We start from the raw sequence: 144,179 nt of genomic DNA, 5'->3' as shown, positions 1-144,179 counted from the left end.
ATACTTTCTTTTTTACAAACAGAAAAATTGTATTATGTTAATGAAATACCATAGATTTTTTTGTGTGTAATTTACATTGTTGTCCACTACATTCTTTATGGTTTTGGTTATTACGCTTCACTAATTTTATTTCACACAGTAGAAAAACAAATTATCAACAACTGGAATTGATTAATGTTAGTATCACAAAATTTATTTATTTTTGATATATTTTTTTTGTATGTTCTACTCTTCATGGTTTTGGTCCTTTGGCTATAAATTTTTCATTTCAAAAACAGAAATTATGTCTCTACAGAAAGGAGGCCTTCACGTGGCTAGAGCTGGAAACATATGGAAACTATGAATGATTCAAAAATTCATATTTTTCTTATGGCTAACGTTCTGACTTGTATAAATATGATGGTGGTTACAAAGTGGTAAATTGTTTGCTTATTAAAAAACCATTTTATTATAGAGCAATGCATTGAAATCACTGACTTATTTATGTATCATTATTTCTTTTTTCCCCCTCATTAATATACATTTGACTATATTCCATATAGCACAAAGAAATTTATATTTCTCATCAAATCATACATATTTCATGTATACAAATAGCAAAATACCAAATGCCTGAGGTGTCATTGGAGGTTTATATAGGGTTTCAATAAACAGGGTCTTCTGTCAGTAGTTGTGTATACACAAAGGGGTGTTAAACAGGCTACAGTAACAGGATATGGGGGTCATGTGTTGGTAGCTGTGTATACACAATAGGGTGTCTTCAAAGAGTCAAGTTGTATCATTTACTTTCAATAATTAATGGCCTTTATTGGGATCAAAAATATGATAAATGAAATCAATCACTTCTCAGCATTAAATTTAACTATATAATTCATTGAAAACAACTGTGATATCACAAAGCTGGCTTGTTTCTTGTTGTCTGGTGTCTGAACAACAGGTTTAGTGAGCATTTTTGTGACTTTTAGTCCAGTGAGGTTTTGTCCCGTGACTTTTTATCCCATCTAATCAAAAGTCATCATTGTGACTTTTTATCCTATCTGTCCTATCTAATCAATAAATTGTGACTTTGATTACATTGTCACAATTGTGACTTTGTCAATAAATCTGTAAGTGTAAGTATTACAGTAGCTTAGAGTTACACTTAGTAACTGTAAGTGTAAGTCACAATAAATTGTGACTTTGATTACATTGTCACAATTGTGACTTTGTCAATATATTGTGACTTTTTATCCTATCTGTCCTATCTAATCAAAAGTCATCATTGTGACTTTTTGTCCTGTGACTTTTTGTTCTACGGATTTTGTGACTTTCTGTCCGTAATCTAAATAACATTATACAGATTTTTAGCGGAATTTTATACTTTGATGCATATATTTTTTCTTTGAGCAGTCACTTACAATTCGCATCTTACAGTTCAACCACCTCATGCTTAAAGAAAAAAAGGTTTTAATGACTGATCCATACACAAATAAAGGGATCAGCATTATGGCCTTCATGAAATGGCATGAAATTCTCATCGTTGGATAAAGCAAAATTATATATATATATATATATATATATATATATATATATATATATATATAATACATAGTGTTTAGCTAAAACTCAGAATTCTTTTTATGCTGATATATATATATATATATATATATATAGATAGATAGATAGATAGATAGATAGATAGATAGATAGATAGATAGATAAATTCTCAGTTAATGTACACAAATCTTTATTCTGAAAAAGCAATTAAAGAATTCCAAAACTGTCCTTCTATACTTATTCATATTGCTAAATGTTTGCAGAAAAGACAAGACAAATATAATTATATGCATGTAATTATAATGCGTTTCATTTTTTACACAATGTCAAACATAAGCTCCCTCAATACCAAGTAAATTAACACAATGTACGCTTCGCTGAGACCATGTATTCATTTTTGAAAGGTGATATTGCATTAGTGTCTCTATCAATACGTGTAATGTCTGATACGAAATTATGCTGCCAGAATATTGAAAACATCAATGGAAACCGTGTTAAGATATTGTTGTCAAACATTATAAACTCAGACATAAAGGAAATCATACACATTCTGCACTCATGGGGTTCCAAAACGGATAACGCACACATAACGTACATTTCACGTTTGCAAAACTCATTTTCCATACTTAATTTTGGTATATATGTGTGTGTGTGTATGTGTCGACTTTCCGCACTGTTGAGTGACATTTTCTGCAAATATGAATAGAGATGAAATTGTCTATATGGGGCTATCATAATCATCAAGTATAACTAGTATTGCCTTAACAATAAATATCCGTTGACCAGGGGGTATCATCGTTTTTCAAAGGAAGAAGGTCGGAATCACAAATTGAAAGTTTATTGGCTTCTCAAAACATCTTGACAAGCAGAAAAAATGGTGGATAATTTTTTATATAAATGCTCTATCGTCTTTATTCACAATTCTCAAGCTATATGTCGTATTTGTAAAGGATTTGATAGGACCACATTGAAACATCATATCTAATAGGAAAACCATCATTTACAACTGATATTTCATATTTATATCATACTACATGTATCACAAATACGCGGACCAATAAGCATTACTTTGGGAGTGTAAAGCGTATTTACATTCGCTAATGAGTAATTATACGCATGATTTTCAACTTAAATGCGTATTTGGTAAAATTTAATGAGTATTTACGCTGATACGCACCTTATCTGAGCTCTGCGATTTACCAATTTGAAAAACACACAATAGAACTTATCATTTTTTAACTCATTCATGCTATCGAACTTCATCAAAAAATCTGTTGTTATGCGTACCTTTTATATACCACTGATAATGAAATATAAAATACCTGCTCTGGCTTGTAACGTACGTTTCATTTCTGTACATAACGGTATTCCTTACTACAGTAGTTGGCCATAAGTAAGTTCACAAAGAGAATTTTCTCTATATATTTAATGCAAATCTATCTTTTTTTCAAAATCTTCTCTTACACCCCCCCCCCCAAATTACACATACTTATATAAATAGTATATACTCTCAAATTAAGATTCGTGTTAAAATCGTCATATCTTTACAATATATTATCATATACTTATTCTTAAATTATTATATGCTACTTTGAATACTTCTGAGATCAGTGCTTTTTATTTCATCAAAATTGATGAAGAAATGCGGTCAGAAAAATTGTTTAAAAGTATATGGTTTTGTATTAAATATATAGTGAACATTTTCTTTGGGAACTTACTTATGACCTAGTACTGTATACTATGTTTACATATCAACGGATAAATATATGTTAATTTCCAGTTATGGCAACCATTCAGGGCCGTAAATTACATGGAGGCGGAGGAGGCAGCTGTCTCCTCCAACTTTTGAGCCAAAAAAAAAATTAAAATTTAAAGTTCATTAGAATTTATGTTGTTTCCAATAACTAAGAACATGATACCTCCCTTAAAAAGCATTCCAAATCTTTCTTTTAGAATGAGTTAGTCAAGTAACATCTTAGAAGGCCCTAGAATCAAGGATTTTGCAAGAAACGTGTTCAGTGTGCACAAAATGTGCTCAGCGTCTGGGGGCCTGGGCGGCCTAATTTCTTGCCTCCTCCAAATTGAAGGTTAATTTACGGCCCTGCCATTTCTTTTAAAAATTCTCATTGAATTTCTAAATGGAATAGGTATGTACTAATAAAACAATTAAAAAAGAGAAAACAAATACTACGTTAAAGGAGCTGCATGTGCATATTTTTTTATACTTGCATACTGTACTTACTAAACTAAAATTATACTGATTTGATTGCAGTTTTATATGTATTCAAGCAACAATATAATTTTCAGCTGTCTTTGAAACAGTTGGGTTAACTTATCTAATATATCAGGTTGTTAATTTAAATCCTGTCTACAATTAGTATTTCATGTATAAATGTAATTATAGATGTGTGCAGTGCAGAAGTGTTAACTTTGCTCGTATCAGTACCTCCGAATGATTGAAATTTATTTTCATTGTTATAATTAATTGCTTGTTTAACCTGTGGTGCATTCCCATCCCCCCCCCCCCCCCTAAATAAGCAATATACATAGCTTATAGTGTAAACAATTTGTAAGGAAGAAATTTTGTCTTGCAAAAAAATTATTTAATCACTTAAATTACATACTCATGCCTGCTTTTGAGATTAAAAAGTGTTAAGTGTTTGAAATAATTAAATACTGGTGTTAAATTCATGATATTTAATTAAAAAAAAATTAAAAATCCATTGAATTCATTTTGGTGACAAAATGACAGGTGATGGGGCATCATCTTACATTAAAAAATAAAAAATTATACATATATTTGAATTTATAAACTTAGAAAAACCCACCAACATTTAAACTACATCATCGTCTTTAATTTGATCGGGCGTGGTATACCTTATAATACGTCACAAGCAATGGCGCCGGCAAATGGCGCCGGATGTATTGGATTTTTCTATGAATTGGCTGTATAACGGTAACGGTACCAATTCAGTGTACCATTTTTTCCAGATAACCATTTCTCAACCCATCTAAGAGGATATCCTGTGTATATTATCGCAGTATTGGGTATAGTGTACTTTTTTCTGGGTATAGCACTTTTTTGGGGGTATTGCACAGATTCCAGGCACCGTTAGATCCACCTACGAGATCTCGCGATAACAAGCATGGCGGAGCAGACGAAGAATTTTGCATGCTGTACATTATATTTAATGAAAAACACCTTTATTAGACATGCCCGAGCACAAAGTTGGTACTCCTTTTGGTGTAAACAACATTTAGGACTAATACATAGAGTTTATTATCGGTTATTCATAAAATTATTTTGCACCATTACGGAGATCCTATGGAATTGTAGCCCTATCCCGAAAACGTCAGAATTAAAAAATTGGATAGGGCTACATTATTGCAGCTAGGTGGATCTAACCTTGTCTTTAGAAATAATTGGGAAGCTTTTTATTTTAGTCATGCAGGTTATTTAAAAAAAAGAATATTTGCCATTTATCTTATTATATAGGGTAGGTCTAGCATCTTTAGGGAAATACATTTTTTTAATTTTCCAAACATGGTGGAATTAATGTATATATATGCAATCAAACATGCAATGTTTTAGATTTGAAAAGAAGAGAGTCACTGTATGTACAAGAATAAATGGTGATCGACAGCTATAGAAAAACTATTTCTACTTATAGATATGTGATCTTTACTTTGTGGTTATAAGCAAATATTGGTAGTCCAAATAACTATTTGTTACATTGTTACTTACACAACAGGGAAATGAGCCTCTAAATAAATATTTCTTTAAAAAAAAAAGATATGCATTTCATTCCAAGAATACAATTTGGTGTAATTTGTTTCAGAGAGCAATTGTGATGCCTACTAGTGTAGTCATGTGTAGACTTTCAATCTTTCAGAGTGCCATTTCCTTTAACTATAATCCTACAGGAGTCAAACCTTCATTGATAATGCATATATATGAATCTTTCTACCATTCATGATTTGTATGTAATTGACTTTTATATGTGATTAACTAGGTAAAAGTCTTTGCAGTGTATATTACCAAACTCCAAGGATGATGCCTTCAACATACATATTATTTTGTTGAAGTTCACCTCCCCCCCCCCCCCCCCCCCAATTTACAAAAATCTCACTGATAAAAGTTCATTCTGAAGGCTTCTCACATTAAACCGACATATGTACTAATGCTCCTCTTTACAAATTTTAACCCACCAGACAACTTTGTTGACAAATATTTAAGATTTATTTATTATGTCATCATTTTAATATCAAGATGTTAAAATCATTCTAGAAATGGAAGTAATACATGTACATGTCAATATCAATAACAACATGAAAATTCATGTAAGAATTTATCTATTAACAAATATAATTACATGTACATAATTGTATGCATAACAATGCATGTACATGTACTTAATTTCTTAAACATGTATTGTAACAAATTCTATTTTGCTGAATATCAAACTTTTTTTTATTTTACTGTCAATTTTCAAATGTCCATATGATATATAAATGAATAAATAAATATATAAGATGACATCAATGTAGCAGATGGACCATCAGCATGGATTGATCAGTGGGTAGAGTACCAGACTACGGGTCATGGGTTAGATTCTCAATCCTGCCATATATTTTTGAATCATTCCTCTGCTCGTCCTTTTACACAATCATAGCAATGGAAGATGAACATTTCTCGGTTTCGCAAAAGATTTTTCAGGCCATTACAGCAATGTACCCATAGACCTAGAAAAATAATAGTATTACATTGATTTAAATAAACAACTGTCATTACACTGCAATCAAATTTCATAAGGCTTGAAAAATACATGCAACATAATTGTTAGTTAAATAAACTGTAAAATTGTGATAATACTCATTTTATTTACTGTATATTCATCTACCGTACACCATATCTGGGAAGATATCATTAAGTATCACCTACAATTTCTAATTTTAATTATTTATAACCCAAGAGCCCATATTAAGAAAAAGATTTCAAATGACCCCAATGTCAACTTCAGTATTTTTTCATTAACCATTCCCCTTGTAATGAAATTGGCTTCTTTCCAAACCAGAAAAAAATACTTTTTAACCAAGAATGGTAAGTTTCAGTTAAGGTCATTCACGTTTATAAATAAAAAATAATTTTTTGTGACATTTCAGGTACAATTCACTTGCATTCTATTTTCTTTCTACAAAATTCTCAGGTTTAATTAGTCTAGAGTTAACATATTTTGATAATTCCTGGTTGTGGCAAGTAAAAATGTAAAATCAGCTGATATGTACTGCAGTAAGGTATATGAATGGGATTTTACTGTAGCAAAGAAGGTGAGAAAAATCTTTAGCACAATTGAGTATTGAACCTGGTACCTTTGCACTGAGCTACTCAGGCTGACATATAGTACATGGTAGTACATTATAAATTTAAAGGGGCATATTTGCTGTGAAAATGATGGCAACCATTTTTATCTCTCAAAATCTCCCAATGGCAAAGGAATATGTATTACTGACTAAGAAAAATATTTCTTTAGTAAAATAAAAAAAAAAAACAGAAACCTAACAAGAGGCCCACAGACCTTATCGGTCACCCGAATACTAGTGGAAAAGTATCATTACTTCCATGGACTATGAAATCTAGAAAAAATTTCCTGTTCTAAATATCTAAGCTAATTATATTCTAATGTTCAGCAACAGTATAAAACAAGATGTGTTCTTAAAACTTCACATCCCTCAAAGTGCATACACTGATGAAAGGCTTTAAATAGGTGTATTCACATGAAAACATCAAAAGATATGACTAATTTGGACTCATCTTAAAGTCATAACCCTGGGTTGTGAAATTAACCATTTTTTGTACATCCTTTTCTGCATTTATATTTTATACAGTATCAGCAAACTTACACATAAATACTATATACTAAGTTTGGCCCCACCCTGGGGTCAAAACCCTTACTCTGGGGGAAATCAAATTTACAATTTTGGTAAAAGACTACCTCCTCTATCCATTTAGTTTCAATTTAGTATCAATAGCATTAAAGCAGATGTAATTTAAGTGTTTTATACACATAAACACTATATAACAAGATTTGCCCCGCCCTGGGGTCAAAACCCCTACCCCGGGGATCATGAAATTTACAATTTTGGTAGAGGCCTGTCTGCTCTACATCACTATGCATTTAGTTTTTCTTATATGTGTGTGTTTCTTGATAAGAAGATTTTTGAAAATTAGTCCCCCTTGTCCCAATGATGCTTCATACCAAATTTGAAAAGAATTGGACTGGTAGTTATTAAGAAGTTAAAAATGTTTAATTGTTAACGCACGACGAATGAAAACTAATTGCAATAGGTTACCGAGTAAACTCAGGTGACCTAATAAAAGTACATTTGATAACCGCTTTTAGTGTAAAGAAATATATAAAGAAGAATTATTGGCTTGCAAGATAATAATTATTTAATCACCAAAATTACATATATTCATTTGCTTGCTTTGAGATTAAAAGGTGTTTCAAATAACTGAATACATGTGTTATTACTGATCAGAAATATATAATATAGAGCAATTTTTATTGAGTGTTGATTTCAAATTTTGGTGACAAAATTACAGCTATTATTTTGGAAATCATGCAATAATTTTTAATATCGAGGAGATAAAAAATAAAATTTCAAAGAAACATAGTGTATGTCCTTAGATTGGTTAAATTTCTATTTGCCAAAAAGGTGAAGATATGCTTAGACAGACAGGTACAAAACATGCAAAATGGACAAACTTTGATCATAAAAACTCATAAATTTATGTTCTTTAATCTTTGCCTAAGGATTTAATCATCAATGCATTACAAAAATCATTACATCATGTACCATAATTTGTTTTGGATTTTTTAAAAACTTTGTAAGTACAGAAATGATTAAATGTGTACAAACAGTGGATATACTTACATCATATATATGTACTGTACATCTTGTATCCCAGTCCTAACCCTGAGGCATCATGGAAAATCTTTCAGGAGAGGACATGAAGAGAAATGTATCTAAATCAAGGAATGCTGCTGTCTGTTGGCAATTTATTTCTTGACCACCTTTATGACCGTTTGAAAAATAACAGAGGTCAGCTAACTTGGATATCTAGTGCATTATATCACACCTAATATCTCCAATTAATATATAGTCAATGTTATTCTACATTAAATAAATTAACACTGACTTCACACAGTTGTACAACTGTATTTGAATGCGATTTTGTTTCACAATATTTTCTGAAAGTTTTGCACATGGATGTGGACAAGCAATAATTGAAATGATGCTAAAAGAGACTGTAACTGTCCTCATCTGGTACCGAGTCCATTCACCCTATCTACCTGTTCGCCCAGAGTATATATTGTTAAAGCAATAATAATTTTCATATTTTATAACCATGCAATAGAGGGGCACGTACAAATCACACATTTTAGAATAAGTGCCTGTATATATAATGTATATTTTAGATTCATTTTTCACCAATATTTTTGTTTTTCTTTTTGCGAAATGATGTGAAAGCATGTGCGTACTTGTGTACAGGTAGCTATGATACTGCTTTGATGTTGTTCCAGTCATGAAAAAAAAAGGGATAAATAATTTTGAATTTCAATTGTGGTATTGTCAAAAGTTTGAAGTTACCATGTACACAAATGAGCTTGTGTCTTAATGTGTTAATAGTGGGCACATATCAAATTGTAAATAACTTACACATACATGTATGTATATGTGCTCACTATTTAGAAATTAAGATCCAGGCATTATAGCAGCTACATAGGTTGAGAACAAAATGAATAAGGGACTGTGATTTTACCATGTGTGTCATGTACTGAATCCCCTTGAAGTCAATTTAACATTATTTAGGGGCCTAGTGACGAGTAGTCAGTGGTAAAACATTTAAGGTTATTACTACACAAACAACTTAACTTACTTGTCAGTCCATGCCGACTTCCTTTTGAAGACCTACAGCATCGCAGATCCATGCACAAGTCAAATGCGTTAAATTTGATGAACCTTCCATTTGGATTTGTAAACAACACTGAATAGCGGTACAGTTGATCGACATGCCGTTGGCAGGCATACGTATACGTTGAAATTCGTTGCTTTCTCACAAAGTTCTGTGTTCTTTTTCGTCATAATGCGGCGGTAGCGCAGGGAAGTCAAAGTAAATGAGCAAATTCACACGTTTTACGCTTCGAAGTGAAAATAGCCACTGCGCACGCGTACGTGCAATCGTACATCGTAAGTTACGTGTGCGGCTACGAACGGTTTTGTAAATACCATTTCACGAGTACGTAACTCTAATCTTAAGTCAGACGTAAATCCTACGTTTACGTCTACGTCTACGAACTTTAGTAAATATGGGTCCTGATCTCACCTCTGATATCAGGGTTCGTTTTTGCCCAGCTCTCTGTTTTGTATATGAGGAATACAAATACAACCTATCATTGGGTCAAATGTAGTCCTGTGTGTTTCATACCTATTGTTATGTCGTTCTTTATACTTTGATTTTGATTACGGATGACTCCGTTTACCTCGTCGTGATATAGGGAAAACAGTGATCAATCTCATAACTCCTTTAAAGAACATAGAAAGGGGGAGAAAATACTCATATATGTCTCCGGATGAAACATTGGCGCCCTGTTTACTTGCAAAGTAAATATTCTGCAGCGTCCAAACATGAGAATCGGTTGCATATTGTAAATATCGAAATACGCAATGTTCATGATGATATAATTATAATAGGACACACAGCAGGTGTAACTGGTCGACAAGGGATGCCTACTCTTCCTAGGCACTTGATCCTACCTCTGGTATGTCCAAAAGTCTGTGTTTGTCCAGCTCTTTATTTTACATTCCTTATAGAAGTTATGAAATTGATCACTGTTATTTACCTTTCACATTTTTACATGATGAAAACTAAAATTCGGAAACCGTATTAAGTAATAAGGAAGGTGAAGATACGAACAGTGATCAATCTCATAACTCCTATAAGCAACACAATTGAGAGTTGGGCAAACACGGACCCCTGGATATACCAGGGCTGGGATCAGGTGGCCAGGAATACACCAGAATATAGTTCCCTTATTGCTGGGAACAGTTTATTGTGTTCTCGGCCACTAACCTCAGGCAATAGAATACATGGTGTTTTTCCCAGCACCTCAAGAAAATATTCTAGTCTATCGACAGTGCAGTAAAACATACAAAAAACAACAACAGTGAGTCTGCAAATATCATGTTAATTTCAAAGCTTACCTTTCCAATCAGTAATTGATTATATATGAAAATATTCACATTAAAATCCAATAAAAACTTAACAAGATGATTTTCATGCAATGCATCAAATCGGCCGTTAAGATTTTAAGGATTTTCCCATTAGGAAGCACACAGGAAGTGTAATATGACATCTATCTAAAATGGAAACAGCAGAAATGAATGCTCATTTCATCAAAACGCATTAATACAATCAATCATGTAAGACTACTTGTGTGGTTTCCAAAGACATATTTTTAAACATGTACCGATAAATGCACCTGTGTAATTCTTATATTAAGTGTATTGAATGGCACTGTTCAGAATTTAAGATATGATTTACACCGGTATCGGCCCATCAAATGAAAGCGAAAGAAAGGTATATTTTGAATACATAAAAAACATTATCACAGGAAATTTTATAATGTGCTTTTTATAGGTTTTTAATCAGGATTCTGGTCTATTTTTGGATGCTTTTATGATGAAAATTTGCATTCATCTTTAAAATGTTATGCAAATGAAGCAAACATGAATTCATATTATTAGATATGGATTGCATAAACCAAATACTTAGGTAATATATCATATAGTTTATGAACAGAATGGAGTGGTAAGAAAACAAACACGACCTGTATCATGCTGACACCCGAATTGTGCTGACACCCGGATCGTGTTGATGCATGTATTGTGCTGACACCCAGATCGTGCAGAGACCCGGATCGTGCTGACATCCGGACCTATGTCGCGTTATAAAGCACTGAAACCATCAACACTGAACATCCCTGTCGGATCTGAATAGAAATAAGGATATATAAAGCACTAAAAATGACCAACGACATGAACAATATGGACTTATCAAACATTCCGAACGTTTTGACTCGATTTGTTTTATACATGTATCTGTCAGTCTCCAAGATTACATAATATACATTTATATTGCTAAGAATACAGTATTTCTATGAAAATATTGAGAATTATGTACAAGGGTTCAAATAAAACACCAACAACATTGTACACATACTTTTTTCACTACTGCATCTGGAGCCCCCCCCCCCCCCCCCCCCGCCAATGAAAATGTCGAATTTCAGAACATTTCTAAACAAATTTAATGATAAATTAGTGGTGGATTTAAACCACCCTTCCCCTTTATTGTGACCAAAATTTTTTTTTTAAACAAATGAGTAGAACAGCAAAAAGTAAAAGATGAAATTATATTTAAAAACAAGTGCATAAAGGTAAACAAAGTAACAATTTGTTAATTTTATCGATTTTATTATATATGTATAAAGTATAACCACAGTAGAATAACCAATGAAAATAACCTATAAAAACATCAACCCCCTCCCCACACCTTTTGGGCCCATTTTTAACAAATCCTCGATCAGCCACTGTAAATAATGGTGACAAACACATTAGATGTTTTCTGAAATTAAGTATTACTTAAAGAATATGACACACCTCTTACCCTCTCTCGGCTATCTATATAATCAATATATTCGCAAGATTAGATAGACGAGAAGATCAGTGAGTTATCTACTAGGAAATGTGTTGTTATATAACTTAAATCCATATTTTTATCATACTTAGGTTAAATTCCAACCATATGAATTAAAAATTCTAATGTAAAATCAGAGCCAAATCCGTGAATGGGTGGATCAACCTTAAGTACGCATGTTATTAATATTATGATAAGGAATTATTTTACCGAAGCAAAAACAAATCTCATTCCCCTATGTGCACTTTCTCTCACAATTGCAAATAGATCAGCCGCTCCTACGTCTGAAAATCGAAATGTCATCATGCTTCAAATGCGTCTTGAATTGCATGATTTGATATATTTGTTAAACCTCTAGTATTCTGTAGGTTTTGTCTGATGGAGTTGATGCCAGTACAGTATTTGCAACATATATGGTTACCTGATCAAGATATAGGGCCTACGGCGGGTGTGACGGGTCAACAGGGGTGCTTACTCCTCCTAGGCACCTGATCCCACCTCTGGTATATCCAGGGGTCCGTGTTTGTCCAACTCTCTAGTTTGTATTGCTTGTAGGAGTTATGAGATTGATCACTGTTCGTTATCTTCATCTTTCATGGTGTCCTTCGTGGCTGGATATTTGTAATTTTTCCCCCATTAAAATATCAACTTCCTCTAGATTTTCATCTTCACTTCGGTGAATTATAAACAATATATAACGGTTCGAGATCAAACTGTTTTAAGACATGCTTACACATTATTTCAGCGCTAGATTTGAAAATCACAAAATTAATAAGAAGTCATTTTTTATGGTTTCGGTAGAATAATACCTTGTTAAAAACATTTATAAAACAATTTTTAACTACTTGGATATAAGTTTTTTAAAATTGCTGTTATTGATACGTTTAATTTTCATTCATTATTAATCAGCTCAGATGTTATTACTAGTAGTAATTTACGATTTTATATGCACGTCAGGTGTTTTTTTCTTGGCATTCCATTCTTTTTAAATAAACTATATATGACACATTAAACACGGCAATTCAATGGATATCAAAATATAATACTGAAATACTTATGTTTACTTTACTTGCATGTAATTGCCTCTTCAACATTTTATAAACCAATGTACCCACTTAAAAACTGATATATATAATATGTACTTATACAATAAGATATCTTCAAGTCAATCAATCCTATCAAATAAACTAGCTGAAACTTGAATAACAACCTATTAAAAGCACTGTTAGGCTGTTTTTGGCACAGTTTGACTACCGATAACTCCGTTTACCTGATCAAGATGTAGGCCTCACGACGGGTGTGACCGGTCGACAGGGAAAGCTTACACCTGCTAGGTACCTGCTCCCACCTGGCATATCCAGGAGTCCGTTTTTCCCAACTATTTATTTTGTATTCCTTGTGGGAATTATGAGATGGATCACTGTGTGTCATATTTTTCAATTTTCAATTTATTTTTTTTTCAAAAATTTCTACGTGAGAAGAAAAAATCTCTTGCTGTGGCTTTCAATTCGACATTTACATGTAGATATATCGGCGACGTTTTGTCTATTAACAATATTAACTTTCATTCATATGTCGATTCGATATACAATGTATCCCTGTCAGCTCGAAAAAAGACACCACAGAGTCGTCCACTTGTGCTTCATACTTAGATATTTTATTGAAAGTAGACATGAACCGTAAACTACAACTCAACTGTATGACAAACGGAATGAGTTCAGCTTCTCCATCGTCAGCTTCCCATATTTATGTAGCAATATTCCATTATCACCTGTATATGGTGTTTATATCTCTCAACTGATTCGATATGCAAGAGCTTGTTCTGGGTATAGTCAGTTTTTAAATCGAGGTAAGCTACTGACAAACAAGTTGATGGTACAGGGATTTCAACAGTCTCGATTGAAGTCAGCATTTCGCAAATTCTATGGTCGTTATAACGATCTAGTTCGTCAATACAACCTCGCATTGGGTCAAATGCTGTCTGACGTGTTTCATACCGATTGTTAAGCCGTTCTTGGCACACTGATTTTGACTGCGGATAACTCCGTTTACCTGATTAGGATATGGGGCTCACGGCGGGTGTAACCGGTCAACAGGGGATGCTTACACCTCCTAGGCACCTGATCCCACCTCTGGTGTGTCCAGGGGTCCGTGTTTGCCCAACTCTCTATTTTGTATTGCTTGTAGGAGTTATGAGATTGATCACTGTTCGTTATCTTCATCTTACACAAGAGCTTGTTCTGCGTATAGTTAGTTTTTGAATCGAGGCAAGCTACTGACAAACAAGTCTCGATTGAAATCAAAATTTCGCAAATTCAATGGTCGTTATAACGATCTAGTTCGTCAATACAAGCTATCATTGGGTCAAATGCTGTATGACGTGTTTCATACCGATTGTTAGGTCGTTCTTGGCACCCTAATTTTGACTACGGATAACGGTTTACCTGATCAAGATATAGGGCTCACGGCGGGTGTGACTGGTCTACAGGGGATTCTTTCTTTGTATTGTTTATAGAAGTTATGAGATTGATCACTCTTCGTTATCTTCACCTTTCATTCGCCTTCCATCGTTTTATCATGATTAAGGATCTGATTGATATTACTTCGACTCTTCGCAACACATATTGACTTTCCTTCAATCCGCACATCAAGGCCTATAGTGAATGATGGCAAGAGCAAAATCGTCAGTGTTTGGCCTGCAATAACACTAGACATCACTTACTTAAGAAATATTTGTAGCCAGTGCCATAGAATGCCCCCCCCCCCTCCCCCGTCACAGTCGAGTGCTCCGCAAACGCCACCAGTATATCCAACGTATCCTTTTCAGTGCGTATGTGCAGACTTCTTTCATTACAAAGACGTTAAGTATTTGGTGCTTGTAGAAAGATATTCTAATTGGCCCATCATAGAGAGAGTTCACGATGGCGCACATGGTGTAAATGAATGCCTTCGGAGAATTTTTGTCACCTACAGAATACCGTCTGACGTCTTCATTTCAACAAGACAATTTCTCAAAGATCGGGGAGTGCATCACCGTTTATCGTCAGTTGCCTTTCCACATAGCAACTGTCGAGCCGAAGTAGGAGTCAAGACTGACATGATTGATCACAGACAACATGGGTGAATTCATAACTGATGCCCTTCAGAGATCAATCTTACTATATCACAATACACTAGACAGAGACACAAAATTGTCGCCAGCAATTTGCGTATTCGGACGCCCGATTCATTACTTCATACTCATTCTTCCTGGTCGCTACAAACTACATGATACATGGCGCAATACTCCATCGACAAGATTGCTATGTATAGCCATGTCCCCCATCGCGGTAAAACAAAATGGATGCACAAAACTCCCATAACTCCTGTACAATTTGTAGAAACAACATTGCGATGGAATATGATCAACTGAATATTTTAACTAGCAATCCTACAAATTTGAACAAAATCCGTACAACGGTTTCGGAGGCGTTACGTCCACAAAGTGTTCCTACAGTGCAGCATGTACAAAATCAAGTCCCATAATTCTTGTAATTTTTTTTAGAATCAACATGACGGTGCAGTATAAACAACTACAAAATCTAAACAAATTCATGTGTGACGGACGGACACCGGTATTTGTATAGTGACGTCATATGCGACCTTCGTCGGTCAACTTGTTGTAAAAGTATAGTGTTAGATATTTTTTAAAACCCGGGTTTTAGGGGCCTAATTTATTTAACATGGGTAACATTTAATTCGATGTTGACAAATTTCCCGAGTCTTATATCTTTTAGCCACCAGTGCATACAAATAGCGACCCAAATGTAGCGAGGAAAGCGAGTATAAAATCTGCTTTTGCGAGTAAATAATGTTTACATGGGATCGCTGTTTAAACACTATTTGGTAATGGCATTTCTTTAAACAACTGTAATTAGCGTTGTTGCTTTTCTAAAATAAACAGTGCAATTATTATTAAATTTATTTTTGGATAAGTTAGATAGGCCATAGACATATAACAGATATGCCTAAATTATGATACGATTACGTATCATTGACAACTAGGCCTGCTGTCACGGGTGCATTTCGAAATTTTTTTAAATAAAAGTGATCAAATTTATAGTGAAAATCATAATACTTTTAAATTATTTTATTCAAGCAATTTTATTAATCATTATTTTTTTAATCTACACGTTGTTATTTAGGAAGTGGGAGCGCGGCGTGTTGTAGTTACGTTCGCATTCCTTAAAAAAAAGGAAAGCATATAATTTCATTCAAAGTTGGGAAATATCATATTTTATTATTTATAATTGAAAGTTCAATTATCTTTTATCTTTAAATTTCTTTTTTAAAACTACCAGTTGGTGGAAACCAACACAACGTGAGCACATGTTCTGCCTATATGTTGTTACAAGGTGAAGGTCAGTTGGTGCGAGTGTGTATTGAATTTGAGAGCAGAACGGAAAACATATGCTGTAGCCCTATATGTAACAGTGCGTAGCTTCGATATAACTATTTTCTCTCAGTTTATCTACGTCTTTGTCCAAGTGCTTGATTGAAAAAGTACAGGGACAGATTCTACTGATTTTTTAATGGCAAAGTCGTTGTGCCGACAAAAAATATTCACATCTTGTCCCTCATACTGAAAAAAATACAGTCCAAATCCTCTCTACTGACAGCAAGTGCATCCTTATACGGCATAAAACACCCTAATGCAGTTTTATTTACAAGCCGTTAATGTGATAATTTGTCAATTAAATCTAATCTGTTTATGAAATGGCTAACAACTGTTTTCAAATCTTCTCGCTCGAGGTCGCATATGACGTCACAGATAATGGCGCGTAAAATATCGAAGAAAATATGCATATCACAAGATTTGAATTTCATCGCTTTCAAACTCGAAAACTACGCAAACTGTTTCATTTAAAACACATGTAGAGTAGTTTTAGGCATGAAATGAATTGATTTTGCTGAAAAAATTAAAAAGTTTAGAAACATGCGATGTGTCTTTTAAGAAGATTGTCCTTATAAGTAGTGAAATAGGGAAGGAAAAGCTTGTGAGCCATATCTAATCCCTATCTTACCTAATTTGTATGCAGCTTATCATCTACCAACAAAGTGAGGAGCTACAGCGACTGCATTCATTATATACTTCCTAGACTGATTTTGATTGGATGATAACGTTTCTTGGTTTTCATTGCATAAAAGAGTTCTAAGATATTAATCTGATGTTTCTCTAATCATTACATTACCCACACTTCAATTTTCATGTGTCCCACATGACAAGGAAAAATAGATTTTTTCAAAAACATCTCAAATATACAAAAATATGACATGAAAATGCAATTTCCAACAAAGCTTCCCAAAAATTCATTACAGTTAAGTTTAGCGTGACTATCTTGGCAACAAAGTCTATGTTGACTCATTTTTATTTAACTACAATTGATTCTCTCGATCATGTTAATTGAATGTTAAGAAAGTTAAAAATTCTTAAGTTCTCTAGTCCACCAACTCCTCAATCATCTCAATTCTCTATATGTCTCTGTCCCCTTCTTTCCATCTTGCAGTGGTCCACACCATCTTTCTCTTTGTTATCGTTGTTTGAAGACCAACATGAAATTTTGTGATTATTTGCGGAGTTCCGGCTACTGGAACTCGCTCGATCTTTGGTTTCCCATACTTGAATACTTCATCTACCATTTGGGATGGTCTTAGAAGCTTTGTCCTAGGCAGGAACTGGTTCACTGCCTTTACAGTCTTCTGCAAGGTAGACTGGAACTTTTCGTCTCCAATCTTTCTCTTGGAAACTTTGATAGGTGTCAGTTCTCTCGGATTCTTAATGATTCTGCCGACTTCTTCTTCAGAGGACTTCTCATCACTCGACTTCTCGAACTCCTTTGGGTCTTCTCAGCAACGTTGGTACCTCCTTCTGGTTCAGGCTCTTCTGAACTTATTTCTTCAATATCAGAATCTTCCAACACATCGTCGTCTTCTGAGGGGCAAGGTGAACTAACAACATATTTTACCAACTCTCGGTTCTCCTGTACTGGAGTTTCCTGAGAGTGCCTCTTTTTATGCTTCACTAAATTAGCATTTTTATTTGTGCTTTAACTGCATTCTTCATAATGAAATATTTTCTCAATTTGTCTTAATCCACATTCACTTATGAGACTCCTTAACTCATCTAAATCCTAGGTCTTAAAGGGACACATAGAAAACTTGGTTTGTTTTCTAGTAGTGGTCCTTGTAAGGGGCATGATCAAGCCTAAAAATAAAAATATTTATATTATACTGAGTATCTAATCGAACAACTCATTTATTGATTGATTTATGAATCATCTTCGATGTAGTCCATCCACCATTGTGGAGGACGCCAAACTCGGCCACGAATGTTTGGTAATGAGACATTGTTGGGATGATATGATCACGGCAGGTGTGACCGGTCGACAGGAGATGCTTACTCCTCCTAGGCACCTGATCCCACCTCTGGTATATCCAGGGGTCCGTGTTTGCCCAATTCTCTATTTTGTATTGCTTATAGCAGTTATGAGATTGATCACTGTTCGTTATCTTCACCTTTCATGATTCATATTCCAACTCGTTTTCAGGTTTTCGAAGAATATCTTCATCACTGAGTGATGCATCTTTAATTGAGACTTCTGTTTTTGTCTCCATATTTTCGTTTTGTAGCACTTGCTCTCTCTGTATTCTCATTCTTTCAACGTGAATGATCTGAGAATGATCTGAATCGACCTCATGGACCGAAATCAACTTCAAAATTCACGTATGTGAATTCTCTTAAGATTTTGAACGGCCTTTCCGAAAAGTTGTAAATTTTGGAGATTGTCCTGGTTTATATCTTGGAGAAGAGCACATACTTCATCATCAGGTTAGAATTTTGTGCCAGCGTATGATCGTGCAAAGAGTTTTGTCGTAGCATTGCTTCATTCGCATTTTGTCTAGCTATTATGTGAGCAATCTCCATTTGCTCTTTTAATTCCTAATTCCATTGATTCTCTGGAGTCTTCTTTACACTAGTTGGCATCTCATATATGAAGTCAATTGGTGTTCCCACTTCTCTTCCGAGCATTAAGTAGTTAGGACAGCATCCTGTCGTTTCGTGTTCTACTGACCAATATGTCATCATGACAAATGGAAAGTGTTCATCCTAGTCTGTGTGGTGTTCATTTACATATGAGCTGAGCATGGTAGTTAGAGTTTTGTTAATCCTCTCTACTATACCATCAGACTTGGGGTGGTAGGGTCCATTATGTGTTTTCTTGTTGTGCAAGAATTTACACATTTCTGTGAAGAGTTTACTTTTAAACTGAGCTTCCTGGTCAGAATGAATAATAGAGGGTACTCCCAATCTTGTCACCACTTCTTTAACGAATATCTCTGCAACAGTTCTTGCCTCGATATTCGGCATTGGAATGGCATTGGTCCACGTAATAAAATAGTATGATATTACTAAGAAATATCTATTACCCTTTTCTGTTGTAGGTAATTCACCAAGGATGTCCATTGCTATTAGTTCCATTGGTAAACCGGCCCCAGCTATATCTATTGGTGCTCATTTAGTTGTTGTTGGACATTTGCGCTTTGAGCAAAGCAGCCAGTGATGTACATCTTTCTGAAGCCCGGGCCAGTAGTAAGACTGTCTTTTTTCTGATGCCCAAATGTCCTACAGTCTTCAGATTATGACTATACTGGAGGACATTTCTACGCTGACTCATTGGAATTACTGCTTGAAGAATGTCTTTATCTTTATTTTTCAGTCTTCTGAACAGTATATCAATCTGAATAACAAGCATATCTTTCTGTGTCCAAAGAGATTTGATCATGACTCCTCCCGAGTCGAGGTCTTTAGATTGAGGTTGCTCTGTGATCTTCCACCATCTGCGGATGTCACCTATATCCTTGTCATTCTTCTGCAGTTCACATAATGAACAGTTATCGTACCGTGAGGCACTTTTTTCTACAGGCCCTTACTAAGGACAGTTGGACTTTAATATCATGAGCTGATGTTTTTCGCACTCCGGATCAATTTACACTTTTTGCATGGACGTCGACTTAGCCCATCTGCATGCCTAAGTTTCGTTCCTGCACGGTGCTCAATGGCTATGTCATACAAGCTTAGGATTTTCATCCAAAGGTGAAGATAACGAACAGTGATCAGCCTCACAACTCTTAAGCAATACAAAATATAGAGTTGGGCAAACACGAACCCCTGGACACACCAGATGTGGGATCAGGTGTCTAGGAGAAATGAGCATCCCCTGTCGACCGGTCACACCCGCCGTGAGCCCTATATCTTGACCAGGTTAAAGGGGTTATCCGTAGTCAATATCAGTGTGCCAGGAACGGCCTAAAAATCGGTATAAAACACTTCAGACAACATTTGACCCAATTATATGTTGTATTGGCAAACTATGTCGTTATAACGACCATATGATTTGCGAAATGCTGACTTTAAACGAGATCGTTCTTCAGTAATAACTGTATAGGCCCAAGAAGGATCTTACTTCAGTTACATTGTATGGTTCAGGACACAGTTTCAATCTTCTTTGGATTTGTTGCAACGCCTTGTTTTGAAATAACAAGACCCAAAGTATTCAACTGTTTCCGAAAATAGCAAACATCTGGACGATTTAATGGTATAATCTAGATATACCAAGCAGATTTCCCAATGTAGTCCACTTAGTATTGTCTTGTCCTTCATAAAACTCCCATATTCTCGACAAGTTTTGTAAGCTCAGAACGTTCATTGGTCTTTTCGGTATTGCCAATTGGTCTGTAATAGCCTTTCTTTTCTGTGTCTTTCCTTTCTGCTTTTGCATATGCTTCAAGCTCTACAGCATGTCTTATCGCTTCGTTTAAGTCTCTCGGTCTTGCTTGTTTGATTCTTAGTCTCATATCTGAGTCAATAAGGGCATTTAAACATTGCTCCTTAGCAAGAGTTTCTCTTACGTCATATAGTGCTGTAGGGTATGCCAGATTTGTCAGTCTTCTGATGCTTTGTCCAATTTCTGGCAGAGATTCAGTAGCTCTCTTTCAACGTTCACGAAGCTGTGCTGGATATAGCTCAGTTTGGTTCAGGGAGCAAATCATTCATCATAATTGTTCAATGCTTCTCCAGATAAATTACTATAAGAACCCCTTGTGTTTGACCTTTCAGTGACACAGCGAGATATGATCCTTTTTAACGTTTTCTCCTTTTCCCCAGCATTGCACAGGCATCAAAGTGTCATTTATAGTCTTGCCATGAGCTCGAACCGTAGTACGTGACGGGTTTTACATTTGGTTTTCCGCCTTAAGATCTTTGCATGTCAAACTGAACTGCTCGTTCTGGGTGATTTCCAGGATATCTTTCAGTAGTCACCATTTAGTCTCAATATGTCTCTAACGTTCTGTTCTTTCGTTTGCCTTCGATATCTAATACCGGTCTCAAATTCATCTGATGAACAAGTTTTCTGCTTAGGTTTTTGAATGAGATACGGGCTCAGATCGTACTGATCGGCAATACATCTATAGTCTTTTTCCATCCGTTTTGTCTTCCCCCAGAAAATGTGCTCTTTTGACCTTCCAAACACCCATAGGGCTAACATCATTGTCTTAAAGAGTTTCAGTGCTAATTAATTTGTATTATGGTATTTCATTCCACCCCCCCCCCCCCATGTGTATCATTGTTGTTCCATGTTTGCTTATGACTACAACACAACTTTTTATATACTAGATTTTTCCCTCTCAACTATTTGAGGACATTGTATATGTCACATTTACTCTGACATCTGAATACACCACAGTGAAGAAACCAGAATTTCAAAGGGGGTGAGTAGCATGTGAAAGTCAAGTATGAGTAAAAATACTCAGCCATTTTGGGTGCCAAATCTGGGGTTTTCATCTATATATGCCAGTAATGCCTTGTAAATGTGTGGGGAAAATAGAGGGGTTGTCCCTATAAATCTGCCACTGCACCCCTGCCCCCTCTAAATCTGCCACTCCACCCCTGCCCCTCTAAATCTGCCACTGCACCCCGTGCCTCCTCTAAATCTGCCACTCCACCCCTGCCCCTCTAAATCTGCCACTCCACCCCGTGCCTCCTCTAAATCTGCCACTGCATCCCCTGCCCCTCTAAATCTGCCACTGCACCCCTGCCCCCTAAATCTGCCATTGCACTGCTTGCTTTCTCTAAATCTGCCACTGCACACCTTGCCCTCTCTATACCCGCCACTGCACCGCACCCTTTTTTGTTTGTTATTGTGTTATTCATGTTAATGTTTTTTAACTTAATTGTTTGTTACTCTCGTTTTGCCTTCAAGAAAATAGCTTTGTGTGAAGGTTTTCACATATGGTATTAGAGTAATTATGATCCAATGAGATATGATCTCCCGTTCTGAACTTACTATATTTATTACAATTGAATGATCTCCAAATCTCGCATCCATACAAAAGAATTGGTTTAATTGTGTGATCAAATACATTTAGAGATGTTTTGATTTTAGTATTCATTGATAGAATTTCTCTATTTATTTATTTTTTATTTTTTTTTTTGTAGTTTGAAATATGCTTTTAGAACTTTTTATGTAACTCACTTTGAGTAAAGGAGAAAATACCTGATGCACAAAAGTATAGACCAATTGCAATATATCTACACAAAAGTATATACCAAGATATCTACATGTACAATGTTGTACATATTCAAGGTTATAATTTTGATATTTGAAAACATGTTTGTTATGTCTGCCTGCTTTGTTGAGTACCAGAATTTTTGTTTAATCTGGGGTTAGAGTAAGACACCAATTTTTCGCAGTATTTCTCGAGGACATTAAGTTTTGATTGTAATCCTTCTGCAGATGTTGATAATAAAATAATATCACCTGCATACATCAAGCAGTGTTTAGGTGAGCCATTGATGTAAACAGGATCAATCGATTTTTTCAAGATAGTTTGGAAGATCATTAATGAAAATCTTAAAAAGGTTTGGACTAAAACTATCTCCTTGTTTAACTCATAATTTATCCGGAAGAAATCTAGCTGTAACACTGTTCTCAATTCAAATGCAATCTTAGCTAACTTCATACATTCGTTTAATAATATTATAGAATAGTGAGCCAACTCCAACTTCAAGCAACTTGATTTTTAGTCCTGTGTGAACGAATGAGTCAAAAGCTTTCTGGAAATCAACAAAGCAAGCAAACACGCTACCTTCTTTTCTTTGACAATACTCATCAATTATATCATGAAGTACAAATATAAGATTTCTTAAAAAGAAGGGACTTGTAAATTATCTATGATGTTATGTTTAAAAGTTGAAACATATTAATAATCCCGACCTATATAAATATATATATTAATATATATATATAAATTTTCCTGGGAATAAATTATATCTCATACGGGAAATTGCATTCATTTTACTTAGTTTGTTTTCGTTCAGTTTCATCTTATCATATTAATTTTATGACTTTTTAAAAAATAGTTATAATTATTTTCCGGATTCGATTACGCTACTGTTACCAGTTTTGAAGTTTATATTTAAATCGAAGAAATAATGGCGTTGAGCAGTGCGTATGACATTTTTTGGAGTGAATGGTTTTGGTTACCAGAGAATGTAACGTGGAAAGATTTAGAAAACAAAGACGGTGGTTTATATTATCCTCAGGCAGTACATCTTTTCATCCCACTTGTTCTTGCAGTAATTGTATTTGCAGTCCGTAAATCTTTTGAAAGGTGAGTCAAAGCATGTGATCGAAGGGTGTGTCCCGAGAGAACTCGAACGGAGAAATCGTACGATGTTTAGATGCAAACTACATTAGAGTGATGCCTTAATTATTCTTCTATATAAGGCTCGTATCATGAAAACATTTTTAGAAATACGGCTGTGGAGAAAAGCAAATACGAAATGCTAAACTGAAAATGAAGACCCCCGTGCGACGCGTCGGCATGTCATTCCGAATAAACTCTGTCAATTTTAAGCATCGTGTTATGTAGACTCTACCTTATTTTGAACATTCAAGGTGATGTTTCATTTGAAAATCATTCTTTTCTCCACGTATTTTGCAAACTATGCAGGCTAGAACTTGTTACTCATATAATTTTTCCAAATGTAAATATCTTGCTAAATCATCATAGTAAATGTAGGTCCTACTAAGATATATATGCTAGTGTTTAGTTTGTAGACATGATCGGGGTTGTAAATTCGTTGAAAACCCATGATTACCGTGTAGGCTATTAACAGAAGCACTTCAAATTGAAGAATCCCACACATTTTACACATCAAATGGTGTTCAGTTGTCAATAGTTTTCCCTCCATGAAGTGCTCAAATATCTTGCTTTAATTTCCCATAGGATAATTGGAAACATCTTGACTGAATTGGCCTAATTTTGTTTTGATGCAAAAGATCATAGATTTAAAGGTTTGCCATGTGGTAAACTGTTGTTATGATTTATAAGTTCCCTCAGGAAACTTATTTGTGCAAATGCAAGTTAGCTATTGGTTTTTTTTGGGGGGGGGGGGGTGCCACTCTGAATGATGTAGTTAGCAAAGGGATATACAATCTGTGTTCATAGCAAACTTACTTGAAGTAGCTGAAACATCATTGAATTGTGATTAAACGTGTGGTAGTTGGAGCTATTGAAAGACAACACGGCTACCACACCTGAAGAAGATTATGAATTTTCAGTGGCAGTTCTAATGAAGTGTATTTTGTAATGACCTTTATATTCATCATTATTTGAATATTTCGAAACTTAACATCACATAAGGTACTGTGTGTATTTGAATGCATGTTTTATGTTATATTCTAGAGGCGAAAACATGACATGAAAAATATTGAATTTATATACTTAATTATTCTGCAACATATCATTTATTTAATGCCATGTAAGTTAATGTCTGACTGATCCCGGATCAGTTTGATTCATTATCATCTGAACTGAAATAGATGCAGCATGTTAAAAAAAAAATGCTTGGGTAGGTATCTTTTATCTTTGTTTTATCTAAATTATATTGTGTGGAATTGGAACATTTTGAAGTTAAAATACATATACAGATACTAAATACACATTATCCATAAATGTTCTTGAAATTTTTGTTTTTTAATGCCAGGTTTTTGGCAAACAACTTTAGGAAAACATTGGATGGTTTAAATTGTTCTCCATGGCTTAAGTACAAGGTAGCACTGTGTGGTGCGAAGTCCTCTTCAATCCTTAAACTTATGAAGAATATCTTATTGAAAAATACATGTAGTTGAAATAATGAATGATTATCTGTATCATGTTAGTGCACCTGACTAGTTATGAAGGGTTTCCAGATTCGATTCCCTGTCCAGCCATAGATTTTCTCCCTTTCTGTTACATTTAGTACCATATACCACCTCTGGATTTACATGTGAAAGTTCTGCCAGGGCCAAAAAGAATCTGGGCTGTGTCTTCGAGGAAGAAGGCAATTTAAGGAGGGAGGAATGTGGTGGTCAGCTGGGTTCGATCGTTGTTGGCCAGTTAGCTCAGTTGGTAGAGCACTTGACTAGAGATTCAAGGGGCCCGGGTTCAAATCACGGTCTGGTCCGTTGCATTTTCTCCCTGTTGCATAATTATGTACATGCATGAAATGCAGCCAAAACATGACATTAATGTACATGTATGTCATGTGCAGATCCAGAAATTTCAAGTTGAGAGAAGTGAAAATCTTGCAAAATTTTATAAGTAAACATGTCTTGTATCTACTGTGTACACTGTGCATCATATTGTTTTACATGATGCCAAACATGTTTACAATACTATTTGTTCTTTATTAAATCATCTTAAGTGTTCATCAAACAAGAGGCATAACTCCGGTTGAGTAAAGGTCAGCTAGTCAGGGGATTAGATATATAAATTCTTATCCTGATTAATAGTACATGGATAAGATCTTATCAGTAAATCAGCTTACTGAGATGGAACATTTAAATCAAGTTTTTTGGATAGCCCATTATTTGTAAACAGTGTATAAGGGTACACAATGGTGCTCAGAGGACAGGTTTGCACAGTCAACACATTTTTATACCATGTTTGCTCAGTAAGGGTTAAGATGTTCAAAAAATGAAATTTAAAAAGAATAAATCTTTTTTTCTTTTTCTTTAAAACCCTTCTGAATATGGATCATAATTGAATAGCTTGTACTGTTGAAAGATTGAAAATGCAAACAAAGTCAAAACTGGAGACCAACACCTTGAGGTTAAAATTGTGGAAGATTCTCACAAGTGGATATCACGTGGTATTCAGCAGGGTCTGTATCCAAAGTATAAACTTAAAGAATTAAAACAGATCACCAACACATAATGAGAACGCAGGATACACTTTATTGGTTGACTGGTCTCGACCAGGGGGTGGTCGTCATCAGAACAAAATTATAAGAATTGTCTCTACTGAGGTAAAAATTGTGGATCACGTTACTATTGATAACAAAAAATGTGGAACGTTGAAAGATTGAGTTCAAAGCTAGGTATATCCTGACCATTCAAATATTAAAAACTTCGTTTAAAATGTTAAGTTTTGTATACTACTTGAAAATTATTACAATATAATTGTCGACATCTAGTACAGAAGAACCTAGCCCAGCTCTAATGCTCCTGAATTACACAAACATAAAAAACTAGACTAACAATACACACTTCAGTTCACTTTCTCTGGGCTCATGGATATGATACGTCAAAGTAGAAAATTTCTCTAGTTGAAACAATCAGGAAAAGTGGTTATGATTTTTTAACAGAGATAGTGTTAGGGGTTTAATTATAGCATGACTCATCAGTTGTTTTCTTCAAGAGCTAATGATTATAAATATGTTATTCTTTATACATAAACAATGTCTTACTTATTCCGGACTGCATTGTAACTGATCGGAGAGTGAATATAGTACACTACTACACAATATACTCTACAGTCAGTTGTAATATTGAACTGATCTAAAGTTTTAACAAAGTTACAAACAAAACTATCATAATAACTGATGAAATGTATGCAGTTGACAATTAACACATTGAGATATACATTTGCTTGTTATATCGTGTGTGTTGGAGGGCTTGTTGATACTTTTACTAATGTGTTCATGTATAATAATGTTATGTTACCATACATGTGTGTACAGCATGTATATTACAATTCATTCATCATGTGCATCTACAGAATTCCTTTGTGACAAATGGTTTTGTGGAGTAATTAACTTCTTGATTCAGACAGACACAAGATCAAATAATTTGTCTACAGACATATGAAATAAATCAATCTTAGACTAGTACAAATGTCAAGGGACATTTTTAAGCAGTACTAGTTGAAAATACAGAAATATCTTCATACATGTTTTATAACAGGGTATTACAGCAAAATTTTATAATTAGTGGTGCAATAGCCTCTAAGGCTGAAGTGAAACTTCTAATTGTTTTTCGAAATAAATTATTATTCCATTTTATTAGGAAAATGTGATTTTTTTTTAAAAAATTGTTTAACGTCCCTCTCAAGAATTTTTCACTCATTTGGAGATGTCACCATTGCTGGTGAAGCACTGCAAATTTTAGGTCTATGCTTGGTGCTTATGGCCATTGAGCAGGGAGGGATCTTTATCATATGTGCCACACCTGCTGTGACACAGGACCTCAATTTCTGCGGTCTCATCCAAAGGACCGCCCCATTTAGTCACCTGTTACGACAAGCAGGGGGTACTGAGGACCTATTCTAACCCGGATCCCCACTGGATGGAAAATATGAGTTCTTGCAGTATTAAGAGTAGGGTGTCTGTATACAAGTGCAGACATATATCCCAGGGTCATTTAAAACACCTACACAATCTTTGCAGAAGCAGAGTTCATTTTCTTTTTAATTAAAGAGTACCTGGCACAGTTTACACAAAATCAAAGTTTTTTTTTTTTTTATAATTAATGAGTATATAGACTTGATTATAAAATCAATACATTGAAATTGATATTGAATTTATATAAATGTGTGATTGTTACAAAGCTATAAGTTTATTCAGAAGACCGAGTCGGCTATTGTTTGTATTTAGACAATTTTATGGAGACTTCAGGACACCTTTTTCAATAATTTGTATAGTATATATGTACTTTGTATCGGATTATAATTAGGTCACTGTTTGTACCTCTTTTCCAATGGATGTTACTGTAAGGTCAGCAGGTGCTGTTTATGAGCAGGCTTCTATAATTAATCCATGTGAGGCCAAAATAAAATTATATAGTTTGTTTGAAATTGCCACCCGCCTCATTAAGATTATGCCCGCTGGAAAATTTTTATTGACAAAATTATAGAACCATGTGATTGATGGCTTGGAATACCATGGTGTGGGATTTAAATTTAATGCACACACACACACATACACGAAGCATACAAGTGTTGTGTTTATAGATGAAATTATTTGCATTGAATGGTCTTTTAAAAAAAAGAAATTATACTGTCTTTAATTTCAGTATTAAAACCTGTAAATAATTACACGTAGCAATTCATATTTTTGTGGTCTTTCAACCTTGAGAGGTTGCAGACACTCGGGTTGATTTGTGTATATGTCCTTTATAAATTCAAATATTGTTGTGGAGTGAATCCTGGCTTTTGGCACAGACATGGGCATGATATATGGGCAAGGCATTGGTAGAGGATTAGGGAAGAATTAAATAGTGTCTTTTACAGGAAGGGTTATGTTTTCTTTTGATACAAATATAATCACCTTAATGTCTGACTCGGGCTTTCACTTTCACTTTTAAGCAGGTGTCATGTGTGCTGCTGTATGGTGGTTCTCTTGTATTTTAGGTGTACATGTTCGTGTTCAGACTATAAGTTGTAAGTGTTCAGGCTATAAGGTATAAGTGTTCTGGCTATAAGGTATAAGTGTTCAGGCTATAAGGTATAAGTGTTCAGGCTATAAGGTATAAGTGTTCAGACTATAAGGTATAAATGTTCAGTTTATAAGGTATAAGTGTTCAGGCTATAAGGTGTAAGTGTTCAGGCTATAAGATGTAAATGTTCAGGCTATAAGGTGTAAGTGTTCAGGCTATAAGGTATAAGTGTTCAGGCTATAAGGTGTAAGTGTTCAGGCTATAAGGTGTAAGTGTTCAGGCTATAAGGTGTAAGTGTTCATGCTATAAGGTGTATGTGTTCAGGATATAAGGTATAAATGTTCAGGATATAAGGTATAAGTGTTCAGACTATAAGGTATAAGTGTTCAGGATATAAGGTATAAGTGTTCAGGCTATAAGATGTAAGTGTTCATGTTCAGGCATCATGTGCATCGATAACCAAAAACTCTTATAGTGAGTGCTTTTGCAGAGTCCTAAAGGTGTTCAGTCAGTTCTAGCTTGTCTGCTGACGAGTTCAGATGGGCAGTGTGTATGTATTTATACACTTGTTTGGTCAGCAGGGATTTGATTAATGTTTGATCAATCTATAGCTGCAGGTTAAATAGAATATACTGCCCAAATGCCCAGGATACAAGTGATTTACTGGTACTAGTACTGTACTGTGTGTGTACTGGGCCATATAGTAAGGTGTATAGTGCTGTTGTCATATAGTATAATAATTACAAATGAACAAGTACATTTCTTTATTTGACTTTATAATCAGTCAGTATCTGTATTACTGCAGCGAAATAAAACTTCATGAACATTCTTAGCCTGCATGGTATAGAGGTTTTTTCTTTATAGCTAACAAAAAATATGAAACTTGTACAGCTTACAGCTTCATGTTAATGAAAACTAATAAATTAATGTAAGATAATATGCATGTCATTCTGATACAACTAATTTGTAATCTGCATTTTGATTGGCTAATACACTGATCAAGCAAATTGTGATGTCATATTAGGCAAAATGTAACATATAAAATGCAAACATTTCGTAGCATAATGAAAAACACTCCAACAAAATAAGATGAAAATGTCGAGCAATTTATTAAGAGTTGTAGGTATTAGAATGTGTATGTATTAGAATGAGAATTACTATAGTCTTTGAGTTACTAGGTGATGCTGAGTTTGTTGGATACACTAGCCTGTCACATGGTAGCTATAGAAGTCAGAATGGTGAACTTTGAACCGGTCAGCAGTATAATGACCCCTAAATCTGTAGTTTCTACTAAGTTCACTGTTCTACAATTATTTCAGCTGATAACACACAAAGAGAGGACCTTGAAGTTTGGAAACCTTGTGATTGTTAAAGTAGATGAAGAGAAAACATTGACCTAGCTCCCTTAAGCACTACTTGACTGTCCTGCATGCACACTGTTTTAGGTTAAAATGTGTAAATAGATCAATTGAGTTAATGAATAGACTTTGTCTCCTGTCAGCCGAGTAATAATAAAGAAAAGTTATCAATGATATTGCTAGAAGATAAAAACATGAACGGAGGACTGCAGATGGACATAAAACAATTCCGGCGGTCGAACAGTATTTTTAATCAATTTTACACTGCATGTAGTTATCAGATGTTACCTTATAGTCATGCTATCCAGGGTATATAGTTACTGTAATGTACGTGACCTGGTGTTTGGAGTGGTATCTTCTCGTGTAATTTTTTTTGTGTGTGATTAGATATGACTTCTAATATGATTAGGTTACAATGGTAATGAAATCATAGTATCAACTGAATAAATGATGCTAGGTGTTGTTTCCATATTCTTGGAAGCTTGCAAACTTAATATTTTGAAGTCAATGATGTGGAAAAACGGTGTAGAGTTACTTGTGTCATTGGGCATGTTTAAAGGGTATTGGGAATTTTTTTTTAGAAAATTGAAATCAATATTCTTTTTTACTTATACATGTCTGTACCGATTCACCCATCAGTATACAGACATGTCTCCTAACTATAGGCAAATCTATTCTCCAAAAACATGGGGGTTTCTCATATTACACGGATCTTGTGATTTCAGTTGCATTTAATGTTATTCAAAAGCCAAAGTTTGTGTTTAGTTTGGAGTCTGTCTGTTGACTGTCGGCCTTCTTTAAATAGAACTGCTAGAACAATTTCAACCAAGCATGGTACAAAGCATTTCATTGGGTAATATTTAATTGAAGAGCCATGTTCCTAATCTAGTTTTTCCACTATCATGTGGTAGTACTTGTTATGAAAACATACTCCTAGATAAATTGTTTTATTTGTACATTAATTGTGTGACTTTCAATATTGATCATGTAGACGAAAATGCATTAAACGTTTAAAAATCTTCTTTTTTTTTCTATTTCTGAATATTTAAATAACAATGAAGGTGCATATTTGTACTGTTCCAGACTCATTTCGAGATGAAAGCTCTTCTGTGTAGGAGGTGCAATTAGTGGTACTTTCAATGTCAAAGTGGGACAGAATGGACCTACAGTCAGTGAAGAGACAATAAGATATATTTTAAGCGGCTTCTATTTAAATTTATAAAAGTAAGAAATACAAAGTACTATCAAAACAAAAAAAATTGAAGTAAAGTGAAAACATTAAAACAATGCCACACAATTCATGTATTTGCATGTAATATCCTAGATATGATACATACGAACAATGAAATAATGTGATACATGTATAATAAGAATTCCATGTATTTAATTACTCCATGAATACCCCTCATTTACTTAGTTTGTGTATCAGTCGAATTTTTGATGGAACTGCGTATGAGAAACTTGCTGAGCACGTCCACTTATGCAGTGATGAATATTTGTCCCACTCACACATGTAAACATTAAATTGTTTCGTGTCTTACTGTGTACGAGAGTTCTCCAAAGGGATATAATTCAGATGTTTCTTGAAACTGTCAGTTGCCAATAACTAGAATCAGAAGGATTAAAAATTATCTTTTGACCACAAGAACATTCAGTTTAATTTCTAAATATGCACTCTGCACTATCTACACACGGCACTATCTGCACATGACACTTCTAATTTATGTTTTAGGCTTTGTGATACCCAGGTGACTTTGAATACCCATGGGCCTTTTACTTTGCCTTTTATATACATGCATGTATTAAGTTTGGATCAGGGAGATTTCTCGCTTGATCTGGTAGACATCACACGTATCTAATTAAATGATATGTTTCCTCTCTTTTCAGCTTAATAGCTAGACCAATAGGATTATATTTTGGTATTAAGGATGGCAAACCAAAGATCGCCCCACAAATTAGTGCCTTGGATAATTCTTACAAAATCAAGAAATTTCCAACAGAAGAAACAATTAAGGTATGCTGCATGCTCTTTTATTTTGAAGCTGGAGGTCAGAGCTAAGTGACTAGATATCAATTATTTACACCAATATTACCCAGGTGTCACTCTGAGTATTTGCTGTGTTGTGTACTACAAGTAATTATAGTTTTCCTCCTTGTGAATGAGGTCAGTGGTCAGGATATATCATCAGTCATTGTCCAGGGTGCCACAAAGCGATTATGCAATCACATAATGCAAATGTACATTGCAACGTTATAGGAAGTAGAAGGGTGGATCCAGGATTTCACAAGAGAGGCTCAGTTAAGGCTATGTTGATTATGTGTGTAACAGGAACTGGGGCCTGTGGAAGGAACAGGACTTGAACTCTGAACTTTGTGCAATCCATGTAGTATGAGATGAGCTACTGGGCTGATATATGGGACCCATAATCCTCATTACACTTGTATAATGTATACTAATTATTGAGTTTTTAAGATATTTTTAGGGTTGGAGGGATGGAGTGGTAGAATAATAGAATCCTTCATTATATACTCGTGTGAGATAGGGAAATTCCATCGAGGGGACAAGATTATCAGTCTAAGACTAGGCTTTGCAGAGTCCTTATAGACAGCGAATCTTGTTTCAGAGTTGGAATTTCCCTATCCCAGACGAGTAAATAATGAAGGATTATTTTTCTCACATTTTACCTACAGTTTAGTGCATAAATTTAGGAGCTTTGAGAAAATTCAAAATTATCAAAATCTTCATTTGAACTTCTATGCAAAATTAATTAGACAGGCAGAAAGAGCATACCCGAAACTGGTTTACACTGTAAGTGTAAACTAAAAAACCCATGGTTGTCCAACAGAAAGCTATATATATACATTAAACAATGCAAAATACTTTACTTCACCGGGTAACGTAAATCATAAAGAATATATGACGTCACAATCAAATGATGTCGCAGCAGTGTGAGACAGAAAAATCTCACATGGGTAAAGTCGATCTCACACTGGTGATAATGTGAGAAAAAGATTTCTTTTGTAATGTTTATTTATATGCTACATAAGAATTCATCTTGTTACACTTTCAGGTAAATTAGACGAATTTGTTTGGTTTAGAAACATTTGTTAAAAAGTACTGTTTAAGTGTTATTGGGCCATCTGGAGAGGAATGAAAAACAATGTACAATTAATCTTTCATGTTATGTACAGGCATTGGAAAAACAAACAGATATGACAGAGCGTCAGATACAGAGATGGTTTCGAATGAAACGAAATCAAGAACGTCCAAGTCAAATGAAGCGCTTCACAGAGGCCTCGTAAGTGTGCAATAATGAAATCAGTATATATGTGGAGATTTTGTTTTACATGTAGATAAAGAAATTGCTGGTTCTTTTCATCAATGTACTGCTAAATGTAAACAATCTGACTAAAGTGCTTTGTATGATATGTTATAAATATATAGAAAGTTCACCAGAATATGACCTCTGGTGGGGAGTTATCAGATACTATACATATTTATAATACAGGTCTGTACTGTAGTCAGATAGAAATGTAACGCTGGTATACTGTTAAAGTTACAGGTTTTGTTGATGTGTTGTCACTCATCAGACCTACAAACAGAACAATCTCCCTATATCAATTCTGACTTTTATGTATAAAGTCCTGGCTTCTGACGACTGTCAATCTAGTGAGAAATGAAGAATGTAAAAGACACCCCCCTCCCCCTCCTTTTTAATATGACCCAGACACAAAAAACTAACGGATGGATAGGAAAACCTGTTGGGAATGTCAAACATGGTCAGTTGATGCATCCTGGGGGTGGAAGGTGTGCCATGAACCAAAATGAGGTCACTGTGACCCTGTCTGGAATTTTCTGGCTATACAAGTAAGCTCAAATCTTGTCCAAATCATACCTGTCATACTGTAAAGCCGAGGACCATCGAACAGGATCAGTCAAAGCATGTTGTGCTAAAGGTGTGTGGTGAACCAAAACTAGGTCACTGCCATCATTTTGTGATTTTATGTTTATACACATACAAATTGTGTGGGGATCATACCTTTCATGCTCTGAGGTCTTAGACAATCAAATCTCCTCAGTTGATTGAACCGGAGGGGGGGGGGGGGGGGGGGGGGGGGGGGGGCTTGGGTTTGTCATGATGGAAAAATAGGTCACTGTGACCTTCTTCTGGATATTTTGGCTATGCATTTATGCATTTGTTTCTGGATCACCTTGGACACTGTGAGACCTAGTCTAGACTTATAGGGCCTGTTTTACAAAACAACTTAAATTATCTTAATCTTAATTAATATTACACAGTTATTACTTAAAATTAATGAAGTAAAACTTTTCTGGGGCTTAAATTAATTTTCAATATCTTAAAAAAACTATTTTGCATTTGGAGTGAATGATCTTACAATAAACTGGAAAATTCCAGTATGTAAAGTTGGTCGTAAGTTCTTTTGTAAAACTCGCTCCTAGGGCTTCTATCATATGAATGTAGGTCCAGATTCGTGTGTTGTGTACTAGTGGTGCACTTTATTGTTTGCATATCATATGTTGCTGAAATATGTGATAATGGATATGATATGGTAATAATTACTAGTGGTGCACTTTATTGCTTGCATATCATATCATGTTAATGAAATATGTGATAATTTTAATGGATATGATGTGGTAATACTTTTCAGGGGTTAGATCCAGTTTAACATGTTTTATGAAATATATTTGATGAATTTATTGCTCAAAACTTTATCTGTAGCAGAAATGACCAGCTTTATAGTACATGTGTTGTAAGACTTTGTCAATCATGTACAATGCTAATAAAGATATAATTTTTATTTCAGATGGCGATTCTTCTTCTATTTTAGTATTTTTGTATATGGTGTAGCAGTTTTATGGGATGTGAGTAACTAAGCATTATTTTAATTTGATATTAAAGAGATTAATTTGGATAATAATATATGTGTGTAGTCGCTCGGCAATTAATGCTGGAGCCCGGTACCAATCACTTTGTCTGTTAATGTTTTATGATTTATTTATTCTCTCAGTTCAGGGACTGTTTACGATAGTGTTCACTTTGATTCAAAAGAAACACACGTTTAAGTGATACGCACAGTGAAATCTTGTTACCTTTCTCATAGTGATGGGCAATTGGACCAAAAACCATAATCGATTATCAGTAATGGGTAATGATAACTGGTTCTTTACAAAAATATACAAAATATCTGTGAAAAGTAAAGCAAATCTATTGCATAATGGACTTCATATTGAGATCAATGAAAACAGAGTTATTGTCCTTGGATTCAAGGTCATTGATAATTCATATACATTGTATAACTCAAACTTTTGAAATTTTCGAAAGTTTTACTTAGATATATGAATAATCAATGACTTTCTTTAACAAGATTTTTTACAATATAACTATTGGAAAAGACTCCAACAAAATTTATGTTCTTATCATGCATAAATCTAATTAGCTGCAGAACTGTAGCTCTCTGAAAAAATATTTTGACATAACAGACAAAATATTTTTTCAGAGAGCTACAGTTCTGCAGCTAAAATCTAATTAAATAAATCATTGATTTCACAAAATCTTATGGTGGAACTAATTTAACTGAAAAAAAGACTTGGGTGATTAGATGTTAATTTAAAAATAAAACAATTTGAACAGAAAATGCTGATAAATTTCCCAATCTAAAGGGATCTTGACCCTGTTCCATAAACTATAGCATTTGATAGCCCAGACGCTGTCACATAAACTGTAGCATTTGACATCCCAGACCCTGCCCCATAAACTGTAGCTTTGATAGCCCAGACCCTGTCACATAAACTGTAGCTTTGATAGCCCAGACCCTGCCCCATAAACTGTAGCTTTGATAGCCCAGACGCTGTCACATAAACTGTAGCATTTGACAGCCCAGACCCTGTCCATAAACTGTAGCATTTGACAGCCCAGACCCTGCCCCATAAACTGTAGCTTTGATAGCCCAGACCCTGTCACATAAACTGTAGCTTTGATAGCCCAGACCCTGCCCCATAAACTGTACCTTTGATAGCCCAGACCCTGTCCTATAAACTGTAGCATTTGACAGCCCATGATAATTTATCTGCATCTGTGTGTAACTTAACTTTCTTGTTTATTTACATAATCTGTTGAATTGCATTCATATATGAATTTCACTCATGAACTTGTCCATATTTGTCATAATTGTTTGGGGGTTTTGGTTTTTTTTTCTTTGTTTGTATTGTAACTCTTTATAATAATACCTCAATTTCTTTTTTTTGGAACACACTGTTCAATATGCAATTGATGTTCCTGGTGTTAACAAAGAGTTTATCCGAGCCGCACAACTGACGTTCGAATTTTGTCAAGGTTTTGTTTGATACATATCCCAGCTGTCTAGGGAAGTAAATTTTATAGAGATTAATTAGCTGCAGTCCATAGATAAACACAATTGTTTATCAATGGCTTTGAAACTTAAGTATTTACTCACTAATTCTTTCAAAGCATGATCAGTCAAGCATCCTGAATCCCCAAACAAACCAGGAAGTTTACACACACATGGAAAGCCTGGGGCAGTCATCATACCATATAACGTTTTTTTTTTTGTGGGGGGGGGGGGGGGGGGGGGTCGCGATAATCCAATTTTCGTTCTCTTTGTGGGTATATTTGAATTGCAAACAATTCAAATCGCATAAAATTTACACTAATTCTGTACCATATGTTACAAGACAAATAAATCTGCGAGAAGAAACTCACCACCTCAGGTGTAGTACTAATTATCTTAAACAATGGCCAGGTGTTATCACTCTGTACACGCACCTGTTAACTTGTTGAGTGACAACACGCGTAACAGTGAGGTCTGTTCTGTACAAATTCAAAACCTGTCAATTGTCAATTAATTTTCAACTTGGAGAATCGCAAACAAAGAACTACGCAAATAAAAAATAACAGTGTTTTGAGGTAATTTTGCAAAATTTGTGATGCGCAAAAATAACCCGTTATACGGTAAGGTGTAGCTTATCGGGGCTCTAGTTTTTGGGGGGTTTTTTTTGGCCAGAATTTTTAAAATGCAAAACTGAATCACAGCAATGAGCACTTTTGGACTTACCAAGTGTTTTAACTTAATAACAGGATTCCAGTCTTATGTCACCAGGTGAAAGGTCACACACTACTAGGTGAAAGGTCACACACAATAAACATTTTTTTTTATCACCGAAGCCCTCTGCGGACTTGAAGTCTGTCTCAGTTTAGTTGTAGCATTGAATACAGAAGTTTTTGTTTTACCTACACAGGACATTTGGTCCTATTGCTCATTGGCTATTGTAAGACCAAACCATTTTCTGTCTGACCGAAAGTTCTACATAATAAAGCAAGACTTCATTATCTCCATTTAGATGTATTCATCTCTCGAGAAATGTACCACCAATAAAAGCTAAGGCCAGATTGTCTGCCATATTGCATTAAATTTTCTTTCAGGACGTCTTTTCTCATATTCTTTGGATTTCATATTAACTTTGGCAACTTCTGTTGTTTCTGATTTCCATTTCTCTCTGGGGATAGATTACCCAGTCAAAATTACCCACAAAAGAAATCAATCCGAGTGTAAATTTACTGGCCAGGTCTGATGGTCCAATGTCCTTCACTTTCACTGTTTTCTGATATTGAAATGTATTTTATATATTGTGTACAGTACTCATACAATGCTAATAGATGTTGATTAGTTTTGAAATCAGCATTGTAGATCACTTGGACCCTTTCTAAATGTAACTGAATCCGTGTAAATTGAATGAGTACTATTTGTGACAATTTACTGTATATTCTTCATTCCAGAAACCCTGGTTTTCAGTGTAAATTGAATGAGTACTATTTGTGACAATTTACTGTATATTCTTCATTCCAGAAACCCTGGTTTTCAGATTCTATTCAGTGCTGGGTTGGGTATCCTAAACATGTGAGTTTTTCCTGATCCTTTACAGTATAAAAGTACATATGTTGCTAGGATACTTCCATAGAATGATTTATAAAACAGATGTTTGTTAAATAAATAGATTTTCCCATCTGATACCAATTAACTCACTTTGGATTCAACAACACTGAGTATATATATAATTAAAAGATAAACACAGTGAAAAATTTAAGTTGTTGGGGGGGGGGGGGTGAAGTCATGAGATTTACATATTAATTGATGAGAATAGACCATTTGGAATTTATTGTATTTGCGTTGTTAATTTTCAGCACTTATCCACTGGTGTATTCTGGTATTACATGATTGAGATATCCTTTTACTGGTCGCTAATGTTTTCACAATTCATGGATGTAAAGAGAAAGGTAAGACGCGTCCCAGTGATGTCATTGTCGTAAATTCCGACACGGAACACGACAAAATTCACGTGAGATGTTCACTAAACACAGAAAAGATCATTTTTTCTTGAAAATTTTGATACGGTGACTCGCATTGGATGATGCAAATTGTCGTGCTCCTTAACGGAATGTTGTCGAAGAAATGGGGTGTTCGTAGAGCAATATCAAAGCTTTAATTTGATGCAGACAAGGGGTACCTCCCAAACAAGACGACAATGTCTGTGAAATCGTAATATGGTTTCGACATGCACATTTTTTCAGTGTAATCAAATATTGAGAACTGTCTTTGTTACAGGATTTCTGGGAAATGTTTGCACATCACTGTGCGACGATATTACTGTTGGCCTTTTCTTGGTGCGGAAATTTTGTCCGGGTTGGAACACTAGTGTTGTGTATACATGATGCTGTAGACTATTGGTTGGAGGTTAGTCGTCAATTGCTATAAAGATTAAAAATAGGGCTGAAACGATACGCCCTCTTCACGATATGGTACACATTGCAATACTTATACCACCATTCAATATTTTCGATACGATACATTTTACAGAAGAAACCAATGATAATTTTGAAGAAATATTTATTTAATATGAAGATTCACAATCACGATTTTAAAAGCATATTGATATTTTCAAACCACTGAACGGTAAGATGCCTGTTGGCTCTGTAGTTTAAACTGATTAAGTTCATTTTTGTTTTTGTCAGCCTTGAGGCTAACGACAATCTGACCTTTATTGGATGCCATTTTGTCCCTCACGCATGTAAAAATAAGAAGTACAGGTCAAGCCAGATGTATTTTACCGAACCTGATTTTATAAAAAAACATCTCGAACCGAAGATTGAGACAATTAATCGAACATTGAATCGAGCATTTATATTGAACAGTATCAATATTTCGGTAAATCGTTTTAGCCCTAGATGAAAACATTGTTATACTTGTAACCACAAAGGTCAAGGTAAAGCTACGTTATGGAAAATGTCAAGGTCATTTCTCAGGGTCCAGTTTGATATATCTATACATGGAAAAAGTGAAGATAACAAACAGTGATCAATCTTATAAATGCTATAAAGATTACAAAATAAAGAGTAGAGCAAACACACTCCCTAGATTGATATTTTTTGTCGTCTGTGTAATAAAAATCGTTTTTTGTTTCTATAGGCAGCTAAGATGGCCAAGTACATCAAATTCCAGCGACTCTGTGATGTACTGTTTGCTGTGTTTGGAGTTGTCTGGTTCATAACGAGACTAGTTCTCTATCCGACAAAGTATGTACAAGTCCATATTATGATATGTATTTATTTGTAATTTCAACAGCATGCTCAATTTCTTAACTTTTTAAAAACATTTTTCATTTAGAAGAGGAAAAATATAAATGATATTTTGAAGAAAAAAAGAAAATTCTACTATATGATGTTATATGTATCATCATACTGATTATAGGGTGTGATACATTTCATGAGTTGACTTATACATGTATGAACAGCACATATCAATAGCGGTTCATCATTCATGCATTATACATCAAAAAACTATAATATACAATTCTAAATGTCTCTGCAGATTTTCTTATTAATGGCTCTTTCACTAAAATTCATGCAAATTCCTTTTTTTCTTTTTTTTTTCCTCTCCATGAATTTTTTTCTCCTCCTAATTCCTCTGAAGGCACACTGTCACTTCTCTTTTAATGTATGTGTTTTTTTCAATTTTGAAGAAATGTGGGTCATCCCTTAGCCCCATCTGATTAGGATTTATGATTAACAGATAGATACTCATTAGAAGCTGTCACCTTTTGTTCGTTTGGATTATCTTTTTTAAGGATGAAGTGTTGTTGAAATGATGGCAGTGTTTAAGTTCTATTGTCATTTTTCTTGAGAAATTCTAACTGGGCTTGTTCTTTTAAGTTGGTGATTTTTCTGGAAAGGTTGAGACTTGCTCTTATAAGGAAAAGGTATAGTCCTCAAGTCTTAAATTTACAGGAGATCGTCGTGGCCAACAGGTAAATAGATCACGGTGATTTCGTTTTTGAATTTAATGGCTACGTACTATAAAGTTATGTATGGTTTATCTCTTTCAATTTGTGCAACCCAGGATTATGAAATTTTGTCTGTCAATGCATACGTGTGGGCAGTAGTGTGTCCTGGCCCAATATAGAGAACTTCATTGTATGTTGCAGCAATTTTATTCCAGTGTCATTGCAAATGACGGAATCACTGGTTGTGGCTTTGAGTATACGAAGATAGATATGCATCATTTAGATGTACCCTAGCGGTGCACTTTATTCATTTATCGGATATCTTTGTTGAAGTACTGTAAAGAGGGAATATTCGCTTGGGTTTTATTTTCACTATATTCGCGATATTTATTAACAATCGCAAAAATAAAACCATTGCAAAGTGCTGTTCAAAGTATTTGGGGATAAACAAGAAACTTTTTTAAGGGGTTTATCCGCGAAATTTACACCATCTGAAAATACTGAACGATAAAAATTGCGAAATTTTAGCCCCGCGAAATTAAAGCCCTTTGCAGTGCATGTAGGGCTGAAATGTTGAAATGAAGTTGGAAGTAGTATGAAATGGATTAACAGAACGCGATTACTGTTCCAAAAACTGGAGGTAATGAATTACAAAGAGATAAAGTGTAACCAGTGTCCTACAGTATTTAGTAGATGTAATGAGGTTAGTCCATCGGCAAGAGTTTGTGGAACCTTTACCTACACACAGTATTCCAACACTGAGTATGACGATAGAGAATATACATAGTATATATATGTAGTATTCTAGATCTTACGAAAAGTCAGAGCAAGCATTACGTAAAATAGTAAAAGTCTGACCTAAAACAAACCCCCATAGTTTTGGCAGCAGCACAGGGCTGACCACCGACGATGAGGGTTGACCACCCGTCTTATACTGACATCATGTCAATTTAAGTACACATAACGTGGGGAAGGTCTGTCCTGTGTCATTTTGTAAAGGTCAAGGTCACTCAACATATGTACCTTGACCTTGTATATGAAAAAAATAATTCATTTCAACAGTTATTGATTATTATGCGAGTCGGTCATCATATGAAGTAGTTAATTGGTTAGATGCAGTTCAGGGAGCATTCAGAGTTTTACTGATATTCATCCTTTTGCTATTTTCACTATAGGTCAAATATAACGTGTTGAAGGTCTGTCCTGTACATATTTTTGATATCATTGGTGTGTTTACTATATCGATGTGGCTAAGAGTTGACCTACATTTAGTTTATGATACCACTAGTATTTTGATATGGCTAAGGTTTGACCTATTTAAAGTTTGTTTTTTACATTTATTCACCTATAACATGGTTCAGGGCTGTCCTATGTTAGATAATACCACTACTTATGATGTGGCGAAGGACTGTCTTACTAAGAGTTTAAAATGTATTTACTAATATAATATGAATAGAGAGTTTGACCTCCTTTAAGTTTCTGATACTAATGGCACCTAGAGCAAATTGCAGCATTGAGGAAACACTGAGGAAAATGTAGGTTTCCATAATGGGACATTTATTTGAAATGTGCATGCAGGGCTTGGATGACTAAAAATAAAAATTATTTAATCCGTAATTTTGTAGAAGAAAGTTTAATTGAGCTTTTGAGAATATGCATAAAAGATGTACACAAATCACTTAGAATAAAAACAGCACACCATGCTTACAAGTTGATAATCCGGAACTTGTTTAATGCATATTAACCTGTAGGTACCTTATATTGGGAAATTTTGTCCTTGGCATTATTAGGTAAATCTGTCTCGAAATTGAATACTGTGAAATGCTGTTGTGTTACATTTTGTTTTCCCCTGGTAGTTAGGTTATAGAGGATTTCGTAACTTGCCCATGCGTGCATACACACAGCGTGCGTAATAATTATATGGAGACGTGTGTACATGTAAAGAGACAGAGTTATTTCATATACTGGTTTCTTATCTACTATCATGATAAAAAGTGAGATACGGAAAATCTCTTTTGGTTTCCGAGTCCAAACCTGAGTCAAAAGGTCATGTCAAGGTCACAGTCAATGATTGAATGTAACAATATTGTACACACCATATCAATAGAATCATTCCTTTTTTTCTTATTCTCAATAATAGATGGTAGATGGAGGAAAATAATTCATTTCTAGTTTAAAGGTCATAGGTTAAGGTCAAGGTCACAGTCGGTGATTGAATGTTCAGGTTTTTGTGGACACCTTATACAATGTAACATTCCAGTTATCTACCTGATACCCGTTTCAGAAGAAGCAGGTAGGGAGGGAAAGACTTTTAGGTTAAAAGGTCATAGTAGAGCTATACAAAAGGTCATAGTGCACATAGAATCTTTGTTTCATATTTTATTCATACTTTGTGGATGAGATGGGAAGATACCTATTAATCTCAAGGTCAAAGGTGAAGGACAATCATGAAGAAATTCATTTACAAGAATGATTGATACCATGATGCTAGGGAATAAAGACAGCTTATTGTAAGACACCAAATTTTAAAAAATGAAATGATCAATTTATATCAAATTCTAATTTCAAGGTAAAATTAAACACACAATTACTGATCATAAATGGCTTAATTTCTGATAACAGTTTACCACATTGGTATCAATTCTGGACTCTTTGAATATTTAAAAGGTGTTTTGTATACTACAAGAGTGGATATTTACATGTATGATCCGGGGGGTGGTTGTGGTTGTTAAGTATGCGTTTTTCCATATCCAACATTATGCGTGGGGGGGAAATATGCGGTAACTAAATACAATATATATTATATCAAATATTTATAATAATATGCGTGGGGGAAATTTATGCGCTTATTAAGTGACGGCATAATTAGTGTAAATATCCCACAAGCATTAATAACCACTTTTACAGTAGATGAACTTTCATACCCCAAACCCAACATCTGCAGTATCTGGTATTGGTGATGTTGCTGTATCAAGTTCGCATAATTAAAAGTCCTGGACCTTACACCTCGGTCATCGAGTCGCTTTCAATTTTAGTCATTTTTTTTTCTTCATCTGCCCAGAATGACAAGATCTCCAACACACCAAAATTAGAAACAGCGTGCATTAACCATGTATGTATCCTTCTGTAGCTCGATGGAATCCATGGGTACGAGGATGGATGTTAATTTCTTCTCGAAGTAATTGATAAACTTCACGCTTTACTCTTAAGATGCGTCATATCCTTAGGTTTATGCAATGAGTTCACTCTGTAACTTAAATATCTTGGAAGATGATATGTGGCTTTGGAAAGTAATTGCAGAGAAGTATCAGCACCATCAATTTAGAGTTTTATTACATTACAAAGAGATATTGCTGAAAAGAGTTAACTTTATATAAATGTCGATACATGTATCATTATGATTAGGTGGCTATTTTTATGCCCCCCGCCAAAAAATGGTATGGGCATACACTGTTACCCATTTCTGTCTTTCTTTCTGCCATAGTTAGTTTTCCAGACTTTTGTTGTTGTTGTCGTGCTTGCTAATACATGTATTTAGTTTATCGCCTTATATTGATGACTTACAGATCACCTTATAGATTCATATCAGTTAACCTTTTACCAACGTTATTCCCATAGGACTTTAAAAGTTTTAAAAAATTATTTCTTGTTTTCCTGACTTTTTTGTCTTTAGAATTTATAAGTATTTGAACGTCAGCTGGGACATTTGTGTAGTAAATACACGTTTATAGTTTTACGCTTAATTTTTTGCAGTTTTAGCATTTGGCGTGCAAATACAATGTATATAGATTTTAAAGTTTGTAATTGATTTCACATTGATGGACTGTGATATACCAGATGGCATTGTTTTAAACTTTCCTGTTTCATACATAAAAACAATTAATTGAATCAAATGAATACATGTCGGTAAAATTTTGGACATAAACTTGAAAGCAGTTTTATAAAAAAGATAAGATATAGATTGATTAATTTAAAAAAGGTTTGATCTACATTCCGGTAGTGTAATGGTAGCCTTGTGCAATATTTTTGCATGCATAAACACATCACACTTCATTTTGAAGAAAAAAAGAAGCAGTATGCTTGAAACTAAAACAATCTGAGAGAAGGTTTTAGAAAATATATGTGTGTAAAATAACTCTGTGTTTAGATGAAGCTTTATGAAGCACTCTTAATATATCAGTCTGTGTGGGCGGCATTTAAAACATTGATGTAGTAAAACGATAGTCTCCCTCATCATAGCATGACAGTGTGCCTTGCTCAGTGCTTTATATATATCTTAATGTATAAATTTCTTCTGATTTTTGCTTTCTCCATATCAGAACAGGCATTTTAGCTTTTGTGATACTTTTTTTTTTTTTCCCTCCCAGTTTAGATTTATTTTTTTTCAATTTTGCATGTGTTTCATTAAGTGAGAGTTGTTTTTGCAGGGGTGGGATATCACAAGGCCGGGGAGGGTCGGGGTGATGGACATTCAAAATATAAGAAAACGGGTCAATGTCACTTTCTTTGCTTTCTCGGCGTCACACTTCTTCGATGCATGATTTTAAATTTTGGATTGGGATGAAGGTGGTTAATGTGAAGCAGAAATGTGTTCTGTAGTACAATTAGATGTTGTGACGACAAAAATTATACCTTTTGTTTTCACGATCCATGGTTTTAGAATCTTTTGCAAATAATCTGGACAAATCTCTTTCTAGTAGTTGATATAGTTGTTTACAAAATCTGTAGTTGTGGTTATGAAATAGAATTCATAATGTTAATTCTTAAGGAGAAATGTAACTTGAGAGAATATTTAAAACTCATTAAAGGAATGGCAAAAAAGTTTTTGAGAGTGACAGAAATGAATGCCCTGATTTAATAAGAATATTTTATGTCCTCTTTCAGAATCGTTTATAGCACACTTTTCTATGCCCACCCAATCGTGGGGTGGGGCCCCGCCTACTTTGTCTATAACAGCCTTCTGATTAGCCTACAATTTTTACATCTGTTATGGACGTATATGATTGGCCGTATTATTTGGCTACAAGTCAAAACGAAGGTAAAACAGGTTTTGTTATCCGCATGTAGTTCCTGAAAACGGCTAATGACATCAAATGTCTAAGATTTTAAAATTACACAGGACATATGGCTGAGAAATATGTGGGCATTAAGTTTTTGGTTTCATTTTGATAAGGCAGTTAGCATTCACAAGATTTGATCACACTTAATGCGATGAATTAGAAAGGGGAAAACATGCACATGCGTTTTGCATTATTCGTTTGTCTTTGAGTGATTTAACTGTACAAAATCGGTTCCTATCCTGTGTGTGTTTAAAATCTTAGGCTTGCTGCCTCTTGAAATATTATGTACGAGGTTTGTATTCATTCTCACCTATCTGCAGCGATGTCAGTATGTATTTCAAATGTGGTGCTTTTCCTCTCCAGTAAGTTGGAACACATGCTAGACTGAATAAATGTGACCTCCGGGCATATGTATAAAACATCACGGACATTCATGTATCGCTTTGCACAGAGGATAGTGGACACCAGTGTTCCAGTGTACATATGACTATTGTATTAGGGTAATGCACTGCTTTTGCCAGCATTATACTTTAGATTCCTTATTTTACGCGAGCACTTAATATTGTGAAATGACTCGTATATGGCAAACCTCGAGAACATCAATTTGCGAGTACTCTGTCGATCAAGGGTCTTTATAGGTAATTTAGCAATATAAACAAATAAGCAAGTAATTTTATTTTGCGAGTGATGCTTCACGCAAAGTTACGTGATAATAAATTCTGCGCGTATATTTAGAATTTACAGTACATACAAGCTTCTTGGAGGATTGATAGATTGTATATTGTTCCGCATGAGAAAATTTTACTCAATACATATGGAGAGGTCACCATTGCTGGTGAAGGACTGCAAAATTTAGTCCTATGCTCGGCACTTATGGCCTCTGAACAGGGAGGGATCTTTATCATGCCACACCCTGCTGTAACATGGGGCCTCGGTTTTTGCGGTCTCATCCGAAGGACCACCCTGGACCATTTAGTCGCCTCTTACAACAAGCAAGGGGTGCTGAGAACCTATTCTAACCCGAATCCCCACGGGAAATTTCTTGATTAAAACCTTGTGTCGGACAAGAGTTTATGAGATATAGTCATTACATGAAGCAAGTTTTGTTTTATTTACATTCAGAAATTTATTTTTAGATAAATGTTATCATAAATCCGTTTATTGCGGAATTAATTCAATTCTTTGGTTGATGTTTTGAAATCAAAAATCCGTTGCTTAGTGATGGAAAAGCACCAAGTATCTCTTAGAATGAAATCCTACAGGAAATGACGCATGCAGCAATATGCCTGGTGGTGAATAGGGTAGCTTACGGATTTATCTCCAATGTGTATGAAAGTAACAGCATGAATATTTAGCTTTTCGGATTACATAGTTCTACTTGTCCTAGGAATGGCAGTTTTAGTAGGTATTGGTGATTATTACGAATCAAGGGGGTGTGGCATATTTTCCTATCTGATTTAACAGATTATTTTTCTAGATGTAAAGAATTATCCATTAGTAACCAGAGTTTGATTTCATGAAAATTTCAGTGGAAACAGTTTGCTAAGAACTGATGATATATATCATTTTATATCACCTCTACATTTCAGGAAGTGCATTTTTTTTTTTAAAACTATAAATCTGATATGAAATGCTATTTCCTTGTATTTTAATTTTGTTGATATAGTATGAATGGTATTTCATTTATGTTATGTATCCATGTATGAGTAAGAAAAGAAAGTTTTTATGCTTAATAAGCATTTAAAGATTAAAATGACAATATGATAATTTTCAAAAAAAAAATTATTATTATTATTTTTTTTAAATTTTTTTTTTGCTTTTTGTTTACATTCTTATATATTCATGAAATACTTTCACAGACTTTTTTCCCAGTACTCTTTTATCTGTTCAGTGTTTGTGAGTAACAGAGATTTTGACAGTACTTCTTCATTATTGTGTATTATAACAAATTGTCACTTTCTATGCCTCTTAAGTTTGAGGAAAGCGTGTGAGGTTGTTTTTTAGTTATCATCTTCTGTGGAAAATGATATATATTGATAGTGCCATTGCTGTTTTTTATTAGCTTTTATTTCTGTCACACCATTTTTACAACTACAACAATTTTATATAGGGTCAAAATCTGTAAAATCAATCATTTTTGTTGGGTTCTAATTTTTGTTGTTTTTGCATTTATTAACTCACAAATGTGAATCCCCTCAGGGAAGTTTGATAGTCATCGCAGATGAGAAATCTCTAATTATGAAATCAAAACACTTTTAATTCGAATTTTTAATCCATAAAAATTTGTCCCCCACAAAAATGATTTGATTCTCTAGGGACTCCATTGTTTTAGTTAGTGTTTCTCTCAAGTGACAGTGTGCCAAACCTCTCTGAGATCACTTTTTTAGAAGGGGGGGGGGGGGAGGGTACGAGAGTTCATGTACTTCGTTCTTTTCTTTTTTTCCAATCTTTTACTGAGTACAACAGACTAAAACAAGCAAAATGCAGGTGCAATTTAACAATTACAAATTCTTATCTGTTTGCTATCATGAGCACATCATCATCATCATCATCAATGTCATCGTCATCATCATCAATGCTAACAAATATTGTGTCCATATGATGTTTGCACTTGTAGGTCCACACAAAATTTCTTTACCCACTGATCTCCTTAAGGTCCACGAAAAAACAATTCCAGCACATTTTTTCCAACATTGGAAACCACTTCCTTATTCAGAACATTATTCCCATGTAACACACACCACACTTCTCATCCTAGCAGCAACTATAGGCAACTGTACAACACACCACCTAACACACACTCCACATTTTCAAACCCGTTAGGTATTTCCACGTCTTCAGTGGACAGCACAGCTATATGGGCTTGAATTAATCATGCGATCTGTTCCCCGCGCTTTATTCTAGGGTCATGTGGTCCACCTATTTCGAATGCATACAGATCGTGGGGCCTTTCCCAAGCCTCTACTATTTTAACGGTATTTTGGTGATTCTTCTGATCCTGCATGCCTATTGGTTCTCACTAATTGTGACAGTCGCCTACACAGTGTTGTCCAAACAAGGCGAGGTAAGTGAAACACTTTGTGTAACAGACGAGCTTAATTAATTTTCTTATGTGTTTAAGTCGCAAAGCTGCAGTTCATGAAAGGTGTTAATCTGCACTAGTTTTTTGTTATGAACCAATAACATACATTTGCTATTGAATTCATTCTTTATAATTCAATTTTTCACTTGATAAATGCATTTTTTTTTTTACTGTGGTCTAAGGATAATTTTAGAAACAAAAATGTTGAGAGTTTAATGACATCACAATGCAGTTACTGCCCAACCAATCATATTGCATGTTACAAACAGATTATTGTGTGTTGAAATATCCTATGTTTACTGTACTACTAGTGCTGCCATCTATGAATCAGTGATCAGCAATACATCTAGATACATGATTTTGAATCGAATAGATTGAGATACTGTACGCAGCTTTAGATTGGCTTCGTGTTATTTTCACAGCTTCAAATTGTCTGAATCTATTTAACACTGTTTTCAATTCATATTTTTTTTTATGTCTATTCTTAACAAGTATTATGCCAAATTATACATGCACAGTGTTTACTGCAGTTCTGATCTCATTGTTTAGGCTTACAGGAGATAGCAAATTAGCGGACTGTAGTGAAAATAAGGCAGCATACATTTAGTATAAATATTATATTAAAAAATTCTGTTCACAGAGTCATTTACATGTATATCATGAAGTAATCTGACAAATCGAAAGATAACGTGGAATATCCAAATTAAACTTGACAAGACACAAGATGAAATGACAAATCGAAAGAATGTAGAGCTCTGTTGCAGAAAAAAAATCCTCCTGTAGGCTGTAGCCATAAGAATCAGATAGGTCAACTGATTTTTCTGTTAGTTTACGATATTTTTGTGATAATTTAATACACAGTTCTTATATATTTCATATGATTAATGCAGACCATACTATGCATTTTCATGAAAACCGTTGAGAAATATCTAAGTATTCAAGTCTGCTTATTGAGAGAATTCTTCACCTCCCTACAAAAGTGTATGTGGAGAAATGAAAACACAAAACTGCTGTAATAATACTGACTCCCATACTTTACCATAACGGACGTATGTAATTATGCTCAGCACAAATTTCAAGAACATTAACTAGAAACAATTTTAGAGTCCTCAGTAAAATGAAAATATGCTGTGTGGCTGGTTGCATCATGGTCTCTTTAACGTTGAAACAATTGAATCACATCATCATATCAAGTGCTCAGTTATCTTGCATAATCTAATCATATACAAGTATATTTTACACTACCATGTTTTTGCCTTTGACATCTCTGCAAATTGTAATGATAACCATTTCCCCATGAACGTGTTGCAGTTCGAAACAATGCACATATGAATATAGATAAATATATATTAAACGCGTTTATTTTAATGACTGGGAATTCCGACAGAAATGAAGATGATGAAATTAGAATGTCAGTGATTTTTTAAGACCCATTTTAGGTCCGAATATCGACCCTTTCCCCTCCCCAAAATTACCACTTTTTTCCCAATTGAACTTGCACTTTTCCCAATAATAAAAACTGGTGAAAAATGTATTTGTTTAAGAATAAGTTCAATGTGAATAGTTTATATATGACATGACAAAGACGCATCAATTCTAGATGATTTAGAAAGAATAGTTGAAAAATTTAAGAGCTTTAAGAAAAAATATGTATTTTAAAAAAATTGGTTTGATTTCTTGTTTGATATGATATATTTTAATAGCATATTTACAATAATGACTTAAGTTTTCCCAATTTGATCAAAATGTTGACAATTTTTCCCAATGCGAGAGCACATGACCCCATTTGAAAAATGTTGAAAAATCACTGAATGTAAATATAAATAATGAAATGCTAGCACACATCATGAATTTATGCAGGCACTGTAAAGTGTCACAGTTCATACACATGTATTTTCAAAAATGAAATTTATTTCTTAAGTATATATCATAAAAGCTAATCAAAATTATGCACAATAATAATACATGTCTTTGCATAACTAGGTTTAAAACTTGTTGAAGCCACTATTTGTGCACACAGAAAACGTCTTAATGTTATGTTACCCTGTACAGTTTGAAATGTTTGAACGAAAAATTTTATACATTGGTTTGTATTTTTAATATACAGGTAATGGAGTATTATGTATAATTTTAAGAAATAAATTTAATTTTTGAAAATACGTGAAGGTGTGAACTGCTAACATGTAAAGTATGCTGGTGTGAAGTGTCGCAATTCATACCCTCGTGTATTTCAAAAATGACGTTCATTTCTTACTGTAATGCTAGCTACCTTCATCACCTGATACAACAACTAAGAAGCATTTTATTGTGTCAATCAAAGGCAAACGCATTGGAAATATTGTTTCTGAACTGAAAAATGAATCACAAAAAACCAAACCAAAAGAACTATGTAAATCAATTCAGTCACCCATATTGTTTCTAGCATTGAGTGTCTCTAGATGACCTTTAATTAAAGTTTCGTTTATAAATTTTCATTGGTGGTGGGTCCCATTCATCATTGCACATTCAGTAGTCTGTTCCATGTTTCTGGGATAAATTTTGAATGTCACTTTTGCAGTTTACCATAAGAATGATATAAATAATATATAAAATATTTAGCTTGACTGCGCTGTGTTGGGTTGTAACGTAACTCGAGACGCCCTGTACATGTATATTTAGCTTGACTGCGCTGTGTTGGGTTGTAACGTAACTCGAGACGCCCTGTACATGTATATTTAGCTTGACTGCGCTGTGTTGGGTTGTAACGTAACTCGAGACGCCTTGTACATGTATATTTAGCTTGACTCCGCTGTGTTGGGTTGTAACGTAACTCGAGACGCCCTGTACATGTATATTTAAATGACTCCGCTGTGGTGGATTGTAACGTAACTAGGTATTAAACGTTGATGATCGCCTGGTACGGAGATTGTCAGTGAATAATGTTAACATCAACTTATGTGTGTTTACAGATTACTGAAGAGAGAAATAAATATATATCATATACAGTTTATTCACAGTACTGAAGTATTGGTAATTTAAATAAACACATAAAGAAGTCCAAAAATCTGGAACAGACTACTGATGACTGATGACCTTAGATAGACTAAGTATGTTTTGGATTCGGAAAACTTTTATATGCTCATCATATGCTTTTGATCAAAAGGACCCAACCCTTTAAGTACAAATGTTTAGCATGTGTAGGTGTTCACACATAAATATTCATAATTCACCTGTTGAATATATTTCATGTGTCGTGTGCGAGTTGCTTTCCTGCAGTAAATTTTCATTTCTTTATATGTATATATTTTATTTTGTTTTAGGGACAGGTATGTAAAAGAAATTAACGCGTTTTCTACCGCTTTCTCTCTCATGGCATTCGGTAGATTGTAGTAACAGCACTTTGTATATTCAGTTTGAATTGGCATTGATTTCTGAGTTCATTCACTCATATCAGTAAAAACATACAGGTAAAAATGCATAGAATAGCTTTTTAATAAACATTTTTTGTATCATGATTGAGGAAACGGTACTTTCATCTCATTCCTTATCGAGAAAATTCTTCATGCTAATTTAACGTTTCGTCTATCTGCACTACAAAATCCTATCATTTCACAGAAAACCAACTATAGTGTGTTGATAAGACTAAACTTGAACATCTAAAATATCACTCCCTTCCACATGAAAAGCAGTTGAATACAACAAAGCCGTGATACTGAGTAGAAGAAAACCAGTTAGTTATGTTCCCTCTGTATGTTAAATCCAAGGTTACACAGAAATGTGCCGCAGTGTGCCTGTTCTATTAGGATATTTAAAGGTAGCTGTTGTTCCTCAAAGAGTACCTGTTATAAAGGTAGCGGTTGTTTCTCAAAGAGTACCTGATAAATTGAGATGTTTAAAGGTAGCTGTTGTTCCTCAAAGAGTACCTGTTATAAAGGTAGATATTGTTCCTCAAGGAGTACCTGTTATAAAGGTAGATATTGTTCCTCAAAGAGTACCAGTTATAAAGGTAGCTGTTGTTCCTCAGAGAGTACCTGTTATAAAGGTAGATATTGTTCCTCAAAGAGTACCTGTTATAAAGGTAGCTGTTGTTCCTCAAATAGTACATGTTATAGATAGCTGTTGTTCCTCAAAGAGTACCTTTTATATTGAGATGTTTAAAGGTAGCTGTTGTTCCTCAGAGAGTACCTGTTATTGGTAGCTGTTGTTCCTCAGAGAGTACCTTTTATATTGAGATGTGTAAAGGTAGCTGTTGTTCCTTAGAGAGTACCTGTTATAAAGGTAGCTGTTGTTCCTCAAAGAGTACCTTTTATATTGAGATGTATAAAGGTAGCTGTTGTTCCTCAGTTCTATTCACCAATTATTTTCATGATTTTGCATTTGAGAGTTGAAATTGGATTATATAACGGTGCTGTGAGTATTCATGCAAGATAGATAAGTAGAAATTATTATAGAAATCAAGGTTTTCAATTCATTATAGATCGCTGCAATGTTTTAATTAATTTCTGGAATAAATATATTTTAAGATAAAAATTCCTTCTGTTTGGCTGTGAGTAAACGTGAAACATGTTACAGGATGTATATTGTACAGAATTTTGGAACTTGATACATTTAATGTTTTGGAACTTGATACATTTAATGTTTTGGAACTTGATACATTTAATGTTATGAAACTTGATACATTTAATGTTTTGGAACTTGATACATTTAATGTTATGAAACTTGATACATTTAATGTTTTGGAACTTGATACATTTAATGTTTTGGAACTTGATACATTTAATGTTATGAAACTTGATACATTTAATGTTTTGGAACTTGATACATTTAATGTTTTGGAACTTGATACATTTAATGTTATGGAAAGGTGAAGATCGTTTCTTTTATGAAGTTTAAATTTCTCCTTCAAATTCTTCAAATGACATGACCAGTTACACATACACACTCAAGTTCAAAATTGTCAAGTTCGTGCCGAGTGTAACTGAGAAAATCCGCAGGCTCATTCAAACAATGAAAAAGTGATGTTCATGCAGAGTCGTAGTTGAAGGGAAAAAAGGGGTTTTCGTTCTTCCTGGACACTATGGTGCTTTGTGCGATCTTAGAAATGTTTGTCGATTGCTAATTAGGGCTTATCGTATTTTATTGGTACTATTTCTTGATTAATTAATTGCTATACACCGAGTACTTAAGATGTCTGTAAATAATGTTATTAAAGTGCATTAGGTATTGTTCTTCCTGTAGGTTTTAAAATTTTACCATAAACTGGAGAGCTTCAAAGTCACGTGATTTATTGACTTGAGCATTCTTTGACATATCAAGATACATGATCTTATTGCTGCCGGGTGTTTGATGTTGCAGTGGAATATAATTATTTTCATGATCCTATATATACTTTTACTTTCATTGGGGGGGGGGGGGGGGGGGCACTGAAATCGGTCGACCTTGCATCAATGTATCAATATTTCTGTAACTTTTTATATTCTTCAATATCTAACCAGTTATTATGCTTTCATTTTCATTTGAATTAACATGCATGATAGAGAATGGCATACTATATTCTAAAATAGCTTTACGATTTCATGAATTGCGTGTACATGTATAATACGTAATCGTGAAAGGAAGACATGCATTATATGATTCTGTTGTAATGGTGGTTAACTTATCGGTAGGTTCGTAACAATCAGGTATGTATTACGGCAATAACGGAAATGGTAAAGCACATCACTCTGACTTTTCACATCTCTTTGCTGAAGACCTACAAGCAGAAAAAAAATGTTAGAATAGAAAAAAAAATCAAAAACAAAACAATATTGACAGCTATGCTAAAGTGCATTTGTTATACAGTAAAAACTGTTTAATCCGACACCCGTGCAAGCTGTTTCACTGAGATATCCAGCCTTCATTTTCATCCCATGCCCAATATAATACTTAAACCGACACAAAGTCTCCCCCCCCCCCCCCCCCCCCCCCCCCCCCCCCCAGTACCTGTCGGATGAAACAGATTTCACTGTACAATCGCTGTACAGAGTGTGGTATTCTTTTTATGTTTTATCACACAGAGGCAGAATATTGCGTTAAAGTAGTGATGAAGAATTTCAAAGTAGGTTGTTTTGATATGGATACAGCTAATGATTGGTACGAGTACTTTATCTAGCATCTTTACCTGTGTTTTTTCTAAGGAACGTTTAATGCAAAAGTAGTTCATCACGTGGTGTTTAGGAACAAGTCCCATCCCCGTCCAACCGACTGTTTTATAAAGATATGCAGACCTCTTCCCTCCCCCTTCCCCTCGTATGGCTTGTTTTTAGCTTGCAAATTTAAAAAAATAAACAAGATTGAAAGTTTGGCCAACCAGCTTCAGTAATGCTGATTTTAGTACATGGTTTGATATAGAATATAGGTGTACCTGTTTTATGAATTCCAAATGGAGTTCGTTGTAGAGGGTGTCCGGGTAGCGTAGTGGTTAACGCACTCGCTTCTCACCGCTGCGACCCAGGTTCAATCCTCAGGATGGACAGAGGTTGTATGTGACAGGGTATTACAAGTTCTCCGTTCGGACATGTGGGTTTCTTCCGGGTACTCTGGTTTCCTCCCACATCAGTGACCCCTTTGTGCCAAAAGAAGCATGAATTTTAAGTTGTAGAACTTGTCTGTAAATCGTCGTCAAACAAATAAAGTTTAAACCTAAGGTAAGTTATGAAAAATGCACTTAAAATGTCACCTGGGGAAGAGGTCTCTATGGTTACTCAGTTTGTTGTGTGGGGGCGGGGTCAATCATCAATCACTTCTGATCACAAGTTCAAAGGTCAAGAAATGAGAAGAGTATGAGCAACAAAAGTGCTGAATATTGTCAGAAGGATTTTCTTTTATCTGCATATTTGTTCTGCGGATTACTAAAGGTGCTTACTAGGAGGTTTTATTTAGTTTTAATCAGTGTGATATTTTTTGATGTGCAATAACATAACATCTTCTGTTGTCTAGAAAATCTTTTCTCTTATTAATTTTCTGAGAAAATCATGAAATTCAGATGAGCTTTTATTCTCATTTGAGGAAGTTACTGATTATAAACCTTGCCACAACACTTTGATACATATTCCTCTGGTTGTCTGTGCTTTTACTAGCAACTTTATGTTTGCACTTAGTAATTTATGTTGACATTTATTTTAACATGATTATAAGACATGTAAAATGTGATTATTAAGAGTTTTCCATGCAATATTTGAAAGTCATGTGACTCACCTTAGCCAAAATGCATTTCTGATCAAATTTTGCCCAGCATCTGTTTTGTTTGACTATTTTTTTTTAAAGGTGTATGTTTCTCAAGAACCACTGTCCCTAATTTAGTTTTGCTTAACACAAAGGACCATGACAAAGTCCAAGGGGAGATGATTGATAAATACAGTCAAACTTCGTTATCTCGAACTCGATGAAAAATACAAAACACTTCCAGATATCCAAGGATTAGAGATATTGAGGTTAAAATACTTAAAGAATAAGAGGTTTAGACGAGATATCCATGATATTGGTGTTCGAAGTTAAACTGTAGTGAAAATAGGTGGGTTGAGGTGTTTTTAAAAAGTCTCAATTAGACCAGAAAATCCAAACTTGCTACCCTTATTTGGTAGAGAGTCAATTAACTCGTGTCCGAGCTCTCACTGGGTCAGACCCGCGATATGAAAATAGGTTGTGACCAATCCTTTGTCAGGTGTCCTTGGACTGAAGGTCATGGGTCTCAGATGAGGCCGCAAATATTCAAGGTCACGGGTGAGACATTAAACATTGGGTCATTTCAATTTGAATACGTCCTTCTTTTCTGAGTCTTGTGGATGAGACTTTATAAACACGTCTTTTTGATTAGACCTAAAACACTTGAATGAGATCTTCAACACAAACTTTACATTGGATGGCTTGAGGAAATTTTAAAAAGAAAGGCTGAAGTATTGTGCAAACATACCAGTGTAACGTTGATTCATTTTAGCTCACCTGAGATTTATAAGCTCAAGAGAGATTTCCTAATTACTTATCATCCGGCGTCCGTCTGTCCGTAAACTTTACACATTTTCAACTTCTCCAGAACTATAGGGCGACTTTAAACCAAACAAGTGATAAAGCATCCGTGGGTAAATGGGATTCATAATTGTTTAAATCAAGGGGGTCACATCATTTTTGAAGGAGAGATAATTAATAAATAGTGTAAACTTGTGTAGATTTAAGTTCAGTCATGACCCCATAGGACTAGGGTTGGGGTCGTAATATGAGGTCAAAATTTGTCATTTGATTAAAGGGGGGAAAGATCTTTTAGAAATTCTTCTGAAGAACAGGATAGCGAACGTGACTCAGATGAGCATTGTTGCCCGTGCCCTGCCCTCCTATTTAGTCCCCTACTGACGAAGTCGAAGGGGACTTTAGGTTTGCGCTCCATCCGTTTGTCAGGCTGTCCGTCAGTCCAGTTTTCCGCAATTTTTTTCTCTGTTCTTGCAGATATTTATTTTATATTTGGTATGTTGCTTTGCCATAACAAGTTACAGATTAAGTTTGAATTTCATCTTGGTCCGTTGATTTTTCACTTAGTTATGGCCCTTGGACTTGAAAAATCGCATGAATTATCAGTTTTCCGGACTTTTTTTGGTTGTGCTTGCAGATATTCATTTGATATTTGGTACATTGCTTTGCCATAACAAGTTACAGATCAAGTTCGAATTTTGTCTTGATCCATTGCTTTTCCATTAAGTTATGGCCCTTGGACTTAGATAAATAGCATGAATTGTTAGTTTACATCCAAGTTTCTTATCTCTGTAGATAAGAATACTACACTCATTAAAACTTCTAGCATAGTAATACAACAATATAGCTAAATTATTCATGATCACCTACATGTCACAGTTTATTGACTTGGTTAAAGACCTAGACCTAATTATAAATTTGTCTTTTTTCCTGGTATAGTCTCTACTCGAATAGTAGTTGATTTCCAACCATTCCTATCCTGGTTCCCCAATTTTCCCTTTTACCATAACCTACGTAATGAACTTTGAATATTGTTGTGGTACAGTAATTTTTTCAACCGGTAGGGGACTATGTATTGTCATGCAATACTCTCAGAATGCTTGTTTTACGTGACCATTATTTGACCACGAAATTGGTCGTGTGAAAATAGGTGAAAGGAGGAAAATGCATTGAGCGGGTGAGCAATGTGGCCCACAGACAATTCTTCCATCAGTTATCAATCTGTCTGTCTTTTAGTTTATTGTTTATTATCACATGTACTACTTGTTTTTATATTTTAAAAAAAATGCTCTTTGAATATGTCTGCTTAGTTTTATTCATTACGCTTGTTTTAGATAATCCAGTACATGTATATGTATATTTTTAACTTCCGGACAGCGGACATGAAAGCGAGGCTGATTCTCGCAAATCTTAGCTGACCACTCCATTGAAATGGTTGAGATTATGGATTGACGTTCTTTGTAACATGATTTTATTTTTATTTATCTTTTTATTCAGATTTGCAAATTTTATTTATTTTTCAGGAAGTTACAGATATTCGTAGTTCCGATGAAGAAGAAGTCAGCGAAGAAGACACCACTCGTAATGGCTCTGGTGACCACAGTCTCACCAACCATGTTAATAACTCAATAACAAAATAAGCAATCTAGAAATCTAATTGTAACTTTTTACACCCAGTCACGTCATCAGGGAAGTCAAAACTAGCGATTTTTTTTTTTTTTTTTTTTTTTTTTTTTTTTTTTTTTTACATTTTTGTTTTATATTTTTACGCATTGTACTTCACCTCACATCCACCCTACATATCTTTTTTTTTTATTTCATCTGAACAGTTCCTCATTAAATTATTGTATCGTGGGGAGATGAGTCAGAGTTATCTCCCTTGCTTTTTGATATCCCCCCCACTGATATTCAACAAGATTGAGATTTTAGACTACATGTATATATGCCCTATGATTTGCAGCGAATTTTCTTACTCTTGAAAAACGCTTCGCTCCTGTTGAAGGTCAGCATTATATTTGATATACATGTGTATGAAATTTAGGAAATTTGATATCATGAATAGACTACAGAAGAACATGGATTATTATTCAGATACATGTATTTAAGTAGTGCTTGTGATATTTTTAAACACGTCAGCTGTATTTAATTGGGGTTAATTCAGATAGCAAATGGAAGTACTGTTACACGTACAGGTCGGACTATTCCTGCCAGTCCTAGAAGATGAGATTGTTATTATGATGTACAGGTATAAACCCAATCACAACTTGTCGGTCCATACCTGTCAGTCCAAGAAAATGATATTGTTATAATGGGCTGCCTACATACACATTACTTCTTGGGAGTGTGTTGGACGTGCATTACTGTTTAATCTAGAAATACACTCATCTTAAGAACGTATGACACAGTTCTGAAATATGTATGTTAAATACATGTATTTGGAAATTAGAAACTAAGAATATTTTATGTAGCGAAAAATTGCAATTTGGATCTATATATAATATTACCGAACAAAAAATTGAAACCTATCTGGGAACTGGAGCCATAGTTTATCTGAAACTGTGAGCTACTCGGAATAGGCAATAAATTTAGATGTGTGACTGATATTTGTGACGTACGTTCTTTCGAAATATGATTCTGTACATTTTCATATTCGTAATTTCATATTCGTAATTTCATGAGCACATATGAACGTAAAAGCAAATATTTTTGTAGTGTTTGATTGGTTAATACTGAGTGACATCGCAATTGTCTGTTCACAGTACAGGGTTTATGTGAGTCTGGTAAATGTCAATCATGTGTGGGTGGATATGATTGTGTGGAAAAGGTACAAGTGTAAGCTGTGATGGAAAAAAAAAGGTGTTATAATAATGAACAGTAATGGTCTTTCTTATTTTAGAAATGTACATAAATGAAAAAGGCGTTTTGTATTTTTTAAAATGATTTTTCGTTAAGCACAACCAGTCATGTGTAATTAAAGAAAATACTCTCTGACATTCTTTGATTTTGTGTTGGACACTAGCAGATCTAAAACAACAAACCCCCCCCCCCTCTTTTTTTTATTAGAAAATGTTACCAAATTTATCTCTGATTTTGAGGACTATTGAAGTTGTACCTGTTTTGAAAAGTACGTCACTGTGGGTTTAAAATCGTTTTAAAATTGCGTATAGGGTATTCATCACATAATTTGCATTTTCTTCATTTAAATTCAGTATAAAATGGTGGAAAAAATAATAATCTAAGAAAATGTAATACCTTCAAAATGGTGCAGGTTCAAGTTAAAAAAAATATATATCCTCTAATATATACTAGTATATATATCTATAAAGTACCGATATTGCAGTGAACTCTTAAATAAAGATAACTGCGCTAAATGAAAAAAATATTTAATATAAAGCACAGAAAAAATCACTATATTTGGATCCCACTTCCACCCCTATATTCACTCGATTTTCATATTAATAATCCTAACTTTTGTGGTTTTCCTAAAAAGAAATTTAAAGGGGAGGGGGTGAAATTGAATAAATTCTTTCTTTTAAAGAATATGACCGAGTTACAGGAACAATAATATTACAAATGTAGCACGTTCATCTTAACGTATACATATATATTTATCTGTGTATTGATAAGCGTGTATGGTAGCATAGGGACCAAATGGGAAGATTTTCATTGCAAGATTTTAAACACATTCTCAAAAGTTCCTCTTTACTGCTATGTTTATAATCAAGAACTCCATTTTATTGCATTAGATACAGTGTAGTTGTGAATTTAGAATAGTAGTTTTTGAAATTATTTTTGCATTGGTATACTTTGTTATGTTGATGAAAATGTGTTTGCTGAAAGTGTCATAAAACGGAAGTCTCAATAATATGTATCACGCACCCGAGTTTAATTTAACCTGCAGATTTGAACAAGGTTGGTGCAGGATGGAAGTATTTGCTCACAATTCTAAATTAGCTCTGTAAGATACAACAGACACTGAAATAATTGTATTTTGCCCACATGAGCTGTGAGCTTTTCTGATCACATTTTGTTTGTCGTTTGTTTGGAAACTTTAAGCACTTTTGACTTCTCGAGAAGCTTATTTCAGCCAAACTTGCCACAAAGTATACTTGGGTAAGGATGATTCAAATTTGTTCAAATGAAGTGCCACGTCCTAAATCAAGAATTCGTAACAATTTTGTGACATTGTTTTAAAATCTCAACGAGATTTCAAATAAAACTGAATACAGATCATCCTTGGGTGAAGGGCTTTCAAGTTTGTTCAAATGAAGGGTCATACTCTCTTCAAAAGGGAACAGAAGTTTTAAAAAATGCAGAAATAGAGTGGGGTTATTTGAAAATCTTCTCAAGAGCCACTGGGGCCAGAAAAGTTAAAACTAATTTGAATGCTTCCTAACATAGTGTAAATTCAAGTTTGATCAAATTGATTTCTTATCTTGTGACATTGTATCATGGTTATATCGTGACATTTTGGCGCTGGATTAGAGCCACAGTAGGGGAGGGGGGGGGGTCAACATTTTTCATGGAATAAAATTGCAAGAAATCTTTTAATCACAATAGCTGAACAACAGCAGAGCCAAGGTGAGCGGTGTGGCCTATGGGCCTCTTTTTTCGTAGACAAATACTGTACTCTTTAATTTACATGCGGATCATACAAACTGACCCTTTTTCTGTCTATCGAGAAATTCATATTTGTTCAAAATTAGGTTAGAGTAACTGAACCTATGAAGAGAACAGGTAAACCAAAGCTCATGGTTCCCCATATGAACAATTACCAGACCTTGTTGATATATATTTTCTGATCTTTAATCTCTAATAAAGGAAATAAATTGCTATATATTTCTAAGGATGAAAATGTGCTGAGTTTGTATTTAATTAATAAATTATTCATATATATAAGTGTATATTGTTTATCAATTTTATGGATGTTGTAGTATTTACATTAACATTGCTTGTAAATTTTTGTCAATAAATAATGCACAAATTGCAATCCGGTATGTTTTTAAAATCAAAAGTATATCGAGAACGTCCCAGTTGAGATTCGTCGTTCATGCAATTGGGTCATGGAACTTATGTTTTATACTTCAAGTTACATGTAATGTTACTATTTCGTAGATTGTAATGCTTTATTCAAGGCAGTGTATTGTTAAAACTATTGGTGGGTATTTCATGATGTTTTTAAAAAAGTAAGTGAATGCAATTGTTAGTAATGGATAACCCATAAATTTCTTAACGTGAAAGGGGGAGGGGGCGCAATAACAGACCTTGGCCGAAAAACCTACAAAAAATTGAGGGTGTCACTACATGTATATGCATAAACATGTAGGTTCCTTTTTACCATGGTTCGAATCCACTTTGCACAACACTTGTACAGTCTACTTTTAATTTAGCCTTTTCAAAACTTATATTTTGTATAAAAATATGTACATTTTCCTTCAACAATCTAGTTAAGATGCATGGTCATTCTTTAAAAAGCAATCGAGTGGAACTATATCTTTGTTCGGTTGAATGTATCTTGTTTAACGTCTCGAGAGAGAATTTTTCACTCATATGGAGACGTCACCAAGACCGATGAAGGGCTTCAAATTTAGACCTTTACTCGGCGCTTACGGCCATCGAGCAGTGAGGGTTCTTTAGCGTGTCACACCTACTTTGACACGGGACATCTGTTTTTAAGGTAATCTCCGAGGACCCGTGACATTCACACCTGATGCCGAGCGATTGGCAATGGAACTGTCACTTTCTGTTTTAACGACTTAGGTCTGTTGCGGCCGGGATTCAAACCCTGACCTTCCGTATGCCGGGGTTCGAATCCCAGCCGCGACAGACCTAAGTGGTTAAAATAGGTAGTGACAGACTGTTCGGAGGACAATAGGTATAAAAGCATGCTAAGTTCAGATAAGTTTTTTTAACCGTCGGAATACACAGCAGTAGCTACTCTCCCTCGGATTTCAATTTCCATAAATTTAGTATCGCGCATCAGTGACATATTTTACTGTTGCAAGAAAATAAAACCAAGTAATCAATTTTTCCCCAAAATGAATAAGATCGGATGCTTTGAAATATTTGGAAATGCATGCTATATGCACATCGTAGTAAGAGATCCATTAAAAGTTCCCTCCTACATCCACACAATAAAGTCATTGCGATGTGTGAAAAACAACTGCTTGCATTTCTTTGGCTTTAAATGAATTATGGATGAGCTTTTTGTAAAGACCTAAACCAAATCCGACTCAATATCATTTTTATCGGCTGCAGGAGCGGCCAATCTATTGTTGGTTGTGTTGAAAAGTGCGCATGGGGAAATGAGATAATTTTTCATTGTTTCGTTAGAATAATATGATTATGTATATTTTGGTTGTTGCTTTGTTGCCATGTGTACAATATAGCCAGTCCAGCAAATAATTTTGACACTCAAAGTCTATAATATTCATGTTTCTCTCATTTGCATACCATCATGATGGTAAATCAACATTTTTACATGAAGAAATCAATTTGGCTTCTTCAATGCAAATTGTCCGATAAGCATGGGCGGATTTAGGATATCAATTTAGAGGGGCGTGGGGGATATCTTGGAGATGAAAGGTTTGTTCGTCACTTTTAGGTCCCCGGTTCGTCCTGATTGGGGGGCTTCATCGGGCTCACAGCAGGTGTGACCGGTCGACAGGGATGCTTACTCCTCCTAGGCACCTGATCCCACCTCTGGTGTGACAAAGGGTCTGTGTTTGCCCAACTATCTATTTTGTATTGCTTATAGGAGTTATGAGATTGATCACTGTTCGTTATATTCACCTTTCATGTAAGTCCATAACGCTCAGTGTTTAATGAAATCTGGTATAAAACTAATTTTTAAGTACACAGCTGAAAGCTCAAATGGGCTTTTCTGATCACCCGTCTTCCGTCTGTTTGTAAACTTCACATTTTTTACTTCTCCAGAAACACTAGACCAATTTCAACCAAACTTGGCAAAACGCATCTTTGGGTGAAGGGGATTCAGGTTTATTCAAATGAAAGGCAACGCCCTTCTCCAAGTAGAGATAATAGTGAAAATACACCAGCGAATTTTAAAAATCTTCTGATGAACCAGTGGACCAACATCAACCAAACTTTGCACAAAGCGCTCATAGGTGGAGGGGATTCAAGTTGGTTCAAATGAAGAACCACGCTCTTCTCCAATGGGAGATAATAACGAAATGAAAAATCCATTTACAACTTTTAAAAAGCTTCTCCAGAACCATTGGGCCAATTTCAATCAAACTTAGCACAAATCATCCGTTGGTATAGGAAATTTAGTGTTCAAAAGAAGGAGCCCCCTCAAGGGGAAATAATTACGAAATAATGAAAAAAAAATTTTTACCTAAGTAAACTGTGTAAAGGTTGAAATTGGTCTAATGGTTTTGGAGAACATTTTTTTGAGTCGTCAAAGTATTTTCCCTATTTCGTAATTATCTCCCATTGGAGAGGGACTTGGACCTTGATTTAAACAAACTTGATTTCATTTCACCCAAGGGTATGCTTTGTCAAATTTGGTCCAGTGGTTTTGGAGAAATTTTTTTTAAAGTCACACAGTTTATTTAGGTAAAAAAAAATGTTTAAATTAAAGGCCACGCCTCTGTCCTAAGGGAGATAATAGGGAAGAAACATTGACAACTTTTAGAAATCTAACTTGGCACACAGTATTCATCTGGTAAAGGATGCACATGTAATATGGCCCTGATAGATGCTACGGTACTCAAGTCGTATTTATCTTTACTTCTGATCAATGAAAGCTTTGAAGATTTAAACATCAATGATTACATCATTCTCTCACCAGAGGGCGCGCTACGCAAGCTTCACTTTCACCTCTGTTATCGTCTGATAAATAGTTCGGCTAACCACATGATTTCGCACGGACAAAATAGCGTCTTTGATTCCAGCAGAAAGACACGTTTCTGTTCTTTGTGTAATGTCAGATTTTTATCATTATAATCTCGCTAGTTTTTCTAATGTACTTTTATGTAGAGTCCATAGTTACGAAGTGAAAGTGAAATTAATACATTTGACAAGACAAAATAGTTCCATAAATATGGAGGTTACACTAACGTAATACAGCGTTACGATACCTACCAATGTGTTTTTAACTCATAAATTTATGTTTTATTTATTAAAATTCTTACAAAATTCTTGTAAATCAGACGATAACAGAGGTGTTGTGGAGCGTAGCGTAGCGTAACGTCCTCTGGTGAGAGATTGTGATTACATTGGCTTTGCGAAAAGGTTTTAGCTCACCTGAGCTGAAAGCTCAAGTGAGCTTTTCTGATCGTCTGTTGTCCGTCTGTCTGTAAACGTTTTACATTTTCGACTTCTTCTCCTGAATTTCAACCAAACTTGACCAAAAGCATCCTTGGGTGAAGGGCTTTCAAGTTTGTTCAAATAAAGGGCCATGTCCCTTTCAAAGGGGAGATAATAGCAAAAATAGGGTGTAGTCATTTTAAAATCTTCTCAAGAACCACTGGGCCAGAAAAGCTGAAATATACATGAAAGCTTCCTGACATAGTGCAGATTCAAGTTTCTTCAAATCATGGCCTCCGAGGGTTGGATGGGGCCACAATAGGGGATCAAAGTTTTACATACACAAATAAATAGGAAAAATCTTTAAAACTCTTCTTCTCAAGAACCACCGAGCCAGAAAAACTGATATTTACATGAAAGCTTCCTGACATAGTGCAGAATGACGTTTGTTAATATCATGGTCCCCGGGGGTAGGATGGGCCACAAGGGGGATCAAAGTTTTGCATACAAATGTATTGGGAAAATCTTCAAATTATGGCCCCCGAGGTTAGAATGGGGCCTCAATAGGGGATCAAAGTTTTACAAATATATAGGGAAAATCATTAAAAATCTTCTGATGAAAAATCACTGGGCCAGAAATGTTTACATTCACATGAAAGCTTCCTGACATAGTCCACACTCCCATTTTGAAAAAAATCATGGCCCCCGGGTGTAGGTTGGGGCCACAATAGAGAAAAAAGTTTTACATGCGAATAGGAATTTTTTTTTAATATGAGCCAAGGTGACTCAGGTGAGCGATGTGGCCCATGAGCCTCTTGTTCATATAGAAACCAGTGTGATTAAAACCAGACCTCCAATGTCGCTCCCCGTTTTATGAATGTCCGCACGTTGAAGAATATTTTCCTGCTGACAAAGCCTTAACAACATTGTCTTTGTAAAGCTCGTTATTACAACTGTATTTTAAACAAAATTGACATTACTTCCACATTTAGAAATCGTACTTATACTCCAACTGCCCTTTTAAAAGATGAAATTCTTCAAATTCATGCTTCAGGTTTACACATTTGATACCCCATTCAATAGGATGGATGAAAGGTGAGGATAACAAACAGTGATTAATCTCATATTTCCTATAAGAAATAAAGAACAGAGAGTTGGTCAAAGACGGACCCCTGGGCACACCAGAGGTGGGATCAGGTGTCCAGGAGGAGCAAGCATTCCCTGTCGACCGGTCAAACCCGCCGTGAGCCCTACATCCCGATTAGGCAAACGGAGCCATCCGCAGCCAAAATCAGTGCGTCAAGAACAATCGGCACGAAACGCGCCAGACAGCACCCGACCCAATGACAGGCTGCACCGGCAAACCAGATCGCCATAACGACCATAGAATTTGCGAAATGCCGATCCCAAACGAGAATGTCGAAACCACCTCACCACCAACCTGCCCGCCAGCAGCCTGCCCCGACTCTAAAACCGACCACACGCAAAACAAGCCCCCGCGCATTGAACCAGTTGAGAGACACAAACACCACATGCAGCCGACAACGGAACACCGCTACACAAACATGGGAAGCCGACGATGGAGAAGCCGAAACTATCCCGCCTGCCACATAGTCGAGCCGCCAGCTTGCAATCAGTATCTACCTTCAATAAAACATCCAAATACGAAGCAGAAGTGGACGACTCCGTGGTGTCTTTCATGCCGAGCCCACAGGGACGTACCGAATCGACACATGAACGAAAGCTACTACCGCCAATAGACAAAACGTCGTTGATATATCTAAATGTCGAACCGAAGGCCACAGCAAGAGACCCTCTCCTCCCACGCAGAAGTCCCTGAGCAAAATATGCTCTACAGGAACACAAAAACAGGTCAGCCAACAAAGGAGCACAATCCGTGCCCATGGGAAAGGTGAACGTATCGAACAGTGATCAATCTTAAAACTACTGTCAGGAATACAAAATATAGAGTGGGACAAAACACGGACCCCTGGATGTACCAGAGGTGGAATCGGGTGCATAGAAGGAGTAAACATCCCCTGTCGACCGTTCACACCCGCCACGAGCCCTATATCTTGATCAGGTAAACGGAGTGATCCCTAGGCAAAGTCAGTGTGCCAAGGACAGTTTAACAATCGGTATCATTATAACGACCATAGAATTTGCGAAATGCTGACTTTAAACGAGACTATTGAAACCTCTGTGACACCCAACTTGTTTGTCAGTAACCTGCCTCGATTTAAAAACTGATCATACGCAGAACAGGCTCTTGAGAGATATACATGTAAACATTAGATGCAGGTGGTAATGGAATATTGCTACATAAATATGGGAATGGTCTGCCTGTACACCGGTCACTTCTCTCACATCACCAGCATCATAGTGTTTTACATCTCTGTCAACCCCTTTGTTTACATTGTTACCGGATTCTGTCCTCCTTGAAATCATGAACTCATAGCTTGTAGAAAACGATATTTTGAGACGCCTAGACAAATGACCGAATTAAAGGGAGTGAAATTTTCCTTTGCTTCGAGGAACATACTGGGGAATCATTTTAATTCGTGGGGGCCAATGTTCATGGGTAAGCAAAATTTTGCTGGTTCGTGGGGACGTAATTTCGTGCGTAAGCGATACGATGTCACTAGGGGAGATAACTCTACTTGGTTTAAAAAAATGTTCGAGGACACGTAATTGCACGTTCAAGTTCATCGATTCTTTCCATTTTCTACATATCTGTTGACAAATCTTTTGTTAACTCTTTCAGTGCCCCGACTCTCAGTTTCTTCAAATTTGTAACCAATGTAAATGTAAACAAGACGTTGTTGTCACCCGACGTGTCGATGGCGCATGTGCGGAAATTTTAGATAACAAGGAACTAAAAGTTTTATTACTCGATATAATATGATGTTGAATTGCTTGAATCATACCGTAGTGTTATTTGTTTTTACGGTTCACCAATTATCACGGACTGAACAAGCTCAACAGCTGCTCAAGATATCATGCAAATTGATCTACGTGTGTAGTTGTATTGTACAGAACTTAATAGAGAATGTGTGTGTATTTCCGAGTCTATTGTTATCATAATCTATTGCAAACCCAGCTAAAATTAAACACTTGATTTTAAATTTGATGAAGAAACTTCAAAACAAGAATATAGTGTGTATTTCTGACGTAGACTGTATATTGAATACATATTAACTTTAGACGACACGGGTCCTTAACTATCGAAGTAATGACAGCCCATCGTTATGTAGTTTATTCTGTACAACACATGATAGACAGATGGAGTGGAAAAATCACATATTAACCTAAACACACACAAAATAAAGCGCTTCAAATCACCAACAATATCTTGATATATATATATATATGTGTGTGTGTGTGTGTGTGTGTGTGTGTGTGTGTGTGTGTGTGTGTCACTTTGGTAAGTCAAATATAGAAGACGTCCGCAGACAATTTACTTCACATGCAATGTAAATCCGCAATACAGTGATGACGTTTTTCCCTGGGGCGGGATACATAAGTACAATGAACATTCAGTTTCTTTATGTCACTCTTAGATACACATCACGCACTGTAGGAACTGGAAAAGGAAAAAAAAGAGAATAATTCGCGAGGTTTTCCCCCAGTAATTTAAAAACAACTTGTCAAAGTTCTATATGTGTAATTTCATGATGTGATTTCATATGTCATACCATTAACAAAACCATATGTTTGAAAATGGATCCATTAAAATGTTTTAGTATCTAGAATGTGAGCGATTACAAACTGAGTATACATGTATCAAATATGGAAGACTGTAGTAAAGTAAGAAAAACATTTCCCACTATCAATACTGTACATGTATATTGTTTACGATATCCATGTTCAGTTACAGATGTAAATAGGATTCCTGATAAGCAAGTTTTACTTTACTTTATATAAAAATACAAAAAATAAAATAAATGAAAGTAAAAAATGAATTTAAAGAATATAAAAATTGGATCATTATTTTCATTCTGAAACAATTTTTAGACACATGGTGGTTTGAAATTCTCCCTTTCTTTCATATTATTGACCGAGAAATTCTAGTCCTTGTTTAACGTTTTCTTACGTCATCATATCCAAATGCGCAGCTTCCTGCTTCACGTCCGCCATTGACCATAGCATCCCGCTTCCTGAAATCATCTGGAAATAAATAATTATAATACAGTACGGTTTCAGTGCCCGCGATGTTTTACCCCTTTACACTCAAGTTAAATCTGGGGAAATTAAGGTCACGTCTCCATATTATTCTCTTTAGAGATGTGGACAGACATAGCTTCACAACCCTTCCTGCTACGATTGTGGAAAACGTGTAAATGCCAGAACCTGTGACGGTTTACGCTTCGGCCGACATTTCGATTCAAATTAATACGACAAGATTTACGCAACAGACAAATTGAAACTTATTTTTACAACTTTAACATTTACTTTAATGAATGCATCTGTCATAACGAAATCAACATTTACTCGTTGTTAATGCATTTTCACATTTTCTCTGTCTACAGACATACATGTATTTGAGTTGAAACGTTGGTCGAAGCGTAAACCGTCAGCGGTTCCGGCATTTACACATTTTCCAGAATCAGAACATGAGGGTTTGCGAAGAGGACGCCGTGTTATGCTTCTGTTGTCGGCTATGTTTACCCACTTCTGTAGAGAGGATGTCTCCCTGTTACATGTGTGCATTGAATGTAGGGGATTTTACACGAAATCTGTGATCAAATGATTTAAGAATTGGGTGATACATCTGTTGTTAAATGTTCATGGGTGAGTGGCTATCGGAGTTTCTCTTTCTGTAACACCTCAAGTCCCGTGGGATTACGAGTTAGAATAAGTCCTTAGTACCCCTTGCTTTTTGTAAGAGGCGACTAAATGGGTTTGGTACCACGGGTGAGACCATAGAAACTGAGGTCCCGTGTCACAACAAATATCTGTCTCTGCTCAAAAGCTGTAGGCGCCGAACATAGGCCTAAAAAGTTATATTCTTACGTGAAAAACGAGAGGTGTGGTAGCACTGGAATATTCCCACTTCGTGACGGCGGTATTCGTCATTCATCACCAAAAGAAAAAGCAGATATACTGAAGAATCAAATCGCATCACTATACACCACTGAAGACAAGAACCATGTTCCAGAACTTGGCAAGTCACCATACACCTCAACTGCAGATATCACAGATACAGAAAATGGAATGCAAAAGCTGTTGGAGGTTAAATCCCAACAAAGCTAGTGGACCAGACCAAATATCATCTCGGTCCCTGAAGTCCATGTCAACACCAATAACTCTAGCACTGTCCATCATCTTTCAGGTCTCAATAAATCAAGGTAAAGTGACAGATGACTGGAGATCATCTTTCAGGCCTCAATAAATCAAGGCAAAGTGCCAGATGACTGGCGATCAGCGTTTGTCACCCCCGCTGTTCAAGAACGGAAACAGAGCAAACCCTTCTACTTACCATCCAGTGTCGCTAACCTCAGTCTGTTGCAAATTATTTGAGCACATTATACACAGTCAACTCATCAACCACCTAGAGAGGCATAACATCGTAGCAGACGACATGGATTCAGGAAACGACGTTCCTGCGAGAGCCAGCTCATCAACACAGTACATGACCTCGTTAAGGGACTCGACTCCAGAAAACAAATCGATGCCATCCTACTGGACTTAAGTAAAGCCTTTGATAAAGTACCCCAACACAGATTGGCTCCACTATGGTGTGCATTGAAAAACATTGGAATGGATAAGAAGCTTCCCAGCTGAAAGAACACAACAAGTCGTCGTTGATGGAGAAATATCACAACCAGCCAATGTTACATCAGGAGTACCCCTTGGCAGTGTCCTTGGACCCCTATTGTTCCTAGCATACATTACCGATCTACCATCCAAAGTCACTTCAACATCTAGACTATTTGCGGATGATTGTATGCTATACCGTACCATCGGCATAGAGGCAGACACAAGATCACTGCAAGAAGACCTGAACATGTTACATGAATGAGAGAAGGACTGGGTGGTGAATTTCAACCCAGACAGGCGTGAGGTCATCCGGATAACAAACAAACGACGGATTGTACCTGGGCATTATATGATTCATGGTCACATACTACAAGAAACAGACGGAGCAAAATACCTTGGTGTAACAGTTGACAGCAAGCTACCATGGGGTCCACCTATTAACAGTATGACTAAGAAGGCAAATAACACCACATCTTTCCTTAGCAGGAACATTGCAAGCTGCCCAAGGAAAATCAAGGAGCTGAGGTATAAAAGCCTTGTTCGACCCCAAATGGAATATGCTGCTACAGTGTGGGACAACTCAAATATTTCTTCTTTTCGTACCATGTAGTTGATCTGGAACCACCCCGACCCCCGTCTTTTTCAGGTTAAATAGATACAATATTGAGTCGCATACCACCCTTTGAAAATTGTCCGGATCCGCCCCTGAAGACTGAAATGTATTTTTTTTATTATAATTTCACTGTACCTGTGTATGCCCTTAGTCTGACGCTAAGTGTTACAAAGTCATCGAAGGCGCATAAACAAGCGTTGGTATGTCCACGGGGGAGAACTCTTGAATATCGCTTCAGAATAGTTTCTGTGGCCTTTGGTGATATTCTGTAACCTTAAATTGATATTAGATATGAAACACACAATCAAAAAAGTTCTTTTCTGACACGTTTCCGACGTTGTTTTCTTTTAACAGAAATTGCGGTTCTTCGTTATTTTGATCAAATCAAAAATAACAACTGAGTTGCATTGGAAGTTTTGTACAAAATACACTTAATCTGGAAATAAAAAACCACAATTGTCGATTATAGCCCTTTGTTTAACCGTTGTTATAATGGACTGGCAGCCTACATGAGAATCAGTGAATTAAATCTGATTTATACATACCATACAGATTGGTGATGACGTTGACGAGTTCGTTAGCTTCCACATATCCAGACCTGTCACTGTCGTACTGAGAGAACACTTTGTGCCAAGAAATGAGACACTGCTGGAGCTCCATAAACTCATTCCACTGCATGAACCCGTCATGGGAGCGCTTGTATCCGAGTTAAGATCAAAGAGATTCATAATGGAGGTGTTCATTTGTATGTATAGTGCACGGTGGAGAAGCCAGAGGGGTGATTTGGGATTTGGACACTCCCCTCTATTCAGAACACTGTGCTTGAATATATGTAGGTACATGTAAAATAACACATTTTGAAGGTAGAACACCCCTCCTCCTTTGAAAACCAAATTGAATGGTAGAAACCTCCCCCCCCCCCCCCCTCCTCTTAAAAAAATCCTGGATCCGCCCCTTTTACATGGTTCATAACCATTTTCAAGTTCAAATTGGGTAGTGAAGCAGCACAGGCCATGTGAGTAGGAGAAAAATTCAAATCTTACGGGAGAAGAATATCACACGGTGCAAACAATCTCCATTACATCCATTTGTATAGTGTAAAACGTTGATTACCATTAAATAATTAAATATTATTTAAACTATGCTGGGAGACGGACGAGTTTGGATTTCTAGCTTATGTGTCAAATGGTCAGAAGACAAGGGATTGGATGATATCACAGGGCTAAGCCTGTTTTGGGTCCGAACTCTGTGATACCATAAATATCTGTATTTATGATATCACAGAGTTCGGGCCCAAAACGGGCTTAGCCCCTGTGGATGATATCTGTACGTAATTGACCATGATATTTATTAATAAGAAATAAATGACCGCGTTTTCATTGACGAGGTCGAAAAATGCTGTTTTGAAATATAAAAGGCGTTAGCCTCTGCTTTTATATTTAAAACATTTCAAGATTAAGAATGTTATCCTGCAACAGACAACGAAAACAAGAATTCTACGATGGCTTAGAAATATACAGCCGATCACTTTCCTATACGAATACGATTTAAGTCTTTGTGACATCATGGCAGTTTCCGAAACGGACTAGGCTTACATTGTTTTGTTGACGAAAAAGGTGAAATGGTAGGGGTATTTTAGATTTAATTTGAAAGATATTTTAGATTTAATTTAATGTTAACGGATTATATCGACTGCTTTCAGTGGCGGATTTAAGGGGGGTGGAGCCCCCCGCCGGTAAAATTTTCTAACTTAAGGTAAATCGTGGTATCTTGTTTAGAAAAATGTACTAAACAATGTAAGAAGCAATAATTTCTTCCACTCCCGGAGATATAAATGTCAAAATCTATTGATTTCTTGAATTACTTTATTGGGAGATCTTAGTTTTTTCCAAAAACTCTTACAGTTTGCGTCATTTTATTAATTTCACCTCATAAAAAATGATAGAAAATAGTACAAATGACTAGATAGGAGAAATATTTCAAGCCCTATAAAATCTGTAAAATCCAGGAGCTTCCGGGGGCTTCGCCCCCTGGGTCCTCACCAGGGCTTCCACCACAGACCACCTGCCTCATAAAGTGGCGCCCCGTACCCACATTTCCTGGATCCGCCCCTGGCTTTGAATACACATTAACATTCCAAGAAATGTGTTTGTGTGGTTGGTTTGGTTGGGTTTTTTTGGGGGGGTTTCCTATTTTTTTTTTTTTTTTTTTTTGTTTTTTTTTTTTTTTGTTTTTTTTTTGTTTTTTTTTTGTTTAGCTTGCCTTTTACGTCCGCTGGAGAATTTTTCGTGAGCAATAAAAATTTCTTGCAAAACAGCGAAAAAGGATACATCCAGCATGGCGATCATTACGCTAGAAAATAGAAAAAAAAAATCAAATTCTATTTTAAGAAGGAAAAATATTAGAAGGCAATAAAGAACTTATATAGATAAGGTTTTATCACTCTGAAGCTCCGCTATGTCCTTGTTAATGAATTAACGTTGGTGTGTTGAACAATCGGCATATTATACATGTAAGAATGATGGAAAAACTGCATTAGTAAATTCAGTCATGAAACTTTATCTCCGTGGCTGTTAATCCTTATATCTTATTAGCTCTCACTTTTATGACATATGATAATGTTCAATTTACTTCATTTTTACATGCGAAGTTGCAACATTCTAATAGTTGTATTAAAGTGCACGTAAGATATATTGCCCATCAGCACACATACTTTTATAGGGGTATTGAATGGTTAAAATGTATGACGATATGAACCCATGTAGTCATTCAGCCAACCAGGGCTGATTCCGGAACATTCTGAGGTTTGCCAATGTAGTACATATATATGTAGTAGAGAGGGAGGAACAACACCCCCTCCCCCATCTCCCTGATGAATTGAAATCCATGTAGTGAAGGACGAACCCCCACCCCCCACCCCCCACCGATTTAAGATTTTGAAGTTTTTGGGTCAACATGTTTTGTTGGGTTAGGTTTTGTTTTATTTTGCTTTTCAAGACTTTTACACGATCGTTCTTCGGCAGAACCCCTCTCTTCCTTGAAAAATGACGTAACTTTTCTGACACTTGTAGACTAAAGTGAATGTTTGTTCTGCGTATAGAAAATATGTATATTTTTAGAGTAACATTAACTTTCGTACGTACGATTATAGAAATGCTTTTTCATGTAAACCCCTGGTTAACATGATACTGCCTGCATATAGGCATGGACATGTACAGTGTACAGGTCAAGGAGCAAATTGATTATTCAATTAAATTCAAAGAGAATTTTTCCAACCAATAGTTATACCAAAAGTAAAACACACCCATGAACTATCAATCAAAAGGAAACCTTGAGCAATACATACATGTAAAAAAAAAATGCACTAGGCAGTAAACAAAAAATAATCAAAATAATTTTAAATTTGAAAAAGATCAATTTGCATATATAATCTGCTTTAATTTTTGAGCTACAACAGAGCGTTTTTAGAGTCTGAATATATGTGCATACATGTATATGAATATAGAATTTACTGAAGTTTGGATAAATACTCTCTCTTACCTGCACAATTCTCTACTCCAATTAACTGTAAGGAAACAAGTAAACGCAGGTTAAAATGAACCAAAAAATAATCAAAAATAAAATGAATTTAGAAGTAGACATTAAATAAATGATTTGACATCAAAATATTTTGATTTATTGAATAATCAAATTGAAATCATTATATCTACATATTTTTAAAACATTAAAATATTCGAAGTCATTTAATGATTGTCGTTAATATTTGCAAAGAAACACTCATTATTCAATGTAGGTAAATTGACTTTTCTGATTTCCATCTACATGTAGTCATGTATACATCGTTTATTATGCTGTATTTCAAGTTCTCTCATTCATTCGGAAGTGCACATCATTTGTTTTCTTTAATTTTTTTATTATGATTTACCATGCCCGAGACTGAAGTTTCAGTTATATAGTGAAAATATAGATAATTGACAAAAATGACCCAATATAAATGACAAACTGAATTACGTGAAGGCATGGCAATTTAAACACTTACTTCCAAAGTAGTTTCTGATTGTCTGACAGTTATTCATGATATTGCACAGATCTTCTGCTTGGATAGCTTGTGATTGCTATAATGAATACTTATACTATTACATATTTATAATTAATATTAGATATATATCATAATATATATTCATTTTGTTGCATTTAAAATGTACAGTTACTAGATTTATGTGTTATAGAATGCTCATCGTGTATTACATAAAGCTTTTTAAAGAATCAATATTAACTTTTAGAAATCAGCGATATGTATTTCTTCTGAGCAAATAAATAGTCTTATATTTCTTTATCAGTTTGACATTTCTTTTAATGAAATTGATATATTTCTTTTATATCAGCTTAATATTTCTACATGAACTTGACAACTCCTACCACATTTGCTGGATTTTTCATCATTTCGTTGTTAAACTGGTGCCATAGATCGTCTTGGGAATTGAATTGGAAAGCCTGCAAAAACAATTATGTTATAATGAATCATCTTGCTGATCGAAAATGATTGTGAATATATTTAAACTGAATAAACTTAAATAATATATAAAACACATGCATACAGTAATTACATAAAAAGTTTTAGGATATTCCGAATAGCTACGTACAAATAACAGGTGCGCGCCTTTAGATCCGCACCGTACACTCACCTGCCATGCGTTAACGGAAAAGACATTTTGCTGGAAATAAGAACCGTAACTTCCGTACTGTTGGCTTGGCTGTTGGTATTGTTGATACTGAGGCTGTTGATACGGCTGGTACCCGCCCTGTTGTTGATACCCACCCTGTTGTTGATATCCCCCGTATTGTTGTTGTTGACCGTAAGGTTGCTGCTGGTATCCTTGTTGGTAATACGCCATGATTTCTGTACTGTGTGTTTAAATCAGTAGAAGCTCCCCTGCGCAGTTTCGCTTAACTTGCACAATTCTAGTATTTGGCAATCCTGTGACGGTATGACTTTATCGGTGACCGTTCTTTAATTAGTTGCTAGGGAAGCTCAGCGAGCGGCCATGTAGTTTGTTTTGATATATAGAGTTATTTCCCGTTTTTGTTTACTTCCGGATGAAATTGGTGTGGATCTAAGGTTGCACACCGGTATTGAATCTATGAGATAGCGCTTAGCACTGTGCGCTATTTGAGATATCTGTATTTTAATCAGATTATAAATAATTTAAAAAAAACAAAACGTTTCTACGGTAACGTTGAGTAAAAGATAACAATAGAAATAATAAAAATTTAATTAATGATTAAAACTTAAAATTGCAAATTTTTATTCACAATTACAACGTCTTCTTGCATAAAAGAAGAAGAAAATTAATTTAGCAAAATACACGTTTGTTTACGTTACACCAGAAGAGGGGTTTGACATGTGTCTCCCGATCTCCAGCTTTCCCTGTTCAGTACTTTTATTGAAGAAAAAATATTAATTTAAATTCCTTTTGACTGCCTCATGCAATGTAAATAATATTATTACGGTCTTATAGATGAAATATGATTAATTTAGTGCATGTATGAATATAGTATCCTCATTGTAAATTGTCTATCAAGATTATGTTGTAGTATACATACATACAGTGTATCTGGTTTTATATATATATATTTGTATATATATATATATATATATAAAGCACAGAAATAACAATGAACTCTTAAATGAACATAACTGTCCTAAGTGAAGAAATATTTAATATAACGCACAGAAAATTTCACTTTATTTGGATACCCACTTCCGCCCCTACCCGGGGTTGAACTCACGACCTCCGGAACCAAAATCTCCTAGCAACGTGTAACCAACGCGCTAGACCGCTCGACCATCTAGGCAAGACCATGCTAGGAGATTTGGTTCCGCAGGTCGTGAGTTCAACCCCGGGTAGGGGCGGAAGTGGGTATCCAAATAAAGTGAGATTTTCTGTGCTTTATATATATATATATATATATATATATATATATACATATATATATAATTTGTATTTAATGCCTTTAGAAATCAATGTATTTAATTTATGACTAGGTTTTAAAAAGTATTCACAGATTTAATTTATCATTTACAGGTAACATTGTGGAGGTTTCAGTTAAAATTATACTTGCACTTTTTTTTTTACACATTCATTGTGAACATTGGCAATTTTCACATTATTGTTTACAGACAGATTGAATAACGCTCTGTATTACCATTTCTCGGTACAGTGTTTCGTAAAAAAAAATGTACATTTTATGTCAGAATTTGTCAATTCAAGCTTAAAATTACAATTTCCAAAAATACGCTTTCATATTTTGAAATCTACAGGTTACTATGTACACGTATTTGAAATTAAGAAAACAGCAATGAATATATGATCTTCAACACTATTTTAAACATTTGTATGTTCTGTTCTACATGCAGGTATCGCACGTGTCCTATATTGTATATAGGTTTGTTTTTATCAAGTTTTCCGTTTTCTATTGCGGTTTGGTTCTCAGGTCTGTGATGACGTATTCCCCGGTTATCACTCGGGTTTTCCGCATTTTCGTTAACTAGGAGTGACAATCCAATGTTTCTCTATACAGAAATTTCTCTATAGAGAAACACCGTGGATCGTCACCCTTGGGTAGCAAAGATGGGTTTTCCGTTTATCTTGAAAATCGTTAATTTCATTCTGTAGTGTCGGAAAGTATCGGGCTTAACGTTAAAAAATAACCACTAACTACACGTGGTCCTGCCTGTTCAGAGAGTGGCTGTTCATCACAGTGTCAGTGCGAGTCGTGTGGGGACTTATAATTTCTTGAAGCGATGAAAAGTAAAAAAAAAAAAAAAAAAAATAAATAAATAAAAATAAAAAAAAATTAATAATAATAATGTAGAGAATAGCCTGTGGAGGGAACCAGGGTTGTAAATCTGACAGCTGTGAAATTGACCCCCCCCCCCCCCTCATTTGAAGTTCATGAACTGTTAGTTGTCTAAAACCAGCTATAAGAGAAAATAAGTTCTGATTTAAAAATAAAAATCAATAAGGTACAATATTTACAATATCTATTTTGATAAAGAATATTTTCTTTCCGATACGACTAGAATACCAGATATACCAGATACAGGACCAGAGCTCGTCCTTGTACCACGTGATTGGCCGTGTGTATGCACCGTCTACCGTAAGCGTGGATAATTTCGCATGAGGTTTATTTACACAGAATACACAATTACAAGATTTTCGTGAAAATTAACCCCACGTCCTATTTCCATAGTTACCAATTTATTAATTGATATTGACATCACGTGATTAAACTCTATGCGCATTGTTTGTAAAGGATTCGTTGATTGATTGTATATTGTTTGACATCCCTCTCGAGAATATTTCACTCATATGGCGACATCACTTTTGTCGGTAAAGGGCTGCAAAATTTAGGCCTATGCTCGGCGCTTACGGCATTTGAGCAGGGAGGGATCTTTATCGTGCCACACCTGCTGTGACACGGGACCTCGGTATTTGCAGTCTCATTTGAAGGACCGCCCCATTTAGTCGCCTCTTACGACAAGCAAGGCCTAGGGGTACTGAGTACCTATTCTAACCCGGATCCCCACGGGACATATACACGTTTAACAGTACCATGACAGCACACATTATCAGCGACATTAACTTTCATTTAGAAGAATAATTTGTAGAGAGTTACAAGACATTGCACTGCAAAAGAGTTTAAGTTATATCAATTTCTGTTCATCTGAGAGGCGATTCTGTCACGTGATCGTTGTTTCCTAATTGTACATACCGACACTCTTACGGTTGGAATTTTTCTCGCACTCCATGTACAAGAAACATATTGACGCAAGCTTCAAAGAATGGCCGCAAATAATTGGTTTCATTTCACCGAACGTATGAAATGTTAATTTTGCATGAGAACAAGCATCAATAATATTATATTTGTAATTTCTTCTCCTCCCATCTTCTGTCCACTCACCCGTTGTCACCTCATAAAATTAGATACATTGTTTATATCCATGTGCTAAGTGTATTCCGAAATGTTTAACTGTCAGAGGTCAGCAATGTGGAAAATAAAGTTGAAGTCTAGGTCTTTACTTCTGAAATGGCGTGGATTTTGTCAGGGTTTGTCTTCATGCTATTGCGATGGAATCAATTGATAGGTATAAGTTATCGTTTTCCAAGGAAGACTTTAAAACATCTACTTTTTCATGAGACTAAGATATATTTTTGTCATCGGCATCAGTATAAATTGATGAGTCAAAGACAAAACCAAAAATGGTTTAAAAAGATACCAAACAGTATCAGTCCAAGTATGGGGCCCTGAGGGACACCTTTGACAACAAGCTTAAAGGATCTGGAAAATTTCCGATTTTTACATGTCGGTACTTACATGTACCACTTAGATAGCTACCCAGAAGGATCAAAACTTCGTTTCCGAGAGCTTTAGGAGAAACAAATCACCGGGAAGCTAGTCAAAAGCCTTGGAGATATCCGTAAATATGGCGGCTATATATTTAAGGTCCTCTTCCAATACAATGAAAGGTGAAGATAATGAACAGTGATCAATCTCATAACTCCTATAAGCAATAAAAAATAGAGAGATGGGCAAAGACATATCCCTGGACACACCACAGGTGGGATCAGGTGCATATGAGGAGTAAGCATCCCCTGTCGACTGGTCACACCCGCCATGAGACCTATATCTTGATCAGGTAAACGTGCGACAAGAACGGCCTGACAATTGGTATGAAACACCTCCGACAGCATTTTATCCAATGATAGATTGTATTTACAATGTAATCCCAGACGAATATCGAAACCACTCTATTTGACCAGGAGTGGATTTTAAAATAAAAAATGCTTTAAACCTTGTTTTCATTGTTAAAAAGAAACGAAATACACTTTTGTTAAGAATCATTATTTCTCAAATATACATATAATAAAATATTTTAAAATCCAGCACAAACGCATAACCTTATATACATGTATTTATTCATTTCGTGACAGCGGATGACAAATCCGTTAAACACACCAGCTATGATACTGTTTCCGACACTCGTATGTGTACATTGTTTGGGCTGCTTGGAATGAACTAAGATGACGCCGGGGATTTTGATATCAGAATCAGGCTGACAGCTGTATCATGTTCTAACAGCCTTCTAAAACAACGAGGATGATGAGATACCAATTTATATTTCATCCCCTTGTATTTGGAGTAACATTTTTTCCAAATTCTCTTAGTTCACTGTCCAAATTTATGTTGAAATTCAAAGTACTTTCAAGTGTATGTTGTTGGTTTTTTAAATCCAAATTGGATAATAATACGTTTATCAGTATATGTGTGTTTAAAAATGAACATTCGTGTCATTTTTTTAAATTTCTGTGCGTGCATTATATCACACAAAATCAACATATGGACAGTTCATTGAGGTTAGTCCCAATACACGGTGATGAAATATAAATTGGTAACTCATCATGCTCATTGTAGAGCAGGACACAGTTGTCAACATGATATAAAGATATTACAAACATATTTAAACCATTCCATTCCACCCCATCCCCCGCTCAACTTTTTAGCCTAATCGTTTTTCCTTACACCGGGCTTATAGAAATGAAAGTACAAAACACCCGGATGTGTAACCCGGACTCAGTAGATTGAGAAGAGGTATAAATGTCTAGGTGTTGCGTGATTGGCTTATATCAAGAGTGAAATTATTTGGAATTGAAAGAAATACCATAGCCATTAATCGTCGGGATGAAAAATTATCGCACAAACTCGAGAAATGACTGAGACTGAGGAATAAATAAATAATGTGTGTTTGAAATGAAGGATGTAATTTACTGCCGATTGTTGTGTTGTAAAAAGTACAAATATGGCTTATAAAAGCGACGGGACCCAATACAATTTCTGCCGTTTTTATAATTAGTATTTGGAATAAACTTTGAAATGTTGGTGGTCATTTATTCAAAATTAATATCGTTGATTAGTGAGAGGGCCAAATGTTAGTATTGAGATCTATGGGAAATGAATTGGTATTCTTTTCCCATTATACAGCACCACGGGAGATGTAGCGGGCTGGAAATCATTGGTTGCGAAGATTCTACACCAGGAAAATTTCTTTAAAATTCTCTTACGCCCGATTAGATTATTAATACATATTCCTTAATCACTAAATTAACAGATTTCTTGCACGTAACATAGAAAATAAAGTTGGCATTATTATATTTAAGGGGAATAACTCCCAAAATGGATCGACCTGGACTTGTCTCAGCAGCTGCCGAATTTTCTCCTCTGTCACCTCTTTTCTTTTTAAATTCACAACCGTGTGGAATGGTGTTTTACAATGACGCCGGATAGGTGACCATCAGGAACGTATTTCAATTTGGCAAGAATGCCTGTTCTGTTTCCCCTATTCAATATTAGAAAATACTGAAAAGGTTGCCATAAAAATTGTTAGTGTATTGAATGCCTCGCACTGTTTTATGACACCTGTGCTGTATAGATACACAAACCGCCAAACGTTTAATTTTTACTTTCAAAAGATTGAAGGTGATACGCGTACAAATTGGATTTTACAAATACAATGATAATGAAAACTGGTACCTGTTCCTACGATCAGTAGCAATATTCAGGAAAACTACAATCTTTTTCCACATATTGTGTGTGTGTAATAAAATCTAATTAAATACAAATATATGATAATGTATTCAGGCAGCATTAAATATCAAGAGGGCGTAACGGCAAATTGCACACAGTTGTAATGGCGTGCAGAGAAATCGCTGTGTTTCAAAGGTCGTTTCTCCAAATTGGCCTTCATTATGACATCAATAAATCTCTTTTGTTTGACCTCTCGGAGGGCATTCGTCAGTGCGTCCACCATTTCGCCACTTGCCACTTTCCCTCTCCACTTCCAAAGAATTTCAAAGCTTGTAATAACCTGCGGCTGGTTCAGCGCTTTAATGTCAAGGATATCCTCGTATGGAACTCGTAAAGCGACACCTAGCGTAGTGGCGTATTGGTGAGGAAGTACACCAGCCAAAACTAATAGGCTTTGATGACTTAATACTGGAACGTCATCTGAAATATTAAAATTTAAAATGTACTCGAGCTCCAGACAATGAAGATTTTTGCACTTAATTACTTATAATTAAGGAAACAAATAGCATGCAAAGTATCATAATATCCGGATAATATTGGCATCAGAATATCAAATGAAGCCTAATTGTATTGTGAATGAATTGTCTTGAAGCTGAATTTTATACTTATGCTTTCCTCTCAATCATTTAATCTAGTACTGGTTTCAGTTGGACAATTTCTACTACATGGAGGTTTCATAACTGGGGATATAAACCGGATTTTCAGAGGCGAATCCTGGAATTTATGAACTGGGGGTCAGGAAGCTGCCTTAAAGCCCTTAGTAAGTCCAGGCATGAAGCCCCTTGAAGCTACAGTTTTGACAAAATAAGACGTATATTATATATGTTGGTGTTTTGGGACATATTTCTATGTAACAAATGGATCAAATTTGTGATAGTAATATCTAGATACATATAATAATTATATAGTAGTTGTAAAAATAGAGTTGAATTGGGGCGCCGGGCCTGGCCCCCTTATTGAGTCTCAGCACTAGGGCGAGTAATAATGGAAGATACGCCCTCCTCCTCCGCTATTCTCCCTAGTCGATGTCCAACGCCATGTTTACCTTAATTAGATATTTTACTACAGTGTATCGCACTGATGATGCGCAATGGATATATTAAATCATCTACTGTTTGCTCGATTTCTCCAATACTGAAACTTTTTTCCACAAGTCTCACGAGACTACAATCTTCTGTACTTCAATACAAAAGAGTTCCCCTTGCTTGTTCCATTTAAATAAAGCTCTTTGTAATGCAGTGTAGCGTGTCTTGAAAATAGAAGCTACTCACCGAACATAGAACGATAAGCTATGGTTGACCTCACGGATTTGCTCGACTTCTGTGATCCACGTGACCACGTGACCCTACCAGCCTGTGAAGCTGAAAATTATGAATACTTGTGTCACTAAAGATTGAGAATATTTCGACATTGACATATTTCGTATTAAAGGACATATTTGTATTCACTTTACAATTAAGAATCGAAATGATTATATGTTTTTGAATAGCTATTATATTGAATATTCTAATGGCAGTTTAAATTTTCAAAAACACTGTACAATACAAATAAAATGTTTGATTTGATACAAATTTAAAGTTTGATGAATATATTATAATGCTCAAATGATCTGTATAAACTTACATGGCTTGGCGTCTGCATGAGAGGTAGGCAAGCGTGGCCCGTTTACCAGGAACCGCTCGGTATCCATGGACACTTGATGAATACACACATCTTCATGTCCCGATTCCCGAAAGTAGTTTATGATACCAATGTGTCTTCCTCGAGGATCCCGTCTAGGTTCAATCGGAAACGATCGGTAGTTTTGGTTTGAACTACTAAGATATGAAATAAAGTAATGATCAAGTGAAATGTCGCGTATTCTCCCAATATTCCCGTCTAAATCTATACGCACTACGTCATAATCTTTTAAGCGAATATCTGGAGATTTGCTTCCAGGAATTTCAAAAAGACCATCTTTCATGCGCATGCGCAAAATTCTTTTCAAGAATCTCTTTTCAACCACCTCCGTCCACAATTTTATCACTCCATTTTGAAGAGCTGGTCTATCCATTAGGGTCAATACAGAACAAATATGTTCCGTCTCGTAATACAGATTAAACTCGTCAATGATAGCTCGGCGATTTTTCTTCATCTGTCTCTTGTTTGCCTTTCCAAGTGCCAGTCTGAAAAGAAATCAAGTAGGTTTATTGATTGAATTGTATTGTGTACCACGAGAGTATTATATCCATACTTGCTTTGTTGAATATCTTTATGTTATATTTGATTGCGTAAAACATAAAGCTTGGTCTGAAGAACGCAGATCTCTGTAAGTAATTGCAAGTACTTGACAAGGTTTTAACCTTAATTCGCGCTTAAAAGTATGCAAAGCACGTGTGGAAAGCATAAAGAAAACACTACGCAGAGCAAATCCGGCTTGTGCAAAAAACGCCAAAAAGCAAAGTGCGCCGACGACAAGTCGTACCACGTGCAAATCAGAACATGTACCTGCAACTAGAAGCGCCATCTCTACAATTTTAAAAATGATATCACCGGTCACATATCGTGCTATGCTAGACGTTTCTGCTATTTGATTACATGGGTAACAAGACGTGTTTGTGAAACATTGATGCACCCGGATTACAAATTTTCTGTGAATAATTTTCAAAGTAAGTCAGAGGTCAATTTCAGAGTCACAATGTCAACAAATTTGGTACTGATGGAAATATCTTCTCACAAGAAATGCACATGCTAAATATGAAAGCAGTGCCATACGGTTTAGAAGATATGGATTATATCAGAATTTTCTAAAAGTAGGTCAAAGGTCAATAGAAAGGCCACCACTAGGCCAATGATTTTAGTACAAATGGAAAGGTATTGCTACATGGAATACACATGCCAAACATGGAAGCGGTCCCTCTTAAGTTGTAAAAATATAATCAAGGTTAAAGTTCTTTTAAAAATTTCCAATACATGTACTTTGTCAACGTCATAAGGTAGACAAGTCTAGTATCATTGCAAAGGTTTTCTCACAAAAAATACATGTTTAATATAAAGACAGTACCTCTTACGATTTGAAAGATGTGGCTTATATTAGAAATTTGTAAAAGTAAGACAAAAGTCAATACAAAATGTAAGGTCACCAGGTCAAAGATTTTGGTGTCAATGAAATGGTCTTGCCACAAGGAATACACATATCAAATATTAGATGTGTACCTTTTATGGTATAAAAGATATGACAAAGGATAAAGTTTTTTGTCAAAGACTGACAGATATGCGGACAGACAGATGGACAGGCCAAAAACTAGATGCTCCCGAACATTCTATTCTGGGGGCATGCAAAATCATGCACACAGTTAATTTTTTAATTAGTGTTGAGTTAAAAGACGCGGACGGGAAAATTTATATATAAATGATGTGCGTTTTGTGTACTGATTACTTCTTACCCACAAAATCGGTCGATTTGGAAAGTGTAACAATTTCCTGTAGATTCGCAACGCATGGCGCTGGGGCGTGGAATGAGTTCCACCTCGCCATTCGCCCGCTTCCGGAACACAACTAATTCCGTGTCGTAATCATCGATATCGTTAATAATCGGCATGTGTACAAGAGCAGGTTCGTTGATTGTGACGTCATCATCGTGTTTTATGAAAATTACGTCAGAAATACAGGTGACATATTTGCACAAGTCTGGACAGGTTTCCTTGTACGAAAATATTCTGTTCCTGTTAAATTGGATCAACTGCAAAATATGAAGTAAGGTTTGTCATTAGTGCCAGGTAGAAAATGAATTTTATTAGGACACCTTGAGCTTGTTGAAGAGATTTATTCATTTTTTTATACTTTAGCTAAGAAAACGTTTTGTGATAGAATAGAATTTGAATGTTGCATTGGCTCTCTCTCTCTCTCTCTCTCTCTCTCTCTCTCTCCTCTTACTCTTCATATTTCTTACCCTGAACTGCACGATACACGGACGACTAAAGCAGTTTGGAGGGAAATTGATTCTGATCCTGGAATCATCCTCTGACATGTAGGTAAACCCTGACGGAGTTATCTCCCTGTGATAAGGGCGATAACCCGCTACCACAACAAATGCCTCCATGTAGCTCGCTTTGAACTCGCATTTACCTGCCTGAATACAGTATTACAAATGTTCTAATTCTATTATCGCATTTACCTGCCAATATATAGCTAAACAAATGTTAGGCTACTTTCTATTATAACATTTCTTAATAAAATTAACTGTGAATATTTTGTTCAGTTATTTATGGGTTTTTTTATGCACGTCACTGGCGATTAGGGGACGTATAGTTTTTGGTCTGTATGTTTGTCAGTCCACAAAACCTTTACCTGTAACCATGACCTTAATTTCTGTAAGGTCACTGCTAGGACTCCATGTGTGTATTACATGTGAAAAGAAGTTTCTTTGGGTACCAAAATTTATGATCTTGTGACCTTGACCTTTGGGCTTGACGTTTTTTTCCCAAAAACTTTTACGTTGGCCATTATAAACTTTGTGCCGGTGTTATAGAGCCAGACTTCCCCCCATAGTGAGACTTCTCCCTGGGGGAAGGCTCACTCTAGAGCCAGGCTTCCGGGGCGGGGGGGGGTCTCATTATGGGGGAAGGCTCATTCTACAACACAAACACATCTTGTTATTTTTTGTTGTTGTTTTCGTTTGTTTTATTGGATTTTTTGTTTGTTTGTTATTGCATATAAAATTGTAAGATTGCATAAAAGAATAAATGAGGAGCAGATCATTTAGCTATTTAAAACTGATAATTATCAAATTAAAATGCCTCTAGGTTTTATATTGACTGTAATAAAGTTAAACATACAATTATATCTCCCTCGACGTCTGTCCATTTGTCTCCCGTCTTGGTTTTGACTCGGACTGTAGCAGAGGCAGGAAAGGACGAGTGATGGATGGGGGACTGTATAGTTATTTTCTCTAGACTGTGAAATGGACTACCGATAACCAGGAAAAAGTCCGATACGTAGTGCTGGCCATCGTTCAGCTGAATCCCCGCCATCAATGTCGACCGAGATTCGATTGGACACTGAATAAAGTCAACATGACAGATGAAACCGAGGCTGCTTAATGGTGCCACCGCGTGCACTCCGTCACCAAGGTCAACGTACTCCAAAGTGCTTCAAAAGAACAAAAAGACATTCAGATCACTATACAGAAAAATAAACCTGTTTTAAAAACTATGGAATCGGAGCTTTTGTCGTTTATATTCCAAATCTGACAGCCATCAATACATCCATACTACAGAATGCAGAAACTTTACAATTACCAATGAATATTCTACACTTTACCCGCTCGTTTTCCCAACTGTGTAGAATGCATCCGTGCAAATGATTCCGATTCTCATCATCATGTCGCGTAAATCATCTGCGGAGAGTCTGTGAAGATTTGTTTGCCATTAAATATTGGGGTATCGAGGTAAATGTCACATAAACGGTTAAAAACAACACCAAAACATATTCTTGGGAGTATTTCTGTCCTATACAACCCTTCCCCCAATCCAATCAAGGGTCATACACCAAGTAAAATTGAGCGAACAGTACAGTGTATTTAAAGTCAAATATTATCTGTAATGGTGGCGCAAATTCATTGAAAGGGCAATAACTCTTCTTAAATCTTGACGAAACTCACATTTGGAGCCAATAGGCTCACTATGCAGGAGATCTGACTTAGGACTTACGAGTGTAGACCACGTGAAACCGACAAATACAAGACTTACGAGTGTAGACCATGTGACACCGTGGCTTCGTTTACAAAGGACGCAATATTAGTCTGCACTAGTTTCTTCTTCCCTATCGACGTCTCATCTGCGAATCTGTTAGAAAAACACCGTGTGTATATTTTATCATCTTTCTAATTTGGTCATCATTATCAACATTTTATCAATTGTAGATAAATCATTTCAAACTCACTTGAGTCTCTTGAGTAGAATTTTGGCGCTCCTGAACAGCTGTAGAACTCCCGCCAAAAAACCTGAGTATATGCCAGGGGCACCATCACTCAATCTAGAATAATAAATTAGCTGCAAACAAACCCCAGACAGAGGTGTTCAGACAATAGGATTTCTGTAACCTATCCGATATTTCTGACATAATCTGATTACAAGCAAACAAAGATTGATGAATTGTACATTGTTTAACGTCCCTCTCGAAACTTTCTCACTCATATGGAGACGTCACCATTGCCGGTGAAGGGCTGTAAAATTTTGGCCTATGCTCGGCGCTTACGGTCTTTGAGCAGGGAGGGAACTTTACCATGCCACACCTGCTGTGACACGGGGCCTCGATTTTTGCGGTCTTATCGAAAGGAGCGCCCCATTTAGTCGCCTCTTACGACAAGCAAGGGGTACTGAGGACCTATTCTAACCCGGATCCCCACGGGAAGCAAAGAAAGGTAACCGTCCAAAATTAATCAAGTTGGTCTCAGATTTTTCAATGTAACCAGTTAGAGAAAAATCCACTATATCAGAGAAACCATCCGGCGACAATTTGTCATCTTAGCAGGTGACTTTGACCTTTGAATCTCATTCGATCAGGAAAATTTCGAGGATACAGCCTCTTTATTTAGAATATTATTTCTAAATCTCACATACTATTTAAGATATAATCGTCAAAAATGTCTCACCATGTTACCAAGTGGCCTTTGTCTTTAGCCTACCAACACTAGACGTCATCCACAAGTCATTTAAATGGCGGACGTAATACCACATGAATTAAACGGCGGATATACATGTAACATGCCATTTAAATGGCGGATCTGTAACACCAAATAAAAAATAAAACGACGTAGTTCGTTTATTTGTTGGTTTTTTGTTGGTTTTTTTTTTTTTTTTTTTTTTGATTTTTTTTTTTTTTTTTTGGTGTTTTGTTTTTTTGCTTTACGTCCCGTCGGAAAGTTTTCACCCATACTGAGACGTCGCCAGCTGTAGGTGAAGTACTACACTCAGCGCTTACGGCCGTTACAGTGCGGTTTTTTAACGTGCCAACGTCTGCCGCGACGTGGAACCTCCGTTGTTAGGTCCGAAAGACCCGTGATTCTCACTTCCAAATGCCGAGCGTTTGGCGATGGAGCGTTTACGTCTTAGGTTTAACTCGGCCATGGCACGAGCGGGTCTCGAACCTATAATCATAGCTTATATATGTATACCTCATGTACTAATGATCTGGTTTTAAGTGAATAAATGAATTGAATTGAACTCACGACCTCCCGGTTACGAAGCGAGCGCTCTACCACTGAGTTATCTCTACCGTAGAAATTGGCAAAATGGTTGGTTGATAGCACCAAATTAATTTAAAAGGTAAATGTAACAGAGAGCGTCACATGGTGGAAGTAACATCCAATCATTCAACATTGATGCACGTCAATGTAGATAATAAGATTTCGAATATAACAGGCACAAAGAAATTGAATTTAACTTATTTCTTATCACATTGATAACCTTTGTATGAAGATATTGAAATCACTGTCAGAAATAAGTGATCTGAAGCATATAAATATATTGTATGAATGCATTGTATAGATATATAAAGACAATGATGTATAAAGATATATTGTATAAATGCATTGTATCCACAGGCAATTATATCGCTTGGATTCGAATTTACTATTAAAGAGTAAAGGTATAGAACACTGAATATAGGGTACCCAAGTTCGCCGATGTGAAAACAATAAATCAAATGGTATAAAATTCTACTCTGTATTCTAATATAATCATACATAATCAATCTACATTATTACCAAAGTTCATCCCGAAATTTCGTATATTTCCCAAGATATGCAGAAATGAATTCGGAAAAATGCCTATTATTTCGTGGTCGAATTTTAGCTTGGCCCTGTACAACTAAACAGAATGTTCGAGCATTGCAACAAGCTATTACATAGAATGTGCAGCATTAAATATCATTTCTAAGTTGAATTCCTTACCGTAATTCATAAAGTGAGGTCCGTAATAGCTCCAAGTGACTGAGAATTGCATCTACGAATTTGGGTACCCTATATTTAGAGTTCAATACATTTCCTCTTTTATAGTAACTTGGAATCCAAGAGATATAATTGCCTGTGGTTGTATCTATATATTCTATATATTGTATAAATGCATTGTATAGATGTGAAAGGTGAAGATAACGAACAGTGATCAATCTCATAAGCAATACAAAACAGAGAGTTGGGCAAACACGGACCCCTGGACACACCAGAGGTGGGATCAGGTGCCTAGGAGGAGTAAGCATCCTCTGTCGACCAGTCACACCCGCCGTGAGCCCTCTATCTTGATCAGGTAAACGGAGTTATCCGTAGTCAAAATCAGTGTACCACGAACGGTCTAACAATCGGTATGAAACACGTCAGGCAGCATTTGACCCAATGATAGGTTGTATTGGCAAACTAGATCGTTATAACGACCATAGAATTTGCAAGATGCTGACTTTAAACGAGACTGTTGAAACCCCTGTACCATCAACTTGTTTGTCAGTATCATAAAGATAAATTGTGTAGATAGATACATTATACAAATACATTATATAAATACATTGTACATGTTCAGGTTATGAAGAATGATTTGAAATCTCACATAAGCTCCTTATCCAGACAGTTGTATTTGACATGGAGCCCCAGAGCAAAGAAAAGACCGTGTATTGGTTTCAGTAGGGGGACGATATTCAGTTGGAACCGCTGAAGGAACACCAATAGAATCTCCCCAACTATAGAAGCCACGTCTGTCGACAGCTCCATAATGTCCGCCATTATCTCGTCCTTGTGTCTGGAAAATTCGAAAAATGTCCTCATCATATAGAAGTGGTTGTGGTGGGGGTCCGTCGTAAATTAGACATTTTATGAAGCGTTGTGTGTGTTTGCCAAAATTCATTCTCATATTTCGTGATTATTAATTTTGGGTAAGTTCGTTGAACAAAATTTATACACCCCCCTCCCCCCAACTAACTGTTATTTTACATATAACTGGAATGTTAATGGTTAACATAGAATAAAATTCTGTACATGTACCATCTCTGCCACTAATACCATTACAGAAAAGGGTCAACACACGAATAAGGATACTTACTTTTTCCTCTCTGGACCCGCCACTTTTTGCCAGATCTCCACTATGTTGTAGAACAGGAGCTGTAGACCGTTCATGTCTTTGCTGTAGGTATCGACGTCATCATCTGTGTATCTGTAGATAGTTAGTAAATAAGTAATTGCAACACGAAACATTAGTACTTCCGGATTTCCCTTGTCACGTGACTAGGATGGGTTTGGCGAGAAACATACTCAACCTCATTACTGATTATTCATATATTTTCCCATTACTTGGTCTAGTGAAGTAATGAAATGAACACACAATTCAAGTCACACTCTCCCACAGATGCTTCTGGACAGGACTTCCGGTACCCCCCCCCCCCTTTCTTGTATTTTTAAATGTTCAATTCCTTGGGAATTTCGGGCGTATTTTTGATAGAATATGTAACTGCAGAGTTTATCTATTTCAATGGAATACACAAATCCCGCATAGAAACCGTTTTTAAAAATGCCATATCACCGATCATAATATATCACATGAGGTTGGAGCTACCTTAAACGTTTATTTTTAAATTCTATTTTGTTTCTGTTGTTCTGATGTAAAGCAGGTTACAAAATGTAGCACGTGTTCATCATTTTGTTTGTAAATTGCAATAGACGTAAAATCAATCAATCAATCAATCAACACGATACACAAGTTCTCCTGTCACGTAACAGGCTGGACAATCCCTGATAACGTCACGTGACAGAGTTCATAGAATTATAAAATGAGTGATATTTCCCCAGCCTCCAGATGATGATACACGTGTTACATGACATGTTTCTGTTGAGGTGGACAATATACTCAATCCTAAATGACATCAATATACAGTATTGCTATCACGTGACATGATATATAAAGATAAGTATCGATAAACTCACTACTCAATCCTAAATACAATATTGTTGTCGCGTGACATGATATATAAAAGAGAATAATATACAGTAACTCACTCTTCACTCTCTCTGACAATGATGCGCAGTCTCCCAGTAAATACAGCATTGTTGTCACGTGACATGTTATATACAAGGATAATAATATACTCACTCCTCTCTCTCTCTCTCTCTCTCTCTCTCTCTCTCTCTCTGACAATGATGCGCAGTCTCCCAGTAAATACAGCATTGTTGTCACGTGACATGTTATATACAAGGATAATAATATACTCACTCTTCACTCTCTCTAACAGTGATGCACAGTCTCCCAGTAAATACAGCATTGTTGTCACGTGACATGTTATATACAAGGATAATAATATACTCACTCTTCTCTCTCTCTCTCTCTCTGACAATTATGCGCAGTCTCCCAGTAAATACAGTATTGCTGTCACGTGACATCATATATATAAGGATAATAATATACTCTCTCTCTCTCTCTCTCTCTCTCTCTCTGTGACAATTATGCGCATTCTCCAAGTAAATACAGTATTGCTGTCACGTGACATGATATATATAAGGATAATAATATACTCACTCTTCACTCTCTCTGACAATGATGCGCAGTCTCCCAGTAAATACAGTATTGCTGTCACGTCACATGATAAGAATATTAATATACCCACTCTTCACTCTCTCTAACAATGATGCGCAGTCTCCCAGTAAATACAGTATTGCTGTCACGTGACATGATATATATAAGGATAATAATATACTCACTCTTCACTCTCTCTGACAATGATGCGCAGTCTCCCAGTAAATACAGTATTGCTGTCACGTGACATGATATATATAAGGATAATAATATACTCACTCTTCACTCTCTCTAACAATGATGCGCAGTCTCCCAGTAAATACAGTATTGCTGTCACGTGACATGTTATATATAAGGATAATAATATACTCACTCTTCACTCTCTCTAACAATGATGCTCAGTCTCCCAGTAAATACAGCATTGCAGTCACGTGACATGTTATATATAAGGATAATAATATACTCACTCTTCACTCTCTCTAACAATGATGCGCAGTCTCCCAGTAAATACAGCAGTGCTGTCACGTGGCATGATAAGGATAATAATATGCTCACTTTTCACTCTCTCTAACAATGATGCGCAGTCTCCCAGTAAATATAGTATTGCTGTCATGTGACATGATAAGGATAATGATATACTCACTCTTCACTCTCTCTAACAATGATGCGCAGTTTCCCAGTAAATACAGTATTGCTGTCACGTGACATGTTATATATAAGGATAATAATATACTCACTCTTCACTCTCTCTAACAATGATGCTCAGTCTCCCAGTAAATACAGCATTGCAGTCACGTGACATGTTATATATAAGGATAATAATATAATCACTCTTCACTCTCTCTAACAATGATGCGCAGTCTCCCAGTAAATACAGCAGTGCTGTCACGTGACATGATAAGGATAATAATATGCTCACTTTTCACTTTCTCTGACAATGATGCGCAGTCTCCCAGTAAATACAGTATTGCTGTCACGTGACATGTTATATATAAGGATAATAATATACTCACTCTTCACTCTCTCTGACAATGATGCGCAGTCTCCCAGTAAATACAGTATTGCTGTCACGTGACATGATATATATATAAGGATAATAATGTACTCACTCTTCACTCTCTCTAACAATGATGCGCAGTCTCCCAGTAAATACAGTATTGCTGTCACGTGACATGATATATATATATATATATATATATATATATATATATATATATATATAAGGATAATAATATACTCACTCTTCACTCTCTCTAACAATGATGCGCAGTCTCCCAGTAAATACAGTATTGCTGTCACGTGACATCATATATATAAGGATAATAATATACTCACTCTTCACTCTCTCTGACAATGATGCGCAGTCTCCCAGTAAATGCAGTATTGCTGTCACGTGACATGATATATATAAGGATAATAATATACTCACTCTTCACTCTTTCTAACAATGATGCGCAGTCTCCCAGTAAATACAGTATTGCTGTCACGTGACATGATAAGGATAATAATATACTCACTCTTCACTCTCTCTGACAATGATGCGCAGTCTCCCAGTAAGGTCAAGAGTCTCGCTAATCAGTGATCGTAACAACGAGATCTCCTCGTCATGGAATCTAAAAAGAATCCCACAATATCATATAATTATCACAGTTAATGATTACATCTGTATTACAGAGACAGTGTTCAGGCGCGGATAGGACCGAGGGTCGGACATTTGTACTGCAGTGTTCAGGCGCGGATAGAGATGGGATAGGACCGGGGGTCGGACATTTGTACTACAGTGTTCAGGCGCGGATACTGATGGGATAGGACCGGGGGTCGGACATTTGTACTACAGTGTTCAGGCGCGGATACTGATGGGATAGGACCGGGGGTCGGACATTTGTACTACAGTGTTCAGGCGCGGATACTGATGGGATAGGACCGGGGGTCGGACATTTGTACTACAATGTTCAGGCGCGGATAGGACCGGGGGTCGGACATTTGTACTACAGTGTCGGGTGCAGATACAGATGGGATAGGACCAGGGGTCGGACATTTGTACTACAGTGTTCAGGCGCGGATACAGATGGGATAGGACCGGGGGTCGGACATTTGTACTACAGTGTCGGGTGCAGATACAGATGGGATGGGACCGGGGTTGGAAATTTGTACTACAATGTTTGGGCGCGGATACAGATGAGATGGGACCGGGGTTAGAAATTTTGTACTACAATGTTCGGGCGCGGATACAGATGAGATGGGACCGGGGTTAGACATTTGTACTACAATGTTCGGGCGCGGATACAGATGGGGTAGGACCGAGATTCGGACATTTTATTTGTAATAGCACAAAAATGGCGTTGACGTGCGTACAGAATTACCTTTCTTTTTTATACAGACTACAACGGATCTTCCACAGCCTCTCCACATCAGACTTGACTTTTGCTCCAGGACCCTGTTTCTTACTGAACACGCTACTGCAATAAGATAAAACCACACAATATATTTATAATGCCAATGAATAGAGTCATCCTCAAATTTCACAGGTGGATCCAAAAAATGAAGTGGGGGGAGTTGTGACCCAAGATCTTACACCCAGAAAGGAGAACTACAGACCCAAAATAACACAAAATTACATCATTGGGCTACTGCGAGTTTTGGAAACGCTGAGCAATTCATACGGAATCATTCTCAAAGTGCTACGTCAACAACATCCAGGGACCATCCACAAAACGGCATAATATTTACACGTAGAATCCTCTCAAAACAGAAATCCAGGCTACTGAGATAAGGTATTATTTAACCTATATTACAAATCCAGTACATGTACTATTGGTTCAATAACAGCATAACACTTCGTTTGTGTTAGACCGCCTCGGTGGTCTAGAGGTTAGAGCGTTCGCCCCGCATGCGGAAGGCCGGGATTCGAATCCCGGCCGCGACAGACCGCGGACAAGTAGTGGCAGTTCCATTGCCAAACGCTCGGCATCAGGTGCGAATGTCACGGGTCCTCGGAGATAACCTTAAAAACGGATGGAACGGGTCACAGTAGGTGTGGCACGCTAAATAACCTTCACTGCTCAATGGCCCTTAAGAGCAAACACCCCAAAAGCCTAAATTTGAAGCCCTTCACCGGTCTTACGCTCGATCACGTGAAGTGACACGCTGTCATTGAACCGATATTACATTGTAAAATTGATGGTCGGTTCAGTATTTAACGCCAACATTGACAAAAAAAATACCTGTTTAGTGACCTTGGTGTGAAGGCCTCGGTGCTCTGTGAAACACCCATGGTGACAAGAAATACTCCTTATCTCGTTATTTCACTGATTCCTTCAGATTTCGAATCTCCACATGATGTCTTTTCCCCCCATTTTGTGTTGTTATGCCATAATTAATTGCTCAACATACAATGATTTCACGGTTCTTAATTTGGATTAAATGTTTTAATCTTCAGATTACCTTCATTGAAACCTGCAGTTTGTTTCCCATGCATGCACAAATTATATTTAGCTAAGATACATGCTAGTGTCCAACACGGTGCAAACATTTAATCTTTACGTGTTATTCAATATTGAGGACAGGCTTGATTCAGATGTTGTTTTGCGTCCCATTCAAGAATTTGTCATTCATATAGATGTCACAGGATGAAATAATTCATATTTAACATACTAATATAATTTCATTACGTTACTGATTTTATCGTAAGTCGTTTCATTTCATTCATATTCATGGGGATGAACGCTGATTGGTAGAGAGAGAAGTGTGAAAGGTCAGTATGGTTTGTGTGTAGTAGTAAGTATCTTGTGAGTTGTTTTACTGGTTTGGTGCTATATAAGCAAGATTCGCGCCAATTCCAGAAACTAACCCAGCAACACTCCAGACCCGGACTGAGTGACTTATAATTCACATATTGTCATATCAAAGAAACTAAGTTTTACTGCAGTTTCTGTTCTTCCGAGTTTACGGTAAGAGTTTGAATTTACTCTATTGGTAAATATTTATCTATTACATTAATTTATAAATATTTTGTAATCATTATTTTAATATAACTAAAAGTGTGAATGATAGAGTGAGAGAGAACTTAATTACATGTATTTTACATATTTTTAGATCATCCTCCAGAATTAGGATATAACAATAAAGAACTTTAGAACCCGAACCACCAGTGTGTTTTGATTTAAATACATGACGGTTACACAGAGAAATCACAAGATGTGTGAAGTACCACAAATGCACCCGTCGCATGACACTCAAGGCCGTTGCAGTGAGGATACTTTTTCAGCTATCGTGACATAAAACAGTTCAATCTCCGTTTCTAAGGTCGTATATCTGAAAGACCCTTGACCTTCACTTGTAATGCCGGAGACTTGGAGGAGGAACGGCGACTTCCTACATGAAACGTCTAACGATAGACGCGGGGCCAGGTTCGAGATTCAAATGCGGGACCTTCGAAGAGAGCGACCAAACCACTAGGCTACCACGACCGGTCATTGATTGAAGACAGGGCTGAACTAATGTGCATATATGCACATCACTGTAGCGGATCCAGAATTTTGTTTTTAAAAAAAGAGTGGGGGTTGCACATGTGAAAGTCAAGTATTAGCCAAAATAATCAGCTATTTTGGGTGCCAAATCTTGAGCACGCCTTGTAAATTTGTGGCAAAAAAGGAGGGGCTCGGACCGACCTCAAAATCCGCCTCTGCTCAGCGACATCATATTCCATTTTACCCAGTTTTACGGTCGCGGTAGCTCAGTGGTAGAGCGTTCGCTTTTGGTACCAAGATATCGTTTGTTCGAGCCACGCCCATTTCATGTCAACCCAAGACGTCAACATACATGTAGGCACATGAAGTGATTGCTCCTTCGCCAAACGCTCGGCATTTAGAAGTGAGAATCACAGGTCTTTAGTATGACCTTAAACAAGGGGGTGCCGTGTCGACAGGCGTTGGCACGTTAAAGAACCCTCATTGCTATGCCTTTGAACACACTAAGCAAAGGTCAAAATGTGTGATACTTGGCCTACTGGTGACGTCTGAATATGAAAACTTCTCGAACGGATGTAAAACGATGAAAGCAGCCAATTCCTCTTCTATCTGAAAAAATTATATCTTACCTTCGTTTGTTACTGATCATTTCAATCCTAAAAATTAGATCCAACTTCTAAACTTTTTCTCCTAACCAAATGATATAATGTAGCTCCATATCCAATATTGCTTGTTTGTGGATTTGTTTGTTTGCTTGTTTTTATGGACAAGGCATGTCATTAAACGAACAAGTGAATTTATTGTCATAACATTCTGAACGGCTCATTTCTTGATCGACATGGGTACATTTGTAACATAAACCTTAAATCATGGTGCAAAGTGCACGGAAAATCCTATTAAGCGTTTTAACTTTAAAAGACTTGGCACACTATGTCTTGACCTATAACTTATTATGGCTACTAATCTTATTTCGGTTGTAACACACAATTTGATTGGTTGCTCGGCATTTCACAGACCAATTTTTACATAATGGCGATTGTGTCATTTAAAGTTGTGAGCTGCTTTTCTGCGCCATATTGATGGCCGCGGACGACGTCACCGTCACATCAAATGTTTTGTGTTTATAGATATTGAAAATATGATAAAGTTCGAAGAGAGAGAGAGAGAGAGAGAGAGAGAGAGTTACATGTACAACATCGAGTAAACGTACCCTATCGTGGCTCTTCGGACCAGTGTTTTCAATATAGAGGGTTTTCTCCGGAATTTTCTGTCCTCTGTCTGGGTGTTATCAACATCGCCATGAAATGAAACTTTCTTGGACTTCATTTCAGAAATCCGGCTGGCCACATCTACCATGCTAAATCGCCTCTGGACCCCCACAGACCGGAGTTGACTGTTTGATTCCTCCACAGCCTGATCCACTATTTCACCTTTAGTATGCTGTTTTTGAGTTTCATTCGTTTCATCTATTTTTTTCGATTTCACAGCACTTAAAAATGCCCCCACAGTTTTAATTTTTACCAGGCGGACATTTCTGTTATCGAGCAGAGACTTCCGGCGGAATGTTTCATGGTGCAGATTAATGTCATTCCAGGATGGCTTTGCGTCCCCAGAACGTTTGATTATCTGCTGATCAGCCTCGACGATGCGCTTGGGTTCTACAACTTTCTGACACGATCCCCATGTGCAGAACATTGTTACACCTGCAAAACAAACAATTTTCAATGTCAACACTTTTTTCTCGTCATTGAATTACCGAGAAAGAAATGGTAATTAGGAAGCAATGTAAAAGTTCAATGTTCATTCAGTTTTTTTAATTATCTTTTTGTATAGAGGAGCTGGGGGTTCCTGCTGAATAAAGAACTGTTACACTGATGTAGTGGATTAAAGGAGTGGATCAAGCATGAGATCCACGATGCTCTGGTACTATACACCCTGAAGGACCTCCCCCACTTTAGCTGTGATTATTTGCAATGTAGTAAAACATCAAAGTTTAAATAATGCAATTTACAATACCCAAAATGTTCATTATTACGTAAACTTAGAGATTTGGCTTTCTATTTTACCAAAAAGTTGTCTTTCTATTTTACCGAAAAGTTTGTTAACATTAGGAGCTTCTTTTGAAATCGGGTTTTTCTGAGGGTTTTTTTTTTTTTTTTGGTGGGTTTTTTTTTTAAATCTCTCTTGATATTCATTGAATTCAATGACTGGTTCTTAAAGCCTTTGTTTATTATCGGCACAACTTGACTCTTTTCTATTATAAGTCGTTTTTGTAATAAAGAAAATTATATCCAAAACGTAAGACTAGACAATCTTGTGGTGGTGATGAAATTCACAAAAATAAATACAATAAAAATCTACAAAAACTATACGGTTTCTTTCTAATTCATTTGCCCGTAATGACCTCGGGTAGTAATTTTGTAGTTTTGAGGCTAAGAGTGACCATCTAAAACATAGTTTTCTACCCTTATCTTCTAATATCCCAGGAGGAAAGGGACTGCACACTTACTGGAGATACATCAGTGTTTAATATCTACCTAAAAGTATAATAGATAAATCTTTTTTTCTTCTTCTTTGAAATAAGGAATCGTAAAAGGAGACTACAAGCTACAACTAAAGTGGGGAATTCCTTTATAATTTTATAGAAAAATAAATATATATATGCATTCAGTAATGCATTGGCTATACAAGTTTATCAAAATAACATGTGTCTGCAAAAGTGCAGCGCTTAGCATGTAAATCTGTAATGCTTTTTCCAAAACTAGATTAAAACGACTTCAATGATTTCTTACCTTAATGGATTACCTGTAATTAATGTTACTTCTCTGTACAGTCATTTTGCACGTCCTGCCAACTTTCTAACGACCATGTTGGCAATTAAATGCTAATGACCATTAAGAGCACATAGCTACCAGGCTTAAGCCATAAAATATATCCTTCTAATCTTGCATCAAATCTTGAAAGAGTCATTTAACTACTATACTGAACGAGTATTTAAAACGAATTATGATGGTCATTAACTAAATACTTACTTAATCTGTTCAGACCACTTTACTCAAGTTTAGCAAGTATTACGAGACACGCTATGGTAGATCGATTTTGTATTGATAAATATGTTTGTCGATAGTAACCAAAAGTAAATTTTCTAATTTACAGTTTCATGGATCCGGGTTAGAATAGGTCCTTAGTACCCCTTTGCTTGTCGTAAGAGGCGACTAAATGGGGCGGTTCTTCAGATGAAACCGCAAAAACCGAGATTCCGTGCCACAGCAGGTGTGACACGATAAAGAACCTTCTCTGCTCAATGGCCGCAAGCACCGAGCGTATAGGCCTAATGCAGCCCTTCATTGGTATTGTTGACGTCTCCATATGAGTGACAAATTACGGGCGAGACCACAGGAGCTAAGCTCGTTTGGGCCCGAACTCTGGGATACCATAATATAGAAAGGGGTCTAACTCTGACCGATAAAAAAAAAACTACCCACTCGCTTCAAATGCCTAAAAAAAAATGTACCGGTCCCCTTGCATAGATTAATGTTGAACAACTTACATGCCAACAAGCCACAGGTTCTGAAAATAACAGGGATATACGTCATCGTTCTCTCGATTTCACCTGTTTATTTTTCCTAGGACATTACCGATCCAGGTTACCGGGTGGTTTTCACCAATGACAGCAGCGAAATTCAGACTAGTGTGGAAGATTTCGGACCTATCAACTAAAATTCCACATCAAATATACGTGACTTAGCCCCTGTGCGTACATAGAGCGTCAGAGGCTGTTTATTCACTATAAAGTATACAATGTCATCGGAGCAGCATTCCTCTCTTTCCCCTTGCTTGTCGTAAGAGGCGACTAAATGGGGCGGTCCTTCGGAAGAGACCGCAAAAACCGATGCCCCATGCCACAACAGGTGTGGCACGATAAATATCCCTCCCTGGCCATAAGCGCCGAGTATAGGTCTAAAATTCGATGCCCTTCACCGGCAGTGGTGAAGTCTCCATGTGAGTGAAATATTCTCGAGAGGTACGTTAAACAATATTAAATCAATCAATCAATCATTTGTGAAAGAATTTCCCCAAGTTTATCAAATAAATTGTTTGATTGATTGATAACAGTTTTAAGACGTTTTGACAATGTTTCAGTCACTTTACGGCGGTTAATTACATGTAACTGAAATATGATTGATTTATCAAATAAAGTTCTAGCATTCACATTTTGAAGCATGTAATTGCAGGCAAGCACAATACCATCCTCCTTCATCATTTGGCTGAGATCATGGAGGAAAGCTTGCTACTGACTGTCCTGTCACTTCAGCACATATTTCACCTCCATTATCCAAACTGTTACGAAAATGTGCTAACTTCCGCCAGAGGTCATTTGCACACACATCAATGTGTGCGCAGACGCAGAGGACTATGGGTAGTATATGTGGCGACGCTGAGGACTATGGGTAGTATGTGTGGCGACGCTGAGGACTATGGGTAGTATTCGAAAATGTGCAGATAAACATTTCGGTACATGCCCTATAGGTAGCCCAGTTATACGTCACTAACTTTCAGCTGACTTTTCCATCTGTAATGTCATTATAAATATTGTGGCGGAAATTGTTCAATGGTGGGAGCTACACTAAACTAGCACTGTTGTCTATTGTGTTTGTCCACAAGTAACAGAGGTACATGCTGTATACTAGTACAGAGGGTGAATTTTAAATATATGCTAGCGTTTCACAACACATTTGTCATTGATAATTTTCCTTAAACTGCTGAATTGCTCAACATGGTTCATTTCATCGTTCACGGTAGGCTGAAAAGGGGAAAACATGGGATAAATTTAATTAGGTGCAAATAAATAAATTTAGATAAATTTAAAACAGTTTAAGAGTAGTAGTAAAGGGTGCATATCATAGAAGATTTAATATCTTGTTACTGTCGAGTCTCACTTGCATAAAGTTTAGCAATTTACACATTATTACATGTATTGCGAATGCCTATAAAATCACATAAATGAACGCTCAGTTAAATCTTGAAGTATATTAAGCATACAAAGTTCAGTTGTAAACACCCTTTGTACATATCTTACAAGTATCACAATGAACCCAATAAGCCTGTTACAAGTATCACAATGAACCCAATAAGTCTGTTACAAGTATCACAATGAACCCAATAAGTCTGTTACACGTATCACAATGAACCCAATCAATCTGTTACAAGTGTCACAATGAACCCAATCCATCTGTTACACGTATCACAATGAACCCAATCCATCTGTTACACGTATCACAATGAACCCAATCCATCTGTTACACGTATCACAATGAACCCAATCCATCTGTTACACGTATCACAATGAACACCAATCCATCTGTTACACGTATCACAATGAACCCAATCCATCTGTTATAAGTGTCACAATGATCCCTAAGCTTCTCCTGTAGTCCTACCTTGTAAATTAGACAAATTTCATTATGTTTTGTCATGCGAATAAAAAGACTTCCCAAAAAAATGCACTTACCGCAAAATTTTTATCACAGACCAAATATTATGAAATTTCACGATTTATTTTCTTCTAAGAATTTCAATCTGCTATCAAATTTATCTAGATTTATTGAAATTATAAATGAGGTGGTCAACCCTACAAGTTGATTCACCATTTATATCTACAGTAAGATTTACTACTCTATATGTACCTCAACACACATGTATAGGAGATGAAATTTCTAGTGATTATGTATTTCTCTGTGTCATGTTTATTGACTTGTGAGAATGAATTGAATTGAATTATAAATACCCCAAGGGACGTCTCTTCAATTCATATGGGTCTCTTTCACCTCTGAAATTCTTTTTCCACGTGCTCTATATCTCTTACAGATTTCACAGCTGACTTTTGACTAAGTTTATTTCCTCCGTTCTTACTGTTCAGGTTTTTTTTGGTGATGCATGTATATGTATGAAATTCCAAATAATTTAAAATGTATACATCGATGAAAGAAAGAAAATGAATACAAATGATAGAGGTAGCATGTTCCATTGTGCTTCCTATTGTGAATTATATATGAAATTACAAGTGTTGCAGGAAAACTAAAAAAAGCTATTCCATTATTAAAAAATTCAGAATTCTTCTAATAAACGGTGCATTCTATTGATTTTTTTCTTGTTGCAACTAGATGTCCGGAGATCGTATTTGAAAAATAAATTTTGACAAGGTCCCTTTCACTCAAAATTTCACCAAGTGCTGTCAGTAGCAGCACAGGTGCTCGTCACGAAATGACCATCTCTTTTCTATATTTACACTTTTTAGAATTTAGATGGTCTGAAATTTTTATAAGACAAAAAATTCATGGCGAGCCCCTGTGGTATTAGGGTAAGTTTTCGATATTTGAAACCTAACGAACTGCAACTTTATAGCTAATGTAATTATCATAATCTGCTTCCATAACAAGCTGACTGGGTTTTTTTTTAAAGGTTTTAGATGAATAATTGTGTATTATCTGTAAGAAAGTGAAAGTTGTCTGCTTCACACGGTGTTTCCAATCTATGTGACGGCGATGTTTGGTATTATTTTACTTGAAATTACGCCATTAATGAACAACTTGAATTTGATAATTGATGTTAGGAAGAATAACTTTTTATGAAATAATATTTTACACTAGGTATTGGACTTCGAGTCGGGAAAATATAGAAATAATACTTTTTAAGTGATTTGGTAATGGGGATGATTCTTTTAATACTCGGGGAGACCACGATTCACAATTATTAGCAATTTTTTTTTTTTTTTTTTTTTTTTTTTTTTTACATCTGTATAGAATAGAATAGAATTTATTTCCAAATTAGGGCTCTCTCGGGCATACAGCATACATTATTGTTAACATTTCAATGTGCAATGTTTATTTTAAAAAAATGACGATAAAAAGAAAAGAACAAAACAAGAGCAAAATATGCACTATTAGTATGAGCAATGTTCATACATGAGACATTTTGAACATGATAATACTTATTTGTATTATATGTAAGTACCACCGTGTATCCTAATGCAAAACAGTCAGAAATACACACAGGAATATATATATATATATATATATATATATATATATATATATATATATATATATATACATGTATATATATATATATATATATATACTATGAAAACTTGAAAGGCCAAAAAAAAAAAGGATTCAAATATTTAAAAAAAAAAAATTAAACTAAATAAAACTATTTCGATATATATTGATATAATCGTATAATTTGCTGATATCAGACTTTTAAAGAAAAAAATTTCCGGTTTAATTTATTCATTTATGACTATAAAGATCTTAAACGTGTGTTTCCCTCGGCTTCGGTTAGTGTGACTACGCTTTATGAGAGGATGAATTAATGATTTTCCCCGTCTGGGTCCCCTTCCGCAGTCTCAGCACTCAAGACGGATGTAAGCTGTGTTATGACTGTTTTTAATACACTCGGTTGATATTCAAGATGGACGCGTCGATACTGTGGCGATATGCACTTCTGATTAGTATATCTAGTAAGTGATGCATGTATATTATCCAAATTTCTCAATTTTTCAGTGTTTTCTTTCATCTCGATACCTAGGGGGTTAAATGGCCATTTTGTGCCGTGGCATTTGTTCAGGGAAGTTAAAACATGTTACTAACAAATGCTTGTGTAGTCTATATTTTGAGGGATATATGCTCGTATTAACTAGAGTGTTGTACATTTGCTGTGTATAGGATTATCGATATTATATTGATTGATTCGTCATTGGTGAGATCATGCGATGAGAAATATCCTCAGCGTGTCCATTTCTATCGGAAACTCTAACCACGCCTATATAAACAAATAGAGAAAACAAACATTCTTAAACAAAAGTTCCCTGTATGTCAGCCGAGTAGAATTTAGGGAAGTTACAATTTTTTTTCTTTATCATAGCGAGGCCCTTTTGTCTAGATCTGTCCCTTCCTTTTATGTTTTTTTTTTTTTGGCTGTCAAGTGGCCTATGTAACTGCAGGAAATTATCGCAACCCTTGAAATTCGAGAGACATAATGATGTTTTATGCATAAAAAACACACCATGTTTTCCTAAATTACACGCACTGTGAGCTGGATCCGGTGACCTTTAAATAAAACTGTAACCTCACTTTGTTTAGCTAGAAATGCCAAAATTAGCATATACAGTGTAGTCGTATATATGACAGGTACTTCTTACCCCGGGGGATGTAGGAAGTAGTATGCTTTTGTTTTGTTTATGTTAATGAAGAAACGATTAGTTTAGCGACATAAATAAACAGAATCGTGACAGGACACCCACAGAAACCTACCTATAACTCAGGTGATTTGATTTTAAAAAAATCATTTGTTTTTTTATTGTTCATTAAAGCTGAGATTTGTTTTTCTCTCTGTGTGTTATTTAGAACAACTTCCACAAACAACCATGCAAGAGCAGCTGTCATTGTACAAAATGAAATCAACCAATAGTAATGTTAATGTCAGTCATAAAATGTTCTACACTACAAAATTCTAACAGATGCACAAAGTCGATGCTGGATTTGGATATCCTATTGAAGCTTTAATTAGGTCCTCTCTATGTTAATGGAGATTGCTAAATAGCTATGCCCACTGTCTTTGTGTGAACAATATCTACATGTCGCCCTAGGATGCTATGCGTTATCAATTAACTGGCTTCAGAGCAGACGAAAAGATAGAACTTATATTGATCTCTGCAGAAAATTAGGAAAAATCAATACATATCATTCATATCGTATTGCACGTCCCGGGAAAGCAAGAAAAGACATGGCTGGTTGTGGGTGGTGTTTGGGGGTTCTCTCTCTCTCTCTCTCTCTCTCTCTCTCTCTCTCTCTCTCTCTCTCCACACGCGGATACATCAAAGTGTGTTTAATTAATACAATGTATAATATCAGGTTTTAATTCAAGAAATCGAGCCCCACAAGTGGCCCCTAATAAATCGACCCGATTGACACATCGAAATATATATGTACATCGAATATAAATCAAATAATTTTACATTCTAAGGTATAAAGCCTTATACGTTGTAATATTATTAAGAATGACACACATTTTCATCAATTAAAATTAAGCATTTCAACGAATAATCGCGATAACTTGACTATCGTCGACTCAAAATTTGGTTAAAAAAAAAATTGAGCCATCCACATGGAATAATCCCTTAGAAAAATGGAATCGCCTAATTTAAACATATTCCTGTGACGATATCGCAAGTACATGTGTAGTTACCACACGGTAGAATCGGGTTAAAAGAGTCCATATTTACCAAAATGTGTGGACATTTTTGCCGCCTGAACTTTGAATTGCGATCAAACTGTAAAAGAAAACAAAATGTAGGTAGAGCTGATAAGGCGATGCTCTGTTTGGCACACAAATATCGCTTCTTTATTAAAATGAAACACAACACCTCTGTCAGAAATTACATTTATTGAAAAGATAAAATGTGACAATTGTATTTAAACCAAAAGCAAACCATCTTACAACACTATATGTATACAAAGAGATGTGTTCAACTTAATATATCCGACAAATAAAACACAATGAATACGTGTAACGAAAATATTTGATTTGGCAGGACACAAGTGAAAAAAAACCCATGATTGCCAAGTTCTAAAAAGTGCCAACTGTAAAATAATATCTATGTAATAAGGTATATACATGTTGTGAACGTTAGCTAGCTGTATATGAAATGCTCTGTATAAAAATAGACAATGATGTTCTCTCTCTCTCTCTCTCTCTCTCTCTCTCTCTCTCTCTGAAGAAATAATAAATACCATGCTAAAATTAATATGGACGTGCATGATATTTTTCTGATGTCTTTGAGTTTGATTGAATTAATGTAATTCATACAGTTTTGCGTAAAACTGAGTTTTATTATAAAGCTCGTAAAAGTTTATAAACAATTCATTTTCTGCTCAATAACAAACAAAACAAAACGCAATGCATATCACACTTTGAAAAAAAAAACCAAACACCTAGGTATCTTTATTTCTATATAGTTGACAATCTTGTCCATTCTCTTATTTTGTTGACTGTATTTACATATTGGACCTTTTGTTTTATCATATGTGAATATCTTTTTACTTCGAGTACTATGTTTTGAGAGCAAGAAATAGATAGAGAGAATAAATGAAATTGTGCCACGCGTTTTTTGATAAAGAGGGAGCACATAATCCTAAAACATTAAAGTGAGATATTCTCAATTCACTAAAACTTAGACTGGCATCATACCAGATTTTCATGCAATGATAGTATTTACAACGGCACTCCCCTGCAGTACATGTAATATGACGTCACTCAATAAATACCTACATGTTTGGAAGTAATTATTCACCGGTTTCTTTCATTTAACAAACAAGTTCTCGATTATCACTTGACCAAAACCCCCGGATAAATCGATTGATAAATCATAGTAAAATTGTCACCCCCTATATACATACAATACGATGCTTGATAATGATATTGTTTAACATAGTTTTGATAATTATTTGAGGGTGGGGGGGGGGAGGGAGGAGGATAAAACTTTACCCGTCAATTTCAGTGTCAAGCTAACAGCAGGGCTTCTGATCTGATTAAATCCAGATCTTTTGATCCGCTCCAATATTCTGACGTCGCTAATTAGATCAAAGATCTGGTTCTAATCAGATAGCGACATCAGAATATTGGAGCGGATCAAACATCTGGTTTTAATCAGATTGGTGTGACTTCCTTTTTACTTATGTAAAAAAAAAAAAGAAAAAAAAAAGTGAATGACTTTTGCACTTGTACATATCATATTTTGTGTAAAATTAAATCCTAAGCCCGATTTAGTTTGAATTAATAATGACAAACTCAGTTGATTAAATGTTGAAACGACACTGTGTTTTAATGATCTGTAAATCATTCACAGCAAGTAAAATGATAAAACAAATAAAACTGCACAACCATACACAACAATGTCCCCAAAAAATGGTATCGATTATTGGAATTTATTTTTGATCAATAAAAATGGAAATAACTCAGTTAAAAACACAATGATCGATAAAATTGTAATTCATCTTAATCATCTATAACATTGTAATATTCATCTTAATCATCTATAACATTGTGATATTCATCTTAATCATCTATAACAATGTAATATTCATCTTAATCATCTAAAACATTGTAATATTCATCTTAATCATCTATAACATTGTAATATTCATCTTAATCATCTATAACATTGTAATTCATTTTATTATATGTTAGTGAATAATTCCTAGCTCCCTAATTGGCTGAGATCCAACAATGTATAAATCATACTACTTTATGTTTACCTGCACGTGACCTTCCAGGTGAACATAAGGAATTATTTTTTCCACATAGGACCAAAAATAGGTCGGGAACTTCCAATTTGACGCGATCGATTATACTTATTTTTGCCGTCCAATGAAATTCCGCGTTTCTCACTGGGTTCGGCTAGCAATTCTAGAAAAATGGCGAGGTAACAATCTTGAAGTTTTTTTTAATCATATGATAAAACAATTATTGCTGTTTTTGAGGTCAATACGATGATTTAGCCACCTTCGAAGTACAATATTCACCTCGCCCTTCGGGCTCGGTGAATATTGTACTCCTCAGGTGGCTAAATCATCGTATTGACCTCAAAAACAGCAATAATTATATATTAACCATCGATAGTATTGTAATTCATTTTAATCATATATAACATTGTAATATTCATCTTGATCATCTATAACATTGTATTTCATCTTAATCAACCAAAACATTGTAATTCATCTTAATCATCTATAACATTGTAATATTCATCTTAATCATCTATAACATTGTAATATTCATCTTGATCATCTATAACATTGTAATATTCATTTTAATCATCTATAACATTGTAATTCATCTTAATCATCTATAAAATTGTAATATTCATCTTAATTATCTATAACATTGTAATATTCATCTTGATCATCTATAGCATTGTAATATTCATCTTAATCATCTATAACATTGTAATATTCATTTTAATCATCTATAACATTGTAATTCATCTTATTCATCTATAACATTGTAATATTCATCTTGATCATCTATAACATTGTAATATTCATCTTGATCATCTATAACATTGTAATTCATCTTAATCATCTATAACATTGTAATTCTAACCATCTCTGATATTGTTAATTCACCTCAATTCCCTTAAGATTATAATTCACTTCAGTCATATGTGACATTTCAATTCTGACTTTACATTGATTCCATCGCTGACGTAACGTCTAAAATATGGCCAAACGACGTTAACCAACACATAATCAAATTGATTGGGCACCATTATACCCAATAAATCAGATACCTTTGCAGATTTCCAGCATTGTTGAAGTAAGGTGAATACGTAACTTGTAAAATTTGTTTATCTTATAGAGATAAAATTATCAAATGACTGTTTCGCTATTTCTCGTTCTATTTCTGGTTTCGGGTTGGGTTTTTTTGTGTATCGATGTCCTGCCTTTTACACCCACGCAGTTGTTGCGTCAGAGGGAAATACAAAAATAACTACACTAACCCTATATACGATAAGGGTTTATCACTTTTCCTTAAATCAAGGATCATCTTTACACAAAATTTAGATTGAATTGACTGATTGTATATTGTTTAATGTCCCTCTGGAGAATCGTTCACTCATATAGAGACGTTACCATTGCCGGTGAAGGGTTTCAAAATTTAGGCCTATGTTCGGCCATCTTCACAAGTCAAGGGTTATTGATTCATTACTTCTCACTAACCCTTGACATCAGTGACTATCAAAAAGTTGGGCTCGTTCTGATTGTTTCCACAAAAGAGTGGGAACCAATGAGAATGCGGTTCTATTTATAACAACGCGAAGCGAGAGATTCAAATAAAAACACGTGTATTAATACCTACAGTTATGATTATTTCAATCGCATAAGCAATATTGTCTTAAGCAAAAAGGTTTCCAAACTTGATCTACTATCAAACGTAATTAGTGATGTAAATATTACAATTGTGCGTGTTTAACAGTACAGCAGTATGAGATCGCGTCATTTGTATCCATATACACCATAACAAGATCTTTGAATTTTCATTGAATGTTTTATTTATAGTGGATTGCGTAATGGTCTAATGAGCCCAACTTTTATATAGCGACTGATGTCAAGGGTTAGTGCGAGTTAACGAATCAATAACCCTTGACTTGTGAAGATGATGTTCGGCGCTTATGGCCTTTGAGCAGGGAGGTATCATTAGCGTGCAACACCTGCTGCGACACGGGGCCTCGTTTTTTGCGGTCTCATCCGAAGGACCGTCCCATTTAGTCGCCTCTTATGACAAGCATGAGGTACTGAGGACCTATTCTAACCCGGATCCTCACAGGAGTCAAAACTTATATTTAGTACATGAATAGGTCACAATTTAGACAATTACATGAATAGGTAAATAGTTTGTAAGCTAATCGGGTGACAGATTCTACAGGTTGACATTTAAGCTGTTGACAGATCGACAGCGGTTAGGTATGGTTGTGATTAGAAAGAGAATATTTAGTTCCTATAAAGTGTATAATGTACTTCTAGTTTAATCGAGTGGTTGACAAAGGTATAAACGGTTATTCAAATTATGTCTCTTGGCGCCATCTTGCGGTGCAAAACCAAATTACACTTCTGTACACTTTCGCCTACATGTATACTAGAGCTCACTCCTTTGTGTCTGAATTTGAAGCTTTCGTACTAATCTATGGGTTTAATTCAAAGTTATTGATCGAATATTTCTTTTTACCAAAGATACAGACGGAAAAACCTACAACGGCAAACGTGCGAAAAATTAAAGATGGCGACCAAGGGACATAATTCAGATTAATTATTGACGCCGGTGTTAGGACTAAATCTTGTTGAATATGAATACATGTACCATGTTAATTCTATCAGTTATGCAAATTGATGCTCCTTGGCTACTTTGGATTTATATTATTACAGAAATATGAATTAGATAACTTTTTCAATCTGTATTGATAATAGGCATCTGCGCTTTTATCTTTCGTCAAAATATTTCTCTGACCAAGAGTAAGATATACAGAGACGTAGAAATCAGGTCAACTGACGTAGAAATTAAAGCAGCTGGTTCCAAAAAACCCAACATTGCGGTATGTAAATACTGTACAGTGGCTGGGTTATGGGGGTTGCGCACCTCCCCCTTTAGTTAAATATTTTTAACAAAAGTGGTCTCTCTCTCTCTCTCTCTCTCTCTCTCTCTCTCTCTCTCTCTCTCTCTCTCTCTCGTTTTTTGGTTGCCATTATGGGGTCTTCAACCCACTCCCCTTTAACAACTTGAATCGCAACCCATTTGAAATTTTCATGGATCCACCAATGCTTTATAACACGCGAAAGAATGCTACTCTTTCACAGTTGTCAACAGAAGTATGCCGTTAGTCCTTAGTGAGAAAAATGTGAGTGCAATGTCCAACTGCGCATGTCCTTGTCATTGGATTACACATCTACTAACATGATCAGCGGTGTACACATTCTTATGTCATGACAAGGAAACGCATCCGCTGTATTCATTTCCAAAACGGAAAATGTTACTTCCGGTTACGAGAACACTTGCACTCTCCTGGTTCGCGATCTGTACTCGGGTTTCAAGAGAAGAAGGATGAAATTCCATCTATTTATTTATTAATTCTCTGATTTTTTTTCTCTCATTACCCTGTGAAAAGAAAACAACATATATACCGCTTTGCCTTATTTATACGATAAAGTAGTTCTTCAAAGGGAGTGATTTACAGAAACAGATATATCTGAAGAATGTTTGACATTGTTACCAAGAAAGTTACGAAAAATCTTTTTTACATTTATAAATAAAAACCATCATCTCCCTGTCGAAGTAGACAAACAGAGTAATATTGAAAGAAATGAACGTTTTTGTAGATTATGCATTTGTATATACAAAATTGGAGATGGATTTCATCATATTCCTCCTAGGCACCTGATCCCACCTCTGATGTGTCCAGGGGTCCGGGTTTGCCCAATTCTCTAGTTTGTATTGCTTATAGCAGTTATGAGATTGTTCACTGTTCGTTATCTTCACCTTTTATTCTGGAATATTAGCATTGTGCAAATTACTCAAGAGATTTTCTAAATATAGAAAGTTGTTCTGTCCCAAAAGCTAAATTATTTTATGAACTTATGTCTTATTTAAAGATTCTGTATCTCTAAGAGAGTTGTGTATGTTTATCAAAAACAATATTTATGTTATTGTCTGTTCTCCGTATTTGTCTGTTTGACCCCTGGTATTGTATACATGTATGTTAATACGTTTCATGGTTTGAGTGATTTAACTGATGTAATTTTTCACCGCCCCCTAGAATAATGTTAAAGTAAGAACCTCTGCACACCAGGCAGTGTCTCGTATGTCCTAGAAATTCATGTTAGACCGTTCTTGGCATACTGATTTTGACTGCGGATTACTCCGTTTAGTTGATCAAGATATAAGGGCTTACGGTGGGTGTGACCGGTCGATAGGGGACGCTTACTCCTCCAAGGCACCTGATCCCACCTCTGGTATATCCAGGGGTCCGTGCTTACCCAACTCTTAATTTTGTATTCCTTATAGGAGTTATGAGATTTATCACTGTTCGTTATCATCACCTTCAACGTTGTTTATTCGTTGACCTAGCATCAGAATTCTAGCTGTCTGAGGACAAAATATTGGCACATACCAGAGAGCTTCTGATCCATTCATTTTGAAGACCTTCCATTTACAGCACAATTTCTATGGCTGTGTTCTTGTGTCGCCATCTCAAAATTTTAATGCAACAAAATTCCTAACATATTTTCCCACTAACTTGTGTACAAACATACCTTCATGCATTCACTAAAGCCCCATGCGAACTGAAAACTAGCAGCTTCAAAGAATTTCATTTGTTGATGTAGCCATGGTAGATCGCCTATCATTTAGAATGCTGTTGATATCCATACTCATATGTTTCAATATCCCCCCTCTTTATTTAGAAACAAAACTGTTGTGAAGTCGCGCACGCTATTGCTGTCAATTTTGGTAACGTGAAAATGACGTTAAAAACGCAACGTCAGAACATCGATATAACATAATTAACGTTAGAATAAGTCTTGATGAAAGAAAAATATAAAGTTGATATGACAGTTGAGGCTAATGCAACATAAATTTCCTGAGACATTATATTTAGGTAAATTTATTATAATGGCTAAACCAAGTTAATGAATATGTGCGAACTTTCTCTCCAGAGAAAAGCTCAAAGAGAATGACTGTTAATCAGAAAATAAGGTATCGTTTCAACATACATTCGTACGTTACAATTTCCAATTTTCCCCATTTCCAAGCTCTGTTTAACTGTCATTTCCGAGCTCTAGAATTTAACTCATTTTCAAGATCTGTTTAACTCGCATTTTCAAGTTCTGTTTAACTGTGATATTTTGTATTTTGATAAACCTTTGTGACTCAAAGAGAAAGAATTAAATGGAAATATTCACTTTTTCTTTTATCGAAATACAGAAATTATCGCCCTAACATAGCTAACGTCATTCTCTCTAACCCACAAAGAAACCACCTTCAACCACAGTTAATGTTACCTCGATTAATTAAAAATATCCTCTTATGACCAATTTAGCTTCGTATAGCGCACCGAATCATTTCCTTTTGAAAGTGTCGAGGCTTTCAATAGATCGTTGACATTTTATATCTTATTGGCCTAGCTTATATCGTGATATCGTCATTTGGTTTTTTTTAATATACAGTATAAGTTCCTCCTGACACACCGATATTGTGTAGATACAGTGAGCTGTATGATGTCGTCATTTAAACAATGAAACGCTTGCTTTGTTGTTTCATCGAGTGATGAAGGTAGCAAGCATTGCAGACAAAAATTCATAATCCTTGTAAGCGGGTTATGTATTTTTTCCCCCTGCAATGTTACTATATGTACCTTCATCACCCGATGAAACAACAAAGACAGACATTATGCTTACTCCTCCTAGGTACCTGATCCCACCTCTCGTATATGCAGGGGTCCGTGTTTGCCCAACTCTCTATTTAGTTTTCCTTACAGGAGTCATGAGATTGATCGCTGTTCGTAATATTCACTTTTAATTGCTTATATCTATATTTTTATGTATTTATAAAAATATGAACTAGGTTTAAGTAATAAAATACCATATGGTTGACCCAGTCGTTACGTTTAACAGAACAGCCAATACACCCTTTGACCTTGATAACACTCCATATTTGGTAATGATTACACAAACAGGTGGTACTGAAAAACCGGATCGAACTAGTTTGCAACAAAGATGAATGTATTCATTGTTTATTATGAAAGCACTGACAAAAAAATATATTAAGAGAACAGATTCAGTGAATGTAAATATTGTAGGATACTCTTACAAAGCGGTACCGTCCTACGAAGTGCGAAAGTGTGCAACACCATCTACCCTAGGAACCAGTTTATATTCGGCTTACTCTATGTAATGTGAACCCATGAAAATATATTTTATTTAGCCTACTCCATGTACTACATGTAATATGATAATCTAACCTTAATTAATTGTTACACTTTCTTTTAAACAGTTGGTTATGTACAAAGTCAGTGTTCAGGCTCCCGATGCGGACAGTGCCTTATCGCAGACGGATGTGCCTGGTGTAAAGACAGGGTAAGGTATATTGTACATGGACTTTCCTGGGAGAGAGAGAGGGGGAGGTTTTGTCCATGAATTTGTCCGGTAGAGAGAGAGAGAGAGATTTTGTCCATGAATTAAGACAGAGAGACAGAGAGAGAGAGAGAGAGAGAGAGAGAGAGAGATTGTCTCTGGATTTGTCAGGTGTAAAGACAGACAGAGAGAGAATGCCTGGTGTAAGAAGAGAGAAAGAAAGAGAGAGATTGAGATATTGTACTTGGATTTTGTCCACGGATATGCCTGTTGGAGAGAGAGAGAGAGAGAGAGAGAGAGAGAGAGAGAGAGAGTTTGTAAATGAATTTATCCACTTATAGTTAAATATCTATGGACGTTTATACTCTAGCAGCATGGTAAGAGCTACGTGGAGTGCCGAGTATCACTTTGCCTTTAAGTTTATATATTCCCCTACAGAATTTCACGAAGACGAGATGTGCGACAGAGGCACAGCTTCGAACAGACGGGTGTGGAAGTATAGTCAAAAGAAAGGAACATGATATACAACTAGTAAAGGTATGTGGAGCACGCCCATGAAACATCTCGCTTTGTACAGAAGAACCATATTATGTGTGATACAACCACATTGTAAAAGTGATGCTATGCACAGTACTACCGTAACGGTATAAACATGTAAACAGAATGTTATATTTATTAGTACCAATGTATTAGTACCACGATGTAAACAACCGTTATATATACAATAAATCCATAAATAAACTATATTCTATGAAGTCGGTAGATGATATCACACACTGTAGTAACACGATATGAACACGAAGAGTTTTATAGTTAAAGTACTATTAAATGTTATATATAGCTGTTTACAAGCTATGAGGTTAATCATGACAAACTCAGTGTCCCGAAATAGCAAATACATTCCCAAAGGGTAGCGAGAGAGGAAAAATTACATCGAGTGCCATGTTTTACAAGGATATATTGATTTAGATGAACAACTCTTTGTCTAGTAATTTATGGATGTGTTTATTTACAATGTATATATGTAGCAATATTCCATTATCACCTGCATATGGTGTTTATATATCTCAACTGATTCGATACGCAAGAGTTTGTTCTGCGTATAGTCAGTTTTTAAATCGAGGCAAGCTACTGACAAACAAGTTGATGGTACAGGGGTTTCAACAGTCTCAATTGAAGTCAGTTCGTCAATACAACCTAGCATTGGGTCAAATGCTGTCTGACGTGTTTTATACCGATTATTAGGCCGTTCTTGGCACACTGATTTTACTACAGATAACTCCGTTTACCTGATCAGGGGATGCTTACTCCTCCTAGGCACCTGATCCCTCCTTTGGTTTGTCCAGGGGTCCGTGTTTGCCCAACTATCTATTTTGTATTACATATAGGAGTTATGAAATTGATCACTCTTCGTTATCTTCACCTTTCATGTACATCCAGGATGTAACAATCTGTTTAGCTAGATGAGACTGGTGGGTTTTTTTCCATTTACAGAACCAGGATTTTTCTGACGGAGGACCAGGCCAGGATTCAGTGCAGATCAAACCACAGCACGTAAAAATTAAACTGGTTCCCAGTAAGTGTCCGTGTTATTTCAGCAATTATTCTCCAGCACATGCGTATTAGGGAAGTAGATAACGGAAATGAATGCAAGTGACAAAAATTATGACGATTTCATATAAATTTATGAGCTTCAAGTTTGTTTTCAATTAAATGCTAAATGGTTTGATATGCTCAATTTGTTAACATTTTATCGTTTAAAAACATGAATACATATGTATCACAAAGACACGACATTTCAGTCAACTGATGATTATATGAACTCCTTTGATGAAAACATTAAAGCCATTAATTTAAACGTAGCATCAATCAAACTTTCTAAACTTTTATTCTTTTTCAGACAAAATACTTGACAATTTCAACGTGTATTACAAAATCGCCAGAAATTTTCCTTTAGACCTCTACTTTTTAAACGACCCTTCCTATACTATGAGAGAACTGCAGAGCTCCTTAAAATCGTTAGCCAAAGCTATTGGTGAGTACAGCGGGGGGAATAATATATACTGTGAAATTTCTTATTTTCATCAGGTCAGATTGTGGTTTATTGAGTTGTTACTCTGGACATTTTAGTTTATGTACTCCTATTTGTGGAGATTTGAATCCTTGGATGTGTTCATTCACTAAAACAATAAAAATTAGAACCCCACGAAAATGTAATTTTACAGTTTACAAGAATTTATATTCAGAAAGAGTGTAGTTGTTTGCAAATAATAAGTTCACAGGTGTATAATGTAAAGATCTTACAATGCTAATCATTATTTTTCTTCACCATTGATACGTTTAATGATAATGACCCATTGAGAGAGAGAGAGAGAGAGAGAGGGGGGGGGGGATAAGTGAGTAGTGGAAAGACAGTACCGCATGAAAATACATGTATAGGACTTTCCACTTCTAGCTAGTGGTGTCACTTTGATTTGAACATGATGATAATACATCAATGTAAATGGTTTGGATACAAGATTGAACAGTTCAGATCTAGAAGGTCTGAGATTTCTGAAGTGAAACAATGCCCTGAACCCCCTGAACAGTCCTATACACCGATGTATAGCTTATTATAATGGATTGGAATATTCTGTATATTTATTTGGGTTTTTTGCGCATTCGGATCTGATGTGCTCTTTATCGGAATACTTACTCAGTAGTCGTGATTCAGCGCTTGTTTCTTACTGGGTAGAGATATTTATAATTGAACACAACCATGAATTAGCGCTCTTGATTCATCGCCAAAAGGTATCACAGCGGGATTTGTGATTTCACCCCTGTACATGTATTTAGCGAAATTTGTTATTATAACCCTGTATAAAGCGGAATTTGTGATTTCGACCTTGTATATAGCGGGATTTGTTATTTCGCCCCTGTATATAGCGGATTTTGTGAATGCACCCTTGTATATAGCGGATTTTGTGAATGCACCCCTGTATATAGCGGATTTTGTGAATGCACCCCTGTATATAGCGGATTTTGTGAATGCAAACCCTGTGTATAGCGGATTTTGTGTTTTCACCCCTGAATACAGCGGAATTTGTTACTTCAACCCTGTAAAAAGCGGAATTTATAATTTCAACCCTGTATACAGCGGAATTAGTGATTTCACCCCTGTATATAACGGAATTTGTGATTGCACCCCTGTATACAGCGGTATTTGTGTTTTCAACCCTGTAGATGTACATGTATAAAGCGGAATTTGTAATTTCACCCCTGTATACAGCGGAATTTGTGATTTCACCCCTTTATATGGCGGAATTTGTGATTTCACCCCTGTATATAGCAGGATTTGTGATTTCACCCTGTACATAGCGGAATTTGTTATTTCACCCCTGTATATAGCGGAATTTGTGATTTCACCCTGTATATAGCAGAATTTGTGATTTCACCATGTATACAGCGGAATTTGTGATTTCACCCTGTATACAGCGGAATTTGTGATTTCACCATGTACATAGCGGAATTTGTTATTTCACCCCTGTATACAGAATACGCTTCAGTATATATGTAATGTCTTTTCTTAACAGTAGTCTTGGTTTCCTACATTTCAGCCAACGAAATAAAAAACCTGACGACCGATTTTCAGTTCGGCTTAGGTACCGCCATGGATAAAGTCGTTCTACCGTTCACACGAACTTCCCCTCAGTAGTAAGTGAATCATACTCACAGGCATACAGTTTTAAGGTATTCAATGTATAATGATCATATTTCATATAAATGGATGGTGGGATTTTTTTGTAATCATTGCATCATTTTAAAGAGTTAATTCTTTACCATAGGAATTTACAAAAACTGCTTGATTTATTTCACCTAGAATTTTACATTGATGTCTATGGGAAGAACATGTTTTATTGAAATATTTTTTAAAGAAATTGTATATTCATACAAATCTCTTGGTGAAAAGTTCCATAAACTTTATGAAAATATAGAATAAAATGAATCATTTACCACACATACTTTACCAAAATTAGATTTTTCTTATTTATTTATTTTTTTACCAAGGGCGTATAACTCTTCCAAAAAGATCAGCTTCTCATGTTAATTAGATGTATTTCAATTTTATCATTATTTAATAATAAACATTTGTTTTGATTTAAACCTGTTTTAAATCGAGGCCCTGTGTCACAAAGGTGTGGCACGATAAAGACCCCACTTTGCTCAAAGGCCGTAAGCGCCGAGCAAAGGCCTAACTTTTACACCTTAAATCTTTTTTCGTTATACATTGAATACCTTAATTCACGTTATTTTCACGATTTAGTGTTGTTTTTAATTTGTCTACACCCATGGTCACGCAATCTAACTTAACTATGCTAGAAATGTATCCGGAACAGCGCTTTGGATTGGATATCATGACCATGGCTGTAGTAAGACCTGTCAATCACCCTAACAGTAAGGGAGGTATTGGATTGGTATGACAAGAAGAGTCTAATGGAGGAGAGGGTACTGACCCAAACTCCCCGTCGAGGCCTCATTACGTCACCTACGAATAGACCTCTCCTATGTGACGCACCACAATATACAGATTTGTATATTGTGAGTCCGCAATTATCACGCAGACAAATTACACTAAAGAAGTAGTTCGCAGTTAAAAGTCTGAAGATATTAATATTAAGAGCATTAATATAAAAGTATGAATTTTATTTTAAACATAAAATGATCAAAAGATCATTAAAAAGTAGGGAGACTCTGTTCAAATTATTGTGTAAAGTAATGAACTTGATGTTTACGTTCTTGTTTTGAAAGTTGTTTACGTTTGACGTTATGTTTTTTCGTCATTCTACAGTGACGTCACCGTATACGCGGCCTAAGAAATCGCTATCCCATAATGCCTAAGTGGAAGAGTTTGGTTTGTGAGCAAACGAACTCTGGCGGAAGTTTGGGTACTGACCCAGATCTAGTCACGGTCTCTTCCGATTGATTGATTGTATTGTTTAGCTCGAGAATCTTTCACTCATATGGAGACGATCTTGTAGGGATCCGGGTTAGAATAGGTCCTCAGTGCCCCTTGCTTACCGTAAGAGGCGACTAAATGTGGCGATCCTTTGAATGAGATTTCAAAAACCGAGCCCCCGTGTCACGATAAAGATCCTTCCCTGCTCAAAGGCGGTAAGCGCCGAGTAAAAGCCTAACTTTTGCAGCCCTTCACCGGCAATTGTGATGTATCCTCATCAAGAGGGACGTTAAACAATATACAACCAACCAACACATGGAGACGTCACCATTGCCGGTGAAGGGCTGCAAAATTTAGGCCTATGGCTATACTCGGCTCTTATGTCCTTTGAACAGGGAGGGATCTTTATCGTGCCACACCTGCTGTGACACGGAGTCTCGGTTTTTGCGGTCTCATCCGAAGGACCGCCCTATTTAGTCGCTTCTTACGACTAACAAGAGGTACTGAGGACTTAACCCGGATCCCCACGGGATCGTTCTTCCGAAGAAAAGATGACTGCTAAATTTAACACTTCAAATTGACCATGAAATAAGAAAGACGGACGAGAACATGACAAAGTAATCAAATGAAAAGAAGGTCATTCAGGGACAATTTACCAATAAGTACGTAATTCAATATATAGAACGATGACTGGCATTGAGTAAGGAAGGTAATATGATGACGTCAAGAACACGACTGACTAGACGGGGTGAAAATGCACGTGACGGTGCGCAAACGTCATTCGTTTGCTATAAAATTAACATCTCTAATTTTTGATAGGTTCTTTTAGTTTTATGCATGTACATGTACATGTACACTGTAAGAGCAATCCACCAGTGTTTTGAGACATTCTTTAGCTGAAATTTAGGTACATCAAATATGTGTTATGACATTCAACGAATTAATTTTATTTTATAAAATTACACTCTTCATACATGTAGCTTAGTGAAGTAGTGACGGGAAGGTGATGGAAAAATAGATAAACAAACTTTTAACTATGAAAATTCAACGTTTACTGAGGCTTAAGAAATCGGATGTCCTGTTGCCATGAAAAGATGATTCATAGCACATTCTTAAAAGAGTCATGATAAAAAGGCAGAAATATGCATATCTTGTGTAAAATTTCATCAAAAGACGTGTTTGTCGATTTTCACATCATTATGATGCTTATAATTACAAAGAATGACTGACTTAATATAAGTCATACACATTCTTGAATTTGTACAATGTCTTGGTAGCTCAGTGGTAGAGCGTTCGCTTTGTAACCGGGAGTCGTGAGTTCGAGCCCCGCTATGACCTCGTCAAACCTAAGACCTAAACTTAGGTAGTGGTTGCTCCTTCTCCAAACGCTCGGCATTTAAAAGTAAGGATTGGGGGTCTCTCGGACAAGATCTTAAAAACGGAGGTAGGCGTTGGCACGTTAAAGAGCTACTGTCCTGGGCGCTAAGCATATGTCGAAATTTGTGTTACCTCACCTACAGCTGGCAACGTCTCAGAATCAATTAAATTTTCTCGACGGGACGTAGTCGATGGCTTGAATTTAGGGACAATCAGAACAAAATCTTTTTCTGTGTCTTCATGGTCACTGTAAACTGGATGAAAGTCAGCAGCGGCACATACGTCTCCATCTGATTGGGCATTGTAAACCATCGAGGAAATCGGTAGTCAATGTATTCCGTCTTTCTGTTGCACGGATTGTGTTGTGTGGTCAAAACGAGTGATGGATGAGTGGCCGGGGGGACCAGAATCAGGAACAACCAGATTTCTGCAATGGATCTTTATTATATTCTGTCTGATACCTTCGTTCGTTGGCAATGTGGTGGTGCTGGGCCGAAGGAAGCAAAGACTAATGGCTTTCGAACTTGGTACTTTCGAGATGGAAAGACAGTTGTGGACTAACATGGCGTACTTTTTTGGTTGTTGAAATTTATGCCCAATTTACACAACCAGGCAGTGATTAGGTCTGATGCCAGGTATCCTCTCTCTCTCTCTCTCTCTCTTTTATCTCTGAGATTCCCAAAGTATTGATGGTTTTGAGACATCGTGGGTTTCTTGATTTGCTAAATGCTGTCTGACGTGTTACATACCGATTGTTAGGCCGTTCTTGGCACACTGATTTTGACTACGGATAACTCCGTTTACCTGATCAGGGTATAGGGCTCACGGCGGGTGTGACCGGTCGACAGGGGATCCTTACTCCACCTAGGCACCTGATCCCATCTCTGGTATGTCCAGGGATCCGTGTTTGTCCAACTATCTATTTTGTATTGATTATAGGAGTTATGATTGATTGATTGATGTTTTCCGCCACACTCAACAATTTTTCAGTTATATGATGGCGCCCAGTTTTTATTGGTGCAAAAGAGAACCCAGATACAATGTACCTCTGTACAGAACGACCTTCCGAAAGTAAACTGGGAAACCTCACTTACCGGCGCGAGCGGGATTCGAACCCGCGCCGACAGAGGTGAGAGACCGTGTGATTTTTTAGCGCGATGCTCTAACCACTCGGCCACGGGAATGAGATTGATCACTGTTCGTTATCTTCACCTTTCATGTAGTAGATAAGGTGTGTAGGGAGTATTCGAGATATCAGTGTTCGAGTTAATGAACAATTCGATATGTCAGTGTTCGAGTTAATGAACAATTCGATATGTCAGTGTTCGAGGTAATGAACAATTCGATTTGTCAGTGTTCGAGTTAATGAACAATTCGATATGTCAGTGTTCGAGTTAATGAACAATTCGATATGTCAGTGTTCGAGTTAATGAACAATTCGATATGTCAGTGTTCGAGTTAATGAACAATTCGATATGTTAGTGTTCGAGTTAATGAACAATTCGATATGTCAGTGTTCGAGTTAATGAACAATTCAATATGTCAGTGTTCGAGTTAATGAACAATTCGATATGTCAGTGTTCGAGTTTATGAACATTTCGATATATCTGTATTCATTTAATGAACAGTATCTGTAAATTGCTTTTCGTTGTGATTTAAAAATAAGGAATAAAACCTTTTCAGTCATGAAATCAATTCCCATTGAACATGCGTACCAAATAACAAAAAGGACACTACGAAAGTAAGTAATGTCAGTAAGTCTTGCACAGAAATTGATCTTAGAGGAAAGCAGGGGGAATATATTTTGTTTAGGGTCATGCAGGCATCAGAAAATTGTACAAGGCCTACGGTACAAGTGTGACATATTGTTAATGGGTTCCTGCGAAGTGAATGCGAAACATGTTAAGTACTCAGTGTAATCATTAAAGTCGTCCTTGTATATTCAAGTGTCATGGTGTGGATTGCAATTCTGTTACGCAAAGAAGCACGTTGTGTTTTCATGTTTTATGTGTACAATCAGGATAGGTACAGCTACGGACTGTTTACATATTATGATAACGCCTTTTACATCGTTGCTTTTTCATGCTTTATTTATTTTCTATGTTTTTTGTGTATAACATTCTGTAGTAAGGTATATATGCATTGTAGAACACCTTTGAGCGTACATAGAGTATGAAAAGGGTGCTATATAAATATGGTATTATTTTTAAACACATATACACAAACCAACGTTTACTTACGATTACAGGTATGCACCTGCATATTAACTTGCACATGGTAGATATTGTAATGTACCAGAAAGATGTAAAAAGATTTTTTTTTCTAGTTTAAAGCTGATTAGGCATCAATCTAAAAAAAAAAAAAGGACGGAATATTGGAATTAATTACAGATTAAAGATGTTTTTCTTTCAGTCTAAATGACCCATGTGTAGGAACTTCCGTCACGTGTGACAAGGCCTACTCCTACCGCCATCGACAGAAGCTCACTAGCGACATCTCGATATTCGAGGTAATGATAATATCGTTCCTTCTCGTGCTTTCTTATCAACATGAGTCTTCTAATGGTCAGTTTTATTTTTGATCGAAGTGAGTCCTTCTGATAGTCAGTTGTCTGACGTGAGTCCTTCTGATAGTCAGTTGTCTGACGTGAGTCCTTCTGATAGTCAGATGTCTGACGTCAATTCTCCAGATGTATGAGCTGAATCACGTGACCAAACTTAGTATATGTTCTTACTATGGTAGATAATTCAGTATGTCTTTTTGTGAGAGATCGACATGCTATGTCTCCCATGATGTGGTGAAATATTGGTCAGCATGAACTAGAAACACACTGTTTTAATTTTAAAATGATTACCAGTATTTTGAATGATGTTACATGCAATTCTTAGGTGAACGTAAATATAATGGTATCTGATAACTAAACTTTTCACGAGTTATTTAACGGGACAGGGACGTGTACCCCCTCAATAATTTTATCTCAACAATTTTGCAGATTTCAATATAATTTCTTTACTGACCTTGTATCTTCTATATATATGATTGTTTTAGAGTGCTGTAGATGACATTAAAACCACGGCTAACTTTGATAAACCAGAGGGTCTATTTGATGGGTTATTGCAGGCTATGGTGTGCGGGGTAAGTACAATTGTCAACACTTCGTCATAAAGAGTTTCCATCTTTTTGGCTCACCTGAACCATAGACTCAAGTGAGTTTTCTGATCAAAATTTGTTCGCTGTCTGTCGGCATGGTAAACTTTTCACAATATCATCTTCTCCAGAACCATTGAATTGATTTCAATCAAACTTGACACAGAATATCCTTGTGTGAAGGGGTTTGAATTTGTTGAATGAAGCGACACCTATTCTTTCAAAGGGGAGATAATCAAGAAAAGGCAAAACTAGGGTAGTGTCTTCTAAGATCTTCTCTGGGCCAGAAAATATTAATCTTATGTGGAAACTTCCTGACATGGTAAACATTCAAGTTTTTGAAGGTAATATACAGTACAAAACTTTAACAAAAATCTACAAAAGCAATAATACTGTAATTAGTCATATTACTATGTAAGCCTCCACTGATAGACGTGCAGATTGACGTTTTTCAACGTCATCATCCCGCGGATAGGGTGGCGCTACAATAGGGGAACAAAGTTTCATATGGGAATTTATAGGGGAAAATCTTTTGAACATCTTCCTCCAAAGATCAACAGGGCCTTTACCCGTCATACAGTGTACAAATATGCAAGCATTCTCAGGTAATGCAGAATTCAGTTTATTGAAATCTTTTTATTTAAAGAAAAAAACAACATCTCCTCAAGACCAGCAGGGTTTTAATTTGTTATCATTAATATGCAAGCATCCTCATCATGTATTGCAAATTTAGTTTTCTTCAAATCGTTGCCTGGGGATGGGATGGGGCCTCAGTAGGGGATCACACTATATATAATCTCTAAAAACATTCTTATCAAGAATCACTGATTAAATATAATGATTTGCAAGCATTACAATGTGGTGCAGATTGAAATTCCACTAGTGTTGGATTACATAGGGAATCAAAGCTTTAAAAATGAGAATACATATCAGGGTCACACTAAATTAAATCAATATGCAACCATTCTGAATTCAGAATGTTTTTGTTTTTTACATGGACCCTAGGGTGCAGGTGGGACTAGAACTAGGGATCAAAGTAACTTTAAGATTTTCAAGAAATTATCTTCTCCAGATCAGCATGGCCATGTAAGTCATATTGATTTTGAGACATTCCCATGTTGTGTGGATACAACTTCAGTTATGTCACATACCCAAGGGGCTAGGGGTAGGTTGGGGTCATAATAGGGGGTCAAAATTTGTCATTAGATGAAAGAGGGTAAAGCCATTTTAGAATTCTTCATCGGATAAACAGCATGGTAAATGTGACTCAGGTGAGAGTTGTGATCCATGGGCCTCATGTTATGTCCAGCACAATAGGTTTGTGGTTTCTTGTGGAGCAAGAGGGTCAAAATATCCTGACGTGCTTATTACACAGATGACGTCACTAACCTACAGAAGTATGGATAACATTTGCCTAGAACACAGTGAACGGTATATTGACGTATTTTAACCACTTTATAGAATCACGAACCAGCTACACGTGTGTAATTTTTAATTGTACGGTATATGCTTTTTAGGACAGAATTGGCTGGAGAAATAAGGCACGGAGAATGTTGCTGTATGCTACAGATATCAACTTCCATCAGGCTGGGGACGGGCGGGTGAGTAGATGTGAACATCAACAGACCGAATCTCTAAAAACCAACGTCTAGTGATCGGTCTGTTTGTAAGAGAGTTATGAATACCGTATACAGAAAATTATATGGACACTGATCTACTAAAACAAGTTTCTGTCCTTTAAAAAGGGAACGCATTACGTGAACATAGGCACGTGTTTCTAACAAAAAATTAAAATATTCTAGGTTAGAATAAAAGTGTTTGCAAACAATTTTGTTTTTTAAAAAAATATTGAAACATGCAAATAGATGTATTTCATTAACGTCATATTGCTAGAGCTGTAATGATATATACAGGCCTTATCGTTATGAAATATTAATCATATTTGTAGCTTTGACCCTTAACTTCAGAATTAAGAGTCATCCTTGTATGATATTCGGATCTTTTAAAAAGTTCACATTCAACAGAGAACACAATCTGATCTAAATACTATAAAGCAGTTCAGGTTTGAGTTTCATGCTTGGACCTAATCTAGTGATATAAATCTGGCAACAAATATCCTTAATCCAATGATATACATCTGGCAACAACATATCCTTAATCCAATTATATAAATCTGACAACTAAATATCCTTAATCCAATGATATAAATCTGGCAACAAAATACCTTAATCCAATGATATAAATCTGGCAATAAAATACCCTTAATCCAATGATATAAATCTGGCAACAAAATATCCTTAATCCAATGATATACATCTGGCAAAAAAAATATCCTTAATCCAATGATAATAATCTGGCAACAAAATATCCTTAATCCAATGATATAAATCTGGCAACAAAATATCCTTAAACCAATGATATAAATCTGACAACAAAATATTGATGCTCACAAGTTTGAATGTCATTTTCTATTTCAAAATCCCGTGGGGATCCGGGTTAGAATAGGTTCTCAGTCCCCCCTTGCTTGTCGTAAGAGGCGACTAAATGGGGCGGTCCTTCGGATGAGACCGCAAAAACCGAGGTCCCGTATCACAGCAGGTGTGGCACGATAAAGATTATTCCGTCTTCCAATGGAACAAAGGACAAAACGGATAGTATAACCTCCTTAATTCGTTTATTGTAACTCTCCAAATGGCTGAGAGACAAATGTGAATGTCTGAGTGTGTGGTAAAAAGCTACAAGAAAAAATAAGGTACATTATAGAAAATTATTACAAGAACTGCTTTCCATAGATTTAACATTTGAACATGAATTCACCCAATAAGTGTATGAAATTTACCAAACAATAAAATAAACCCTGTCAATCAATACTGTCATTAGCTAGAACTATAATGTCATTAACTATGTAAATTAGATGAGTTATATCTGCTCAAATATAAAACAACAGGACAATGTCACTATGGGTTTCCATACATTTACAATGTGATACAAACACATGAGATATATGCATCAGAATGACAAAATTCTAATATGTGCAACTGGAGAAAGGTATAGGTACTTTAAATGTACATTCAACTTACACCGTGGGTGGCCTACAGAAGGAAAATTCCAACAAGAATAACAAAAACAAAGGAGCACTTTTTCACACGAGATTTGGCGGCAACAGACAAGAGAGATAACTCACACATGGATGATGTACTAAACAAAGAACAATAACTCTGACATACTCATCAAAATTCTCAATCCAGAACAAAGGTCCCTCCCTGCTCAATGACCATAAGCGCCGAGCATAGGCTTAAATTTTACAGCCCTTCACCGGCAGTGGTGACGTCTCCATATGAGTGAAATATTTTCGAGAGGGACGTTAAACAATATTCAATCAATCTATTTCGAAAGATCAGTGCATCTTCACAAAGAATGTCCATTTTAAGATATAACAAGATAATAGGCAGTGGCGGATTTAAAGGGGACGCAGCCCGCGCGCGCCCCCTAAAATTTTCAAATTTAAGGTAAATCGTGGTATCTTGTTTAGAAAAATGTACTAACCGATAACAGAAAACAATAATTTCATCCATTCCCGGAGAAATAAATATCAAAATCTTTTGTTTTCTTGAATACTGTATTGGGAGAACTTAATTTTTTTCCAAAAACCCTTAAAATTTGCGTCATTTTTATTAATCTCACCTTATAAAAAATGATAGAAAATAGTACAAATGACTGAATACGAGATATATTTCAAGCTCTATAAAACCTATAAAATCCAGGAGCCTCAAGGCGGCCCCCAGACCCCCTGCCTCATAAAGTGGCGCCCCCCGTAGCCACAATTCCTGGATCCGCCCCTGATAGGTCCTTATTGGGCGTCGCTGAACTGAAGATACAGTATATACAAATAAACCAGACTCCATAACATTAATCGAGTTTTATTAAGAACACTGAAAAACGGTTTTCACAAACCATACAGAACATTTTTATATTCTCTGATAATGAAACATTGCCAATTCCGATAAATATTGTACTTGCGCATGCGCTAACTAACTTACGGTCACGTGCTACTCTGTTACATGTAGGTTGGTCGGTTGGTTGAATATTGTTTAACGTTCCGTTTGAGAATTTTTCACTCATATCGAGATATCACCATTTCTGTCGAGGTCTGTAAAATCTAGGCCTATGCCCGGAGCTTACAGCCTTTGAGCTTGGAGGGATCTTTATCGTGTCACACCTGCTGTGACAGCACGTGCGGCACGATAAAGACCCCTCCCTGAGGAAGACGTTAAACAATATACAACCAACCTATCGTAATGAAGAATATTTGAACCAAACAAAGAACTATGGCTGTTATTCGGTAGGATTTAGACCATGGGGTGCTAGTATAGCGCAGTGCTTGTTTTATTTTGACAGTTGGCTGGAATCCTGGAACCAAATGATGGTTACTGTCACCTGGATGGTACCGGATTGTATACTAAGGCAGAGATACAGGTAATAATGTTATATGTATATATGTACATGTACATCAAATTAATAAAAAAAACCAATGTTTTTCTTTTTTCTTTTTCTGTACATGTTCGTTCACGTATAAGAGTACTCTATTTTCATACCTATTGTTTTCACACAATCTTTTTTAAATCTCTCAGGACTATCCCTCGGTGGGTCAAATCATCCAAAAAGCCAAAGAAAACAACATCAATATCATTTTTGTTATTGGCGGGAATTCATCTGAATTGACCAATGAACAGGTTCGGAATCTTTACTACGACAAGCTGGCCACACTGTTACCAGGCGGGACTCCACGTGCGTCACAGTTGTCCACAGACGCTAGAAATATTTTGAACATCGTCAGCGACAACTACAGGGTAAGAGACATCCGGGGACTTAGATACATGTAATATATTCAGATAAAGGTAATTTATATCCGAGGACTTAGATACACATGAGACAATCTACATCCAGGGACCTAGATATGTGTAATATATTCCGATAAAGACAATTTATATCTGGGGACCAACGTGTGTAGATACGTGTAATGGTCTAGTTCGATCATCAGCCATAGTAGTTGTTTAGTAGACTTCCGAAATTTCTATACGCATGCCTAGCTTGCTTCCGGACCTTCAGTGCGCATGTCTTGTTATTAAAGGTTCAACCATTCTGTAAGCATAGGTTGCTATGTGATAGACTAGTCACCCGCAGTGACACTTCTTCCGGTTTTGACCAAAGGCAGTTCGATCGTACTTTGGTTCGACTTTAGTTACTATGGTAGATGACCGAACTAGGCCAACATATTCCGATAAAGACAATTTAAATCCGGGACCTAGAGACATGTAATATATTCCAATATTTGTGCAATTTATATCCGGGACCTGGATACATGTTCCTTTTTTAAGCAATTTATATCCGGGGACTTAGATACACGTAATATATTCCGATAAAGGCAATCTACATCCGGGAACCTAGTACGTGTGATATATTCCGATAAAGACAATCGATATCCGAAATACTTTCTGTCTGTGGGAATCCCATGGTGTTGTTTTCTTAGATTAGGTCTACATGTAGGCACATTTTCAGCTCCTTATTTCCTAGAGACTTTCTTATTCTAAAGAGGGTATCAGCTAGTTTTCAAAACAAAACACAAAAAAATCTTCATTTTGAATTTAAGTTTGCCATTTTGAAAAATTATCCCGTACAAACAATAACAAGTACAATAATGTTATCTGTTAACAAGTGATAATTTTACCTTAACAAGTATGATAGTTTTATCTGTTAACAAGTATGATAGTTTTATCTGTTAACAAGTATGATGGTTCTATCTGTTAACAAGTGATAATTTTATCTGTTAACAAGTATGATAGTTTTATCTGTTAACAAGTGATAGTTTTATCTGTTAACAAGTCTGATAATTTTATCTGTTAACAAGTATGATAATTTCATCTGTAAACAAGTATGATAATTTTATCTGTTAACAAGTATGATCGTTTTATCTGTTAACAAGTATGATAGTTTTATCTGTTAACAAGTATGATGGTTCTATCTGTTAACAAGTGATAATTTTATCTGTTAACAAGTATGATAGTTTTATCTGTTAACAAGTGATAGTTTTATCTGTTAACAAGTCTGATAATTTTATCTGTTAACAAGTATGATAATTTCATCTGTAAACAAGTATGATAATTTTATCTGTTAACAAGTATGATAGTTTTATCTGTTAACAAGTGATAGTTTTATCTGTTAACAAGTCTGATAATTTTATCTGTTAACAAGTATGATAGTTTTATCTGTTAACATGTATGATAGTTTTATCTGTAAACAAGTATGATAATTTTATCTGTTAACAAGTATGATGGTTTTATCTGTTAACAAGTATGATAATTTTATCTGTTAACAAGTATGATAGTTTTATCTGTAAACAAGTATGATAATTTTATCTGTAAACAAGTATGATAGTTTTATCTGTTAACAGGTATGATAATTTTATCTGTTAACAAGTATGATAATTTTATCTGTAAACAAGTATGATAATTTTATCTGTTAACAAGTGATAGTTTTATCTGTTAACAAGTGATAGTTTTATCTGTTAACAAGTATGATAATTTTATCTGTAAACAAGTATGATAGTTTTATCTGTTAACAAGTATGATAATTTTATTTGTAAACAAGTATGATAATTTTATCTGTTAACACGTATGATAATTTTATTTGTAAACAAGTATGATAATTTTATCTGTAAACAAGTATGATAATTTTATCTGTAAACAAGTATGATAGTTTTATCTGTAAACAAATATGATAATTTTATCTGTAAATAAGTACAATAATGAACTTGTTATCTGTTTCTCTTTCAGCGTCTTCGGGAGACGGTAAAATTGGTAGTTAACGAAGATTATGATGAATTAGATGTTACCATGTACACCAACTGTAGAACAGGCGGGTAAGTAAAATAAATATTTCATTTCGTGAAGCCTGGGAATGTTTTTTTGTTTTCTTTAATTAATTACGGCTGTCATGTGATTAATGTCTATTCTCTCTACAGGCGGTTGAAAGACAAGACTAATATTTGTTCTGGACTCACGATCGAGAAATGGGTAAGAATTACAGTGATCATAGATATATATAATAAACCCGAGTGAATCAGTTGACCTATTGCCGTTGGTCTTCGTTTACCGTCGTCCGCTAACATATTTGAATTTTTAACTTCTTGAAAACAACAAGGTCAATTGTTACCATTTTTTGGTGTGAAGCATCTCTAGGATAAGAGGAATATAAAATTGTGAAATTTGTGCCCTTACTACCCCTTAAAGGCCTCATGAGCAGAGTCAAATATGCTTTTGGTCTTGAAAATGTTTTAGACCTTAGAAAATCTTCTCTACTCCTATACATGTATATATTTGATAATTACTAAATGCATGATTAAGATGTCCATTCGAGATCTCTACCTTGTGAAATTCATGGCTCCTGTGTCAATGGTTATGGCCTGTTTTGTTAGATTACTTATATGTAGTATCTTTATAGCGATGTGCGCGGCTTTCTGCGCAGAAGTGCAAAATTTCGAATTAGGTCTGTCGTCCTTATGAAAACAGACTATAGGAACTCTTCAATTTCGGGAGATAAAATATTACGCCATGAAAGTCATAATTTGAATGGAAAAAGTGGTAGTTTTTACTACGGAATTTACACACCTAGAGAGTAAGTGATACAGAGTTGGTTTTAATAATAGTCAAATGAATTATTTGAAGCGAACAGCAGTGTTAGAACCGACCGAAGCTGAAAGTAAATTTCCAAGCATGAATTACTATGTGAAGGACTGCTCATGCTCCGAGATTCGGTCATGGTGTCAGTCCAAATATCCAGCCGAGCTGAATCGCAGCCGAGATCACTGAGTCCCAAGAGCAATTATGTCATGATGTATACTCATATGTTAAAAAGTACACTTTCAAATAAGTATTTTTATATCTCAGGCGAATTTCACTCCATATATGATATCAAATTTGACAACATGCCCGGAGACTAGAAACCTATCCTTCACGATTTTCCCTGAGGGTTTAGAAGAGCGCGTGCAGGTGGAGGTAGAGCACGTGTGTGATTGTGACTGTCAGCTGCCACCCGAGGCGGTAGGCTATCACTTATACTATAATAGCAAAGCAGAGGCGGATCCAGGAAGTTTTTAAAGGGGGGTGTTCTACCATTAATTTTGGTTTTCAAAACGCGTTATTTTTACCTTTTTGAGGAAACTTTTCTGACGTAAAGGGGGGGGGGGGGGGGGGGGTCCACCTCGGACCTCCTTCTGGATCCGGCTCTGCAGAGTATCAATAAATCCTTATTTGCAATGTACGCAACCCTGGAATGCTCTGACGACACGTGTAGTCTTCATGTCGATTTAGACTGTCTGAAAGACACAATCGTATTGAAAAAATTTCCATTAAAATATTTTTGTGCATGAAAATTAAAATCAAAACTTGTATTCTTTAAAATATGTATAACTACCACACACTTGTACTCCTGTACACAGATGATGAAATGCTTTGGTTTTTGTGTAGCTTGCACACGCCTATATTAGGACATGTCATCTCTCTGATTTCTAGGAGACTGACAGTGCCAAATGCAACTACAATGGGACGTATGAGTGCGGAATCTGCAACTGTAACTCGGGATGGATTGGGGACAGTTGTGAATGTGATAACAGGGGAACGGCGGAACAGTCTTGCGGTACCCCTAACGGGTAAGGGCTTCACACAGTTATCTTAACAGTCCCGCGGTACCCCTAACGGGTAAGGACATCAAACAGCTATCTAACACATTCCTGTTATCTTTTAAACAGAATCTGTAATAATGCTGGAAATTGTACATGCCGGAAGTGTGAATGTTTTAAGGGCTACAGCGGGGAGAAATGTGAATGCAATGACGAGAACTGTCGGACTTTCAACAAGCTTCTGTGTGGCGGTATGCTCACTTCGATGATTTAAATATGTATGCATGTCTGATTATAATGTAATAAATCTGCCTAATCATTGTGTAATAAAACTAGAAATGAAAGTTAAAAGAAATACGTTTACTAAGTTCATTAAGTAAATTAAGAAAATGTTTATATTGTTTCATATAAGTGACACACCTTGTTATTTTATTGATCTGAATGTCAGGTTCTGAGCGCGGGAGATGTGACTGTGGAAAATGTGCCTGCAATGCTAACTATACGGGCGATGCTTGTGACTGTCTAACGTCAACCGACCCCTGTAAAAATAACAACGGGGTGAGTATGTCTATGTCTGACTTTAGAAGCCATGCAAAGTTATATCTCCTAAGTAATATCCGTCATCAACTGCTCATAACATCAGACGAAGTACTTCTGTAGTAAAACATAGTACATGTATTCCCAATAGTAATAGTCGGGAAGGTCACAACACTGATTAATACATGTAGCAGTGAAGGTCACAACATTTAATAGCAGTGAAGGTCACGATATTAATAGCAGTGAAGTTCACAACATTAATAGCAGCGAAGGTCACAGCATTAATAGCAGTGAAGGTCACAACATAAATAGCTGTGAAGGTCACAGGTGTTTAAGATGGCAAAATGAAGATGACAAACCGTGATCAATCTCAATGAAGAATACAAGAGATTGAGGGTAGGTAAAACAGGTGGAATCAGGTGCATAGGAGGAGTAAGCATCCCCTGTTGAAGGGTCCACCGACGTGATCCCTTTATCTTGATCGAGTAAATTGCATAATCCGTAGTGAAAATCATTATGTAAAGAACGGCTTAACAATTGATATGAAGCACATCAGACACAACAGGCCGTATTTGCAAATTCGATCATTATAACATCAATAGAATTTACGAAATGCAGACTTTAAACATGACTTTTAAAAACCCTGTAGCATCGAATTATTTGTCAGTAGCTTGCCTCGATTTAAGAAATGATCATACGTAGAACATGCTTCCGTACATCGCCACATACAGGTGAACATGGAATATTGCTAAATAGATATGGAAAATTGTCGACGGAGAAGCTGAAATCATCCCGTTTGTCATAAAGTTGAGTTATTAGTTTGTCTTTTTAAAACATCAAAGTATATTCAATAAATTATCCAAATATGAAGCAGATATGGAAGACACCATATTCTGTAAACGAAGGTCTTGTGTCACGTTTGTACTATAGGGAACCCTCACTGTTACGGTCTTGTGCGCTATGCATAGGCCATGCTTGTAAGGTCAAACTTTGTTACACTTTACCTAAAGATGGCGAAGCTTTAATACACGAAGGAACAAAATTTTCAGATGGGAATGTAAAACAAACTAACAAATAAACAAAATTTCCATAGTACCAAAATACTTTTTCTGTTGCCAGCTTGTGTAAAATACATGTAGGAAAAAATATCTAAAAATTGCAAACAAGAAATCAAATTTCTGAGTGAAATGTAGAGTACTTGTGTGATAATTGATAATCCAAAGCACGTTGTTATCGTTAAGGTATTCTGAACACTTTTCATTTCGACGGTGAATTTACTGTGAACATATGACGCTGTATTCTTCTATGGAAGTATATATAATACTTTTAGACAATTTGTTCCGGTAATGGTGTGTGTGAATGCGGACGATGCCGATGTAACGCTGGATTCCGGGGCACCCTCTGTAACAGCTGCACGGTAGGTATCACAGCGCCATTCAATTTAAAGCAATTTTTTATTCAAACACACTTTGGCATAAAAAAAACCCCAACTTGAATACAAATTGAGTATTTACATAATTATATAACAAAGCCTCGTTAATATATAGTTCTGAGTTTTAAAGCGATAGTTTAGATTACTTTAACTTGCAAGGAGTTACCAGGACAATTACAACACTAACTGGTTTTCTTCTCTCGCGATAGATTCCCTAAGATTTGATGATTCTGAAGTCATTTAACTTCTCATGATTGTTCATGTTTCAGAGTTATCTTGGTATCTGTAACAGAACTTGATTATTCATGTTTCAGAGTTGTCCTGGTATCTAACAAAACTTGATTATTCATGTTTCAGAGTTGTCCTGGTATGTGTAACTAAACTTGATTATTCATGTTTCAGAGTTGTCCTGCTATCTAACAAAACTTGATTATTCATGTTTCAGAGTTGTCCTGCTATCTAATAAAACTTGATTATTCATGTTTCAGAGTTGGTCTGGTATGTGTAACAGAACTTGATTATTCATGTAACAGAACTTGATTATTCATGTTTTAGAATGTGTTCTGGTATCTGTAACTAAACTTGATTATTCATGTTTCAGAGTTGTCCTGGTATCTGTAACAACAACAAGGACTGCGCCGAGTGTGTGGCCTTTAACCAGGGTTCTTATAACTCGACCATCTGTAAACAGCGTTGTTATAATGTTAAGACGGCTTCGTTACTGGAGGCGCCAAGTGAGTAATAAAAGAGATATAGTATAGAGTCCACGCTCTGGAACCATAGACTCAAAAAGGAGCTCTCTTATACACAAAGCAAATAGTGAGACGAAGTGATATGCATGCGATTATGAGCATGAGTCTGGCCCATCTACCAGCATATAAGCTTCGGGGATATCTGCTCTTGATTTCTGATTTATTTTTATATTAATATGACTTTTAGCAAGTGTATTGATTTTGTGATCGGGAGGGCGAAGATCAACGTGGCCAAAACAAAGTGTGCCATTTTATTTATTGTTAATACACGTATTGCCTTCTTGAAATGTTTAATGAATGTATAAATGAAATTCCCGAAAATGTTTAAGGAACAGCTAAAAACTAAAATAAATTAGACGTTACAAATAGAATGTTGTCTCTTGTCTACATTGAAATGATCTACCTGTATATAGTATATACACGGTTCATTGAACATATATTTCAGCACAAGAAGGAGCGAATTCTACGGTAACAATAAAATCCTGTATCACAGAGGACGTGTACGGATGCATCATCAACTTTAATGTCTGTAAGTGTTAAAACTAATTCAGATTTCCATTCCATTTTGCCACATAGACAGCTGGGTGTTTTTTTTTATATCCGATTATCCTATTGACTAGATATGCTTTCAGTTTAAGTGTATTCATGCAAATTATTTAGTAATGAGCGTTATACTGCTTGTTATATATTACAAATTATTTGATTTAATTTACGACTAATGAGCCGGGGGTTTGTTTTATTTGAAGATGATAGTGAAAGTCGACAGGAAGTGGTGGTCAAAGACACAAAGCGTAAGTAATGATACAGCTATCTATCTAATTCATGGATCCACCGCGCCCTTAAGCCCCGCCCTATTTTCGACCGCGGTTTCAATGCATCACAAACAATATGGCGGACAATGCTGATTGGAACAATCAGTGTATATTCATTATGAGCTAAGCGAAACAATTTTGTGTTTCACTGAAATATTTATGAAATATTAAGAAATTAAAAAAACTGAGGTGTATTTATTCTCGTCATACTGAAAAAGTTAGATCATTGTGGCTGAAATTATTGTCACAAAGGAAAATGAAATATGCTTTATGCACGTTTTTTGGGGGGGGGGTGTATTAGAGTTACCTACCCTTTTTATACGCCCGTCTTAAGACGGGCCGTATTATGTTATGGCCTTCATGTCCGTCCGTCTGTCCGTCTGTCCGTCCGTCTGTTAGCTTTTTCGTGTCCGGCTCATAACTTAAATACTATAAGGCCTAGAATAATCAAACTTTGTCAGTTGATACATCTTGGGTAGAAGGTGTGTCGCACATTAAAACCAGGTCGCTGTGACTTTTAATTAAGAAGATATGGCCAAATATGGTAAAACCCTGTCCGGCTCATAACTTGAAAACTATTTGATCTAGAATCATGAAACTTGGTCAACTTATGCATCTTAGGTAGAAGGTGTGTCGCACTGTACTTTAAGGTCACTGTGACATTTAGTTGAAGTGATTTTTTGAAAAAAGTATGTTATAATTGGTACAATCCCTACTCATATAAGAGTTTTGTAGAAAACCTCATTCAAAAATGTTACATCAAGAAAACACATATTTTTTTTATGATATACTGTACAGCTTTTTTTAGCCTATGTAATGTTTCCTTTGTTTCTAACAATAACATGAGAAATTCCACTTGTCCCATGGGAGTAGCATGCAAAGGGCATTTTGACAAGACTAATTAATGAGTTTTGTGTAGAGCATCTCTGATCAACATGATCAAGCAGGTGTTATCTTTATCTCTAGGGAATTGGGCAGAGAGATCTTAGCCTCTTAATTGCAGATATACCAGAAATTATTTGTGAAAGTGAATTTGTTTGTTGTGGTTAGTCTTTATTTTCAAAATTAATTTGACATTGTACTATATAATTTTTAATTTTTTTTCTCAGCAACCTATATGCAGAGTATCATTTCTCACTAAGACAACAAATGGTTGCAATATGTATAAAGGCCTATTTTAATGATTAGTATTTTGATGTTTTGTTATTGTTCAGAAAAAAGATATACAATGAACAAAGCTGCAGATTGGGCATTTGTGTAAATCTGAACAGATGAAATAGTATTGCAATAACCATATTAAAAAATGTTAATTCAAGAAACTACACATTCTTCATTATATACACTGTACTATACAGCAGTATATAACAAACAAATTATTTCTTTTGTGTCAGTAACAAGAGAAATTTCCCTTGTCCCATGGGTGTAATTATCAAGCAATTCAGGAGGCATTTTGCTAACAGAAAAATTGCATTCTGTCAAATTATAGATTAATTAATGAGTTTAGAAGATTTCTGTTACAGCAATCTGATCAAGGAGGTGCTATCTATATCTCTTGCAATCGGGAATTGGGCAGAGGAATCTGGCCTTCTAATTGATCTGTCAAATTTTAGAACAGTTCTAATTGGTAGCCATTACTTTGAAAGTTAATTTGGTATAAAGTTTAAGAATTAATATGATATTGTAAAATATATTTTTATTTTATATCTCAACAACAAGGTGCAGATTGTCATGTCTCAAGTCTAACACAACCAGTTGAGAAATATATGATGTATTATTTTTTTCTAATTAATAACTACACCATAGGAGATGCACCAGTGTTTGAAATAACCGTTTTTAATCTATATTTATTTATATTGACATCACCATGCATTTTTTACTTTTATACTTGAAGATTTGACAAAGGCAGATACTGATATATGTATTTTTTGATATGTTGAATAAATCAACCTTTTTGAGTACTCCCATTTATTGTAAGTTGTTTGCTTGGATAAAGGGCTATCTTGCACTTTAATCATTTCATTGAAAACATTTGGGAAAAGGTTTTTATATCCTTTTAAAAATCATTAAGCTTACATTATCAATATTTGAAGCAATGTCACATGAGGCCATAAAGTGGGTAAGATTCTTAAAGGAAGGTTGACATTTGGTTCCATGCATACCTATCTCTTCATGGTGATATGTTCATGTTAACAGTATGTGACGGGCGTATCATGTGCCGTGGCGGTGCACTTTATTGATAAATTTGTTATGGATTCTTTATTTTATCAATAGAATTTATCTAAAATACTGCATTTTTGTAAGCCTGAAAATGTGTGATGTTTATTATAAACTAAAAGATTATCTGACTACGGCTTTTATTCCAACCCGGGGATACGTTATTGTGGTTCTAAAATATGTAATTCTGATCAGTGAAAGTCAATTGTTTGTTGGATCATTTGTTATACGTCACCTCGAGAAATGTTCTGTTATATCGAGAGGTCACCATCTTTAGATGAAGGGCCATATCAGTTTCGACCTATGCATGACGCTTACGGCCGTAGCAGTGAAAGGTGAAGATAACGAACAGTGATCAATCTCCTAACTCCTATAAAGGTGAAGATAACGAACAGTGATCAACTCCTATAAAGGTGAAGATAACGAACAATGATCAATCTCCTAACTCCTTTAAAGGTGAAGATAACGAACAGTGATCAATCTCATAACTCCTGTAAAGGTGAAGATAACGAACAGTGATCAATCTCATAACTAATATAAGCAATACAAAATACAGAGTTAAGCAAACACGGACCCCTGGATATACCAGAGGTAGGATCAGGTGCCTAGGAGGAGTAAGCATTCCCCTGTTGACCGATCACACCCGCCGTGAGCCCTATAGGGTTCTTTATCGTGCCAACGCCTGCCGCGGGTTTTAAGGTCATATTCAAAAGACCAGCGATTCTCACTTGTGAATGTCAACTGTATGGCGAAGGAGCAGTCGCTATCTATTTTTCCATGACATGAATACGACTCGAACCCACGACCTCCCGCTTCTGAAGCGAAGACTCTACCATTGAGCCACTGCGACCTACAGAAGTGTCCTTGATAGAAACATTACAAAACAGTGACAAGCAAAGACGATAGAACTTTGAAGATGTCCTTGTTTTTTTTTATGTTATAGGATGCCCACCAGGTCCACCAAACCCGCTGACGATAGGACTAAGTATTTCTGGAGCCATTTTCCTCGTGGGATTGCTGCTGCTGCTGATCTGGAAATTACTTACAATGTTATACGACAGCATGGAATACTCCAGATTTGAATCGGAGATCCAGAATCCAGCCTGGGAAAAGGTAACATCATTGTTCTTATGTAGATGAACTATTGCAATGGAAGGTGTTTCAAGATTGATTCTATGAACTATCACTGCTCTGACATAAACAATAATAACTGAGAGTCAATCAAAACAGCGGAAATTGAATCCCCAATTTATTTCCAGACGATTGAATGATTCGAGCTTACATAGAGAGATAAATACTTTATTAAATTGTATATGTCTTAAATAAAAGTTACCACAGAGTCCTCCACATTTGCTTTGTACTTGAGATATTCTATTGAAAATAAATATTAACGGCAAACGAACTACTCAACTTAATGACAAACGGGTTGATTCCAGCTTCTCCGTCGTCAACTTCCCATATTTATGTAGCAATAATAATATTCCATTATCACCTACATATGGCGTTTATATCTCTCAACTGATTCGATATGAAAGAGCTTGTTCTGCGTATGATCAGATTCTAAATCAAGACAGGCTACTGACAAGTTGATGTTACAGGGGTTTCAACAGTATCGCTTAAAGTCAGCATTTCGCAAATTCTTTGGTCGTTATAATGGTCTAGTTTGCCATTACAACCTACAGGCATGTATCATTGGTTCAAATGCTGTCTGACGTTTTCATACCGATTGTTAGGCCTATCTTGGTACACTGATTTTGACTACAAATTACTCCACTTACCTGATCAAGATATAGGATTCACGGAAGGTGTGACCGGTCAACAGGGGATATTTCCTCCTCCTAGGCACCTGTCCCACCTCTGGTATATCCAGGGTCCGTGTTTGCCCAACTCGCTATTTTGTATTCCTTGTGGGAGCTGTGAGACTGATCACTGTTCGTTATCTTCATCTTTCATAAAGGAGTAGTAGGGATATTTGTACAGGGAATATTAGGAGGTATCAAACAGTGGGGATATTGTCTGACAGAACAATGGGGGAAGGAGAGGAAGAATCTGATTTAACCTGAAGTATCCAAACAAACTTAACTAACATTCTACCACGCTAAAATTGATTGGGCTCTCCTCAGAAGGTTACGGTAACTCGGATGAATCCTCTAATCCCCCCTCCCCATTGTTTTATCATACGATAATCCCATTGTTTGATACCCTAATACATCCTGTAAGGCAGTCCTTCTTATTTTGAGAAATTAATAATTTTCCTTAAGACCGAGGTCCCTACATTATTTGTCATTATATCGAAAATAAAATGTTACTTTGAGCTCATGTTTAGGTCAAACTATTTTGCATGTCAGATAAATTCATGAGGAGAACATACAACAACAAAGGTGTGCATTTTCCTCAGTTTCCAATTAACATATATCCTAAAATATAAAAACTTACTGTAGCTAAGATTTCCTTTCCATTCATTTTTTTCCATTTTCCCTAATTGATAGACACCAGATGAATTTTATTCCTGAGAAATGAGTGTTGTGACATGGGATATGCAAAAGAGTATTTCCGGTGGTATTTTCCACATTTTGAAAATATCATGTCTTATATTGATAATGGAAACCCTGCATTGGTTTCATTAGAGTTTATTTTGTTTTAGTCTGAAAACCCTATCTACAAAGACTGCGTGACCACAGTACAGAATCCAATGCACGAAACAGAATTAAACCATGAAGGCGATGAAAAGACTGCTCTGTACTAAAGGGAGACAAATGTTGATACAACATAAGGAAGAGACAGACAGTATAGAAATACCAATGTACTATTACATGTACCACCAAAAAAACCAATGTACTATATTACATGTACCACAAAAAAAAAACCCAATGTACTTTTACATGTACCATAAAAAAACCAATGTTCTATTACCACAGAAAGCAATGTAAGGAATTTACTACTGCAGTTTGAAAGGGATTGAAGAACAAATATAAAATAAAAATTGTTTTTAATATAAGGTGTGATTACTTAAATAATATATTTGTCAAGTATTGCTCATTTGAGTAAGAAACCTATTTTATATACCTGACCTGCAGTATATGTAAGGTACTTACTTGATTACAGTATATTACTTAATTAGTACTGATTATGTGTGCTTATACAGAGAGATTGTGACTCTAGTTATCAATAATATGAATTACGTGAATTGTGGCATGTAAAATTTTGCAATATTTGATATTTTCAATTTGTATTTCATAGTTTTTCAAATGTATTGTGAAGCAAATTATTTGTATTGTATATTTTTCTTTTGTATTGTATAATTTTTTAATTGCATAGTAGAAGTTTTCATTTGTATTGTATATTTTCCTTTTGTATTCTATATTTTCCGTTTGTGTTGTATAATTTAGGTAAATTATTTCTAATACAAATGGGAAAAAATCACAATACAATGGAAATTATACATTACAAATGTAAAAACCATACCGTTTGCCAGTACAACCTACATTTGGGTCAAATGCTGTCTGACGTGTTTCATACCGATTGTTAGGCCGTTCTTGGCACACTGATTTTGACTACGGATTACACTGTTTACCTCAGATAGGGCTCACGAAGGGTGTGACCGCTCAACAGGGGATGCTTTCTCTTCCAAAGCACCTGATCCTACCTCTGGTATATCCAGAGGTCCGTGTTTGCCCAACCCTTAATTTTGTATTCCTTATGTAGGAGTTATGAGATGGATCACTGTTCGTTATTTTCGCCTTTCATACAATGCAAACGGAAAAGATCAAATATTGCAATGTTTGACATGTCATAGTGAATTGATAATGAGAAGTATATCAATGCGCAGTTGCATGGCCTGCTTTTTGTGAAATCCATATGCAATCCAACGAATAGTAAGGCGCCAGTTGTGGACCAAATAAAGCTGTATATAAGTTTGTCTATATAGATATATTTAGATTACGGATAATTTTAATTAATGAATTTGCTAATTATCTAGTTTACGTGGATTACTCCCGATGTAATTGAGCAGTATGTTAATTAATTATCGCAATACATGATATATATTAATCATGACATCTTGCAACAGATTCCTAAAAACAGCTGACCCATGGTTTCATTGGTATATAGTGCAATATTCCTATATCACCTGTTTTACAATCAAAATCGTGTGCAATTGTACGTTTTTATAATCTTTATATGTAGCAAAGATTAATCAAACCTTGAAACCATGGCTCCTAATGTTGTTTAAATTAAACATTTTTACCCAGGCGTCATGGACTCTTCTGGGTAAGTTTCGAGGTAGTGTTTATTTTTTATTAATTAAAAATGAACATTCTGTTCAAACATTGTTTTGATTACTATGTTAGGACGTACATAATTTTTGACGATGGTTAACCAGTATTCATGGAGTATGGATTGAGAATCATGACTTTTTTTATACATGAATTAAACCTTCATTGGCCAAAATGTGCAATATATTGAATTTCAAATAATTTCCATTTACTGGTTCATTTCCTATTTACGTTATTTTTTTTTTTGCTCATGTGTTTTTCATTTTGTCATTCATAATGTTGATATTGCACCACAGAACTCTGTTCATAACCCTGGAGAGTCAGTATAAGATGCATTTGTTTGTTTTGAGCTCGGGTGTTTAAGAATACATGAACATAGGTTATCAATTTTTAATTGTGTGGTATTGAATGTAATTTTTTTTTTTTAAAAGTTGAGCATGGGAAATGTTTTGTGTATTTCTATTGAAATATCTGTAATACATCTTTATTATATACATGCCATTTTTATGTATTTAGCGAGAGTTTGTGTAACTGTGTGAGAATTTGAATTCCCGAAAGAATGCAAAGTTTCAGTAATATATGAATTTAGATTTTGATTCTTTCATTTTCGCTGAGTGTGATAGATCGGGTCATGTTAATTAGGGATAGTTTTTGTGATATCAACAGTTATTGTGTGTTCTGATGACACGTGGTTTGTGTCCTGATGTCCAAAGTGCCTATGTTACAAATCATGTGTATTAGGTTTCATGTCATTCGCTATTTATCTTTCAATACGCAAAGGCGCGATTTTTTGTAATATTTTCTTTATAGGTATTTTTATATATATCGTAATAAAATATTTTTCAATTTTATAATGATGACATAGTTTATTTCATTTCCTCTTGAATTGCTTGTCTCAAGGTGGAACATTATAACCACGCAATTTCCGAGCTGCCAAATAGTTGTTTCCATTTTTGAACTCTTGCGTATGGTGAGACCCAAGGTTTCAGTTTTTAAATACATTTAATATACCAATCAATGGGATGGATAAATATGAGTTACTGTACCTATGCTGAATTCTTAAACTTCACGAAAACCGTTACAAACAAAGATACATTGCTGGATCCAGTAAGTGTTCTATCAAGCCCCTATCTTGCTACTCTAGAAAATAGCT

General features: G+C 35.7%; 4 protein-coding genes across 8 annotated transcripts; 2 read left to right on the top strand and 2 right to left on the bottom strand.

The window, feature by feature from the left end:
* Positions 1 to 23,799: 23,799 nt before the first annotated feature.
* On the top strand, positions 23,800 to 61,882 carry LOC125665629 (ceramide synthase 5-like). 4 transcript variants are annotated; one of them, XM_048898372.2, is made up of 10 exons: positions 23,800 to 24,007; positions 32,340 to 32,466; positions 33,645 to 33,751; positions 35,280 to 35,337; positions 38,340 to 38,390; positions 38,675 to 38,767; positions 39,096 to 39,224; positions 39,957 to 40,063; positions 45,655 to 45,808; positions 58,416 to 61,882. In XM_048898372.2, exons 1-10 carry the CDS (start codon positions 23,829 to 23,831, stop codon positions 58,530 to 58,532), a joined length of 1,122 nt encoding a protein of 373 aa, XP_048754329.1. In that variant the 5' UTR covers positions 23,800 to 23,828; the 3' UTR covers positions 58,533 to 61,882. The 4 variants fall into 4 exon arrangements, with proteins under 4 accessions (XP_048754329.1, XP_048754328.1, XP_048754330.1 ...); XM_048898371.2 differs by lacking the exon at positions 45,655 to 45,808 and adding an exon at positions 48,735 to 48,894 and having other exon boundaries at positions 23,801 to 24,007; XM_048898373.2 differs by lacking the exon at positions 45,655 to 45,808 and adding an exon at positions 48,735 to 48,894 and having other exon boundaries at positions 23,801 to 24,007; positions 52,212 to 61,882.
* Positions 61,883 to 68,404: 6,522 nt separating this feature from the next.
* LOC125665628 (sorcin-like) lies at positions 68,405 to 76,751 on the bottom strand. Its single transcript, XM_048898370.2, has 9 exons — positions 76,222 to 76,751; positions 75,956 to 76,030; positions 75,576 to 75,651; positions 75,077 to 75,101; positions 73,867 to 73,888; positions 72,082 to 72,232; positions 71,672 to 71,809; positions 69,257 to 69,330; positions 68,405 to 68,746 (listed from the first exon to the last, which is right to left on the bottom strand). Exons 1-9 carry the CDS (start codon positions 76,429 to 76,431, stop codon positions 68,720 to 68,722), a joined length of 798 nt encoding a protein of 265 aa, XP_048754327.1. The 5' UTR covers positions 76,432 to 76,751; the 3' UTR covers positions 68,405 to 68,719.
* Positions 76,752 to 82,043: 5,292 nt separating this feature from the next.
* Positions 82,044 to 98,879, bottom strand: LOC125665627 (uncharacterized). The gene is made up of 14 exons (XM_048898369.2): positions 98,395 to 98,879; positions 95,079 to 95,174; positions 94,233 to 94,328; positions 91,252 to 91,362; positions 90,763 to 90,951; positions 88,106 to 88,198; positions 87,913 to 88,008; positions 87,485 to 87,571; positions 87,001 to 87,313; positions 86,115 to 86,294; positions 85,609 to 85,904; positions 83,807 to 84,348; positions 83,455 to 83,544; positions 82,044 to 82,603 (listed from the first exon to the last, which is right to left on the bottom strand). Exons 1-14 carry the CDS (start codon positions 98,877 to 98,879, stop codon positions 82,251 to 82,253), a joined length of 3,027 nt encoding a protein of 1,008 aa, XP_048754326.2. The 3' UTR covers positions 82,044 to 82,250.
* A 5,652-nt stretch (positions 98,880 to 104,531) lies between these two features.
* Positions 104,532 to 143,880, top strand: LOC125665626 (integrin beta pat-3-like). 2 transcript variants are annotated; one of them, XM_048898366.2, is made up of 23 exons: positions 104,532 to 104,706; positions 114,789 to 114,871; positions 115,307 to 115,405; positions 116,363 to 116,444; positions 116,769 to 116,903; positions 118,465 to 118,561; positions 123,594 to 123,690; positions 124,230 to 124,316; positions 125,846 to 125,929; positions 128,727 to 128,804; positions 128,960 to 129,178; positions 131,162 to 131,247; positions 131,350 to 131,401; positions 132,275 to 132,427; positions 132,899 to 133,035; positions 133,135 to 133,256; positions 133,454 to 133,563; positions 134,873 to 134,959; positions 135,576 to 135,708; positions 136,172 to 136,255; positions 136,473 to 136,517; positions 139,696 to 139,865; positions 141,397 to 143,880. In XM_048898366.2, the coding sequence occupies exons 1-23, from the start codon at positions 104,658 to 104,660 to the stop codon at positions 141,496 to 141,498; spliced, it is 2,391 nt and encodes a 796-aa protein (XP_048754323.2). In that variant the 5' UTR covers positions 104,532 to 104,657; the 3' UTR covers positions 141,499 to 143,880. The 2 variants fall into 2 exon arrangements, with proteins under 2 accessions (XP_048754323.2, XP_056008318.1); XM_056152343.1 differs by lacking the exons at positions 135,576 to 135,708; positions 136,172 to 136,255; positions 136,473 to 136,517; positions 139,696 to 139,865; positions 141,397 to 143,880 and adding an exon at positions 135,289 to 135,321.
* Positions 143,881 to 144,179: the final 299 nt, after the last annotated feature.

Source organism: Ostrea edulis, chromosome 10 (genome assembly GCF_947568905.1).
Source record: "Ostrea edulis chromosome 10, xbOstEdul1.1, whole genome shotgun sequence".
Taxonomy (NCBI): domain Eukaryota; kingdom Metazoa; phylum Mollusca; class Bivalvia; order Ostreida; family Ostreidae; genus Ostrea; species Ostrea edulis.
The sequence above is the reverse complement of the archived record's forward strand: the minus strand, read 5'-3'. Positions and strand labels throughout refer to the sequence as shown.

What these genes read in the sequence shown, in the direction of transcription:
- LOC125665629 (XM_048898371.2), top strand. Translation starts at nt 23,829, where the DNA reads ATGGCGTTGAGCAGTGCGTATGACATTTTTTGGAGTGAATGGTTTTGG. An exon ending in GTCCGTAAATCTTTTGAAAG is followed by an intron (nt 24,008 to 32,339) that starts GTGAGTCAAAGC and finishes CTCTCTTTTCAG; the next exon opens with CTTAATAGCTAGACCAATAG. An exon ending in GGGTTGGGTATCCTAAACAT is followed by an intron (nt 38,391 to 38,674) that starts GTGAGTTTTTCC and finishes GTTAATTTTCAG; the next exon opens with CACTTATCCACTGGTGTATT.
- LOC125665628 (XM_048898370.2), bottom strand. Translation starts at nt 76,431, where the DNA reads ATGGCGTATTACCAACAAGGATACCAGCAGCAACCTTACGGTCAACAA. An exon ending in TTTCCGTTAACGCATGGCAG is followed by an intron (nt 76,031 to 76,221) that starts GTGAGTGTACGG and finishes TTGTTTTTGCAG; the next exon opens with GCTTTCCAATTCAATTCCCA. An exon ending in TGGAGTAGAGAATTGTGCAG is followed by an intron (nt 73,889 to 75,076) that starts GTAAGAGAGAGT and finishes TCTATTTTCTAG; the next exon opens with CGTAATGATCGCCATGCTGG.
- LOC125665627 (XM_048898369.2), bottom strand. Translation starts at nt 98,879, where the DNA reads ATGTTCTGCACATGGGGATCGTGTCAGAAAGTTGTAGAACCCAAGCGC. An exon ending in ATTCTACTCAAGAGACTCAA is followed by an intron (nt 88,009 to 88,105) that starts GTGAGTTTGAAA and finishes TTTTTCTAACAG; the next exon opens with ATTCGCAGATGAGACGTCGA. An exon ending in ACGTCGAGGGAGATATAATT is followed by an intron (nt 86,295 to 87,000) that starts GTATGTTTAACT and finishes TACTGTATTCAG; the next exon opens with GCAGGTAAATGCGAGTTCAA.
- LOC125665626 (XM_048898366.2), top strand. Translation starts at nt 104,658, where the DNA reads ATGGACGCGTCGATACTGTGGCGATATGCACTTCTGATTAGTATATCT. An exon ending in GCGACATCTCGATATTCGAG is followed by an intron (nt 123,691 to 124,229) that starts GTAATGATAATA and finishes TGATTGTTTTAG; the next exon opens with AGTGCTGTAGATGACATTAA. An exon ending in GACTCACGATCGAGAAATGG is followed by an intron (nt 131,402 to 132,274) that starts GTAAGAATTACA and finishes TTTATATCTCAG; the next exon opens with GCGAATTTCACTCCATATAT.